We start from the raw sequence: 144,179 nt of genomic DNA, 5'->3' as shown, positions 1-144,179 counted from the left end.
GTATGATGCTCTCACGTTTAATCGGCAAGATAATATCACACATGAAAACCTTTTAGCTTTTTTGAAGCCTTAATGCCATTACCAGAAGTAAAAAGCTAATGTTATAAATAAATGAACTACACAACTCCGAAGTTGTCAAACAGCCGCTTCTGCTGTGATTTTGGTGTAAGATCCTGATGTCAAAAGCCACCTTTTGTGGCTGTTTGATATGCTGTCAGGTGGTGTCGGCTTAGAGCGTGGCAGAACAGAACAGGTTGCTTCTGCATGATATGCTGCCAGATGGCTGGATGTCACCGGGCACAGCATCATGATACGCAGATGGGTACACAAAGGTCCCTATAGGAGAGGGGCAGTGGAGGATCCAACAAACCCTGAACTTTAATGCAGCAGCCTGGTGTTCACTTCACATATGAATGTGCTGGGTTTTTTCAACGCTTATACCTTAGCAATACCTTTGTATTTTAATCCCGCCATGTGCTTTTGTAGGCATCCCTGCATTTGTTGCAGCATCTTGAAATGTCAACAGCAGACACAGAAGGATACCTAGAGCGTAATAAGTAGAGGTGGAAGTCCACTGACAAAGCGGCGATATGTGATGACTTGGTATGAGAGAAACTCACAGGTTTTGTTGAGCAAGATAATCTTCACAAGTGAGCACAACTTTTCGGAATTTTAAAGCCTAAATGCAATCGCCAGAAGTAAAATGCCAATGTTAGGCTATAAACCATCTACACTAGGATCGCATGACTTAACTTTGCCACCACTACAAGGCTGTAAAGCTGTGTTCGGCACAGCTCGGCACTCGTTAAAATCACCTTTTTAACACACATAAAAGCTTCAAAGTTTGGGAATTTACTGATGTTTTTTTATGGTGCAGAATATAACGTCTCTTAATCTTGCGTTAACAACAGACCTTATTTCAGGGATCTAACAAAAAATCATCCGAAACATCCACTGATTTTGAGACAAGTGGACTGGAGATGCTGGAATGCTAATAAATCTCCAGGTTTTAGGACTCATTACTGGGGTTCTCTCTTTATGTTACAGTCTTAAGAGTAGTGTCAGAGATCTCATCTAACTCTCGACAAAAAAGCAGATGTGTTTTTTTTTCCAAAATGTAAAACTATTCCTTTTATTTTTTACCCAGTCACTTCACCCATCACAGTGTATCCTGTGACTCCGCCAACAAAACATTATAACTGGTAGACGTTTGTGACATGAATGGTTTTGAGCTTTCAAGTCGATGAAGGCAATTTCACATTCTGCACATTGGTTCATAAAGCAGCTGTCAAGTGTGTGACTCACTCAGCTGAAAATTGGAAATGGTATTGCTCTTAAAGTGTAGTACTAATGTTATGAGTGCAAGAATCTCGAGTATTTCATCTTTTTTAAAACTGCCATTCAGGAGGAGAAATGCTGCAGCCCTCCCTCTCTGTCATGTCCTCGTGTTGCCTGACAGACATGGCAGTGCTTACATGTCTGTGTTCAGGGTGACAGTTCATGTCTCATGATACATCGCTGCAGTTACTGAAGTCTCTATAGACTGAAATTTATACATTCCCATAAACAAAGTGCATCATACGGAGAATCGCTGCTTAAATCTTGTACAGTGCATCGGAAAATGCATTTAATGACAGCAAGATATAACAGTTTTATGCAGCGAGAAAGCCATATCTCTAAAACAGCCATGTAACTGCAGAAAATGTAAAAAATACTGATGCTGCAAACCTTCTAGAGCTATATTCAAGCACATTCTTGCACTATTAAGTTGCTCAGACTGCTTGTTTCAGGCACATTGCATCATATGTGCTATATATCACACAGATAGTGTTGCTTCCTTTGTATCCTGTATGCTGTAGATCTGTGCACACTTCTGCTGTGAGAAGCAAGTAGTCAGAAAGTTGTGCAGACAGCCAAAAGCAAAACTCTACAACAGTTGGAGGGAACGATTGGTTCCCAACTGGAAAACAAGATTAGGATGTTACTCTGCAGCATTTTGCTCTTGACAAAAACCTCTGATAGGATCTAGTTAGATTGTATCCTGATGCAGGTTCCATTGTATTTTGGAAATCATCCCAAAGGACTTTCTTTTTTGCAATTTTTTTTCTTTTTTTTTCCTGACAAGATAGTGAGAGATGTGGATGCGGGCCCAGCCACACTATCTCATCACAGCAAATGTATGCAAAGCTATTCGTGTGCTGCAGCTCCACTGATCCATTCAGATACACAAGCGCTTGCAGACGAATCAGTCTCGAAATACCACATTGACATGCTTACATGAGATGTATATTGATTGCACTCGAGGGTCCGATGATTACGCTCCATAGTGTTAATTCTGTCAGGCATGCCATCAAGGGGATACACAAGCGTTCTGGGTTTAGTTGGCACTTTGAGATTGTCCTGGGATTTTTTTTTTTGTGCATTCAAGCAGAAAATAGTAATTACTTAGATGTGTGAAAAATAACAGAACACTATGTCAGCCGGATTGGGATCACAGCAGGAGATTTTACAGACAACTTGGCAACATGTGTACTGTTATTGTGATTTAGCTCAATGTGGAGAACAATAGACTCTGACTCAACATAATGAGATTTCTGTTGTCATTTTCTATGGTGTAAAAATTAATTTCTACCCCTCAGAAAAAATGCTGTAACACTTGGCTGCGTTTTTATGCCTCCACTCCAGTGTTGTCCATCCTAATGTGCACATCAGTCTACCTGTTCAACTGTCATGAGCGAGATATCTTAAGAATTCCTTGAGAGAAATCCTTCATATTTGGCAAAAAAATCAACTTTGACTTTGATTAGAAGAAGTTCACTGTGATCTTGCATCTGTCTCATTTTCGTGAATGCAATATTTAAAGATCGCCTTCAGGGAGTTTCTTTGGCACACACATCCACTTGGACTAGAAGATGAATTGAATTGGATTTGTTGGTCAAAGGTTAAGGTCACCCTGACCCCTTAAAAAATGTTTTGGGCCATAATTGAGGAATTCATACGCTAATTATTAGATTAGGGCAATATTACGGTAATACGGTATACCCGGGTAATTAGAAATACCAAAGGTATGTTTCACAGTAGCATCATAAATACAGGCACTCCTCTCTCTATTAAACTCTTCTTACGTAGTGCACAGCACGCACCACCAGAGCTCAGTCTCTGGTTTCTACTGGTGAAACCGGCAGCAGAGCTGAAAGAAACTGCGACAAGTGATGGTGGAGGGAGAAGTCACAGGACTGTAAATTGCTGGCGTTCAGCAGTGAGAGACTGGGTAAAAATGGCATGTTTTTTACACCTAACGTAGTGAATTAAGGATTTATTTCACCCAAACTGCAGCTGGTGATTGTTGGAACAGTGGACTTACTAACCATTATTGGCAAGAGTAGCCAAGATGGTTTGCTTGACTTTTATGTTGTTTCTGTTTGTATGTTGTTTATTTTATGTATGTATCAGTGCTGCACACTTATACCATATACCCCTGTGAAATTTCAGGGAAGTATGAAACATCACATACCGCCCAAGCCTACTAATTATGATAACAGTTCATACAAATGTCTAATAGCATTAATTATTTTTTCATATCCAAAAGGTCAAAGATCAACTTTACTGTGACATCATAATTTTCTGCAGTGTTCAACACTTGTAAACTGTAACTGCAGCTTGACTGGTTTGTGAAGGAGTACAGCCATGATGCATTCATTCAAGTTATTTATTTACTTCTTGATGAATGAACTCTAGGTTGTATAAAGCAGAATGAACATGAAAACATGAGCACAATTTAAAAAAGTAAACTTTGTGCAGACAGAGGTTCCTGGTAGGATTGTTTTTTTAAATCCATACGTTCTTTCAGTGATAAAACTGTTTTTGCATCAATTTTCTATGATAGGTTTGCTGTGTTGGCCTCAACCTTTGTACCTCATACCTTTTGTATTAATATGTGGTAAAGTAAAGGGTTGGATTTTATGTATTATAGTGTACACTTACCAATATGGTGACCACAACTTTTTGTGGTGTCAGAAAAACATTTTTAACATTTTTAAGCTTTGTGCATTTTCCAACAGGGTTTTTAAAGAGTTTATTTAGCTTCAGAAGAAAGAGAATTTTCTCAACCCATGAAGAAGAATTAAAGCCTTGCAAGATGTGCAGTTCAGTCTGTGGCCACTGTGGCAAAATGTCTTAAAACTCCCTTTGATAATGCTGTTTTCTACGGCACCTCACTTCTCCCATCTCCTTTAACCACTCTATGTTGCAGAGTGCTGTTACACACAGACATTTTTCTTGTGGTTTGCTGCTCTGCAGGAAGCTAGATACAACGCCTTGAGATAAAACAATGTAATGAGTTATTATTGGTGTGTGTGTGCTGCTCAGCTGTATGCTAATCTCATCTTCTATCCACCTTACATCTTCTTTGATGGCTGACATTTATCTCTAGTTTATCTCTTGCTCTCGCAGCGCTTGTAGTATCCAGGGTCAACGTCTTCTTCATTTTTCCCTTGATGACGGGAAAGTGTGTTGTCAGCTTCACCAAAGAGGAGGTCACTACGCAGAATCGACAAGGCCAACAGCCACCTTTTCATTCAGCTCCCCGCAGGTTGTTGACATGAATCAGAGCGTGAGCTCAGCACAAAAGGACAGGCGCTACTTGACTCGCGGTTAGCTTGGCAGGGGCGTAAACAGTGGTGGTCCTTTTCTATTACTGCTCAGATGTGTAGTCAGAGGTGTTTCTGAAACTGTTTGACTGCCCCAATGACACGCTATGCAACACAGCATTGTCAAATAACTGGTTCCCTGTGAAGTGCATTAAAAAGAATCTGTTTCTACTTGTGTGTTGTGTTGAAATTCCCCTATTGTGCCTCGCAGAATGGATTTTTCATAAGCCTTCAATTCCCAAACAAAGCTCTTGCTTTGACAGCTCTAAAGATGCTATTCTTCTTGTTCCAAAGTGATGCAACATCGACCAACAATATGCACGAGCTTCGTTATACCAAGAAACCTGGCCTCCTTCCTGCTGCTTTGTTTCCTCCTCTGTCACTCCTCACCCCCCTCTCTCTCTCTCTCGGCTGCTATCTTCCCCCGACATAGCTCATTACATTAGCAGGGCCACGTACACACAGTATGCGCACACACACCTGGCTCACTATAGCTGTAGCGCTGTCACGCACAGGGGGGGGGCAAAGGTTTGACAGCAGACAGCGGGTTGTTGCTTAACAGACAAGCGGGGAAATGCATGACAGTGTAATTGCAATGAAGGGATAATTTGACAGCCGCTTGGTTATGATAGCTCACAATTCTCTTATTCTCCCTGAATCCGCACACAAACACAGACACACACACACACTGCATACAAACAAGGTGCAGAAGCCGAACACTTAACAGCATTATGCATGTTCTCACGGACTTAGTTTGAAGAATGTCTTCTTTTTTTTTTTTTTAAGTCAGTCATCACATTTCTGTGTTTAGCAGATTATAATCAGCATTAAGTCATTTCATCACAGGAGAACTTAATGCTTTTGTGCCATCATGGTAAATATTGTTTTCCAGAGAAAGATTTCAATTCTCATTTCATTGCAACTGACAGCGCAATTCATCACTCGCAGGTCTATGCCTTATTTAAACAATGCCAGTGCATCATTGCTCAAGGACTAAAAGAACGAGCACTGCACACCAGCCTAAACTGCCTACATTTCATCTTGTCCCTTTTTCCTCTCTCTTTCTTGAGCAAAACGAAGCCGCCTCGCTTGTGTTTCCGTCTACACCGGCTCCTGCTCTGCTCAAGGACACGGATGAAACTGAATAAAACATGACTGACATCTTGTCATCTCAGAGAGGACGGGCTGAGAATGGGAAGGGAAATAGAGAATCTCACCTCTGCTTATTTGTTAGTATGGACATACAGGCGAGGGAAAAATGTACATGTGTGCATAGAGGAAGCCTGAACCTATATTTCAGGCTGTACCACTGGAAATGATTTCAAGCTACAGTAAGCAGTAGATGTGATAGGGAGTGAAAAGAGTTCATTACACTTGTCTACCAGCTACCACTCTTCTTTTATCTCACTGATCAGTGGTTGCTTAAGCTTATACATTAAAACTGTAGATCCTCTGATTACTCAGGAAATTGCCCTGCCTTGTCGGGGCTCTGTTAATAGTAATGCCCGATGTCTTCGTAATCGCACCGTAATCTTCTTCTGATCTTAATCCAACACTGATCTTTTCCCTTGTTGATCATTCTTTTCTTTTTATCCCCAGCCCTTCCATTGCTGATTTCCTCTCAGCTCTTTGCTCACTTGTTTATTTTTTATTTTCTTTACATCATATCGATACATCAGCCAAAAATGCTTTCACACACACCATCCTGGTAATCTTCGTTGAAGTGGCATGATATATTGCTTCACACTGGGCCTTGTGGCATTGTCTCTGCAGCTGCAATCACACGGAGCTAAAGTTATAACCTGTGGGGAGGAAACACACTGCCTCAAAGATGTGTGCACATGTGCTTGGGGAAGTGGATACACAAGGTGGATGCATTGTTCTCACCAAATATAAGATTTATTAAAGTGTTTTGCCAATATAAAGAAGGCCATTACAGAAAACTAGGCCATCTCTGCAGTAGATAGACGCAAATACTTTTTAAAATTGGTGCTACATGACCAGAAAAAACAGGAAAATGGTATTTTTACTCAGAAGGTAGAAAACCTACAACTACCAGAATGCATAGCGCCTTACCAGACCAATAGATGCCCCTGCTGGTGGACGACATAATGTGGACTGATCTATATGAAACAATGGTGGCCTGCTGGATCTCATATTACAGTTAAACGGTAAGCTAAAACACGTTCCTGAAAATGTTTTAGGCAAGAAAAAGGCAACTCAGGGACAGTAGTTTGGTTTATATTTAATCAGCGCTGCTTAGTTTTACCGGCTGATCTACGTGTTTTGGCCTCTGTTTTCACTGTGCAGGAAGCAGTATGGCACCCACTTCCTGTTCACTAGCTTTTGCTACTACAGCAAAACAGAGTGTTAAAAATTGTCACTGAAAACATATTAGGAAAGAAGCTGGGTAGCAATATATGGTACTAAAAATGTTGAAAATGGTGCAGTGCAACCAATGCAATGTTTTAGTAATGTTTTCAGCTGCAGGTTTTCCTTTAGTTCCCAAAATGTTAGGGTAACGTTCTCTGTAAACATAAAACAGTTTTTTTTCTTCTTTTTTGTTAACATATAACATTACATTACATTTTCCTTTTAAGAAATGGTCTGTAATCTCAAGCCTCAATAACATGTTCTGAATGTTGCTTTGAAAATGTTCTTCCTTTGTTCTCATATAACATTGTGGGAACGTTTTATAAAAGACCGTTCTGTGATCCTTAAAGCATCCTCACAATGTTGCCGTTATAACGTTACATTTTAGTCAACATTTAACCTTACAGGGACATTATTTGAAGTGTTAAACATCCTTAAAAGGTTCTTTGAACATTAGATTAAAATGTTTTTATTAAAACATTTTTGTAACTTGTAGGTAACGTTAGCCTTTGCTGTGGGAATGGTCCCTGTTAGCTGGGACACAAGTGAGGCAGATCAAGTTACATAGGTAAGGTTTAGGAAAGGAAACATGGTGACAATGTACCTTAAAATTAGTTACCTTCTCAGGTAGCTTCTCAGCAAAACCCACCCATGTCAGTATTTTGTGTTTCACATCAGGATGCAGTGACTGCACTGTAAAATCCTTCTTCTTTTTGCAAATGCTCACTGAAGCCATCAAGCCAAAGCATTTATTTAGTAAACAGAATTAGTGACTCATATTTCTTTTTTTCTGTTTGTGTATCACTCACAGTATATAGGGAGATGCATAATATAAAATATGTTCTAATTATAAAGCTCTTGATGTAAATGATTAAATCATCCACTTTTCTGACTGCTTGGCTCTGAAATGTAATTTGCTCAGTTCGCTTTAACTCTCTCCAGCAGCTGTGCTGCTGACCTTACAAGTGAGTCGGAGGCATCTCTTAGACTAGAGCAATTAGAAGAACAGCAGGATATAGATTTCCATTGGCTCCGATAAATGTGGTTGGGAGAATTATAATGTGTGTGACTAATGGTATGCTCACAGTATTTAAGCATGGTTCTCATTAATATGTTAAGTAACCGGCGCTAGCTTTGTCTTCGGCACTCCTCCTGAGATCCATTGTTCAGTGCTGAGCTCAAATGGTTCGCCCTCCCTATTGTGCATATGGGTGGACATACCCATTGAGATTTCACACAGTTCAAATGACTTTTACATAGTGTTACAGGATATCAAATGGATACAGAACAGCCTCTCGGGCTGCAGGCTATTATACAATTTCCCCAGATAATATTCGGTCCAGTCACAAAGGTAAGAGAGCTGGATTTGGGACTGGGGGCGAGAGATTTGATGGAAGCTAGTAATCCTCACCATCATTCCTCAGTAAGTCTGAAACAGTGATAGTTTATGATGAATGGCTTATTGATAATGTCACACAGGGTTATTCATCCTCTTCAGGGCTGAGATCTGCACAGCTTAAGTCCTGAACTGCACCTTGAATCTGGCAGGCGAAAGACAACCTGCAGTATTTCTACTCTATTTGCCAGCTTGCACCACTTTGGTATCCATCTGTCACACGCAGTCTATCAATTTGTTTTGTAGGCTGCCATTCAGACTGCAGCGCCGTTTTCAGCCCTCCTGTCAAATAGTGTTTTAATGTAAGTGTCAAGACATAGTAGGCCGACTATAAATACTCTTAATGTATTCATTATACCATACAGACCCTTCAAAGCCTTCAGAAGTACTCCATTACCTCAGAGCCTGTGAGAGGCCTGCGTGTAAATACAAGCTGCGAGTGATCGCAACCTGCAAGCTCGAAGATAAAGAGCGCTAAGACATTTACTGTATACTTTACAGAAGATCCGAGGCATAATGCATGCATGTAAGAATATATGTCACAACTGCTTAATAGACCTTAACTTGCCTTATAACATAATATCACATTTGCCCCATGCAAATTCAAAATGCCAGACCTTGTGCTAAATGTTAACAGAATTCATTAAAAGTTTTGATTTTATTTCATTTATTTAACACATATTTAAAAACAACAATGTTGCAAACCCTGAAGGGGGCTCGACAAGTGAGGTTCCCCACGAAACTATCAATCAGTACATACAATGTCTTGACACTGAACAAAAACAATCATAAAATTGTTTTTAGGAAAAATAAAATAAAATTATAAATTAATTCAAATTTAAAAAATAAAATAAAATAAATATATATTGGCTATAATAAAAATATAAATAAGAAGGGACAGACAGATGAGGACAAAAATAATTTTGTAAAGAGAAGAAAAGGTAAACATGGAAAAACACACATCATGTTTGGCTTTTGTTATAGTAGGATATTTTTAATAGATTTTTTTATGCTAAAGGAGAAAGTTTAACCAGGTGGTGAGGAACTGAATTCCATATCTTGGAAGCTCTGTATGTGATACTAAATTGAGATGAAGTGGTTTGTGATGTGGGGGGCTGAAGCTTGAGTGCTTTTCGGGTGGAGTAAATATGAAATTGATTGATAAAGCGATAAAGAGATTATGAAAAAAGGGGGGAAGTGTTTCGTTTAAAGAACCATGTACAAGTTAAGCAACTTGGAAGTTCTTAATTTGATTGATATTAAGTATGCCAAGTTTGCGAAACTGAGGTAATGTATGACTTCTTGGACCTCTGGAGGAAATGATTAAATAATTCCAGCGTAGGTTTTTTCATGTGAAGCTTCGTCAGCACAGACTTCATTAAATGGGAAAAAAACCCAAACACCTGCCACCATTATGCACAGCTGAAACAAAGCTTTTACTGTTTGTGTTTCTTTTCCGACTGAATTAATTAGTGCATTGTCAAAAGATGTCAAACTGTTTTCTTAAGAGCACAACTAATTAATTTATCATCTCAAGAAAAAAAAAGGTTTATTTTGATCACAGTGTTTTTGTGATAATTACAAGTTAGTGCTGGTAATTGTCCTGTTTACAGACCTGAAATAAAAGGGATCGCAGAAAGTGTCTGATAAAGGAAAGTGTTCAGATTTTTGCTAAGTTGAGGTTATATTACAGACGTAAGTTGCTTCCATAATTTGCTCACTAAACTAATCTATTCAGCATCACAGGAAAACTGATATCTTGAGATAACCTGTAATTATTTAGTGATCTCATGACTGCATCTAGCATGCAAATATGGCCAGGCGGTAATTATAGTATGTTTTGTGGGGGGGGGGGGGGGGGGAACAAGATTTTCAAATCAATGCAATCTTGTTCAGGCTTTTTCAAAAATTGGGGTTGCACATATAACTAAAAAATTGCAATGCTATGACAGGCACCCATGCAACCTCATCCAAAATAATTATTAACGAATGTTCATATTCATAAATAAACTTTAAAAAATTGTCATTAGAATTATCACTGCAGGTTCTGGTATTACTTAAGTTCAAGGTGTGGTTTGTCCAAGTGGTGTTGCCGTTCCCCAGCAGAAGCCATCGAGTGCCCAAGGATGACGTTTTTCTTGAGGCCATCCCGGAAGCTATCGTCGCCCTGGTTTAACTTTAACTTTCAGGTTTTAGGAGTCATTACTGGGTAGTGTGCAGGGAAAACATTTATTTGCAGGCTGAGGTGGAAGTTAGCATTTTCTTGGTTCCCTCATGAAAAAGCTAATGCGATTTTTCCAGCGGATTTTCGATTCTTGCAGAACAAGCAGAAACAAGCTCAGTTTTAATACTTCAACATTTGGTTAGAAAGATAATCTTCACAAATGAACACCACTTTTACATTTTTTTTGAAGCTTTAATGTAATCACCTTAAGTAAAAAGCTAATGTTAGGATTTAAACAAATTACACAGCGGTTGCATGACTAACATTGCCACAACTCTCATTTAGTCACTTAGCAACCGCTTCTCTTAAGATGCATAAAAGCTTTAAATTTCTCAAGTGGTGTATTTACTAACATATTTTATGCTGTAGAACAAAACCTAAAAGTCTTTTAAGCTTGTGAACCTATTTGAGACATGTAACATTAAAAAAAAACCTCAAAAAACCCATTGACTTCCACACAGGGGGGATTCCTGGGACACTCTGAGGGTATTTAGCCTACGGTCAATATCAAACACTGTACTATATACTGTACTATTGCATTAATGTCCAATGTATTAAAAATCAGAAGACTAAAATGTAATGAGTGTTACGTAGACTAAATCACTGTCGATTATGATGGTTTTTGTAAAGTGTTAACTATGATAATGATAATATTATCCTAAATTCCATTCATTATGTGCATTAGCTAGCAAACAGCCCATATATCCTGATATTCGACCTGCTATTTTTGTTTTAAGTTAGGATCCATTAATGTTCCCCTTATTTTTAGGAGAAACAAATGTTTATAATGCCAACACTTCAGTCAGAACATGAATGAAAAATAACATTCACGTCAACATCTCGTCCCTCAGACCACCTGGTAGATTTGAGCCCCTAATGTTGACTCCATGGCTTTGAAATATGACCACCCTTCATTTACTTCTGAAAAGACTTGGAAGGTTTCCTCCTCTGACTGATGTTAAGGAGGAATCCACCCGAAACGGGACTCTTAATTCATTGTATTTGCCGCATGAATTTGATCTTTTGCCAGCAGCAGTGGGCATGTAAACAGATGTTTGTCAGATAAGCGTTCTTGCCCTTGAGATGTTGTTCTTTCACACATGCAACTGTTACTAATGTACTATCAGAAGAAACATTCCCAGGAAATAAAACTCTGTTTAGTTCAGTCGCTATCACAGAAATCTGATTTGTACCTATTGCGTATTCTCGTTTTGCTTGAGTGAGTGTCGCTGCCCCGCACCTTGTTTTCTCAAGTGGAGACCATTATCATGAGTGAACCACGAGCCTTACTGAGAAAAAGAAACTGCAGCTGCAACGTCAGCTGTTTTAACCTCGTTTGGTGCATTTGAGCAGATGACGCCACGCTTATGAGAGTAATTTTTCATCTGATTTGAGAATTCAACGATTGCTTCAGTGCAGAGAGGCTCTTTAGGCGTCGCAGTGTCGACCTAGCCAGCAAACACAAAACCTGTGAGCCGTGTACCAGTTCATTCACACAGACAGCAAGGTCAAAGAAACTTGACTCCCTCGCAGCATAGCTCTTAAAGTGACTCACCTTCAGAATAAACAACTCCTTTCTGCCTTGATGGATGAAAACAAGTATTTCCCAGCCAGGTTTTGTCATCTGTTCGCATGAGTTGATTTGATTGATTTGATGCCTGAAACCTTTAATATGTTAAAGTCAGGATAACATCATGATCCGTCAGATCGAATTCTGATTATTGAGACACACTCTGTTGATTGATGTGTATTTGTTGCTCCTTGAGCTTGAACTCTCCATGACTACTTCTTGTCTCTCCCACACAGCATGCTTGTGATGTTACTGTTTTTCTCTGCTCTGCTACTGCGCTCCCACTCTCATGAAGGATTTAACAGGATTTATGTTTCATGATGTCTTTAGCAAGTTTTCAGTAATCCTTTGTCAGTGCATCAGTCTGGAACAGTTTGAACAAATGTTCATGAAGTTAGAGTGGGAGAGTGGATCTGTCTGTGCGTATGTTTGGGTTTTATAAATATCCTCTGCTATACACAGTCAATCAGTCCTTTGTTTCGTCCTCCAACCCTTTACCATTTTGCCTTCTCTGCTGAAAAAACTGTTTGACCAGCTTAAGATGGTTAAGCTGATTGACCAGCTTGTTTGACCAGAATAAGGTATGTTTTTGCAGTTTTGATGGTTTAGCTGGTCATACCAGCTTGTGCTGGTCACACAAGATGGTTTATTCAATGAAGTTCCTGTAAAAATAGAATCCAGATCAATGTCCTCGAGTACGGAGAAATAATAATATCATGGGGGGAAAGTATGAAAAGCATAAGGCAAAAATCAGTTGAGGCTACTGTCATGGGATATGCATAAAGATAAATGTGTGCAGCGTGACAGGCTGGTCACACCAGCATGTCTGGCTGGTGGCCTATCCACCTAAACCATCAAAGACCAGCAAGAACTCGATCAGGATCATCTAAGACCGCCTTCAACCTGCTAAAACCAACTAAAACCAGCTACAGCATAAGCTGTTTTTTAGCTTGTGTTTTTTTCCAGCAGGTTTGTCAGATGATGATAAATAATTCTTTATCTCCATAATGCTCCCATATTATATCTGGAAAATGATAGCTCCCCTTTAAACCTAACTCTAACCGGTGGCTTGTATCATTAGCATCATCTGACATCCATCCCACACGATCCAAATGTAATTTGTTTTGAAAAGAGAGGTCAGTCGTTTCATATTAGACAATTGACATTTAAAAACTTGGATTCAAATCAAAAAGGACCTATTATGCTTTTTCTTATTTTCTGTCACAATGTTACAGTGTCAGATGTCCATATTTAACATTGCCAGTGGCCATGGCAGTGGACATTTTCGGTTTAGAAGCTTTTATTGGTGATTTTTCATGGAGGGAAATGTCTCTGTACTCTGTTACAATCATTACCCAGCTGCAAGTACACTGCTGCATGTAGCTACATGCTGTCAGGGAAAGATAACGGACAGCTACACGATAACATCATGAATGTGTAATGTTGGGCCTATGTTTTTCATTTATCCCATATTTCAGATAATTTTCCTGCTCGAATATACCAGGTTTTGACGATTGTTGTTTAGAAGGGTTTTTAAAAAATTTTTTATCACTGTAGAAAGTTCATCTATACTCTTTTACAGTCATTACCTGGCTGCAAGTACTCTGCTACATGCAGGTACATGCTAACATTAGGGAAACATGTAATGTTGGTTCCAGTGTTGTAAATTTCTTGGATTTCATTTTCCTGCCGTTACAGTTTTGGTTGAGGAGATTTTAGTTTAGAAGCTTATGTTGGTGATTTACATGAAGAGAGTACCTCTGTACTCTGTTACAGTCATTCCCCGGCTGCACGCTGCTACATGCAGCTACATGGTATCATCAGCAAAACATGTAATCTTTGTTTCCGATGTTGATTATTTCTTAGCGATTTCAGATCATGTTCCTAACAGAACATGTTTGGTTGTGAAGATTTCAGTTTAGAAGCTTTTATCTGCGATTTCTCATGGTAGAAAGTGCTTCTATATTCTATTACAGTCGCTACAGGGCTGCAAGTACACTGCTACATGTAGCTACATGCTAACATCAGGGAAACATATCATTTTGGTTGCTGTTGTTGTTCATTTTTCGCCAATTTTGGATCATACTCCATCGTTGGTTGTGAAGATTTTAGTTTAGAAGCTTTTATTGGGGATTTACATAGCCGAAAGTGCCTCTATACAGTCATTACCCAGCTGCAAGTAGCCTACAATGGTAAATTAGCTGCATGCTGACGTTGAGGAAATGTGTAGCCAAACTTGGTTTCTGATGTTTTAAATTTCTTCTCGATTTCGGAACATATTCCCGCTGAAACATCTCCAGTTGTGACAATTTTGGTTTAGAAGCTTTTATTGGTAATTTTTAACAGTAGAAATGTCTCTGTATTCTGTCACAGACATCACCCAGCTGCAAGTACACTGCTACATGTAGCTACATGCTATCAGGGAAAGATACAGGCCTAATTTTGGTTATTTGTGTTGTTAAATTCTCCCCGATTTTGTTTCATATTCCTGCATGGAGCGTCATAGACAGAGGGTGGATACATGTGTTCCAGCACAGACAGTATGAGGAAAACAGTGTTTTTTAACATTAGCATTTAAACATGTTCCAGTCAAAAGCCGAAAAACAAGTATGACCCTTAAAATCAGCAAAATAGGACCCCTTTAATTCTTTAGTCAGACAACTGCAAATTCCTCTGTCTCCCTCCGGCTGTGAGCCATTGGCATCCTGCAGCATCAGGAAGGAGCTGGAGTTGTAAATACATCACAGAGTTGTCATTTATCTCAATAATAAAAGAAAGTGTGCCTTGAGAGCTGCTCATCTAAACTGCAGCACGCAGCAAACCAGCTCCGTCAAGACAGAGATATTTTCAGCAGCTGGCATATGGAGGAGATCGAGGCTGTGGCAGGCTGAGCTGGTACAGATGGAGTTTCTCGTTGTTCCCCAAAAGCACACATTCTGCTCAGCCTCATGGGAATCTGAGTGGAGAGAAACGGCTTGGCTTGAAATAAAAGTTTTGCTGGAACTAAACAAGTGTCACGCTTAATAATCCGTTTTAAATTGTGGTGGTTTTAGTTACGGAGTGTGATTTGTGGAGATGAATCATTTTAATGACTCAGAATTGACAGGAAAATGTCAAAATCAACTTCAGTATTTAACACTACAGAAATTACTTTGGCAGTATTTGGCCTCTTGAGATGTGCATGTAGTTTTGTCCATTTGGACTAAAAATCAATTTGCTCATAATGTCAGATTGCCAAGGGCAGAAAGGCAAAACGGGAAGGCTTTCCTCTTAAATGTGCTCTGCATTTGCCCCTGCAACTGTCTGAAACAGGTAGTTATGATTACTGAAAAGTAAACCATATAATCAGCATGTTACAGCAGTGGTTCCTAACCTTTTTTGTCTGACGCAGCCACACAACCCTGTAAGATCACGTAGTACGCTTTCATCTTCACCGCTCAGATATTCTATGAACTTGATGTTATTAACAGCATTAGTCTAAATTAAAATGGAGGTATTTACAATATTTATTTATTAGGCCAATTATAGCTAACTTTCAACCTTTTATTCATTACTTTTAGCAAACTGTTAACTTGCTTAGCTAACTTTTATAACTGTTTAACTGTTTTTCCATTAATTTTAGCTAACTATTACAGCTGTTTATAACTTTTAGCATACTATTTCAGCCGTTTAAGTACTTTAGGCTACTTTTCTATTTTCACTATCTATCATTTTTAGCTATCTATTTTAACAGTTTAATCACTAGCCTACGTAGCTAACTATTTTAACGTTGTTTCCATTACTTTTAACTTTCTATTTTAATGGTTTATCCATTATATTTAGCTTTAAAGAAATCGGCAGAAAAACATTTTGCACCGCAGAAATTTGAACTTTTTTGTCACTTTTTGCTTACTATGTTAAGCATTTGTTAGATTTCAAACTTTCATCTGTTACATTTAGTTATCTTTTTAGTTTTTCTGTTTTTATTTTAGCTAAGTTGAGTTTATTAGTTGAGCTTTCCATCTATGCCAAAATAATTGCCGAAACTGCAGTAGGCTGCATTCTCAACATAAAGTGTTATTTGAGCAATTTGTGTTTTTTTTTTAATTCACATAGTTCATTTACAGAAACTTATTCTAGTTTTAGTTTTGTGTATGTATAGCCTGTGCAGTAGGCATACCAGTTCAGTTTAAAAGTAAAGCTAAGTGTAAGGAGATGCACATTATCTTTAATGTTATCTTTTTATCTATTAAGAAACTTGACTTTATTGTGGATTGCACCATTTTTTATTATTTTTTTCACGAGGGGAATACCAAGTTTCTTCTATAAAGCAAATGTGTACCTGGAGTTTAAATTGGAGAAACTTTTTTTTTTCTTTATAGCTTAGTTTTTTTTCAGTATAAGAGATGTGTAGTACTGTATGTACCTGATGCTGTATGCTGAGCAGTACCACACTGGTCTGACCAACATTTCTGCATATTGCTCCTATTTAAATTGCTAATTCATTTTAAATATATATATATATATTTGGTGTCCTTTTGCTGACATACTGTATCATTCTGGCACCAAATAAAATCCTCAGAAGAAGAGTATACTGCAAAGAGATCATCCCTCTGATCCTCATAATCTGCCCAAATCCTTGGGAACAATGTCTCTCCATTATGGAAACAGAAAACATGAGCATTACAAGTTTTATCCCCGGGGAATCCCTGCTAGTCTGCGATATTCGTGGGACCACAGTTTCTGCATAGACTGTTGTTGTTGTTTTTTTAATCACCGATTACAGTTTCCATTTTTATGTTACATTGTGTGTTTATGGGCACTAATGAAACGCATGTTGTAAAATAACAGTCACCCCTGTGGTTCCTTTCTGATGACGCCAGCTCCTTCCATAATGGACCGCTCCAGTAGGTGGGCCAGTAAATTAATGACTGTAAAACGACTCATCTCCAATAACGCAAGCCGGCAACTCGTTGCAGTAGGAGAGAAATGAGAATCAAATGGAGTCATAGTGTATCCGCCTCCCTTTTACTCGCTCCTTTTCCTGTCACTTTACCATCTCCACTCAACCATTGCTCCCCACAGGAACCCTCCACCTCAAAAGAAAAAAAAAATCATTTCTCATGTCATTTTGTCTTTTACCATCCACTTCATTTGGAGGCTTACAAATTCTATTAGGGTGATCTTGTGTGCATTGCACGGTTGCTGCAGGGGAGAGAGAGGGCTGCCTGGGAGGGGGGGGGCAAGCCCCTAATACTAATAAACGAGCTCGACTTTGCCTCCCCTGCCCTGCGAGATGGGAGGGAGCGGGGGCAGAGTAATTGGAAAATATCCCTGCCTCCCGTTCCAGAAAGACCCCCTCCCTACACAAAGACACACACACACACACACACACAGACACACACACACCACCACCCTCTCTCCACGGCTTATCCAACCTCTATCTCTCCTGCAAGATATAATACACAGTCCCTGCTCTTCATTTTAAAGTTTAAAATGGAGAAAACAGCACAATTAGTGTGATTTTAATGCTCTGCTTCTGTATGCGGAGGAGGAGGAAGATGGTACACCAAGGTGAACAAAAGGACAGACGATATTATGTGAGGCTGTCTGTGACACGCAGAGGGCTGCTGTTTCCTCAAGTTGTAAGCATAACGAAAGAACGACTATGTTGAGTCAAGTTTTTGTAGGAATTTTGTAATATGTAATTTATTTATTTAATGTACATTTGTCCACATTTAAACAAATGTAAATGCACCCCAGTTAGCTGGGGAGCTAGTTTTTATCGGTAGTGCCTTGCCTGATGTTAAAAGGTATCCTAAAATAATATTTTTTTTAAAAATCCAATTAAAAAATACCATGTGAAGATACAGTATGTAGTAACAACACAATCATCCACCTCCCCACCCACACATCTATACACAAGCAATCAGATCAGATGAGCAAGTTGGCAATCTTTGCTTTGCACAACATCTTTGCTGCACCAAAGTAAAGTTATCTCATGACTTTCATTTTATACACCTCCTAAAAATTGGGGCCATGATGTCAGCAACAACCAAACAAAAATCCAAAAAGCTATTTAAATCAAGAAACAAGAGGAATATTACCTTTCTGCAAGTAGTGATGGTAATGGAATAAAAATGAGTGTGTTGTTCATATTTACAGTGCAAGCTTCAGAAATAAGAACAGAAGGCAGAACAAGCGATCCATGTCCAAGGAATAATTTACACACCGGGCTGTGCGAAAGTGAGACTCTAGCTTTAATTTGTCGCCTCCATTATTCATGAATTTGACATTGTAACAGCAGAAATACTGTAACACATCCCCCGACCTCACAGTCCCTCCGCAGACCCTGCACGACTTCATTATGTTGGAAGTGAAACCACATGCTTCTTTAAGGCCTTGCTTGTACTTAACACGAGTAAAGCGCGCTGAAATCATTCTCTTTCATCTCAAGTGGCTGAACTTGATGTTGAACTTGTCGTCTCATGAATTAGTTAGAGCCGAATGTTTCTATAATTGAGCTGTAGATGTGCTGCTCAAGTGTAGAGATTACTGTGTTTTGTTTGCGACGCACACATATCTGACAACATCGTTAGTTTAAGATACTGTTTGTGTTTTAGTAGGTCAGCTATCATGTTCAATATTCCATCTTGTCATTCAAGGAACCTATCAGCGGCGGTTTATTTTGGTTCCACACTGCTATAGGTAAACATAGCAGCATGTCGGCTCTGTGTTATTTTCTGTTTCCATCTCCTTTTTATATCTTTTGAATGAGATTACATTGGGAAGGGGCTTTGCTTTATTTGCACAGATGACAGATATGGAAAATTACTACTTCTCTGCGCCGGGAGGATAAGGAAAAAAAAGAATAACAGCTTAAGTGCATCAGCTCATCTACTTAAATAAAGAATACAGGAGTAAATGATCTCCTCTTAGAGCTGAAACATGCAGTAAAAGGTCATCCTTGGCATTTCAAATGAGGGGGAGTTCATAAAGAGACTGAATAACTGACATCAAACCCTGGCATGTATTTAAAACTGAACAATGTAGCTTTTGAACAGAGCACATTGACTACTCTTGTGCTACAGCTCAAAGACTGAAAAGACCTTGTAAGAGCCAACTCATAGATATTTGTTTGTTCACTTCTTAAATAGGCACTTTTCACAGCAGTTGTTCCGTCATGTTGTTTCTAAAAACATTAACGACGACTCAGTGCTATTCAAGTGCCTCAGTAAACCGTGACAGTGAGCCAGCATGCACAATAACAGTAATAATTTGTAATTCACACTTAAGCTTTTCCCAGTGGTGGAAGAACTACTTGCATCCAGAGAAAAATACCCTGTTACAAGTAAAAGTACAAAGGTATACAGTGCACAAGTAATGAATCCTAAAACCTCAGAAATCTGCTAACATTTAAGCACCTCTGGTTCTCTTGTCTGAAAATCAATCGTTTTTTGAATGGGTTTTCGGTTGGAAGCCTAAAATAAGGTCTGTGGTTAACTAAAGTTCAAGAGACTTTTATCTTTTGTTTTACGACATAAATTGGTCAGTGAATACCCCTCTCGTGAACTTTGGAGCTTTTATGTGTCTTAAAAAAAGCGGTTGCCATCAATTGACTAAATGAAACAATAAAACGTCATCATGCCAAGCTGTGTCGGACACGGCTTTACAGCCTCGTAGTGGTGGCGATGTTGGGTGTGTTCGCAAACCCTCGCTCTAAGTGCTTGAGCTCATTCTGGCTCAAACTGGACTGTTTGCAAATTTCGGAGCGCTGCTGGAATGTACCGTGATTATCTCGGAGTGACAGAGTTTACTTTGGGCACTCTGTCGGGGGAGACTGAGCAGCAGAGCGCTGAATGAAGCGAACGTGTGATTAACTTAACCATTAATTCATGTAGAAATAGGACGTTCCATTTATTTGAACAGGAGCTCTCATTTTAATGCAGACCGTCAGATTAGATTTACAAACGTACCTGTTAAATCATGCGACGGTGGTGTAGTTTTTTTTGTAGAATAACATTAGCCATTTTGGTAATAGCTTTTTCTGGTGATTGTATTTAGGCGTCAAAAATCCTAAAAGTGGTGTTCATTTGTGGAGATAATCATGCTGAACAAAATGTGTAAGTATCATAAACGTTTTTTTTTCCACAGAGCTTCTTTTCAACAGTAATCCAAATCGTTGGAAGTAAAATGATAACATAAAACTATAAACAAATTACACCACGGTCGCATGATTTAATTTAACCACCGTAAAGAATCTGTAAAAAAGTGTTCGGCTCTGCTCGGCACGGTCTGGCATAATGACGTTTTGTAGTCTCTTTGGCCATTGGTTATCAACTTTTTTAAAACATACTAAAGCTTCATAGTTCACAATTTTATGTCACTGACCTAAATGTAAAAATCTCTTAAGCTTGTTTTAACCACAGACCCTTTTTCAGGCATGTAATCAAAAACCTAATCAACAACCCCGCTGACTTTGAGTCGAGGGAACTAAAGGTGCAGCAATGCTGACGAATTTCTGGGTTTTAGGACTCATTAGGGATCTCTATACCATTAAGTACTTGCAAGTACTTGATGAGCTACTTTCCATCACATCATTTTTCCTGTTGCAATATGTCAAAATGTAGCTCATAATTAATCCCAAAGTCTGATGTGTCTTTGTATATGAAAATAATCTTAAGAAACATCCCGTCAAATTATGTTTTGTCCTCTTCATGCTGGTATCGTTGCAACAAGGCCTTTTTCCACATTCAAGTCAAACTGCATAGATGTTATCATATTGGCATCCCCATAGCAACTGGTGTCTGGTCACAAATAGCTTTAAACCTGGATTTAATCATCGTGCATAGTTATATTTTTAAATTAGCGTCCAGTCCTTATTTCTCTGGTGGTAAATGGGAGTCTTAATCAAATAGTCAACAATGATTGATGGTGCGAGCCAGTGGAAGAACCATGAGCTTAGAGGATTTTGACAGGCTCCATACATTAAGACCAGTGAGGTTTCTCAGTCCGTGCTGTCATTATTATTACAGGTAGAATCCTCAGTCGTATTGATCTTGTACAATCAATCACTCTCATTCACATTACTGCTTTAAGGACAGTTTCATCTCTCCAGTGAAATCCCACATTATTCATTACATGCTGCTTCTTTCTGTAATCTGACAGTGGGGGTTTACATGGTGACACTATTCATTATTTGGGTCAGCTCTCGAACAGGACACACAATAGCAGTGACTATGCCATTTGCTTGTCATGTATTCACATGCATTTTAACCCTTGGAAACCTGCAACATTTTCTTGCACTGCTTTCATAGTATTTAAACCTATGAAAAACTATACTTATTATTATGGCATATTTTGAATTATGTAATTATACTTCCTTACTTATGTCTTTTTTTTTCTTTTTTCTTAAAACAAATTTTAAGGTAATTTTTCGTACTCATTTCTGGCTCATTCTGGTCATTTCTTCTTTTGTTGCTCATTGCCTTCTTACCACGTTCTGAAAGAAACCAAGCTAATTTGCTTAAGATTTTGATTCTTTTCAAAAACATGAGGAAAAAAGGCAACCTGCAACTTGGTAAGAAATGTTACACAAATTGAAAGAAAATTCAGGACATTATTTTTTAAAAGGCTAGGGAAAAATACCTAGTAAAAAGAAAAAAGCTGCTCTATTTATAATGACCATAATTGTATTTTAAAATTATGTTACAGAATTTTTCTCATTCTGAAGTACGTTTTAGGTCAATCCATTGTTTGCTTTTTACTTTAATGACAAAAATTCAGGTGATTTAGTTGTCATTTCTTCATTTCTTTCATTGCCTTCAAGAAATCAAGCCACTTTGCTCAGGTTTCAAAGGGTTAAGGGCATTTTGCACTTGTATGTTAAACCTCCTGTTTTCACCAGTATACCTTTGATTCATAGCATCAACAAAACATATTTTCCCGTACAATAAAGAAAGAACAAAGTGAGTCTACCTGCGCGGCAACCAAAGGGGAGGGTCTAAGTACAGACTATTGTTCTGCACTCACAGTGCAAGTAATAAGGGCTATTATAGGGCTTGTAGGCAGACCTGTAGGGGGATGAAAATGAGCTCATTCTTGTATGGAGCTCTCTTTGTAGCTATAAGTACCCAGCAATTCAACTTGCATTATAGTGTGATTACATCCCACTCGAGTCTCTTCACAGACAAGTAGAGATAATAATGATGAAGATGAACACAAATAAGATAAAGGTAAAAGATGTTAACAGGCAGGTGTGAGATAGCATGGAGATGTGTGTATGTTTCTATTTTGCAGATTTGATTCTGTAATTACCACCATCTGCTGTCATGAGTAAAACGCTGAAGAGGAAGAGTGGGGAGCGAAGCGTCGACTTGGCAAATAAAGATAAAGAAGTAGTGTAACTGGAGACGTGCATTGAATTTCTTTCCACGTGACGTGACAGCAGTTGCAGAATGGTTGCCGTGTGATTGGCTTCTCTCAAAGGCTTCGTGTTAGTATGAGCTCCTTTCAGCTTGCATGGCATGTGAAAATACCTGTACTATTGAAAAAATCTGTTAATCTTTATAAAAACTGATCAGATTTGTTGATGTATAGGAGGAACATATGTATTTTCTAGCACTGTTGCTTTTATTTTATATGTAGTATCTCTTTGTGGTCATCGTGTGTATCTTAGTGGTCGTTTTGTGTCTTTTTTGGGGGGGGGGGGGGGTTATGTGGCTTAGTAGTCATTTGTGTCTTCTTGTGGTTGCTCTTTTTGTAAGAGTTTGAGGCTATTTGTTTTCATAATTTTGTGTCGCTTTGTAGTCCATTTGTGTCTCCTTGTGGTTGTTTTTTGTCTCTTTGTGGATGTTTTGCCCATTTTTGTAGTTAGTTTGTGTCCCTTTGCATCTCCTTGTGATATTTTTGTGTTTCTGTGTAGTTAATTTTAAGCCTTTTCCTGGTCGGTAGACTACTCGTTAAATTGAGTGACATTTTGCAAGTGAAGGCGAGGAGGACCCCTGACACTTTGTTGTGTTGTGAGCAGATGCCCTGGTTAGTGGTGCGTTTAATGACCTGATAGCTTCGCTGTCATTATTTCAAAGTGCTTGATGCAAAACCTGCTGCTGCCAGAAAATATGTTAGAATGATTTATTTCTCTTGTAGCCAAAACACAAGTCCTACTTTCAGTTTGATCAAATCCCCAGATCCAGGGTGTTGTGTGACAGCGAATGGAGTTGTGTCGGCAGAAAAAGTTAGGGCGAAGGTGTAATTAAAGCTGATTATGGAGAGGCAGAGGGGAGGATAGGGCAGCGCATTTGTCTTCCCCACCTAATGAGTGGTGGCTGGGAGAGCTGAATTAGCTGCCTCGCTGTCGTCTCTCCCGCTTCCATGCCACTTTGTCACAAGGACAGTCCTCCTGGAAGATGAGATGAGGTCAAGTGCATGTGTATCCCCTGGCATTATTCTTACAGGCCGGCGGGGTCCCTGTTCTAGTGAGCTGTGGGAATTGAGGCACTTTAGCGAGCTCTGAGCCACACCACTCAGCCTCTGCATCATTAAACCGGGCTAAAAATACACAGCCCACCCATGGTCTCCTGTTCACAGAGGACCAGTTCGCTGGCACGCCGAAGCAGTCGCTGAGAGGTGTGGCGCTGTCTTTTTTCACTCTCTCTTTAATTTTGTTCAGTGTTATGAGGCAATACAGCAACAGCACGGTAAACAAGACATTATTAAGTGCCCTTCTCTTTCACCCATTACTTCATACAATCAGTATTGATATCACCACTACCGTACAAATTCACACTGTTGTGTTCACAGTGTCGTTAATGCTCGTCCCATGGGCATTAATGGACTTAGAAATCAATATGTGTTGGTGTAATACTGGTGTGACATCTGCTACAAGTCATCCACTCAGTACTGATGAAAGCCAGTTGTGTATATATAGTAAAACTACATATTAATGGCTGCAATTGGTTGTATTTTTATCTCCAATTAGTCTCACAATTATTTTTCTATCAAAGCCAGGGGAAGGCAGTTTTATTCAGCCTGTTCTCATTCTGAAGTCGTCAAATACCTCTGCTTTTACAGTGTCCCTGGTGTGAGATTGCAATGACAAAAGCCACCTTTTACGTTTGCATGATATGCTGTTCGATTGTGTTGGCTGAGAATACAGACAGACAGAGCTATTCGTGGCGTTTTTTTACACCGGCGGACAGCCAGGCGGCACCTGCCACGGCAGCATGATACACAGATGTTTAATTTAGTTTATTAGGATCCACATTAACTAACGCCCAAACATCAGCTAATCCTCCAAGGGTCTGACACATAAAACATAACAAACAATTATATACATTACATCATTCCAACATCACATTACACACAAAAAAAGTAGTAGAAAAAACTAATCACATATCAAATGTGAGACACGTCACACAACATCGGCAAGCAAGATTGCATAAGTTACATCACGTAATTTACTGTTCACTCATGCAGTAAATTGAATCAAATACTCTTTCAATGTTTTCTTGAAAGTGACTCTGATATTTATTTTAATAACATTATTTAGTAAAGAGTTTCATCCTGTAATGACTCTGTAAATTACAGAAGATTTGAGGACATTTGTCCTCAGTCGAGGTGGTAATAGATATCCTGAACTGGCCTGTGTTGTCTGATACTACTGATGTATGTTACTTGATCAATAAAATAGTGATGCTTATTATTATTTAAGACATTCCCGAAAAGGTTCAGAAGACTATATTGCAATCTTTCCTCTCCAGGAAGTCATGAGCGATTGTGGTGCATCTGAGAAACATTTGTGCGCATTAAAGCATCTGGTTGGCGTCAGTTAAGAGCGCGGCCGGACAGAACCTGTCGTGTCCACATGAACGCATGGACGAGTGTGCAAAGTGTGGCCAAGCAGCTAACTTCTGGTTTAACGCTCTGCTAACTTAATTGTGGATAAAATTATCTAATTTTTGCAGCTCTTCTAGACTTAATAAATGTTATCAGACGAATGGATCAAATCCCAACAGTTAATCGAGTCATTTCACAGAGATTGTGATGCTCCAAAAAATGCATCCACTGATTAACAGATGTCTCTTTCTCAGTGCAAGTCAATGGGAAACAATCTTTTTGGGTAACAGCCATCAAGTGACAGTGTAATTACACAGTTTGGCCACTACAAAAATTGGCTTCAAAGCCCAGGACACTTTGTTGGTGCCTGAAACAACTGCCTACACTGCAAACCAACATAAAAAAGATAAAAATAAAAAGCTGACAGAAAAATTAAATAGAGTTTAACAGAGTTTTACAATCAACAGAAATGTGTCAATGTTGGCTAACCATTTCAGGAATGAAGAGAACATTTTATATTTTCAAAATATTTTTTTCTTCTTATTTAGATTGTCACCTACACCACCGTTAAGTCCAGGAAGTGTCAGGAAATCATGAAAAATGCTCATGGTGTCAACTTCAATTTTTTTTATGTCTGACCCCAACTCAAACTCGACTAATCAAGTGTCAAAACAGTTTTATTTTTATCAGCTAATTCATTTATTGACTAACAGTTCATGCATGCAAATGTGGAGATGTGCAAATTAACCACAAAGTGTACATATCATTAACTGTATTTGCATAACAATAGCGAGGGAATTGACACTCCAGCACTTATGGCTTTGTAGATATAATACCAGCCTTCAAATCGAGTGTGCTTTTCAAGAATGACACACAGTGCAATGCGTAAAATGACCTCTTCAAAGCAAGCTGTACAGCTCAGTGGCATGGGGTGAATACGTTTTATGCTGGCAAATGATTTTATGGATTTTGAGTAACTGCACTCTTACATAATCATGTTTCCCTCTCAAGGGCAACACCATATCAATGCAATAAATCATGCAGCAGTCATGCATCAGCTACAGAACACTTAGTTTACACTTATTTGTTGGCTCATATGTGAAGTATCAATCACTGTATTCAGCAAAAATGAGGCTTTTTCTTTGATATATGATTTCATTGGACAGTGCATGTGACATGTGTCACCCCACAGGTGGGTTTGAGTCAATAACAACACAACAAAGAGAACCTGCTTTCTCAGGTAAATCTTTAGAAAAAGGAATCTTTTAAAAAGCTGAAAATATGCTATGCTAATTTAGGGACCGTATCAGAGGAGGGGCTGGCTGAGAGGTGACTTTTTCATTAAAATCATGACCCTCCCAGAGCTACAAATATTTTTCCTCTAGCTTCCCTGAGTGACCGGGGGAAAATGCATGACCGTCCTTCCACCATAAATAACCATATTTCACAGTTTCTGGCTATGATTAGTGTTGTAATTTTTGGAGCTGTTTTTTTTTTTTTTTAAGAGAACATGCCTTTAAACAGTTTAAAACCTGAGCAATTTGGCTTAATTTCTTTCAAGATCAAGAAGAAGGCAATGAGCAACTTGAGAAGAAATGACCCAGAACTTTGCGAGAAATGTGTTTAAAGTACAAGAAAATTACCCCAAAATAGCACACAAAAATGAAGAAAAAAGAAAAGAAAAGGAAAAAAAACAAGGAAATCACTTAAAAATATTTCTGTAACATAAATGGTTGTGTAAAGCATTTGAATGCAGCACAAGAACAGTTATCTCGATCCAGGTGTCAAAGAGTAAAACCACCTTGCGGGTTCAAGAGGATATTCAAAATAAACACAAAATAATACCATTTAAAGATGTATGCCCCTCCCTTAGCCAAAATAATAATAATATTTAAACAAAAAACATATTTCCCTCTGCAGTGCTTTGAAAATGATCTGAAGTGCCTTCCCTGTATTGCACCACCTCCTCCCCTCTCATAACTAATGAACAGTCCCTTAGTGGACCCAAATCATGAGCCAAATTATGAGACACCTGAGTGAGCGTATAGCCCACAGACTCAGCTTAATTAATGATTTGGATAACAACAGACTGTGGTATGGTCCAGCCGTGGTGTCCAAATATCTCCTTTGTCATTAGTTCAAGGTCCACACCTAAAATAAAGTACGTGATATTTCATTTTATTTCACAAACTGAAAACAACACGTGGTCTGAGAACACAATGAAATAAAACATATTGCAAGAATATAGTGCAGTTACTTAAAAGTTGGTAAATTACTAGCGCTGCAACCAAAAAAACAAAGTGCACGTAATTGCTTTAAGGCCAGTGATGCTGCAAAGGTAGCTGCAGCTTAATAGGTGTTATTAGCATACTTTACATTTCCTGTTGTTAGTTTTGGTAATTAAGCCATTAAATGCATATTTTTACAAACAGCTGTTGTGTTCTAAGGGCATGCTTGTTATTTATGGTGGGGGGAGGTGCAAACAGGGAAGGCATGTATAATAATCTTTTAAGTGCAGTGGAGGGACTTGTGTTTTTTATTTTGGCTAAGGGGAGGGACATACTACTTCAAATTGTTGTGTTTTAGATTTATTTAAAATAACTGAACTTCAAGTCCCTATGATGGGTTTAAAAGGCATTTTTCTTTAAAAATATTCATAAAATCATAGTTATTTAATCATTTATCATATCACTGTAAAGCCCAATCCATCCTTGGCCATTTTTGTATTGTAAAATCCAAACAAATGTTACAAACTGTCAAAATGAAAATTGACTTATCGCTAAGCCCCGCCCTCCAAGGCCATGAGCCAATCACATGTCATGCAGCTAAACAATGCGCTTGGACATCCTGCTTGAAGACCTCCTTGGAAAAGCATCAGAAATTTTGATTTTTATGCCGTTTTATATAAACATATGCATTTGTAACTTATCCCACTACCTAAACCTCACTGAACAGAGCAAAATTTGGATTAAGCTATATGGGAGCTCAATGTAAAGAAGATAAACAGGGATGTCTACATTTGTTCTAACATAAGGCAACAAAAATGTTTTGTGAAGTGACAAGTAAATACAGTATAACGTCATAAATTGGGGGCAACATTGTGTATAAGGTCACCTTACTGCAAACCAAGTAACGTTAGCTTAAGTTAGCTAATAGCCGTTACCTTGCCGCTAGGTAACGTTGGCTCAAGTTAGCTAATAGCCGCTAACGTTAAGGCCGACTCCAGCTTCGTAACATTAGCTCTTCATGTCACCTGTTCAGCTTAGTCTCAGTATTTTTGTTCTTTGACGACTGGACACCAGTGCTAACTGTAGTAAAAGCTGATAATTAAAGCTTACCAAGCTGAAAACCGTTAACGTTAACTTAGCTGTAACATTACGAAGACAGCAAAGGCTAGCTAATAGTCTACTTGCTAGCACAGTCAACCAGTAAATGTTTAGTACCTCAAGTTTAATGTTATAGATGTATAACACAGTTCCCCAACATTAAGAAACTGACATATTTTGGGCAGTTTTTCTAATTTGCATACATTTGCATTATTGCATATATTGACAGAATTTCAGCAAATGCTTGGCCACTTTTTGGACATTTTCTGGGGTTCTTGCTGCTGCTGAATCCATTTCTGTTATTTTCAAATTCAAAATGGATTTTTTAATACCACAAATCTTCAGATATTAACTGCAGCCAGGCTGATTTTCTTTTTTTTTAAAAAATTAGATGTTTTAGAGAAACAAACAAACACAAAACATGCAAATCATACAATTTTCGAAATTGAAAATGGTACCCCAACACATTCATTTTTTCAGCTGATTGTTTTTCGTGATAACTCTTGCTCTTGTGCTGTTTGCTCATTGCAATGTCTCCATACCTAAAATTGGTGTAAATATAAAAAAACATGGTTATTTACACTGCTTGAGGAGGGAGGGTCATGTTTTACCCCTCAGTCCCTCAGTCACCTCCAAGCCATTCCCCTTCTCTGACAAGTAACGTACAGTCCCTAAAAAAGCGTAGCATAGTTTGTATGTAAAAGATTTACCTGAGGAAGCAGGTTATCTTTGTTGTACTTTTATTAATTCAAACCGTGACAATTGCTTACATCTTGGGGGTGACATGATGAAAAAAAAAAGTTACCTCTAAGCCACTCCCCTACTCTGGTAAATAACATACAGTCCCTGAATAATCCTTGCACATTTTTCGTGTATGTAAAAGATGCACCTGGGGAAGCTTGTTCTCATTGTTATGTTTTTATTGACTCAAACCCAATTACTTGCATCTGTGGGGTGACAATAATAAAAATACAAAAATAAATGAAACAAAGTCACACTTCAGCCACCCCCTCCTCTGATAAATAAAGTACAGTCCCTTACACAGCTATGTTATCACTACACACACAAACTTATCACTTTGTACACCTTGTATTCGCAGTGATTGCTTTGTCATAAAATCTACAGCAAACAAAAAAAGGCATTCACATTTCATTCCTTGGGTATAAAAGGTGTTTGTTCTGCAATGTTCACGGGAACATCGAGTCCTCATTTCAAGTCGGAGCCGACTAAAACGTCCAGAGACAGCACTATTTGCGCCGAGGAGGAAGCGCGCAGCCTGTAAAGCGGCACTGCGGCATCGCCGTATCACTGCGCCCCGGTCCCCCTTCTCCGGGATCCTGAAGCTCGGATCTGGGGAGAGAGGAGGAGGAGATACCCTATGGTTTTCCGTTGCGGGATTTATTTTGCCAGCTCCAAACCTTCCCGTGCGTTATCTTTTCATAGTGACCGAAGGCCTGCAACTTGTCCGGACGGTCCCTCCTCACTCGCAAGGGTTTGCATTTCTTCGTTTTGCATGACGTGTCTTGGAGTAAAAAAAAAAAAAGAGAGAGAGAGAGAAAGAGGAGAGAGAGAGAGAGAGAGGGTTGCTTTTGTTGTGTGTGTCTTACAGTGGAAAATGAAGCTTGGAGAGCCGGAGCAGGAGGCAGTGCCAGTCCGCTGCTGCTGTTGTGGGCTGGACTGGATTACAGAGCCTGAGATCTCTACTGACAGCACAGGCAGACAAAAAGGGACTGTGAGCGAAGACAAGGGAAAGAGTCTCTTACTGAGCTAGGGAAGCCAGGGCGAGTGCCAGAATACAGTTTGTACCCCAATAAGCGATTTTTGGGAGCTATTTGTGCAGTGAGTGTCATTAGATGAGTGTTGGCACGGGGCATCAGGTTAAAGGCATAGGTGGGAAAAAAGGACCGTTATCATAGTAAAGGTGGATTTACCTTTTTTTTTTTTTTTGGAAGGCATCTGCATGGAAGGAATATTTCTGAATGGTTGCTGCATAGTTAAGCATGCTGGCTTGTTGGATGTGCCTTTGTTATGTGTCTATTCAATTTTATTTTATTTTTTGTAAATTGTGCATGTTTGAAACATTTGTGACTTTGCAGGGTGTAGCAGAGCATTTTTGGGGACTCCATGTATGCTGCAGAATCCAGATGAGCTGCCTTATATGACAACCTGTGTCCAAGGAGACAATGTAAAGTTGAAGATGGTGGTTGACTGTGGCATTTTGGTTTTTGTGTGCTGATGCAGAAAAGGTGTGTTTGAAATGTCCACCAGCATTTTTTAAGGCATGGTGATCCAGAAAAAAAGGCTTTGTACGGTTGTTGATTCAGTTGTCTTCCACATGGAATACCATTTCTATGATGTAATGGATGAGAATTGATATTCTGGACACATAGAGGAGCCATATGTGTTTTTAGACTACAATGCCAGAGTGACTTTCAGTGGCTTTAGGCCTAGACTGTAGGCTATGCCTTGAGAACAATCCAGAATAAGACTGCAAGCTGTTGAATGTTGCATCCTAATATCATTAAACAGCCAGATGCCTTCAGTGTCAGACAGTGAAGGTATGCTACGCTAAGATTTATTGTCAAGTGCAGGATGGCATTATCAAAGAGTGTCGACATTTGTCTTGATTTCTTTACAGCGTGTGTAAAACCTCAAGGATATCTCCCTCTTCAATTAGACCTGCTTTCATTCATGAAAGAGAGAGAAAGGTTTTTTGATTTATGGAATGTGAGCAAGGTATTCAGTCCAAGGTGATATTTTAAAAGACAGTTGTCGAGATGAATTAGTTAATTTAGGGAGATTTTTGATGGATGTCTGCAATTCGAAATCGTTTTATTCAAGAAGAGCTTTCAAATATCCCATAGTTGATAGATAAAATACTGTACTATAGTCTATGTGACCTTCCTAAAAGACTTTAACAGGGTTCCCACGGTCATGGAAAACCTGGAAAAGTAATTGAGTTTCAAAATCTCAATTACCAGGTCTGGGAAAGTCATGGAGTTAGTCGAATCCTTGAAAAGTTTTAGAGAAGTCATTTATTTTCTGTAGCTGTTGAAGTAACGCAGCTCTGATAATTTGTGAAACATTTTGTTGGCCACATTTCTTCATTTTCTCCCCACGTTCCCTCTCTTGCTTCATGTATGCCAGCTAGCAAGAATTTTGTTTAAATAGAGTTTGAATCTGATGTGTTTGAATTAGGAAAAAAAAGATTATGACTGAGTGATTTTAACATGTAGGATCATGAACCCCAAAGTTTTCATACCTGTACATTGTTTACCTGTGTATTATTCTGTGTCACCTCTCTCAATTCTGCAGTTCTGTGGGGTTTGTGAATAGAGTGTAGGTGGATCTCTCTTGTGATTTTATTTAATTTTATTTTTTCTCAACAGCAGTTTGTGACTCACGGGGTGAATAATTGATATGTCGATCATATAAGAGCTGATCAGATCAGATTGATGGATGAGAGGAGCTTCGATTGAATGCAAACTTTTTGACCCAGCATAATGCACGGTTAAGTTTTACTTTCAATGCGTCTGATGTTCTGCTGCTCCGTGTGTGCCCAGAATACGCTCTGCGAATGTGACGCAATCAGTAATCAATATTCAGAAAGCGCTCCTAATGACAATCCAGCTCCAAAAATAAAAAAATCTATGTGTGGCGGCAGGTGATTTAATTGTGGCAGGCTGCTAAAAGTAAATAAATGTTTCGGAAACCTCGCTATGCCATGTCCCATGATTACTTTTAAAATTAAACTGCATTTGTGCAACATATTCTGATCGAATGGGTTGTATGATATCCTCTAAAAATGCATGTACAACAGTTCGTATGATATATGAAATACAAATTCTGATATCATAAACATTATCAAAGTATATTTTATTGTCAATTCTGCCATATGTACAGGACATAGAAGGGATTGAAATGCCATTTCTCCCAGATCCCTGGTGTAAACATGCAAGAACAAAAACTAAAGAATAGAAAAAGTATAAATAGTAAGTAAGTACGAAATAAAAATAATAAAATTACAATTAAAATTTAAAGTATCCAGCAGTAACTCCAAGTATAAATGTTAAGTGGGCGATTATTTTTATTTTTCTATAAATTACTGTTGTGCAAATGGGATGTTATGTCCCCATCATGCAGTTATATATTTAACATACAGCAATGAAGGTTAGGTTGAGGCAAAAAAAAGTTACTTTAGTCAGGTTTAGGACAGGAAACATGGTGATGATGTACCTTAAAATCACTCAAAGTTCACATGTTTCCAAACAGCGTCTCTGGGGAAAGTCCAGATTTTTGTGACCCATTCACCACCTCAACCTTCCACGTTACAAAACCGCTTGGGACTGCTTCCTTGTTTGCTCCCGTCAGCACACTGGTCATGTGATTGCAGCCTTCCAAAAGACGTAGGATATGGAAGAATTAGGATGCTTTACTTTTCTGAGAAAAACAGTTTGTGAGAACAGCCTTGTTTTTTAGATGGAGCAGTATTTGTTCTACATGTCATGAATGGTCATTGAAGTGTTATCTCTGAAAAGTCATGAGAAAGTTTTGAAATGTATTCCATTAAAATGTGTGGGAACCCTGCTTAAAGCTATTAGGCCTTACGTTTAATATTGAAGATGCTACGCTTTGCATAAAAATGAAACTGAATCTTTAAAGTTTTTATGAAATATGGATATAAATGCCACTAAAATGTGATGTGCCTTAACAAAAGTTTGTTCTAAATTAATGCAAACAAAACTCCAGCAAAAGTGGGAGGACATATTGTACTGACAGTTAATTGTTCTTAATACATTTGATTTAATTAAGGCTTTTTTTCAGGCTCAGGAGCAAGCAGTTTAACTATTTTAGAGGAACCAGTTTACTGTGTTACTGATACATTGCAACACTTAGTATTTGTGCTTGTACAGATACACACAGACTATGTATTCTACTTAAAACTAACAGTGAGTGTGCCAAAAACAACAACAAATCTACGTTGACACGCTTAAGACACCAAGTAGCAAAGTAAAAATCCTGGTACGTAATTAATTAAAGAAATTTAATCATTAAAAAGACAGTTTAGGTTACAAGCTTGGCAAAAGCTTCAGAGACATGAGTGAAAGAGCACTTACAACGCATAATCGTCTCATCTCAGAGCTTAATGACCTGGCAGTGAAAGAAAACACAGTATACTTAGCAGATGAGACTGTAGCCGCCCTAATAAAACATTCATCTTGTATTATGTAGAACGGCAACTGTGTAGTCCGCCGCACCTTTTGGGAAAATGGCTCATTGACTAAATGCACAGTTGAACTTGCTGAGTGTACAAATGCGTGCTCTCTCTCTCTCTCTGTCTCTATCTGGCAGGAGGGAGAGTTTGCTGACCTTGGGTAAGAGGTTCCTGGAGAAGAAAGATGTGGCGTCACCTGCTCAACTCACCGTGGCGGGACATGTTCACTGAGCAGATATTTGCTTTAACTTGAAAAGCTCTTCCTCTGGTGGAATTGACAGCTCGGTGATAAGGCGTTTAATAGATCATTTTACACCTCTGTTGAAGGATTTGATGGACTGCCTTTGGGGATCTTTGCTTGGAACCTAGCTTCAGCGACTCGTCTTGTAAAAACGTCATCTGTTGGATATTACGTTGTTACCTTGGATCTAATATATTTAAAACATTCACTTGGATATTTCGGAGATTTCCTCGGGGGTTTTCAGCGGAGGTCAAGCAGTGCCAGGCCTCTGAAGAGTTTGTTTCTCTGTAAGAGGCGGGTTTATCTGGATGTTTCCCATGAAGGACATGGATGGCCCTCGATCTAGCGGCCTCCGCAAGAAGAGGAAGTCAAGGTCAGTGAGGGATCGGGACAGGAGATCAAATGGGATACGGAACAACCACGTCAAGGGCTCCGTCTTTCGCTTCTCCTCTGACTCAGAGCGGGAGGGCGACAGGGAGCCCTCTTCATCCCGCCCTCGACCCCCTAGAAGAAAGCGAAAGGAGTCTACTTCTGCTGAAGAGGACATCATCGATGGCTTTTCCATCACTGGATTTGTCACCTTGGAGGCTCTGGAGGTGAGTAAACCCTTTAACCTTGTGTGTGTGTTGTGCAGGAGTCGAAACTCTCTTAACGCTGTGTAAAGATGTGTTTATTATGGTGCGGCTTTCCGACTGGGTCGGGCCAGTGCTTTGGCCGCTGCCTGCATATTTGGCTGTTTGTGTGAGCTGGAGTTGAACAGATGTAGCTTTAAAATGTAGCGCAGGAGCCAGAGATTACTATCTGTGTCACCGAGAGGCTGTTGTTGTTGTTGTTGTGTGTACCGCTCTGGATTTGTTTTCAACAAGAGTTTTTCAGCAAAGCCATACACCAGATGAGGGATGTTCAGCTGTGGTTGTAGTGGCTGTTGTGCTTTTGTACGCTTGAGAGTAAAAAAGCAATTTGATCTATGTTACAACAGTTTATTCAGAGTGGGAGTAATTTATTGTGCACGGGCTATCCATTTTCCTTGGACTGCAAACTGGGCACCGGCTGCTTTCCAACGATGGAGTTCTGAATTATGACTTACACGAGTGAGCATGTTATATATACACCCATATTTTTCTCTAACTTACAGATGGTTGACACATTTAAAGGAAAAGTGTCTTAGTTGTTGGGCCAACATGAGCTTTCAGAACAGCTTCAGTGCTCCTTGACATACAAGTTTTTGGAACCACTCTTCCCTTATATGGTGTTTGGATTGTGGTGGTGGAAAGCGCTGTCTGACACATCAGTCCAAACTCTCCCACAGGTGTTCATTAGGTGACTGCAAAGGCCAAAGCGTATGATTCACATCATTTTCCAACACCATTCAGAGAGCGCTGGGGCCGCTGCATTAGTGTGTTCTCCACTCATTTATTCAGGTGTTTCTTTTACATCTTCTCCTGTCTGTGTGTGTAAGTTTAAGGTATTCCACATGGGAAATGATAAGATTTTAATAATACTAATGCCATTTCTGATTCCCTTATCAATTCTTGAATATTATTTTCTGTGTGGGAAAAAAAAGAGTAGGTGTTTTGTGTTTTCAGCATTATGCAACAGTTCAATTATCTCTGAGTCCGAACGAAGTGTAAATGAAATTAGATCTGTACAGCATTCATTTTCTTTTAGTGTCCACCAAAACGTTTTTTCTCAGCTGAAATGCACAGCTGGTAGCGCTTGAGAACACTTAAGGTGCAGCGCTTTTTCAACCAAGACGCTTTGGTTGCATCTGGTTGCTATGATACGGAATATCCGTGGTAGTAAAAATATTGGCGCAAGGTAGAATACTTTCTTTGGATGAAGGGAAGGCTGAAAGATGTAGGGAAAGGATGGACTTATTAGTCTGTGTAAGTTCATGAGAGGTATATAATATATAATATATATACAGTATATGAATATATTTCTCCTCAGTGCATTGCCCCGGAGATGACATTTTTTCTGTAGGCTGACATGGAGGTTTGGAGGTTTGGAAGAATTGTAGAAAATAAACCATTTGGCAAACAGACCTTTATAATATTTACAGGTTTTGTTCAGCATTCGTGGAAAACCCCTGCCAAAAAAACAGGCTATGCTCAGAGCAGAATAGTTGTTGTTGTTGTTGTTGTTGTTGTTGTTGTTGTTGTTGTTGTTGTTGTTGTTGTTGTTGTTGTTGTTGTGTCTTTCCCTTCGTATCATTCTGAAGTTTTGAGTTTTATCTATGAATGTCTGTTGAAACCCTGCACTATGCTCTCAAAAAATACCTCAGATCAAATTGCTTTGATGCATTCGACCCCCTTGTCAGAGAAAACATCTGCTAAGCCGTGGCGCTAATGTGTTTATAACAGGATATTTACCCTTGGTAACAGACATGCTGCTTGGTTCAGAAGCAGTGGCAGTCATGCTCAGTGTCAGATACATTGCATTCCTGGAATTTAGGCACATATTGTGTAGAAAGGTGTTATAGCACTTTCTTGGTGTTAATTTAAATGGTAGTTTTACAGACATTTCAAGCAACTCTTTCTTTGTGAAATGAAGCCACTCTTAGAGACCATTTTTTCCTAACTGTCATGACTTCTCACAAGTTTCCAGCAGTGTGGATGCATGAGTTTGACATCATTGTTTTGCAATGCGAAACTGTCAGAGAAACATGCATGAATTATTAAAAGGAACCGATCAGATCAGAGGCAAAAGATTCCAGTGAATCAGAGAATCATCAGTGTAAGTGGTTGATGATTCCCAACTTTATTAGGTATTGTTAATTCGACATAAAGCATCACCAAACTGCAACTGTTGAATTTACATCAGATGTTTCAGCCCCCCATGTTCTAGCTTTTTAGTACTATTTTTACTCTGATCTTGTTTCAGCAGGATGTGAAAATAGTTTCTCAAGGTCAGACTCTGGATTGTCCTGAGATAACACAGCCTCACTTGCACTTTCTGATATATGCAGTGTGATAACAATCTCATGTTAGCTGGTGTGACCCATTACAAGGATACAGTAGCTCTTGTCCTCATTGTATCCCTTTATTAGCCAGATCAACACTTTTTGAGAGCCATATAATTACGAATTATAACTTTCTTCAGCAGTGTTGTGCCTGCACGTCCTTTCACCTCGTTTTGTGTGACCTTCTTTCTGTTGTTGTTTCCACTGTTTTTTCTGCGTCAGTCTGCGAAACCACTGCTAGTCACAGTTTGAGTGTCTAGTTCGATGACAACTCAGAAATCAAGCTTTAAAAGACATAATGATTTTTGATTATTTTCCTTTTTGATCTCTGTTGTTTGTCTAACTGCTGTCTTATCACCATTTCAGTTTCATAATCATAATCTCTATTTCAATCAAACTTAGTGGTACTTAATGGAGTTGCATGGGCATTGAGGTGTCATCACTTCATGGATCACATAGTTCTGCTTCTCTGTTTTTTAATTGATCTAATATTACAGAATAAAAAAAAAACTGTGTTTCTGACAGAATGAGAATCTCTGTGTGGCAGTAGCTGGCGACGGGGGGGGCGCAACAGCTACTGGTTTGTTTATTTTTGTTTTTTTTAATCTTTTGTTTGTGACTTTAGGCCCCAAGCAACAACCGGGGGGGGAGGGCAAGGCCCTTTTGAAACTGAATGAAATATTGTTACTATTATTATTGGAAATAAATGGCCTTTTTGAGGGGCTTAGGATGCTCAATAACCCATGACACTTTTGCACACATTTAACATGCCAAGATGGGCAAAAAAGTCTCTTGGAGCCATACCCTGAACCCAACAGGAAGAAATAACTGTGCGATTTTGACCGACTTTTGGCCATTTGCAGGGATCATTCTTTAATGCTGATAACTGATCAGTTGATCCAGTCAGAGCTGATAAGATCAATGAATGAGAGGAGAAGCACAGTGCAGAGTGAGTGAATGCAAACTTTTAGACCCAGCACAATGAACGGTTAAGTTAGACTATAACTGCACCTGCTGTTCTGCTGCTCTGTCTATGACAACAGTATGTTTTGCAGCCCGCAAGTTTGTATCAATAAATAACCGTGTGATATGTATATTTCAGTAGCAATAGAAAATCTATTTGTGGCGGCTGATGTTTTCATTATGGCTGCCTGAAACAAATAAATGGATGTGTGGGAAACCCTGTAAAATAAGTGCCACTCCCTGTCAGTACACATTTCACTGGCACTAAGACACTTTAATCAGTATTTCAGTTTCTTTGATCAAAACATATGTAAGATGTCTTATATGTTCTGTCAAGTTGTGAACATTTAATTAATTTAAATGAAAGTGGAAATGATGCTATTTCCACAGAAAGCCTGATTGTAACCGATTTAAAGTTACATTGCAGAAATTATTTTGGCACTTCATTACTCCTCGCAGCCACCTTTTACTGGAGTCAACTAAATGAAAAAAATGCCTAATAAATCAAAATATATTGCAGTCTCAAATCACATTAATATCAAATCACTGTGTTTTAGAATGTGCTTCTTACAAAACAATCTTGTCACAGAGTGCTTTACTGAGTAATAAAAATGCACTGAGTTCATGTACGAGCAAGAGAAAAATAAATTAGACTTGTGTTTGTGTGCGAGTACACACAGGAGGGTTTTTGTGAGATTGTGACAGAAGTTATTAATACAGTATCATCTCACAGGGGAAGTGAAGGGAGATGGCAATATTGTATTGTATTACTTCTTACAGTTGTTGGTGAGCTTTAAATATCACAGTTTGTGTCCCGAATGTAATGACAGCATTAATAACAGAGGCTGGTGAGTCATATTTCTGTGCACACAGTAAAAGTAAGAACGTGTCCTCAAAGCTCCTTCCACCATGTAGAAAACGTCCTGATTCATGTGGTTCCAGAGTCCAAACTGTGCCATATGTTTCATTAATCTGCTGCTTATGTCCTCAATTAACTGATTCATTGTTTGGTCTAGAGAATGTCAGAAAATCATGAAAAATTCACACCTTTTTTTTAACGAATACCCCAGAACCCAAAGATATTTAGTTTATAATGATATCACACGTGTAACTTTGCATAGTTTTCATATTACATATATTGTGTTACCTAATTCTGTTTGCCTCTGCAAAATTCCCTCTGGGCACATATAAAGTGTTTCGAATTAAAATTAATTCAACAGAGAATAGCAGAAAATTCTTACACTGGAGAAGCTGAAATCAAAGAATCAAATTTGGCATTTAAGCTTAAAAGATTACTTCTGCATTGAAAATCAGATCTCCAGACTCACTTTTTACACTTATGCTCCCAACTAATGATTTTAGGAGCAACAGGACAATATTTAGGAGTAAACAGACATGCAATGCAATACATTTTTACCCAGCTCAACTGTATTACAAATAAAAAACTTTGTTAACTTACCAATGTTTACACCTCAAGTATTTGGAAATGTAGTTAGATGCACAAATGTGGGACTTTAATTTTAATTTTAACAGTAAAAAAAGATTTTGAGTCTGTATTTAGGTAATTGTAATTAATTACAATTTAATTATTGTCCTGTTTTTTCCCAGCACCCCAAAATAAAATATATGTAATTTCCCTCACAGTTTTAGAGGTAATATCCAGTCCAAAATCCAGTCAATTGTATTTTTAGGCTTGTATTTTATATTTAATCTCTGTTTCAACCTTATTTTGAAAAGTGGATGTCGTCACTGGCAGGCTGTTTCAGTGCATTTAACGTAAAGGGCCATGTTCGGGAGTTTGATCACGGATGTACCAGCAGCTAGTTTAATGCAAAAAATCTAGACACTAGACACTTGTAGTCAGGCTAGCCATTAACTGAAGCTGCTTGGTCAAATTTAGTAGCACTTCCTCCAAAAACAGCTGCAGCCTGGAGCCCTGTTGTAAATAGTTGCAGAGGAATTTTGTCATCAGTTAATCAACAAATAGTTTCATCTCAAAAGAGAGCAGCAGCACACATCCACTGCTCGTGAAGTCTTTATTCTGGCTTTTTTTCCGGTTTGACAGAAAAATGTGACAATGCAGAGAAATATCAAACAGTACTGTGAGATCCTAAAAGCTAAGAAGTCATCCTGTGACTGAAAGGTCAGTGGCTCAAATGTCTTGATTATTCGTGGAAATGTAGGCCTGGAATAAGAATGAGATCTCAGCCCAGTTACTCACTCTGAAGTGGCCCTTAGCGAGCCACTTGACCCCCCACTTACTTTCATTATAGCTGCTCACAGGCCAATGATAGGAGGCATAATTTTCTTGGCAGCTCTTCCATGTGACTGTAGAATAATGTCTGAGGGCTAATCAGGAACTTGCTGATACAGACAGAAATAAGTCAAAATTGGCATGTGTAATAAATGTTCAGTGGTTTTTAAAAAGAATCTTTTAATCACTGTTTTGTATTTTTATTGACTCTGAGATAGCAAGTATTTTTCAATGTCATCTGCATGATGTTTATTCTTAACTTTCAAGGTAATGTGGACCTGAATTTTCTTCATGCTGCACTGTTTTACAACCCTTTCTTTGCAAAAAACTGTATGTAACGTATATGTGGAGCTATGCACAAGCATATCTCAGCACCAGTGGCTCTTTTTCTGTCTGGGTAAAGTTAAATTCTGATGAGGTCAGACCCCTGGAGGTATATGCTAGTGCTCTCCATCTGTCACCACAGTACTGGAGCAACACTGCTCCCAGGCCTGCTTTTCATGTGCATGCTGATATCTTAGCTTTGCATTTCTCTTTTGCAGTCTCAGGGCTGAAGCGTCCATGATGAGGCTCTTTAGATACTCAAGTAGCTTTTGTTAGACATTTCACACCATATTGTTGGTTTGATTACTGGGCTGCTTGTTGGGAGTGAACTTGCTCATGTTGGACTGTTGTTAAAGGGATAGTTCAGTTCTTTTGAAGGGGGGTTGTATGGGGTACTTATCTATTGTTAGTAGGCATGTGGGTATGTAATATTTCATACAGTCATACCATTCTGAAATTTTGCCAGGGTATACAGTTTATGAAGTTATATGTATGCGCACACACACACACACACACACACACACACACACACACACTCACACACGCACCGTGACAGCACTTACTTTCAGCTTTCCAGACTAATAAATACACAGTAGAAACGCACAAAATATTCTCACACAGATTTCCCTCATTTAACAGAGAAATGCAACTGTACACTTTAAATTAAACTTTCTCTCAGTCACAGAAGAAACCGACAAGGCTTAATTGCCTCCTTAACTGATCATAAAGCACACTTCATTCTGACTCAGCAGAAACAAAACTTGCTGAGACCATCTTGGTTACTCTTGCTAGTAATCCAGTTAGTAAGTCCACTGTTCCAACAATCACCAGCTCCAGTTTGGTCAAAATAAATACTCAATTTACAAAGTCAGATGTAAAGAAAAAAAGAGCCATTATTCCCCGCGGTCTCTCTGCCCCGTTGTTGGCCGCCGGCTATTTACAGTCCTGCAACTTTTCCCTCCACCAGTAGGTGTCGCTGTGTTTTTCAGTTCAGCTGCCTGTTCCACCAGTAGAGACTTAGCTCTGGTGGTGCGTGCTGTGCACTACATACACTAAGTTTAATAGAATGAGTGCATGATTGTGTCTCACTATTTTTCTCTATTGAGTCTGTCTAGTAAGAGACATATAAGGGCTCCATTTCCTGTTAGAAATTACTCTCTGACATTAACGTAAAGTTGTGACAATACTCTGAATATAGTGTACACTGATACCGATTTGTTTTAGGTGGCTAAAGTACATATTGTTGCTGACCCCCAGTCACAGCACCACATTGCTTAGCTTACATGTCGGAGTCCAGCCTGCTTCTCTAAAAAGTGTAGACAACCTTTTACTGTAGATAATAAACTGACTATGGATAAGTGCCTCATACAATCCCACTTCAAAAACTCTGAACTCTCCCTTTAAGAGCAGCTGGACAGGGAGTTGCTGCTGGAATAAAACTTTTCTGCTAGCTCGAGGTAGCCACTGACAAAGCATGTTACTGCTCGTTGGTGTTTCTGCATCAGACAATCCAAGTCTTAATAAAACAATAATTTGCTTTCCACTTATGCAGGATACAGGATGTGCCTCTAAAACACACACTGTGCAAGTTAATGATTGTGTAGCCCTTTCTAAAATCCCCATTCTTGGCTTAAATTTCCACAATTGTGACTAAAAAAAGCTTTCTGCCTGGATATCCTTTGAACTGTTGAGAACGTCTGAGCTCAGTAAGGCTTTGTATGGAATTGAATTGGAAGTGTGAACACAAAGCAATGCTACAGAATAAATGTTAAGCAGAAAATAAATAGACTATGTTTTTTTATGATCATAAGGCTGTTTTTTTTTGTTGTCAGAGAAGGTATCAAGTGCAAGAAGTCGAGGTATAGCTCTGAGGCATTTTGAGGTTCTTTTATTGAGTGGAGAGACACTTTGTAGTTTCATGCTGTGTAGTTTTCTCTGGGTGCATGGGGAGTTCAAGTATAGCATATTTTATTGATACAGAGCAGATATGTATTTATTATAATCTTATTACTGTAATAATGTAGTGTTAAGGCGGAGGGCTGGGCAGTGTATCAATACTTTATTGATATTGTGATGTAAGATGCGATATCTAAGATTTTGGATAATGTAATATTAAAAAGTGTGTCTTTTTCTGGTTTTAAAGGCTGCATTACAGTAAAGTGATGTTATTTTCTGAAGTTACTAGACTGTTTTAGCTGTTCAATTATTTGCCTTTACCCCTTTAGCTATTATATTCAGATTTATTGGTGTTTTTATGCCTCCTCGCAGGTAATACCCGTGGCCTTAGGCATTAGGTTTTTGGGTAGTCTGTCACATTCTCGTCTATGCCATACCTCTAAAATGTTGTGAGAGATTTTTTTCAAGTTTGGCGCAACTTTCTACTTGAACTCAAAGATGAACTGATCAGATTTTGGTGATCAAAGGTCAAGGTCAGTGTGACCTTGCGTCTTTCTCATTCTCGTGAGATTGATATCTCAAGAACACTTCAAGGGGTTTTCTTCAAATTTGGCACAAATTCCCACTTTCAGTCAAGGATGAACTAATTAGAAGTTTGTTAAAGATCACTTTTAACCTTCTTCGTCTCATTCTCTTGATCGCAATATCGCAAGAATACCTTGAGGGAATTTCTTCAAATTTGGCTCAAATGTCCAGTTGGACTCAATACTAAACTGATAAGAATTTGGCTGTCAACAATCAAAGGTCAAAGTCACTGTGATCTAACAAACCTTTTTTTTTTTAACCAAATTGTACTAATTCAAACCCAAATTATGACGAATTTTTACACAAATGTCTGTGTAGTATGTGTCCAAAAGTTCAAAAGGGTGCCCACTGTGAAACCGTGCTTTCACTGATTGTCTGTGCCGCCAGGGGGAAGATCTTTGTGAAGAATCCATGTTTTCGTAGTCATAGATGTAAACTGCAACTTGACTTGTGCGTGGTGGCATACAACAGGGAGGCAGTAATTCTAATTAATGAAAAATCTAATTTTGTAAGTAATTAGAAAGTACCAGGAGTAAGCCCTACAATATTACTGCAATATCGATTTAAAAAATATGATAATGTGTGAAAGTATGCCACAATGCCTGACAGACAGTTAACCATCTGCTCACTATTTAATAGTTTTTGTGTTTCAGTGTTTTGTTTTCAGCTCCGTGTGTTCATCCTCCCAAACCTGAACTCTTTCACTTTAAATTGAGCAAGACATTACAAAGATGTATAGAGGAGTGTTCACTCATTGCACTGACATCAAAGTACACAGCAGCAGCTGTCCTTTTGAAGGAGTTAGTTTGGAGAAAGAGGCCCGAGCTGCAACCTATTACAGCACTTGAAGAAATTACTAAATTATTGAGCGCCTTCTCTCCTAAAACCTTTGCTGTGTTTCACCCATTTCACTTGAAAGGTGTCCTTAACCTCAGCATTCCCCTACTGACCAAAATTGATCTGAACATGTTGCCTGAGTTAACTGCTCATTATTTCCCAACAGTTAGTAGTCTGTGAAGTCTGTATGTTTGAACAGTACACACGCATGCACAGATATCCGTTTCATGAAGGCGCCTTTCAGTATTTTATATTCTTTATTTTGTATTTGTAATTTTTTTTCGCATTTCACGTAAAGCGTCTTTGAGTACTTAGCACTGTACAGGTCCTATGGTCCTATCAATATTAATAACAATAATAATACTACTAATATTATTATTATTATTATTATTATTATTACAGATATATTCTCCTGATTTGCATCTAGATAATACAGGCTCGATCAGACCTATCCAATCACAGCCTTTGGCTTTATAAGCTGCCTCGCCATAAGGTTAGACTTTCTCCTGTTTTTTTGTTGTTGTTGTTGTTTTTACTCTAATAACACCTCATCTCCATGCTCAGCAGGTTAACAGCAGTCTATTACGTGATTGACTGCCTGTGATAATACAATGAACAGCACAAAAGCAGCACTGTGTAAATTAGTACATTTGCAGTGTCTGTTCTTCTCAAATTTTGCATTTAAAGGTCTGGAAAGACTTCTTAATTCACAATGCCCCGCAGAGCTCCTGCAGGTTCTGTTGTTCATCTAAACAATTTCCCCCTCTAACTTAATTTGTTACACACCATAAAAAACAGAAGACAATAGATTCACCTAATGCACAGTGTTCGGAGTGGCACTGGGCACATAACTGCATAACACCACATATGGGCGAGACTGGGAGAGCAGCCTAGTGTTGGGATAGACATGCAGAGCTGACACAAGCAGTTTGGTGCCTGCAGTGTCGAATAGTTCTTTTGTTTTTTACTCAAGAGATTAATTTAAAGAAAGATAAACAACAACATTGTAATTGTCATTATTTAATCCTTACAACTTATTAGTCACTTCTGATTTGTGCAAAAATGTTTGTATATTGCTGGGTACATTTTTCTCAGTGACTGCAGTTTATTTTAGTTTGATCAAGAGGATAATTTGTAACTATTATGGTTGCCACGTTTTGCCAAAATAGGACTCAAGTCATACCCTGTAAAGTGAATTTCTAGATTATCCGCAGCAGTGTATTTAACTGTATTCTTTAACAGTCAACATGGTGAGATTACTGAACAGGCCTACAGGCCCAGGGGAGCAAAGTGTGACTGCTAATGTCACTCAAATGAACATATACTGGCCTCAGAGATAAGAAATTACAATAACAAGACACAAAACAACAAAAATACTAATACACCTCAGCGAGACACAAACTGACCTCAAAGACACACTAAATGACTTCAAAGAGACATCAAATGACTACAAAAAGTAGAAAGGAGGAACAAAGAGACAAACAATGACTACAGAGGCACAGAACGACCAAAAAAAGACAAAAATGTTTCTAAAGAGACACAAAATAATCCTTAAGGGACATAAAATGACTTCAGAGAGACACGAAAATACAAAGAGATGTAAAACAAACAGAGAGGCAAAACTACCACAGAGTCTGTGTGTCTTGCTCCTATGTGGTGGGGCCCTTTACATATCTGTGCCCGGAGGCTTACTGTCATGGTCAAAGAGTTTATCCTTTAATATGTACTTCATTAGCTTCATCTAAGCAAGAGATATACAATTTCTAAAATGTCAAGTGTCAGTTTGCCCGGAAAAAAACCCAGTTACCTGAAATAATTCCTCCCTCTGCAGCCTAGCTAGAGAGAAAAAAAAGACCAAAAATATGTGCCAAACCAGTCTTTGGCTCTTGTAGACATGTTGCATCAGGTTGCACACCAGCACTGGATTTGACATGTCATGCCTAACTGCACCAAACAGCAGGCTGCTCGCTGCTGACCACCAGAGAGCGAGGAGATAGTCAATCGATTACAAAGAGCTTTAATGCCTTTCGCTGCAGGCAAAATGTCCATAACAAGGATATGTATAAACCATGTGTCTGCTGGAGGAGAAACGTTTTCATAAGAGCTGTGGAAATCCTCCGCCTGTGCTTTTCCTGCCATTTACATTTCATCTCAGCACCACTGTTGCACCACCAGGACCTTGTTGGTTCCAATTAAGTGGCAATTTCTATTTATGATTTCTGCTGCGCCCATCAGTTATTTAATTTTAGGCACTAGCTTCACACCCATCTGTCACACCCACACTGGCCTTGGAGATGTGACACATTGAAGTCAGGGCACGGTGGCACATCATGGATTAAGTTGAGTCATCAGTGCGCAGGGGTGGAGGGTGGAGGTGGCGTGGAGCGAGGAGTTCAACAAAATGATAATAGGTTCATTGATGAGTTGTCAGACCTTCAAATAACAAATAATGGCTGGCTAATTAATGGCTATTGACATTTAAAGTGGAGCAGGAGTTAAAGGACAGGTCTCGGGCCTTAGCTGAGAGGATCAACTGCAGTAATTATGTCAGCAAAGGGTATTCCTCTCATATATGGCCAAATGGAGATGATGAATTGCAGTTTAACAGTCTGGCATTTTTTCTCTTCTTGTGTGCCGTTCGTGGGATGATGCTGACGGCTTGCCAGCATTTCAAAAACAATTGATTTTCTTTGGCACAGCCTTCAGAAGTCTGCCTGGAGGAGGACTTGTAAGTGCAGGCAGAGAAGAACACATTGATTGGTACTTCATTGTGAGAAAGAGGCTAATGTGAAATCAAATGTATTGACAGCTTGTTTCCAAAAGACTTGGGGAAAAAAATGACATTTCAAACAATTAAGACACATAAGTATCAAGCCAGGTTTTCTAACAGCTTTGTTCCTGTGAGAATGCAGGTTGATGAACAAGGACGCCTTCGGAGAGCGCTTTACTAGTGCCATGCTGCCTTGACAGATATTTCTGTCAAGTGAATAATACAGTTTTTCCAGCCTTTTAATTAATTTTCCACCTTCCACACATGTATTTATTCCAGTCTCTTGGCAGCAATGGCCGATATTCATTTGGCTGCATTTTGGAGGTGTCAGAGAGTGATGTATGATATTCGTTAATATGCTGCGACAGCCCAGTGACTGACACATTATTGAAATAAGATGTCATCTCTGGATGTTAAAAAACCCATCCAGATTAGATAATCTCTCATTATTTTGGATTTCTGGGTGGATTGTAACAAACATGTCTACAGTAACATTTAGATACTCATCAAATTCAGTAATCATTTTTTTGTGCAGTCATCTGAGGAAGAAGAGGCCTTTCATTGGGACACAAACTGTTAAAGCCTCACTGATCTCCTACCAGTTTACATTCAGAATCTTGCCCGTCTAATCTACATATTTCTAGGATTTTAGGATTTCAGTATGTTATGTTTCAAGATTGTATGTGTTTTTAACATTACAGGACATTTCTGGATAGGATGTTTTTTAGGGTTTTGAGATTATTCTAGGATTTCAGGACATTTCTTGGATTTTGGTACATTTCTAAAAATTTTAGGAAATTTCCAGAATTTTGAGAATATTTCCAGGATTTTAGGAAAATTCTAATATTTTAGGACACTTCTAGGATTTTCGGAATCCTTTTAGAATTTTAGGACATTAGGGGCTTAGCAAGGGCCTCTCTTGGGGGTTGCGGGGATCCTCCACTGGCAATTTTTGATAAACAAGCTCTGTTTTGCTGCTATTATGCACTTTGGTGCTGTATGTATACTAAAAGTACAAGAAAAAGTCCCAGTGTGAATCACTTGATTTTTACCGTGGATTATAAAATGGTTGGGGAGCCACTCAGCACTCTATCACGGACCATATTTGGCCCACAGGGTATCACTGGGTTGGTCTATTTTGGATTAATTTGTAAAACTTACTTTGTCTGCATAGCAACACCATGCTTTTCAACACAGACATTATCTTTCCCAGCAGACTTGTCGTTTCTCTGCCTCAGTTGGTACTCTGACAGCCTTTCCATCTGTCACTAACGTGTCCAGGGTGATTGGACTGTAACTGCACAGAGCAACAGGCCATGAAATACAGGTGTAATCCACCTGTGAGGCCTGTAAGATCTTCATCAGCTCAAAGTAGGAGGCGAGTTGAGAGTCTTGTAGCGATTTTGATTTTTTTTTTTTTCCTACAGTACTTTAGTGGACATGTTAATTATTTATTTCATTTTATTGTATTTTATTTTATTTTATTTAAAAGGGACCATGTGCAGTTAAAAACATAAATGTTACCATTTGGTGCAGTGTCCCAGATTATATCTTAAAGCTAATTCGCATTTGCAGTCCCTCGGGAGGTCAGAACAAATACACAGCACAATGACATTATAATATCAAGTTGTACAAGAAGAAGAAGAAGAAGAAGAAGAAGAAGAAGAAGAAAAGACATAAGACAAATAATACACACAATAGTACATGATATAAAGCGATGAAAAGAAGAAGGCACAAGACATACAGTACAACATAAAACTACACAAAACAGCACATAACAAAACACAGAATAAAAGGCTACACACAAAAAGGCATCAGAAGTGTTTTTATGCACATACTCCAGCTCAGTTGATTAAAGAAACAGTATAAAATGAATGAATGACCTCTCTAACTGAAATGGATGTCAATTGTTAAACCACAAATATTGGCGATTGTATGCAGCTAAATGAGCCGTTCTTTGAATTTTCCTGTTGAAATGTAACCCAACTCCATCTCATTTAGACACAACTCAACATTATATTAAATGCAAAGTCCACAGAATTTGATTGATGCCATGATTCGCGGTTCAGCTCATAAGCACTTGAGTCATGTGCCCCAACGCCAATTCCCTCAGCTCACTTATTGTCGGAGAAACTGACACCGGTGTATTCGTATGAACTCAGGCAAAACAAATAGCTCTGCAGCAGGGCGAATGTGCAACAAGCAGCATCAATGTTTGGAGCTGACGTACAGGCAAAGGGAATGGGTTTGTGGGACGCTGAAGTGAGGTGGAGGGATGATCAGGCTCTCCTCCAAACCATGTAAACATATTTTACGATGATATTCTCAGTTATTGTAGCAGTACTTTTGTAGCTGCAGTGAACTGTGTTGACTTTGCTGCTGTGGGATGTCCTATAAATATAGAGTGTGTTTTTTTACGATGCTGGCTTTAACAACTGTTTGGATTTCAGAGGCAGTTCATCTCTGAGAAGGATGCTATTCTTGTTTTTAAATTATTAAAATGTCAAATATGCACTAGAATATGGCATGGCAATATGTCCATCTTAAAGCAAGTTCAGTTTTACCTTAATGTTCTTTTTGCTGCATTGACAGCTGGATTAAACAGTTGAAACTGTCATGTGTTTTGTCCTGCTGTAGACAGTTTCTCTGAGGTAGGCTTGGGCAGTATCACGGTGTTACAGCATCCCAAAGGTATGTTTTTCAATACTGTCATAAATACATACACTCCTCTTTCTATTAAATTGATTGTATGTAGTGCACAGCACGCACCACTAGAGCTGAGTCTGTGGTCTCTAATTGTGGAACAGGCAGCTGAGCTGAAAGACGCTGGGACACCTAGTGGTGGAGGGAGAAGTTACAGGACTGTAAACAGCCAGCAGGCAGAGAGAGACTTTGGGGAATAACGGCATGTTTTTTTTACATTTAACTTGGTAAATTACAGTTATATTTCAACCAAACCACAGCTGGTGACTGTTGGAACAGTAGATTTACTAAATAGATTACTAGCAAGAGCAACCAAGATGGTTTGGGTGAGTTTTATTCTGTTCCTGTCAAGTTTTAATGACGTGTTTTATGCTGAGTTAACGAGGCAAGAAAGCTTCATCAGTCTTCTGTTACTGAAAGATGAATTCAAAAGGTGTAAAGTCGTATTTCTCTATTTAATAAGGAAAATAGGTGAGGATATTACTTTTCATAGCATTTTGTGGCTTTCTGTTGTGTATTTATTAGTCTGAAAAGCTGAAAGTAAGTACCGCACTCGCTGTACGGGGTAGGAGTGAGTGCTGCACACCTATACGTCATATACCCCGGCGAAATTTCAGGAATGTGTGATTACATGAAATACTACATACCATCCAAGCCTACTCTGAAGTCCAAACAAACAGAAGGATATATTTGTTTACACACAGCGTGTGCAAGGGCTGAGTGCTGTTGTTGCAGAGATTTATGAATAACAACCAATACCAAGACAAGTCCTCCATCAGCTTATGTCTACATTAACGGCTAATCTTTGGCTAATGGCACACTCGGAGTGGCTGAAGAACATTGGATTAATGGTTCCACCTCTTTAAGACCTAAGTCTCCTTGACACTTGTTAATGTAACCACATCACTTTGTGTCTTCACCCAGCACAGAGGCGAATCACATCCTCATTCTCGTATAATTAACTCGCCTCGGTTAAGAAAAATACATTTCCCTGCCTGGTCTACGTGCCACCAGCTTGCTGAGCGAGAGCCATTTTCTCTTCCATTTCATGTCTGTTTTTATTCTGGCAGGTTCCAGTGACAGATGAGAGGGGAGGAAAAGATAAATGTTTGCGGAGACCGATTGTAAAATGCCATCTCTGAAGTAGAGCCGTGGCCAGAGTCGCACTCTCTTTTGTGTGTAATGGCCCCCATGATGATGCATTTGGACAGATTTTTTTTTTCTACTTGAGAGGAGACCCTTTTCATGCTTAACTGCACAGTGCATACTAATGTTGGTGCGGTTGGGAATGTGTATGTGTGTGTGTCTTTTGGGGCCTGTGGACTTACGGACACAGCCCTGTTGAGATCTCTACCTGCAGCTTTGAACCTTTGATCCCCCGTCTCTTCTCTGATCCTCCTTTCAAACCGAGCCAACCTACCCCTGTTTCCATTTCCATCTGCTTCCATTCCTGCTCTCCGATAAGCTTTGCTCAAAGACTGTGCTGCTTCAGTTCTTTTTTTAAAAGAATTGTTTGCACCAGCCTGAATGCCAGACCTTAATTTACAATCACATGCTTTTTGCAATATTTAAAAAATAGAAAATTGGCATATATCATAGAAGCTAATACCCAACAATTTGCTTTGCTCACAGCACCTTGGTTATGCCTGGGCTTGGCTGTGCAGTGCAGGATGCAGTTTCGTCTCTTCCAGGTCAAATGATATTGAAACACTAATTAAAGGCTCCATGGCTGTGTCTCAGTATGATGTCATCCCGCTGCCTTCGCCTGTGGAACTAACTGCTCTAGATGCTCAGTAGGAGGTTTTATGTGGACTGAAACTGCTTTAGATGAGAGTCACTCAGGTCCATTAGATACAGCCTTTCAGTTCGCCGTGTTATGTTCCCGCTCAGCATCCACTGTGAAAATGGTTTTGGGCCATTCGCTTTATGTTTGATCACTTTTGAAGCAGATGGAAACATTTTGCTTTTGGAAGTGGCATTGGATATTTTACCCAGCGGGAGTCGAGGCGTATAGTCCAGCCAGAACCTGTTTAATCCTTGTAGTCTCAGCGTTTACATCCATTAAATTAGGGGTTCCTAGCCCCTTTTTGTCAGACGTACCACCACAACCATGAACTCAAGTAACCCTTCATCTGCAGCCCCCATCGTTCCAGATGTCTTGATCTGAGTTTATTAAGACTAGATTTTGTTAAATACTATTCACTATATGAAGCAATACAGACCAAATCACAACTTTTGTTTACAGTTACTTTCAGGTAGAAAGTAGAAAATCCCCTCATCACGTATAGATAACAAAATGGTACTGAGTAAACTCTGCATCAATTCGTTAGTTTTGCCCAGGGCCGGGCAGTATGGCTAAAAATGTTATCACGCTAAAAATTTTCATGTTGGTCAATAATAATAATAATTTTGGTTTAAACATTTTAACAATTGCCAAAAACCCCAAATTTCACAGAGCTGAGTTATATTCAAAATATTTTTGTTTTAGCTACAATGTAAGTATAATAAATCGAGAAAAAAAAAAAAAACTCAACTGTGGTCACTATTTCTGTAAGTTTTACGCCCACAGTCTGTACTTTCTGCCTTTTTCAATCAAAACGGTAAGAAAAGACAGACTTTGATAATGATATGAAGTAGTGATGAAACTCTATCTGATGTGACCACCAAAAGCGGGTATTTGAAATAAAACATGATCATTTTTGAACCATAACCAAGTGATTTTTGTGCCTTAACTTAACCACAGCTTCAGTGTATCCACTACATAATAAAGTACAAATGTAACTGTGGTTTGCAGAAATGTACAATTCAAACATTTAATCCAGTGATTGGATTGGCTAGAATATGTCCATTCAAAGAGACTATTAAAATGCCCACCACAGAGCCCCCGGGATGTTTTAGGTTTCAGGTAGGAAACAGCACCAGTGCTTGATTTGATCAACGATGATAGGCTGTGTAATGCACCCGTGTAGACATGCATGTTAAAGTCCTACAACAGCTTCAGTTAAAGCCTATCAAATGCATTTCCTATGATAGAGCATGAAGGTACAGACTATACCCAGTTTTAACGCTTACATGGCTGGAATATTAAACATCTGGGCATAGGAGGAAGAAGTGAGGATGACAGTGGTGCTGTATTTGAAATGTATGAATCCTGTGACAAATGCTCTTCCTGGGAATTTCTGACAAGGTTTGGTGGAATAGTTTCCCGAGCTGCTGTGTGTTTATGTTGGATATGTGCAAGAGTGAAAATGCTTGTAGCTAATGGTTTAAGCCTGTCATTCATCACTTTATGTTATTCTGCATATGGGATAGTTTCTATTTATGTCTTCACTGAGGACAAATCCATAAATGCTGTATGCATGATGTCATGTTATGTTACTGCCAAAATGTGTGTACTTAAATACATTTGAGAGTTATTAAATCAATCCCGAGGCAGCATTAAAGCAAAGCGTTATTTACTTTGCCATACTGGTTAGGAATGAAAAGCACGTGAGTGAATAATAGCACACAGATTTCAGCCTCATTTATACAAAGTCTTCTTCATTTAGTCTTTAGATAACAAAGTGTGCAGATTCTTCCTCTCTTTATGTTGACTTTGCTTCCATCAGTACAGGATTTACAGATGAAGTGCAGACTTTTATTCCATCAACCTGACAAATAGTTGAGTATACATTTCATTTACTTATATAAATACTTTGCCCACAGTGAGTTGAATTGGCAGTGCCTGCACTGCTGCATTGCTTATGTTCAGGACAATCAGTTCTATCCAACATTATCAAAATAAAACTCAAAAATGAACTTCCTAAGCAACCTTTTTAGGTATATCCTCTTAACCAATGGGAGTAAGATATTGCAGCCAAGTCAACAGAGGAAAATGTTGGCATTGTACATTTATGTACATGTTACATTTATAAGTCTCATACATGTTATATCAAAGTCATGTAATAGATAAGCTGTCTTTGTCATGTGGAGGTGGAGGGGATGGTGGATGCCAACCAAAAACAACAAGCAAGTCACTGGGTTCACACTGTATACAAAGATGGATGACGCCTCTCCACTTATCCCCACTGAACAGTAGTGAAGCCAAAATATCCTACATATGACTGCTGCCATCTTGCTCTGGTGGTGTCATTTGGAGTCTTTGCAGTAGCTATCTCCGCAGTATCATGTTTTCATAAGCACGTTAACCTCTGACACCTGAGGGGATTTGTTTGATTTCTTTAGAAAACAGGAGAAAAAAACATTAGAGGGCAATATGACAAGAAATGTCCTGTAAATTGGAAAAAAAAGGTAAAAAGTCATTAAGAAATTACCTGAAAAATGAGCTATGTTACATGTTAATATGTTACAGAAAGAATTAGGTATAACATTCACTAATTTCTTGTGAATTTTTCAGCAATTTCTCATTAAGTTGCTTGTCACCTTCTTCCCATATATCTGAAAAATATCAAGCCAGTTTTCTCGGGTTTCAAGGGTTAAACGAAGGCCTGATTTTGTTAGAATACAAATTGTTTATTAAATGTATTGCTCAAATATCAAATTTTCTTGCTGCAATACTGGGCCGTGCTAGTTGTTTAAAAAGCTGTTATCAGAAAAACAATTAATTGACCATTAATTGTTGAAAAATTCATAATCCATCAGTTAAATTCCTTGAAATGTGCATCATTTGTTTGACTGGAGAGTTTGTTTTGTGGGACTAATTGTGGATAATTGTGATTTAATCAATGTCTTCTGTGAATTAACCCAGTGTATGTTACTATGTGTGTGTGTGTGAGAGAATTTGGGAACAAGAGAGACTATGTTAGAGAGATGGAAAATATACATCACTGTGTGTGTGAGAGAGAAAAAAAAAGTGTGTGTTTGTGTTTGCAGCGGGGACGGCTACGCTCCAGAAAGCCAAATGGATCTGGAGCTCTCTTCCCCAAATGAAAACATCGGCTTGTATTGTTTTCACTAAGTGCTATTCGGCTCATGTGCCTTCTGCTGTAGGGAAAAGAGAAAAGAAAGCCAGATCCCACAACATCACATCCGCAAACAACACATCTTAAGAAGAAAGTCACCGTGGATAAGTGTTTGCCCAGGGAGGACTTTGCTTATGATTTCATTACAACAGCCACAGACGTGTTTGGTGGTGTCGTCTCTCTCTCTCACACACACACACACACACACACACACACACACACACACACACACACACACAAAAAAAAACAGGAACACATTTGCATAATGTGAATTAGTGCCTTTACAAGTTGTCATTTGTCTGCTGTTTTGTTTTCTGATTAGACTCCCTATCTTTCTGTTGTTTATGTGGATAGAATGTGGTCTGCTTTACTTTTTCACTGTATTGACAATATTTTTTGACAGCAGCTTTTAGTTCTGATATTTTTCCAAGCAAATCACAGCTGCTGCTGCAGCTGGATGTGTACAGTAATGCAGTGTGTGACACTGTCTGTTTTATAGTAATAATATACTCTGTGAGGAAACTGTATAAGCTTAGACTGGCTGTCGCTTGAACTATTTTTGTTGAGAAAACCAACACGTTTTCAGCGGACTTTTGTGTCCACATATGAGGTATCCTCCTGCATCTGCAGATGATGATCTGGGTTGCTGCAACCAATGGGGATGTCACCCAAAACCCATGGTTAGATTTAGAGAAAAACATCATGGTTTTGTCTCTAAATTCATACTGGAAACGAACACCAGGCTCTGTTGTGACAGTTCAGGGTTTGTCGGACCCCTTTCGCCCTATAGGGACCTTCCAGCCCTTTATATTATGTTGTTATTGGCAGTGCTTCAACCTGACGCCATCCAGCGGCGCATCAGATGACTGCGACAGGTTCCATCTGGCCGTGCAGCGCTGGAGCTTTATCATAACACCACAAAAGGCTCTGCTTGTATTATACCACCACAGAAGGTGACTTTTGGCGCCAAAATCACTGAAAAAGTGGTGGCATTTGAAGACTTAAGAATTAGAACAGGCTTGTCATACATACCTGAGCAAACATGATATGTCAGTTCATAAAACAAGCAAGCTTTTTTCTGCTAAATGTGTGAGTCCTTTTGTGCCATTCTGTGTCCCCTCTCTAAATTCAGAGATTTTTGAGTGTCTGTGAAAGCAATATTATATACGAATATTATATCCTGTCAATATTCCCCTAAATCCTACACACTGGACCTTTTAAGACTCAGAAAAGAGACTGGGAAAAAGAGCTACTTAGAAAACAGAACAGCAGTTGAATCCTGGATAAATTACATTTCAGCATGGACTGGAATTACCATGATTGTTATGAAGAGTGTGCTGCTGGCACAAATGGAAATGTTTATGCTCAACTAGATAAGCTTGTGCTAATTAGTAAACATGAAAATGCAGCCAGCCAATTCAGTGATATTTCCCAGACTGTGAGAATATTTGATGAAAGCGTAATATTTCATTTCAGGTGAAGCTGGGTGTGTTCAGCAGGGAGTTGCTCTGGTCCAGGCATACTGAACTTTCTTTGCTTAGGGGCCACTTTTGCAAAGTGACAGGAGGCCAGGGGCCAGTTGCTGCAGCCCCATACATGTTTCTGTGATTTTAGGACATTTCTAGGATTTTAGGAAGCTTTTGGGACTTACCAACATTTTTAGGATTTAATGACATTTCTTGGATTTTTGGACGTTTGTCTGGTTTTAGGATGTTTCTAGAATTCCAGGACATTTCTAGGATTTTAGGACATTGAGGGCTTAGCTAGAACATCTGTTTTGGGGTGTGGGGGATCCTCTATTGGCAGCTTGTTTGATAAACAAGCTCTTTTTTATGCCGTTTTATGCACTCTGGCATCTTATGTATATTAAAAGTACAAAAACAATTCCCAGTGTGAATCACTTTATTTTTATTGTGAATTAAAATATGGTTGGCGGGCCCCCTGACAGCCCAGCAGGGGCCAGATTTGGTCTGCGGGCTGTAAGTTGAGTGTTACTGCTGTAGTCTGTCTTCTGCTGTGCTTCAGACTCACTGTTGTGTCCTGGCTGAGTCTCCTGACACTTCTCATTACAGCTGAGGCAGGTCAGGGGAGCAGGGCGATTGATGCTGTATGAACGACCCTCTGGGGCCACGGTGTATCGCTCACCTGAACCTGAACCACTTCCATCTATACGGCCTCAGTCCCCTGGTGGTGTGTTTTCATTAAACCTGTGCTTGAGTTTGGTAAACGGGAGCTTTACACAGGGACAAAAGGTACTCTTATGTAAATGTCAGCAGGGTCTTTGTTGCTTTAGCACATCCCAGGGTGTGTGTGAAGCGTACACACATGCTGGCACACATTAACAAACACACACACTCTGTAGCGAGGCAGGGTTTTAGGATGGATTTAGTTTTGCCAGCTAATAGGGTATCAACTGTACAGTACAAGCCGTGAGTGGAAGCAGCCCGTAGGCTATCCGCACAGGCCTTATCACTCAGCAAGCAGACCCCATGATAAGGTATTATGTTTTTCACAATAGTCTGCTGTGTTTTCTCCTGTTTGTGCAGTTTCCCCGTAGTGCACGCTGTAATAACCCAAGGCTGCCAATTACACAGACTGAGTGTGCTATCGGTGCTTAAGCCTCTTTCGTCATATCCACCGGGTTTGAAATGCCGGTGGTGATTCAGTAGTCAGGATGACAGTGAGTGATTTCCAGAAGCCTGGATGTCTGGGCCTACGCTGTTTCATTTACAAGCTTTCCACCCGGTGTGAATTTAAGAGCACAGTTATCCCGCGCCCTCTTCATTTATCTGCTCTGCAGGATCGTTCCTGGTTGAACTCTCTGATCCTCGCTGTGTATCAGAAGGCAGTTGTCTTCGCCACCGTATCGATCTTTCATTCAGACAAGTGAGGAGGATTTTGCCGGCATCTTAAGAAAAAAATACAGAATATTGTAATTCCTTTCATACTAGCTTCAGTATTACCTCTGAGGTTTTTTGTAATGTATTTTATGAAGGGCTCTAACTAACAATTATTTTCATTGCTGATAAATGTAAAGATTAGTTTCTTAATTAATCGATAAGTTACTTGTTATGTAAAATGTCAGAAAATGTCAAGTACTGTTTCTGAAAGCTCAAGATGACGTCCACAAATGTTTTGTTTTATCTGCAACCCACACGATATTTAGTTTAGAGAGAAGTAAAGAAGCTTAATCAGAGAATTTTGCCTTTTTTTCTTTAAAAAAAGAACTCAAACTGATTAATGAAGTATCAAATTAATTAGGGGACCAATTTAATAGCAGACCACAAATTGATTGCAGTTCTCATTATCTGTAAACACAAGCCAGTCAAAATACTGCAGACAACTAAAGAGGTTTATGGACGGTTTTATCTTTACACTTATGCACTTAAGTATTCAACAAACAAGTCATTGGGGCTTCAAATATTGATTATTTACATAGATTATTTTGCAGGTTATTTGCTGATTTAATAATTTGCTAAACTGCAGAAACTTGTGAAAAATGCCCATTTTTCCAAACCAAACCCATAGTGACATCTTTAAATGTTTTGTTTTGCCCAACCAACTGCACTATAAGTGCACATATGTAAACCATGTGGATATCAGCTGCGAGCGTGAGATCATTGGCTTCAGACACTAATTGGAAATGACAAATTAGCCAACAGCAAATATCATTCACTGTGGTTTCCGGCTTGGGTTCAGGTCATTGATTAATGCATATGTTTTTGGGTTGGCTGAGGTGGAATGGCTCTTACAACCGGTCGGGTTGGTGTGGGTTTTAAAAAAAACGTGAGAAGCAACACATTAATACACTGAGATTATTAATGACTAATCATCAGTAATGTGGATATAATGATTAGGTGGATAAAGGCAAAGAACAGAAAATTACATCACTTTCTTGTGATGCAGTTTTAAAACCTGGGTAACACTTCTATACTATTACAATATCCAAAATCTAAGACAATATCTAGTCTCATGTCACAATATCATTATAATATCAAGTGTCATTGTACTGTAAGTTTTGGAGGTACAACTGCCACTGGAATTGTGGCATTGGGTTCTTAAAAACAACCAGTTTTGTTGTTAGTTGGTCTCAAACAGTGGTTTGCAACTTTGCTTAGTCATCTCTGCCTAGTCATCCTGCCACCTTACATCCCCATCACCTCCCGATGACAAAATCAGCTCATATACATGCAGTCACAACTGCATCGCTTCAGAAACATCGATCTGATACAAGAAAAACGTACAAATCTCATGTATTTGTGGTTTTCTTGTGGCGGCTGGACTGACATGGCAGCATATGCTCATCACAAGTCGTCACATATCATCACCTTGTTATCCTCTTGCCTCTGCTGTTGACTTTTCAGGATGCTACAACCAACGCCAGAGTGTCAACAAAATGGTTTAGTTTGACCCAAGTTTAAGACAGGACACCGGACTCCAGGGTGGAAGTTCAGGGTTTGTTGGACCCATTCACCCCTCCAAACGCCCGCCCTATAGGAACCTTTGCGTTCTGTATATTACATTGTTACCTGTAGCGTTTCAACAGGTTCAATCCGACTGCATTATCAACTGATGCACATATCCACGCTGCTCGGTAGCTTTTTGTGTTGGTGGCTTATGCCCAAATCAGTGACAAAGCGGCTGTATGAGGACTTTGAAATGAGAACGGGCTGAACATTATTTCAGCTGAGAAAATCTTATGATTATAAGAAAATGAACTGATATTTCAAGATTTTTAGTGAAATTGCCTAATGCCACATTGTTTTACATATAATGGTAAAGGATATTTTTCAGCTTACGTACCCAGAGAGTTGAGATCACATTTAAATATGTGCTAATTACAAAATTCAATGAGTCATTCTGATTGTGCCTTTATGTTGGAGAAATGCTTCTCTTCGGTAAAAGAGGGCGTTTTCGGGCAGTCGGTGAACAGACAGAAGGTTGATTTGATGTTCCTCCACCAGTAAACAACACACACACACTCACTGGTGATTTGTTGGCTGCCAGTCTTCCCCACTTTCAACAGGAGACAAAGCATCAGTTAAATGGATCAATCCACTCGGTTGTTCCAACTCCGGTGTTGTTTTAAGCTATTAATCCAGGCCTGTCTTTATGTTTCAGCCTCATTGGATTCAACAGACAGGGAAGCCTGCCCACAGCAGAGTACAACATTATTTGAGTTATTGTGTACACATCTTCGCAATCTCTTGTCAAGTAGAAATGAAAAATGTCTCGTGTGCAGCTGCAACTTTGACTCATATTTGTACATAATTCACATCAGCGTGTCAGTACTATTTATGAATATTTCCACCATACGCTTCCCTGCAAACTTGATATTTATGGCAGACTTGCTTTATGTTAAATATTTGACATCTTTCAAAAAAAAAAAAAAAGCGTGTGCTTAATCTGTGTCCCTGTAACTTCATGTTCCCTACCGTGTGGAAAGTGTTTGCTTCCCTGCCCTCCAGGCACTTGACATTAGATAAGGCAGCTGGCACAGCTCCACGTGCAGTGAAAGTGATTTACTGCTGGCTCTGCAGCCTGTAAAAAATTCGCAGTAGAGCACATATAGAGTACAGTGTCGGCATAAATGCACCGTTGCTCATCACGTCTCCCGCGGCCTGTACATTAGAATACAGTGTCACAGTGGAGTGCTTCTCTCTGTGGTGGCCCTGTTCTCAGTGCTGCACAAATGGTGGTGTAACCGCAGTGCTGGGAACAGGAGGGTTGGGTGGTGGTGTTGGTGGGGGCTCCAGCTTGTCAACAGCTCCTCAGTGTCTGCGGGGCCGTCGTCATCCGGACTCTCCCACAGGGCTCGGGCTTCAGCTCGGCACTGGAGACTCATGCTGTCTATCTTTGTGGCTGTCTATCTCGCTGCCACTCAACCATCTCTCTTCCTCCTCCTCCTCCTCCTCCGAGCTGCCTCTCCCCCAGAGGGACCCCTGTGAAATGAAGCATTGATTGCCCCTGTGCAGACGGAGCATAATACATAATGATATTGCTCGGCACTCCCCCCCTCATTCTTTCAAAGGTTAGATAAACCAATAGAAGCTATTTGGCTGATATTAGGCCATTTAGATTACTTTTGAAAATAACATTTGGATTCCTTGATTACGTGCAATCTTTGGTCTGTTCTCAAACTTTTTCCCAGCTGGCCACCAGACAGTCTGTCTGATTATGAGCGAGTCAAAGCAAAACAATGGCTCTGTACCAGGAATGCCTGTGATTGGCTGGCTGCAACTGCAGTGCACCCTTTCTTCTGGCCCCAGTAAACTGTAGCAAGCTCAAGCTGGGCTCTTCTGTTCTAGAGCTGTCACGTTTCCCCAAAAACAGATATTACATTAACTTTACATTACAAGTTATTTCATGCGTTTGGTGCTCAGAGCATTGTCCATGGCAACATGCCAAAGGAATGACCCATCCTAATCCCATTATGAGAGGCTAGCACTTGTTACTTTCTTTGGTTGGATTGGCTAATTTTAGGCATGAGGAGTGGAACTGGTTCGGGCAGATTGACCAAAATGAAATTTCCAAACACTGAGTAACGAGGAACTGGAGGAAACACTGAAGGCACACACGAAGCCCAGCGTTGCTATCTCCAATCAGCACTGCTCGATTAGTTCCATTACAGATTAGAAAACTCCTGCTGCTGCTAATAAATTATTGAACATCTCTGTTTCTTGGTGTAGATTTAACCTCAGGCAATCATAGATAATCAACCTGATGGAGATTCGTGAAATGGAAACTGCGACCAATATTCACCACCATAAATGAAAATCTGATGAGATTTCTCAAAGCTAATTGTTGGATTTTCTAAACTGTAATTTTTCTTTTGTTAACCGTGACAAATTTTATAACCTGAAAACTCCTAAAAGCTGCCCAAGTGACCTGTTTTATTCTTTTATTTTAGCCATTTAAATAAAATCCTGGACTCGATTTCTTCCATAAATTTGGCAGAAAGCTCAGTTTTAAATCTGACATCTGAAGCATCAAGGGGAAGAAATATAAAATGTGCCTCCTAACAAGAAGTTTGTCACACCAGTCGTCGTTATCAGGATTAATTAGGTGTTTATATCTTCATAAGAATTGCTATTTTTTAGCATGTAATGAACTGTGAATGGTTGTGTCATTTGCGTCGCTGCCATAAGACTGGCGGCTAGTACCATCCAACAAGATAATGATCTTAATTATTGTATTTGCATCCAATTGTTGTTACAGTTCCATTTGCTATTCTGTTCATTAGAAGTGATTAACAGTTTGCTGTGGCATGCTGCTGAATGCCAGCCAACAGTTTGGTTAAATAGCTCGCTGCAGAGTGGTCCAGTGAGAGGGAATATAGCTCCCCAGGACATGTCTCCAAATTTGTTAATCGTATGCACTGTGGAAAGGAAAAACACACACACACCTACACACAGATTGCAAATACTCACATCAATTATTGCATGCTAAGTAAACAGTTTAGATAAGAAAATGTAATTATAACATTACAAATCGGCTTCATTTTTACTGACTACAGCACAGTAAGATTAGGTGCTTTGACATTAATGCCTAGTCTACATGGACACATATTGTTTCATTCATTTCAGTTTCAGAATTTCAGTCCACACACAATGTTATAAAAAAAAGTCTCCATACAACTGAAAATGTAAAAATACAATTTAAGCGCTGCCAAGCTCATGCCAAACCCACAGGCAACAATATAACTTTAACCCCTAAGCCACACAAATAATAACAATAAAAAGATTTTGGCCAATCTACTGAAAAAGCTAAAAAAAACCCCCAAACTATTACTAGAAGGCTACCTGGAGCAGTACCTCTGTAGCACTTTCTGATGCATCTGTTCCTCAATGTAGTGGAAGAATAAGGGGCTTATCACACCGAGATGCGATGCTTGAAAAGCGTTGCCAGCTTTCTCTATGGCACAGCGCGCCTGTCAGGCGTTCTGCTCTTGCTGCTGCACAACGCGTTTATCTGGCGGCTTTTGGGCGCGCATGAAACTTTACAGCTCAAGATGCGGAGTCGCACCACTCGTCAATTTCACTTTTGGCCACACGTATGAAGCCCCGCTTCACATGCGTTTGCAGCTGTTTTTCCAGATTCACTTCCGTTTTTGGAGCAGTTGCACCTGGGGCGAGGCATCTTGCTGTGATCGGCCCCATTTTTGTTTAACATGTATAAAGTTAATTGCAGTGCATAAAATGCTGACTTATTTGCTATCCTCACAAAGGAGATCATGGCAAACAATATCAATGCAAGCCACATGGGTCCTGATGGGTCCTGATGGGTCCTGATGGGTCCTGAAAAGCCTGAACTGTTGGGCTGAGTTTGGGCTGAAATTGTACGCTGATTGGCCGTGTCTGGGAGGCTCTGGGTTTTTTGTCTTTTCTTCTTTAAAAAACAAATCTAATAAATTAGAGGTTAGCACTGTACACTCTAATTAATTATGTTTATTTAAAAAGTAGAAATTATACATTCATCAACACCAGTTTTAGGATTTTTGAAGCCAAAATGCAATTGCCAGAAGTAAAACTTAATGTTAGGATAAAAAACATCTAAACAACCATTGTTTGACTTCTTCATCACCACCACAACAAGGCTGTAAGGCTCGTGTTGACCATATTCCTTATTTCAGGCATTTGACCAAAAACCCATTCAGAAACCCATTAACTTTGAGACAAGGGAACTGGGAGTCCTGAAATGCTTTAACTGTTTAAGGACTCATTTCTGCAGCACTCCATTAGAAGGGTTTGTGCATTACTGTGATAATGCATGAAGTGTGTTGTCTTGAAAGCTCACGAGGCAGAAGGGCTTTTATTTGGGAAATTAAAAGCCCTAATAAATGACAAATAGCTACAGCCTGTAACCAATATTTTTCCTTTTACCCAACACTAGTCTCACTGGTGGGACGTCTTTGTAAATATGTCAGTAATTAAATCAAAAGAACGTCTTTCCAACACATGCACTTGTGCAGTGATTCATAAATATAGAGCTCAATAACGCAACATATAACTTGGAACAGTGTGACTTTTTTACACTCCACATTTCCACGGAAGTAGGTGGCTGATGATTCATAGTTCCCGCAGTAGGAAAAATGGGCCAAAAATGAGTCAATTTCGAGTCTGTAAAAATCATTTCTTATACTATACATAGTATGTTTTATGTCAGCCATATGCACTTCACTGCCTTAAAGCGTTTTGAGTGTACTTATTTAGATCTGGAGTACACTCTGCTCCTGCGTTCTCCGAGGCAATATGAGCTACATCACAGGTTGAATTACATAAAGTAAACAAAAGTCTGAGTTACCAAATTAGCCCCAAGTCAACGTTCTGCAGTTTTTGTACTCTTTCAATAAGTCTGTGTGATGGTAGGAAGTTGAGTCTCAGGGCTGCGGCTACAGCAGTGAAAGTCAACCGTGCTTGTCTGCAGGCTGTGTAGCAGGAGCGTGATGATTTGAAGCATTATATTGAAGTTTTATAACTGACCCACAAGAGTCAGGACTTGACTTGAATAGCTGTTGAGCAAGGTTTCCTTTTCCTCCGGAGCATTTTGCTGCAACCACATCATACTTTTGGTTTGTGAGTGCATGAAAGTGCCGGTGGAATGGTTCAGGGAAGTGTTAAGAAAACAATCCAGCAAAACCTCAAATGGGTAAAGCTATAATTACTATATCATTATTCTCTTTCCCCACCATCTGTAAGCCAGAACCAGTGATATTCCAAGATCTTTTTGGAGCTGTTTTTTGGGCTGGAATCAACCAGGGAAAACACTTAACAGGGTTGTTTTTATATTATGAGAAAAATGTTTAGAAAGGTGAAAATATTTTTGCTTCCAAAAGGCTTAAAAAGTGTAAAGTATCCCTTCACAACAGATCTGTTTATTATTATCATTGTGCCTCTGTGCTGGCGATGGCTGAGGCTGAAGGCATTATGCTTTTTCAGGTTGCCTGTCTCATTCTTGTGAATGCGAATTCTCAATATTGCCTTGAGGGAATTTCTTCAATTTTTTTCACAAACGTCCACTTGGACTCAACAATGAACTGATCAGATTTTGGTGGTCATAGGTCCAATATCAAGGTCACTGTGGCTTTGTTTGTCTTACTGTTGTGAACGCAATGTCTCAAGAACACCTTGAAGGAATTTTTCAAAATTTGGCACAAATGTTCAGTTTGAGTCAAGGATGAACTGATTAGAGGTTAGGAGGTTATAGGTCAATAGGGTCACTGTGAATTAATATCGGTCTTATTCTGGTAATTGTGATATCTCAAGAAGGCCTAGAGGGAATTTTCTCAAATTTTGCACAAACATCTGCTTGGACTCAAGAATAAACTTTGTCTGTCTCCTTTTCAATGATGCGTATTGCACCTTGGGGTAATTTCTTCATATTTGGCACAAATGTCCACTATAAGTCAAGGATGACCTAATTAGACTTTGGTGGTCATAGGTCAAAATTGCATCTCTCTCATTCTGTTGAATGTGATATCTCAAGACGTCTAGGAGAGAATTTTCTCAAATTTGGCACAAACATCCATTTGGAGTCATAGATGAACTGATTAGAAACCACTGGTTGAGAGTCAAAGGTCAAGGTCACTGTGACCTCATGGAACATGTTTTATTTATATATATATATAAATTTGTATGCTGATTATGACAGAATTTCTACACAGATTTCTAATGAGATATAATGATGAATTGATGGCATTTTATATCCAGAAGCTATTAGTTAACACAGTAACTGAGGACATAACTCAGAAACTTTGATCCAATACTGAAATGACACCAGTCTTGGGTGCCCACCTTGAAACTGTGCTGAATGTACAAATCTTCTGTGCTGCCGGGGGAAAGATGTGAGAGGAGCATCAATGGGGGCATGCAGCCACGAGGCAGTAATTCTAGTTATTTAGGTAATGTGATTTAGTATGGACCCTTAAGTTATATAAACATGTCTTGATGTTACCACGAAGACCTCTGGTTTCAAACCGCTGTTGTTTTTGGAGCATCCCAGAGGCTTGGCGGGATTAGGTGCATACTGAGCAGCCATAAATTGTGGGTTCAAATCTGGCTGTGGGCGCATGTGTTAAGTTATCTCCTCCTTCCTGTCTTTACTCCGTGCATCATTAAAGCACAAATGTCTTTAAAACACCATTCAAAAGATCTTTTTGACACCAACTGTCCTCTCTAAGTTTATCTCAGCAAAACATACCTCTGCAGTGAAAAGGCAGACTTGATTTCAAACTGAAGGCCTTTTGTCTGCTTGGCAAGCTCGATAACTATCACACTACATAAACTAGCAAGCACTGAGTCACCCTCACCCTCCTCTTTGTCTGAAACTTAAGCCTCTGGTCCCGCTGTCAGCTGAGACTAAGGTTTGTACATTTGCATGCTGATTAGGACTGGGAGTGACTGAGGCTGAGGGTGGTGCACAAATGTGTGTGTGTGTGTGTGTGTGTGTGTGTGTGCGCATTTGTGTGTAGGGGGATTGTAATTGGGTGCGAGTGTTGGCCAGATTGAAAGCCCCACTGAGCAATTAGTTCAGCACTGAGTGGTACTGTTAGACAATTTTCATTAGCTGTCAAGGAATTCGGCGAGTGAGTAAGATCAAGTAACTTGTTTTTATTTAAAGCGACAGTCAATTATGAGCTAAAGAGCACACAGTTTATCTAAAGCTGAAAACAGTTACCAGTGTTATTGTTGGAAATTCACACAACCGGAAATGTTAGTGCAGATTGTGCTGATCCAGCACTAGGGCATATTAGTGGCTGGATGACTGTAACTCCAGAGCTGCATCAGTGGATTACAAGCTATGGCCCCATTTGCACTTTACTTTTACATTTATGCTGAGATGTGTCTACATTGAAATAGGTCAGAGGCTGGTGGTTAAGCACAGGAAGCTTTTTGGTAACTGGCTTAAATATAACTGTAGCTGATCCCCTCCAGTTTAACCACGGACACAAGGCATTTCTCTCATTTTACGGGCTTTTATTACACAAATATGTGGTCACACATGTTGTCTGTCATGCCGTGAGAACTAAAAACTCAAATCACAAGATAAGATGATCAACACAAAAAGTCTCATAGAAAATTCACAGCAGATGTTGCTACCTCATTAACATAAATAATAAGCTTGACCTAGAGAAAAAGAATAACTCCATACCTCAATGGCCTTGTCATTGGTTGTATGTTATGGTGGTTATCTCACTGCAACAGCCTCAGTTTTTAACTTATGTGCACTTGTTTAACGTGCTTCCCTTGGTGCTTCTATCATGCATTGTTTTCTCAACAGTCGCCAGAAAACATTTTTGGCATTGTACACTTCTATCACAGATACCTTGCGTTTCTAAATTATTACGTAGTCGATACCTTAAAACTAGATGTTTCAACAACACTGGTTTATATGTGATTTTGTGTAGGTTAAAAAAACCTGTTATGATTGAGAAAAGACCCTTTCTTGGCTTAAAATATCCAGTTTGAGTGGCACAAACCCAGCAGGCAGCAATATCTCAGCTACTGCTTTTTGTGTAGGGGTCGCCCGATACTGATTTTTCAGGGCCAATATCAATACCGATTATTAGACTGATAACCAATATTTGTTACTGATATGCAGTTACAATAAAGATGAAAATCTTTCTGTCAGTATTTAGAATTGGGAATTTAACAAACTTCAACACAAAACTTTGTTTAAATGCCAAATTTTGGTGTTTGTCTCAAACATTTGTCTGCAGTCGTCTGCAGACAAATTCAACTGATATCAAGATCATGTATAGCAGTTACAAGGCAAAAAGTGCCCGTGTGTTCATCCACTGTAGAAAGCCATTAAAGGCTGAAATGGTGCTACAAAACAGTCACCTAAACACTTCCGTCTTTTTGGTGTGAAGCCATCGATGTGCTTCAGTGCGTCTCAGTTTAAACTGAAATCCACAAGAGTTTGTCCCTGTATTCAGCTCTCGTTGTAGCATTAAGCACAGAGCAAAGTGGTGGTGAGTGACATGGGGAGAGTGTTTCATATTTGAAGAGTCATATTGAAAGAGAACTCTTGAATGATTATGCTTAACAGAGCTTAACGTGAGAGGGTGAGCTGTGCAGACTTGTCGCTCTACAGGCGATCTGAGAGGAGGAATTATTTGCAGAGATTTTGAGCTTCTTTTCAAACCATACATTCATTTACAGGACACACTGTGCGACGTCTCCAGACGCTGACGTGGACTAAAAGTCCTTTTGCAGCGTGTTTGTGTCTGTTGGTGCCTCTGTGGCTGCTTGCAAATTTGCCTGCATATTGTACAACTCTATATGTATGTACACACTTCCAGTTGATGCTGTGTGAATGTCAAATCCATCAAAGCAAGAGCCTGAAAGCCTGAGATGTTGAATGTGCTTCTTGTCATTGCCTGGTGTTTCATCTCTGGGTGTCAAGAAAGAGCTGCTTTGCAAGGGAAATTGGGTTTTGGCAGACAGATCTGTAAAATATAATCAGAGATGCCAGAGTTGGAGCTAGTTGGCTTGCCTACAGTCTGCCAGCCCACATTCTGTATGCTGTCACCATCATAAATATTTTGTATGCCTCGTACAATATTGAAGAAAGCAGTAGAAATACAGCCTATTGTCGTTTGTAGAGCTGAGAGTGTTATTACAGTCAAGCACAAATTACTACATGAGGTTACACTAACATTATGCCATGCTAAATGAATATTAAAGGAGAATGTGCAGCGGTTCATGAAAGTTTTAGCTTGACAAGTGCAAGGTTTTATGTGTAATTTAATCAGTATAAAGCAGTAAGCAGTGAAGTGAGATTCCACAAATTGATTTCAGGGTTATTACTTCTGTTAAAAACACAGTTTTAAAGAGGTTCATATCTCGTTTCCTGGACTTGCTATATCTTTTAACAATCTGCTTATAGAGCTTGGATCATGATTTAGCCTCTAATGCTGCTTCTCTGGAAGGCTAATGCTAGTTCATATGAGGTTAATGCCTTCATACACAGAACCTCTTGAGACTCCAGCGGTGTAATGATGTACCAGAGGACTGTGGAGCCTTTGTATTAAATTAGGCTGTTGGTCTATGGGAAAATGAAAATTTCTGCCATGTCTGCCCTAGATTAGTTCATGAGTTTATGTGAATAGACCTGTCGTGTAGTTTTCGTGTCATTAGACTCTCAATAGACGAGTTGCCATTACAGATTTGCGCAAAACTTAAGCGATCTTTTCAAAATGTTGATAAATGATGTTATGCGACTTAACGTTTTGCAATAACATTCGAAGAAGCATTGCGATGGATGTTCAAAACATTAGCAGGTTTATTTCTATTGCAGCCACCGTACCAGCGGTCATTATTTCCAATCAAAGGCGGCATCTGTGTATTATGCGAGCGATAATGGAAAGGGAAGCCACTTATACGTGGGAGCGGCTACATATGAGGGATTCAAAACATGATCCGCAATAACACCTCTCACAGCGCCTGCTGCATTAATCCTGAGGGAGCCAGTTCCAAATGGCATCATATGGCCTATATTATCCATTACAGTTTTGCAAAATATGGCTTTTTCTTTTATGAAATTAATGGTTGTGTTATAATTAATGTTTTGTTTTTTTTTAGTTGACATGTTTCCATTAGGTATATTTTATATTTGCAGTTTTTTTTTTTTGTTTTTTTTGCGCAGTTTGGAAACCCACCTAACGTTAATATTTTATTATTTTCTGTAATGTTAAGCTGTTGTTCAGGATCATAAAAAGGACATGGATTGGTTGTTGTAATTTCTACAGGATATGATAAAATCGGCTCTAGGGCTGCCATTAACAATTACTTTCATTGATTGGTTAATTCTTTTCTTGATGTATTTATTTTTACATCAATAAAATATCAAAAAGTAGTCATCACAAGTTCCCAGGGCTCAAGGTTATATCATCCAATATTTCTTTCTGTCCAACCAAGTGTCCAAACTCCAAAAACATTCATTTTACAAAGATATAAAGCAGGGTGATACAACAGGTCCTCATATTGTGAAATCATTGAATGATCTGTATCTTGTGCTTGAAAAAGCACCGAAATGATAAATGGATCATCGAAATAGTGGCACATGGGTTTTCTTTCATTGTTTCAGCTCATATCTGTGTTTTTAAATTGAGTATATAGTAAATGTATGTAAATGTATGCTGTAACCGGGCACAGTCTATTTTTCCAGGACTTTACTGCACAAATTAGTATTTCTCCAAACAGTATTTAAATGTGAAAATGCTTCTTGAAGCCCCAGAATTTTGTCCATTTCTCCAGTATTGTCCAGTGGAGGATTAAAGCATTTCTTCATTGCCAGCAACCATGAGCAGCTTTTCTTCATTCCACTTGTGTCATTGTTTGTTCTAGCATGAGAGACATTTTTCTCTAAAATTGGGATGAGCCTCAGAAGCAGACAAGTAATCCCACCATGTCCAAGTCGTTAAGTTAGTTTTAAATGGTATTTAATTTTGGTGGAACATTCATACTTGATGAGCTCAGAGTAAAGAGATGGAGATGTTGACTCCCTTAAGTGATCATGCTGTCATTAAAAAAAGTGTTGTTATCTTTCCTACGCTTTTTAACGAAGAGCAGTGTGTCGCATTATAAAACTTTTTCCCCCTATGGTAGAGAATTTCAAAAAGTTTTTACTTTTACCTATTGACAGTATTTGATCATGAGAACCAATTTAGCAGATGGTAGAGAGATTTATAAAACAAATCTGGAGGCATGCACACACAAAGGTGAAAAATGGTAAATAGTAACAGACTAGTTGGTTCCAGTTACACTAACCTTTTCATGCCTCCGCACCAGTGATCGCCGTGGCTGGAGGCGTGATGTTTTCAGGTCGTCCGTCTGTTTCATTCTCATGAATGTGATCTCAAGAACACACTCACAGAATTTATTCAGATTTGGCACAAACATCCACTTGGACTCCACGTTAAACTGTTTAGAGTTTGGTGGTCAAAGATCAAGGTCATTGTAAGCTGATCTGTCCCATTCTCACAAACGCAACGCCTTGTTGGAATTTCTCGTCATTGAACTGATCAGATTTCGGTGGTCAAAGGTCACTGTGACATTGCGTTTGTTTAATTCTTGTGAACACAATATCCCAAAAAGCTGAGTAATTTCTTCAGATTTGGCAGGAACATCCACTTGGACATAATGATGATCTTGTTAGATTTTTTTGATCAAAGGTCAAGGCTCTGTGGCCTTGAGGAAATTTCCTCAAATTTAGCACAAAGGTCCACTTGACTTAATGAACTGAGTGGCTTTTTGTAGAGGGAACCAGGGCAACACTAACCATTTTTAAAATAGTTTCAGACTTGAAAGCATTTTAAATTGGTCCCTTTGTACTTGCTGTAGGAATGTTATGGAGGGTATTTGAATAACATCAGCGGACAGGAAATAAACATCACTCTCAGCAACCGTTGCTATGGAGAAGATGCGTCAAGTTGTGTTTATGTTCTGTGGTAAAGCAATATTGCTTTAAAATATAGCAATATTATATTTAAGCCATATCGCCCAGCCCTAACTCCAAGGTGGTATTTCTAATTTAATTTTAGTCATTTTTTTATTTCTCCATGCCTTACTGAATCTCCTTTTTGTTTTGTATCTTTTCTTTCATCACTCATTTGAGGCTGGACGGCATGTTGTCACCTGCCAGACTCCTGTTTTAACCGGAGGCAGCCTTTCACGACTGTTAGCGTAATTAGATTGCTTCGAGACCAAGGTTGTAAACTAAATGAATGTCTGGCATTTTTTCTTTCCTTCCCCTAAATACATCTTTTAGCAACAGTAATTGATATTGATGCCTGCTGCAGGAAGTGCTCCTAAATCACAGCCAGACTTAGGGCACGGCTGTGGGTTTAGCAGTTCCAAATAGTGTGAGTTATGTGTGAATAAGTACCCTCCGTCTTTAATGATGTGTTGTTGCCTCGTGCTCCTGCTGGGGTGCTCTGACAGGCCTGATGGATGAAGTGGTCTTGATGTGCCCTCCTGCAATCACCTATGTGTGGTTTCAATCAATAGTTCATTAGAAATTCTGATCCCTCTGCAGCGGTGGAGGACTTTTGTTTTATTTGTGTTTGTTTCTTATGACTTGCTGCACATGTGTGCTTAATAGTGAACACATTATCAGTCAGGCGTATAAATGTGTATGTTTAAACATGTTTTCTGTTTGATTTCATCTTTTAAATTGGCTCAGTTGGCATGTTTTCTTTGTCGAGTAATGGTGTTATAAATCTCCTCTGTCTCCCTGAGCCGTCGGCGTACGTTCACTTCAATCCGGCGCTTAAATTGAGAGTGTTCTCTAAGTTACTCACTGTGAAGCATGCTCGGATTGTCGAGCTGTTTTTCACACACGGATTGCAAGTATGTGTTAATCAGTCTGCTCAGAGCCTGTGTTAAACAACACCCCCCCTCCTCCTGATTTGCCCTCCAAATGAATGGAAAGGCAAATTAATTTGTGCGCTCCGTTGCTTACGGTATCGACTTGTTTCCAGTTTGGCCCCGCCATTAGTGGCTGATAATTTGAGCGTGGGGGGGAGTCAGGAACCAGGACTCAGGCTGGTTCAGCGGATCTATCTCATCCTGCAGGTTCATGAGCTGGAGCATTAGTGAGGATCGTAAACTGTTGTACGGATAGACCGATTCACAATGTTTATTACAATTATTTCTGGGGAGAAAACCGCCGCATTACATACAAACGCACTGAGTAAACTCTGCTTAATTGACACGGTTTAAGTACACAGTACATTTAGAATATTTTTACCTTGCCCTACGACAGCCTTTACCGACAGGGATTTGAGGCCGTTACATTAAAAACACCAGACTCCACTCACATAAACAGTCATTTTACTCTACAGAACAGCGGAGTTGCTCGTCTACATCTGCCTCCATAAGCTATTGTGTAAAGTAAAGCAGAGCAAATGTTCAAAAATATAATGTACACTTAAACTGATACACTACACAGTACACTGCTTAGCTACTGCAAAAGGAAAAACCATGAGCTTCAAGTATAGAGTAGCAACTTATAGTTACATTTATACTTATAGTAAGTATAAATGGGAATTTAGCAATTATTTATATTATGGAATGAATGATTATTGTGCAAATGGGATGACTAGTGCAAATATAATAAATAGTTCAGATGTAATTAATAGTGCAATACAGCTTACAGATGTGTGAGTTAAAAAAAAGGGACAGGGACACAATCAAGGTGAAACAAATGGCAGGACTAAAGAAGCAATTCAGTTTATTGTTATAGTAGGCTACCAATAGTTTAATTTGTATTTTCAATATTAATATTTATATTAGAAAAAATATTGATTCTTGGTGTACTTGCATTGAAACAATATTGCAATGCAAAATGTTGCAGTATTCTGCTATATTGATTTTTAACCCCTATCTCTAATTAGTAGGGCCTGTTTGTTGTATTTATGTTTAACTCATATGCCAAGATGCCAAGTCCATCAAATTACACTACATAGGCTTCAAAATATTTAAAACCACAGAATTGTATAATTCTTATATAATAACAAGAAAACCCATATGACTTTATTGCAATAATTGAGGATAAACAGTAAGATTCAGGTTGTTTTCTCATCTGTGTTTACAGTATCTGCATCATCAATCATGAGAAACACTCCAGATTTAAGGTTATTGTGGCTTGTTGAGTAACTAGAAACAAAAGCAATGTTCTCACACTAATAGGCTGAGGTTAATTAAATCACCTCTTTGTCAGCCCTCAGGTACTAATCTGCTCTTAATTGAACGGATTGTGGTAAATCAGGGGAAACGTGCCCCTTGAGCTCTGAATTACACAATCCTTCCTAATTGTGATTGGATTTAGCAAAGTAATTTAACTCTCTGTGGCTTGGTGGGGGTCAACTTAAGGAGAGGGAAAAAAGGCTTGGTGAGACATAAAGCTGATATAAGGTGAATGTTTACATGCCTCCACACTGGTGACAGCTGTGACTGCAGGCATTATGTTTACAAGTTGTCTGTCTGTCCATGACATCTCAGGAGCGCCTTGAAGGATTTTTTCCTAATTTAGCGCAAATGTCCTACCCGATTCAGTGATGAACTGATTAGATTTTGGTGGTCAAAGGTCAAGGTCACTGCGACCTAGTTCATCTAATTTTCATGAAAATGATATCTCAAGAACACCTTGAGGGAATTTAGAAAAAATTGGCACAAATATTCACTTGGATTCAACAATAAAGAGACATGATTTTGGTAGACAAAGGTCAAGGTCACTGTGACCATGTCTGTCTTATTCTTGTGAGCATGATATCTCAATAACAATTTGAGGGAATCTGTTAAAGTTTGGCACAAACATCCACTTGGGCTCACTGATAAATTGATTTTGGTGGTCAAAGGTCAGGGTCACTGTGGCCCTGCATCCGTCTCATTCTTGTGAACATGTTATCTCGAGAACACCTTGAGGGAATTTCTTCAAACTTGGCAAAAACATTTGAGTGGGCTTAAGGATGACTGTTTAGATGTTGCTGGTCAAAGGTCAAGGTCACACTGACCTTGCATTCGTCTCATTCTTGTGAAAGCGATATCTCTAAAACACCTCAAGGGAATATCCTCAAATTTTACACAAATTGGTCAAGTGGACTTAACAGAGTTGATTAGAATATGATGTTTAAAGATCAAGGTCACTGTGGCCTTGCATCTGTCTTATTTTCATGAACACAGTATCTGAAGATGGTCTCCTTAAATTTGGCACAATTGTCCACTTGTACTCAACAATGAAGAGGTATGATTTTGGTAGATTTAGGTCAAAGGTCAAGGTCACTGTGACTATGTCTGTCTCAGTCTTGTGGATGTGATATCTCAAGAACACCTTGAAGAAATTTGTTCAAATTTGGCAAAGATGTTGACTTGGACTCAACGATGACCTGATTAGAATTTGTTGATCAATGTCACCGTGATCTTGCGTCTTCCTGTGAACACAATATCTCAAGGGATTGTCCTGAAATTTTGCGCAAACGTCCACTTGTACTCAAGAGTGAAGTGATTCAGTTTTGGTGGTCAAAGGTCACTGTGACTTCACAAAACATATATTTGGCTATAACTCAAAAAATAATGTGCTTATTTTAAATTTTCACACAAATGTCTAACAGGATTAAATGATAAAATAATTACATTTTGTAGCCTAATGGTCAAACGTCACTGTGACATCATAATGCTCTGCAGCATTACTCAGTTACTCAACATCAAATCTCAGGAACAAAAGGGAATACATTTCTTAAGATACTGAAGTGATGTGTGTGAAGCATCCGTGTCTTCCCACATGGATGTAAACTGCCAGTGCAACTTGACAGGTTTGCAGAGACATACGGCCTTGAGGCTGTAATTCTAGTTTTATGGAAGCAGCATTTTTTTATTAAATGACTCTGTCCTGGCTTGTGTGATTCCTGACAAGGTTCACAGTTTGCTAGTTGTCATGTCTATTTGAGTTGGTGGTGCTGAGGGGAGATTGTAGTGGGCTGTTTGACAGGATCCAGAGGGAGCAGAGGAAGGTAGGAATTGAGGCGAGGAGGAGGAGGATGGGGGGAGTTTGCTGTGGTAGCACATGACATTATTTGCTTTGTGGAAGGAGGCTCCCAGGAACACTCAGAGAGGAGAGGAGGGGAAGACTGATGTTTGTTTTCCTAAGAGGCTCTGTGTGTGGCTGAGAAGGCCCAGTCAGCAGAGAGGAGGAGATGGCGCACAGACAGACGGACAAACAGACAGACAGCGGGTGAACGGACCAAAGCGACGGGGAACGAAAGCAGAAACTGACTGACAAGCAAACATACAGAGAGCGAAAGGCAGACAAACTAACCAACACTCGTGACAATCAGTGGAGCTGCGGTCTCATCTCAGCACGCTCGGGCACGGTTGGTGAAGACGGACAGCTCATTCCCAGCGGCATCCACACTCTGACAAACACACGAATAGTTGGGCAGAGAAAAACGTGTCAGGTGCTTTTTCATCTCATCTGCAGAAACATAAAAAATGGCAGCTCACAATAATACAGTCTCCTATACCCCAAACCCTTAACCCAGAACCGCTGGAGCGAACTTACCACCTGCTGCTGCTTTTAAACAATTAGCTCTTAGCTTTGATTTTCACATCTGCTTCTCTCTTACAGTAACATTACAAAGGTTTGAAGGTACTTGCAACATGTGGCGTTGAAAGCTTGATGATTCCTAACTTAATTGAGAAAATCCTATATATAGGGCTGGTTGATATGGAAAAAATTAAACATGATATTTTTGACCAAATACCTTGATTTAGTTATTGCAGCAGTATTTTGGGGTTGATGATTGGTGCTTTCACAAAATATTTACACAATGAGATTTTTGAAATACAGTCATCAGTGATGTGGGCATAATGACTAAGTGGGTAAAGGCAAATAACAAATAAGATCAGAAAATACTTTATTTTAAAGCCAGGAAAGACATCAACTCACATTCTCCAAAAGAAAAAGATACATATAGCCCTAATATAGACTCAGATTAAAAGTTAATGAAATTACTGAATGTCTCGCTAACTAAAAGTATCAAATCATTTTGTTATCGTCATTATAGGTAATTAAAATTCCCTTTCCCATCAGTAAAAATATTGTGATGTGAGACCCGTGTTGCCAGCTTGGTTACTTTCTTACTAGATTTAGCAACTTTTCAGACCCTCTTAGTGATTTGATTTCCTCAAAGCGAGTAGTGACAAATTTAGCTACTTATTCAGACGATCAGGAAAAAAAGGAAAAAAAATTGTAATTCATTCCTATAAGTCAGAGTAATCGCAGTCAGAGACTCCTCCTCCATTAGCACACAGTCTCTCTCTGCTTTCTGCAGGAGATATAGCTGTTTTTATAGGAAAAGAGTCTGCAAGAGACTTTTTAATGACCAAACGAGAAACTAGGGCTGTAACCGAGCAGACTGTACGCAGCTCACTTCATTGGGATTTTGTAATCAGTTGGGGTCAAAGGAAAAAATAGCTTGAGTACATTTTCTCTCAGAGAAAAGGCAGTTGTGATTTTTTTTTTTTTTTTAACCAAAGCTGATGACTAGTTGTTAAATGCTATGTTAACTAAAACATAGCATTAGTCAATATAGTGGCTCTAAGTTGAAGGATTTCACCATCACAACCGTGTAATTAAACCTCTAGTGAAAAAATGACTGTTTTAAAATGGGCTGTGAGTTTTTAGCACGTTATCAGCAGGTTTTGATTAAGATTGTGGTTTACTTGCAAGTGGCAAGTCCCACATCATTGCATTTAAGCAAGAGAGTTCAGATTTCACGTACAATTTCACAAAATCAGTTTGTCATATCCATTTCCTTTTTCAGTTGACTTCTTTAAAATGTATCCTAGATGTGGCATAATTATCCAGCATGTCCCATATTTTTTTCCCTTTAATTTTTAGTCATTGGTGAATTTATCCTCTATAATCCAACAAAGTTTCCAAAATTGTGTAGCTACCTGACTGAATTCTTAAGTGCTAGAACTGCTTGCACTGAATTGTGCTGCCTTATTGCGTTTTATGGCCTAAAACGTGAAGTGGTCGTGCACTCTCATTCAGTGTGGAGGCACGCATGCGTGACTGCACACACACAGCTCGTGCATTGCTTTTAGGGAGAGAGCGGAGCACTCTCTGCAGTGGAGTCTTCCATGCTTTCCAGGTAATTGCAGTATCTGTTTCAACCGATGGGTAGTTATTTCTGAAAGGTGTGAATTGTATGCGCGCGTGCAGTTTGGCTTGTAAGGTTGACGGCAGCCCAAGCAGCTCGGCATGTGCCTCCGCCCCGCCGAGCTTTCATCACCCAGTGTCCAAGCATCCATCAGAGCGGGGATCCCTCTCTCCCACCTCCTCCCCCACGAGACAATCCCATCACATGGCCTCTGTCTTCACTGGGAGGGGAGGGAAAACACTGGCCCGCAAGTTGTTGGTGATAAACATGTATAATAGGCTGCATATTTTGTTGTGATTACACAGAAATTAGGGCACATATGGTTTTACTGTAATGATGTCTCGTACAGTAACAGATGGTTTACAGTATGACGTGCTTAATTCCAGCATATGTGTGTAGTCAGTTTGGGTCCTCCCATTTTAACTGGACAGCTTTTTTCTCTTGCCCAGACCTCCGTAAGGAATAGGGCAGGAATTAGCCCGTTGTATTTCCCTGTTTAATTCCTCTTCTAAAAAATGGGTCAGAGAAACTTTAAAGTGGAGAGATAGATATCCCTTTAAGGTACTACGCAACCATTTGGTAGAGCACATTGTCATATCTTAATGATCTTAAGATTTTAATATTGAACTCAACCTGAGTTAGCTTTCTCTACTATTCGGTTTAGGTATGTTATACTAAAAAAAATCCACTAGATGTTGCCGTGTCTTTTCAGTTAGCTTCAAAAGTTGTAGGATCACAATGGAAATAATCCTGTGGCTTTATGTGTAATTTAACACTTGCCAGTTGCAGATGTATGCGATAACAATCTTTGGATAAAGCGGTTTTATATATACTTTATAATGATGATGCCAAATCTATCGATCTATCTATCTTTAGCCTCCTACTGGAATTAAGAAACAAAAAAGTCACTCCAGACGTGAGGGCCCGGTGTGGTGGGATTTCAAATAATCATATTTCTTTTACATATTAAAGTTTCAGACGTCTTTCTACAAAAACATAAACATGTAATAAGGATCAAATAAGCTTTTGAAAACATGCTCTACTAAATGGTTCTTTTGTCCCTTTATGGTGACGTTAGTGAAGCTAAGATTTTATAGTTAAAATTGACTACAAAATAAAAAAAAATAAAAATAAACTTTGTATTTATTGTTGTTAAATGATACAGTTAATGATCTAAATTATTTTATGCTGAAATAATTTGTGATTATGATTTTTTACTGTCTAAAAAACCATGCTCAGCTAAAATGGTTGAGTTGTCAGTTTATTGTAAAGGTAGAGATACTGAAGTAATACATTTACAATTTTTATGAATTATAAAAAGGATGAGAAGTTGTTGTTAATTCCGTATATTTAATGATAATTCCTTACATATTTGATTAAAAAACATATCTGTATCATTTCTCACCATTTCTTAGATATCCTCAAAGTACTGTAATAGTAATTTGATAGAATAAATGTGTGGAAATAATACTAGTACTGGTAATACTAGTAATTCCATGTTAACATATTGGTATACTAAGATATTACGAGCATTTTAACAATGCAGGGTTTGTAATTTAGATTGTTTTCTCATCTCAAGCATTTGGTAGAGGCCTATATTTTAACAACTAAAGTATATTTAAAAAAAACCCACATACACACACACGGATTTCTGCTATTATAGCCCCAAGGAAATATATTAAAATCCCATTGCTTTTTTTCTCAGCGAGGACCGTAAGGGGATGTGATTTGTTGTAAGCATGCACTAGTGTCTGCTATGAGTGGAGGAGCCTAACCTCATTCATATGTGATCATAATGGCACCACTTTGCTGTATCGACTTTTTTTTCACCAATTTAAAATGGTGCAGCGTTTCCTCAAGGTCCCAGCGGAGGTCAGTTTGGACACTTAAGTCTTTATGAGGCCCCGCTGAGCTGCAGCAACACCAGCCGTGCTGGAACACACATCCATGATCTGATTTGCTTCCCTTGTTGTTTTCAGTAAATGGAAATTTTCACTCATATTTAAGACAATAAATGATGCCCTGACAAAACTAATAAGAGTCACTCGCTTTGGAGGGAGTTGGCAGCAGTGGCTTCACATGATTTACATAATCTGGGGTTTTGCTGGAAAAAAGCCACTGCATAGCAAACAAAACGGTGCTGTCAGTGGAGCATGAACACAAGTGGCTGGGAATGAGGCGAACTAACTGCTCTCCGCTGGCATGTTTTACCTTTCTCGTGAGTAATGGGATACAATGAAACAAAACTGTTTCTCAGCGGTCTCAGCTTCTATCGCTTTCTTTCCATAAGGGTCCGTAGGGTGCTGTTATTCCAGGGGAAGTCAGTTCTGTGCAGAGGCTTTACATGTTTGAAGATTAAAAGAGAAAACATATTGTTTTGTGTATTTCTTTTGGAGACCTTCTGTGGATCTATGGGGCAGAAAGTGCAGCAGGGCGAGGTACAAAAGGTCTGACGTCATATTGTGGGAGGCGAGGAAGACACAGATCTCTATATGAATATTTGGCTCCAGACAAGTTACATCACAGTCCAGTTCCCTTTCTAATGACTAAATTAACATCCATAAAAATATTCCATTTTTTGTCCTTTCCAAAACAGACGATATCAGTGTCAGCAAATTTCCAGTTCGTTTGTTTTTTTTTTAATCTTGTGTAATTTTGGCTTATTACACGTCCTAATGAGAAAAAGCTGGATTAGAAAAAAGGCCTATTTTGGAATATCCATATCACATTTGTAAAATTGTCTTATTTATCAGTCTTAAATCTGACGTACAGGAAAATGTGCCACCTTTACAAGCTTGACCTAAAGTAAAAGACAATTCTGTCATGTCTTTTCTTTCCCAAACTTTACTAATAAAATGTTTCCCATCTCTTCGCATTATAATGCAATAACAATGGGATGTCAGCAAGGGTTAAAACACGTAGCTCGGATTCAGCTGGTGTAAAGTAGACACTCCTAAAGCATATTGAACAAGTCGAGCTCAGACCAATAATCCACCAGAGGAACTCAAGCTGCATCGAGTTCATAAAGTTTATGGGGGATGGGATGTTCATTTTTATGATAATGATAATGTGGACTGGGACTATTGCTGGCAAGGAAATCAAATGTTTGATGTCATTTTTGATCTTTTGCAAAACTTGTTTTCATCTTTATAGATGTTTACATCTCTATCTGGTGATGGATGGAAAAATGTTTGCTTCTTTTGCTCTTAAGCTTCCCTTTACTTTTGTTTCATTTACATTACATCTCATTAGTTTTATTCTGCCTTTGGCTCTGTAACTGTCTCCTGAGACCTGAGCAAATTGGTTTGATTTATTTCAAATACATGGATAGAAGGCAATGAGCAACTTAACAAGAAATTACCCCAAATTAGCAAGAAATAAGTAAACAGTCACGAGACAAATAACTTAAATTATTTTAGAAGACTGAACGTTAGAATGAAGAATGAAAACAAGGAGTGACCTGAAAAAATAAAATAAATTAATAAATAAAATAACATAAAAATCTTTCTTGTTATATTAGTTAAATTTCCTGTAATCTAATTTAAATAGGTAATTATAATAATTATTTATTTAGTTTTCTTGATCATTTTTACTAGCTATTCAATTATTTTCAAGTCCTTTTCTTGTCACCTTCTACAATTTTTTTTTTTCCTTTTTGTAGGACATTTAATGCCAAGTTGCTGATCCCCCCCTCCCCATTTTTGGAAGAAATCAAACAACTTTGCTCACATTTAAAGGTTTAAATGCACGTGAAAGGCGTCTGAAGGCGGCACAGATTCTACATATAAGAGTGTTAGGCTGTTTAAGGTGACAAAGACATCATCACTGACTGAGTGGCTCGTGGCCGTGCTGACTGTGTGTCTAACAGCAACACTGAGCTTTACGTCTCTTCAGCAGAGACAGTCCTGCAGTGTTGTCCTCAAGCACTCTGTTGAAATGTGGACTCTTGTCCTCCGGGGGACACACGCCCTCTCACTTGTGGTGTGAATAACACAGTTGGAGACAGAGCACTTCCCATATGGACTGTGATTTTTATTCCACAAACTGTGGGAATGCGGCAGAGTCGCTGTCACTATTAATAAATTCAGCCACAGGTTAAACTCAGGCCATATGCACAGGCTACTCTGAGTACATGTAGGATCACTGATTAGACTGGATTGACGTGTAATGTTTTCTAACTACAGAGTGTTGCTGCAGTTGTGTTGTGTTGTGATTCACTCATGCAATATGCTCACTGGGTCAAGGGGCGGGCGATATATACAGTCGATATACTCCATGTATCGCAGCGTCTTCCACATGAGACATACAGTATAAAATGATTATATTGCAAACATAAAGTATAAATTGTCAAGTCGTTCTTTTAAGCCTCCAGCATGAGACTCTCTTTGGCATTTCGGTTCTCTCCTGCTCTCCTAAGGCTCTCTGCCTCTCACAGAAATACACACACAGAGCAGGACAAACTGGGACTATTTAGTCTCATTTTGCGACCATTGAACACGACTGCAACTTGCTAATATATGAAGTTTTAGCTGTTAGTTTGTTTCTAGCTTAGAGTGAATAAAGCCTCGTCTAACTAAATGACTGGTGGTAGCAGGTGAGGCGAGTGTTTCTACTTCTACTTCCTCTTCTTCTTGAAAGTTGTATGTTTACTCTTGCTCCCGTGAGTGTTGTCATGACAGTATGGTGCGTTCAGAAGGCTTCGGTTGGAGTGACAAGTCTTGTAGTTTATGATCCACCATTTTTCCTCGTCGTAAGAAATCTCCAGAAGCCAGTCGGTTCGTTTATACTCTCACTCTTTTCAGAAGCGTTTAGGATTGTGAAAGTCGTGTAGTGTATCCCCTGCTTGACGGTAACACGAGATCGGGCTCGCTGTTGTTGTTTCACACGGAGCAGTCCACATTACGCCACCCACCAGCGGGAGTGTTTATTGGTCTAGTACAGCACACTGCATTCTGGTAGTTGTAGGTTTTCTACCTCTTGAGCAAAACAGGGTTCCCACGGATCCTTAAAAAGTCTTCAAAGACATAAAATTAATTAATAAAAAAAAAGGACTTAATTGGTATTAAAATGTATTAAATACATATTCCAAAAGTCTTAAAAATGAAAAGACATTGGATGTGGGATTTTTTTAACTTTGCAGAATAATTGGTAAATTAAAAAAAATTACAGAATGCTCCCCACTTTAACTGCATATAGTCATGTTTTTGTTTCTTGTTCTTGTTCTTGTTTTTTTGTAAATTTGGTCTTAAATTTCATTTTTAGCAGCATAAAAAGTTTGAAAAAGTCTTAAACCCCACTTGCCTTAATCTATAGGTGCTACACAAGTGTACCTTTTTAATTTTAAAAGTATTTGTGTCTTTTTACTGCACAGACGGCCCAATTTATGTGAGAGCTGTCTTCATATCATTAAAAACTGTCTTTAATGCATCTGTAAGTGCAATGATTTATGGCTGACTTATCAGATCATATACTTTATTTTGACTCTGGTAATAATCACATATGTTGGTTACGTTGGTCGCAGCTTGAATCATCTCATGGCTCTTAAAGTGAAATATTTATGTCAACAGTTTTGCTTTGGTAAGAAAAAAATTAGCTTTCTAGATGGAATTAAATTGCTGTGGACATCTGCCAACACACCAACACTCAACAGTCATTTTGGTAAAATTTGGCTGTCACAGGCCCCATTCAGATGCTGAAAGGCTTTGACTTCGCCTCTGTTTTTCGGCTGCTGTGTTCAGCCAGAGGGGCAGTGTTCGTGCCAGACAGCAAGCAGCTTACCACACTGTCCTTCCTCAGCATTCAGTCCACATGCTCTCAAGGACAGTGCCGCCTTGCCACCAGTACTAAGCTGTCTTTCTCTCTTTTTTCGACTTTTCTCTCTCGCCCGCTCCCTCTCTGTTACTGCTCCCATCAGGCAGTGTGCTGGCAGTGCAAACAAGCCGCTAAGATTATATTGCATTAATTGGCAGCACTGTGATCATTAAGAGCTCATAATCCCTGAGTAACTATTGCTTTTTATGATAAGCATTTGGTTTGCCTCATTACATTGCCGCTGTGTTTCTTCACATACCGCACAGATATGAAGATGTGTGTGTCCCTCTCAGTTTAATTATGCCTGCAAGGAGCACAGCGCTTCATGGGGCCATCCCAACTCTCTTACCATCGCTCATCTCAGTCTCTAAAGTTGTGAAGATGACTACGTTCACACTGTGGCAGTGTATGTTACATGTTCATTGTTTTTAGACTGAAGTACTGCAAGTGGCTCAGTCTCTGACTCAGGGTGTTTTGACCACACAGAAGTTGGTGACAGAACTTTTCTCTGCAGCTGCTGAGGCAAAAACACACAATCTCGTCTTATCTTCTCCAATAAAAACTGTCCTCATTTACAGAAGATGCTGTAGTTTGAGAAAACAGGGACATTTGGATCAGCTAAGTCATTCATTTTTATTAAACTGGAGCAGAACTATCCCACGTCTGGATAGTAATCAGCCCTTATACTGACCTCAGGTGAAGGCCAAATGAGACTCATCCACATAAAATATTTTATTCATTTGAGATAATTATGATGCATAATACACAGTTTCTGTGGATCCTTAAAAACTCTTAAAAGGCATTGAATTTGTGATCATAAATAAGACTTAATTTTTATTAAAATGTCTGAAAACAATCATTCGAGAGTCTTAAAAATGCTGAGGCGTGGGAAGCAGGATTTGATTAATCTTTTTTGACGACATTACATTGTAAAATCTCACAAAACAAAGTAGAGTCTCTGTAGCATTAACGTCATGTCAGGATAACAGAACCAACAGCACTCATATTTTCACTACAGCAGGGATGCTTAGAGGAACAGAGGATCCACTGTCTGCTCGTAAGCTGTCCCTATACTTTGGATGACATTTGAAAGTTCAAATTCAATAAAAAATTTCTATTTAACTAAGATTTTGCATCATGGCTAAAACAAGGCAGTACAGACAAGACCAAGCATATTTAATCCAAAATGTTTTTCAAACTGCATGATGGAAATCAAGGCAGTGCCCACATGTAGAGTGAGACACAAAATCACCAAGAAAAATTACCAACAAATGCCATGCACAGAACTTCCCAGTTCTGTTTTACCCTTGTAACATTTGGGCAACAATTTTCCATAACCCACAGTAATGAGTGGCCATTAGTTTTCTCCTTTTAATTCAATAAGCAATACAGATTATCTTTAAGGATTATATTGAAGCAGAACCCTATAGGGTCCTTCCAGCTCCTTATATTACGTCATCCAGCGGCGTATCATATGGCCGCGAAAGGTTCTGTCTGGCTGCATTGTTTACTGACACCGCCTTCTGCTGCATCATACTGCCACACCAGGTGTCATCCATATCATAACATTTCAAAAGGTCTGTCCACCTGACTGCAGTACAAACTGACACCACCCGGCGGCGTATCATGCTGCCACCAAAGGTGGCTTTTAGCGTTGGCATGTTGCACCAAAATCACTGACGATTTTACACTGTTACACTTACAGCCTGATGTTCACTTGCAAAAAAAGGATCCCAATTAGTTTCATGCAGCGAGGTAACATAACATAGATTTTAAATTTGCTGCAAAGAGAGGACTGGCATCTAATCAGGATCCCTGACCCTCTAGTTATTTTGAAATGAATAGAATTTGGGTTCCCTTTCATAATTTTACCAGACTTGGAGACCTATTGTGACAAATGTTAGTGTCAGTATTGAATAAAGCTCGTTCCTGTAGTTCACAGCAAGTGTCGAAAAACCAAATTCACTTCCCAGTCTGACTCAGCCTGTGTGCCCTGTTTTAATGACTGTTTTTGGGAGATGGCCTGCCAGCTGAAGTTGCCATCAAGCTGCAGTGCCTTTTCTTTCTTCCTCCACACGCCGAATGCATTTCATACGGCAGCTGTGTTCCCTCTCATCGGTGACAAGGGGTCGTCCTGTTATGATGAAAACAGCTCAGCGGTGTGAGTCTCCTGTTTCTGTCTCACCCCGGGCTCTGTAACTCTTCTAAAGACACAAACAGCTCTTTCGCCTCATGGGGACATTTTAATGGCTGCAAACCACACATCCATCTCCTCCTACATGTCACCTTCAAATAGGCTGGGAGGGATTGGGGAAGGGGGGAGCATGAAGGGAGGGAGCTTGCTTGCTTTTGTGCGCGTGTGTGTTTCTGTGAGTGTGTGTAAAGGGGGAAACAGGGCCAGCCTTGGTAGATTTTTCATTCCTGAGCCCTTCACCCCTGGCAGTCACAACAGAGCGTTTCATCTTCCTCTTCATTCATCTTGGATACATAGAGCCACAAAGAGCAGGAAAGCATAAATAATGCACTTTATACCACCGGGCCCCTAGACGCTCTAACAATGCACATGGGCTATACAGTACATTCAGTTAATGATGCATCGGTGCTGTTTACAGCTGACCAGCATACATTTCTGTAAGGATACAAGATAAAGGCCCTCAGAGTGCTGTGTTTTAGAGTAGTGATACTCAATTTATGGCCCGCAGGCCAAATCTGTCCTCTGATAGGTTGCCTGGTGGCCCCCCAACCATTTTCTAATTCACTATAAAAATAAATTGACTTACACTGGGAATTGTTTTTGTACTTTAAGTATACATACGGTGTCAGAGTGCATATAACAGCATCAAAATAGAGCTTGTTTATCAAAAAAAGTGCCAGTGGAGGATCCCCCGCAACCCCCAACAGAGGTCCTAGCTAAGCCCCTGATGTCCTAAAGTCCTAGAAACGTCCCGAAATCTTAGAAATATCCTGAAATCCTAGAAGTGACATGAAATCTTGAAACATACTACATACTAAAATCCGAAAAATGTCTTTAAATCCTAGAAACATCCAAAGTGCTAAAAACATCTTAAAGTCCTAGAAATGTCCCGAAATCTTAAAAACACCCTAAAACCCTAGAAATGTCCTAAAATCGCAGAAATGTCCTGAATTCTTGGAAACATCCTAAAATCCCAGGAACATTCTAACATTCTGGATACGTCCAAACTCCTAAAAACTTGCTAAAATCCTAGAAATGTCCTTAAATCCTAGAAACATCTTAAAATCTGTGAATTGTCCTCAAATCTTAGAAACGTCCTAATATCCTTAAACATCCTAAAATCCTAAAATGTCCTAAAATCTTGGAAACATATATGGGGCTGCTGCGGCTGGTTTCCTACTGGCTGCAAGCAATAATACAGTGTAATGATCCACTGCGGTACTTTGCCCACTGACCTCACATCAAATTTCATCACATCATTTGAGCTCATTTAAGCTAATTTGCCTCTATTTCTATCTTTAAATGGCACCCGCACACTCTGTGTTAATGTGGAATAAAAGCCAGCTTTGATCCTCAGGTGAAATTTTGGATGTAAGCAGCACTGAAGCACAATGTGGGAGGGATTGCCAGATGACGACTTTTGCAGCTTGAGAATTAATCAAGCTGCCAGTCGCTCAGCTGACAGCTTTATTGTGGGGGGAGAGCAGTGTTTGAGATCTGCTCGGATGACAGTGATAGAGACACACAGAGACAATTCAGAGAAAATATGGGGTGATAATAATAGTGGTTCAGCGGGGTGGAAGAGGCACAGGCACTATATTTTTGTTGACTCATTTTATTTGCACTTTGTGACTTGTCCTACTGTTTAAGCTGATACTTGAATGGCTCTATTGTATTTGACTGCGCTGGCATCATTTTTGAGTTACAGGCTGCATGTAGTTGATAAGAACATCAGGGCTTTGCAGAGACATTTCGAGGGGAAAGGTGCTCAAAGTTACAAAGGGGCACATGGACCAAAATGTTAAAACCCCATACACCAACATAGGCCTAATTTAAAGCATAAGCTGTTCAATTACACCAATTCATGTTAAGACAGAATGAGAAATGTAACGTGTAATCTGACGATAAACTGTATCATACTGTATCATTGTCCCCCACCCTTATTAAATCAGAGGGCGACTATAAATATGAGAAAATTATGAATATTATGAAGTCATTTGAGCTGACTTTTTCAGAAACTGCACACTGAAATCACTTCAGATTCTGGATTGGTTAAAATTCATTTTGAACAGCAATATTTTGAAAATTTGGTCTCACTCTACTCTTATTCATCATTGTAAGTCACATCTATAATGTTTTATGACTGTTGATTTAGTGCATCAGTACACATGTGTTGATGAGTGTAGTCATAAAGCACTATAAATGCATTATAATACACTATGAATGCCTTTATAATGCATTATAGATGTGGTTTTCATAAGGAATGTTAATGAAAACAAACCTATATATTACAGATAACTGATCAGTTTAAATCAGAGGATATATGTTACCAACATAAGACATGACAACCTAGTCAGAAAACTATCTGCAACAAGCAGTGTTGGAAAAACAACTGCTTATTTTGGAGAGAAAACGATCTTTGCGAAGAATTGAGCTACTGGTACAAATGTCCTGGACGATAAACACCCAATGAATTCTAACTGGGATAGATTTCAGCTGGTTGCAATCTTTAATTCTCACCACTTGGTGCCATTGGATCCCCCTAAATCTTACACACTGCTCCTTTGAGTCAGCATTTCATAATATAAGGTTTCATCAAACGTTTTGACACCAAAGAATAATTCTTGCAGCCTTCACCTGTGTCGAAGAACTTTTTAAATAAAGTGGACATCTGTAGTCATCCATCACCGCTAACAGCATTATTTTGTCAAACTGGGACCTAAAATTGTCTCTTATATCAGCTCAAAGCAGTTTTCAGAACTGGTTGGTGTTTTGTGAGAAATGATAACATCAGCAAAACATGTGAACCTGATCATCAGACTGTGATTGACTTGAGCTTTTCTGCGACAGAGAGACAAATGTATGATGGAAATGACACCTTTTACCAGCTAGTTTTTGTTTGTTAAACCTCCGTCCTCGCTCGTGCTTTATAGCTGTTACCCCTGTTCTAGTGTTTTGTCGAATGTAGCGAGCTCTCACGGCCCCGCTTGCTGGCAGACGTTGTTCTGTGGTGGCGAGTGTTTGTGTTTACCTTGGCAGACAGCTCTCTGCTGCAGGCTGATGGGACACGACTGTCTGGATTTGCAGGAGGGCCTTCCATTTGTCTTCATCAGGGACTAAGCCCAGATAATGAGAAGGGATTGCTGCACAACTGATTAGTTGAATTAAAAGGGCAATATCATGTAATTAGAGAATTCACATCTGGTATTCTGGTGGCCTTGGACAGCCCAATGTGTATTTGCAGAAACAATAAGCTACAAAATAATAATCCAAACATTTATTGTGTTAGCGCTGACAGCGATAAACGCCGCCCGCTGAAGCCTAGGGAGTTATTTGATGGTTACAAGTGATATAATTGATTAAAATGATGTTACCTGTGATGCTTTTTTAAACCTTTGAAACCTGAATCAACATCACTTTATTTGTGCTGCATTCACACGCCGTTTACGTGTATTTAAACCTTATTTCGGGGGGAAAATGGCAATTAGCAACTTGTAAGGAAATGTCTCCCAAATTGTAAGAAATCAGTAGATTTAAGAAAAAATGTTTTTTAAAAAGCTTGGGAAAAATTCCCATACTAGTTATTCAAAATTATCATAATTACACATTTGAAATGATTTCACAGAGTACCAAAGTACCTTTTTCAGGTTATTCCTTGTTTTGTGTGTGTGTGTGTGTGTGTGTGTGTGTGTGTGTGTGTGTGTGCGTGTGTGTGTGTGTGATATTTTTCTGCTTTCCTGTGTTTATGTCTGGGTTATTTTTTTTTTTTTTTAATTTTTATGTTTTTGCTAATTTTCAGGTAATTTTACAAATTTCTCAGTAATTTCTGGGTCCTTTCTTCTTAAACTGTTTGTTGGCTTCTTCTCATGTTTTTGAAATAAATTAGGATAATATGGCCATGTTTCAAAGGTTTAATTGTATCATGCTTCAAGTCACTATATAATCATATATTGTTTTATTTTTGCTTTCCCCCAATGAGCAAATACAACCTGTATAATGAGAGATTATGTTAAAAATGAAGTGACTGTTGTATTAGAACAACACCTTGATTTGCAAACCAGGAGATGTCTTTGTATGCCCCCGTGTGTGGGAGTTGTAACTATTTCTATCTATTCCAATCAAATCTCTGCAGAGCGGTTCATTAGTGTGGCATCACAGATTAGAGATCCTCTTCTCATTACGACTCAACAAAGCAGTGGTAAACACTCAGTGAGGAAGACCTTCCTGAGTCCAAGGGAACAGGATAAGCACTTCAAAGACAGGACTTGGTGGTGGTTTTACTTTAAGACTCTCTCATGTAAAATGTCAGAAAACATAAAAGCTGATAAAAAAACATGATGCTGTGATTGATTGTAATTCAATCCGAAGACATACAGAGCTGAAACCACAGAGCAGCTGCGATTAATTCAAATCAAAAGGATGGATTGCAGTGACTTTTAACATAAAACTAATGACAGAATTACACCTTGTAGCCACTTATACCCCCTTTCCACCAAAATAAGCGTGTGTATTCAGTTTTTTTTTTGTTTTTCTGGTAAACTAGCTAACAAAAGGCTATAGACTTCTTTCCTATTGCAAATAGAGCAGAGTGTGTTCACAGCTCTGCAGCTGACACAGGAAGTGGGCCCCATACTGCTTCCTGCATAGTGAAAATGGAGGCTGGGAAATCGGAGCTCAAACAATAAAACTAAGCAGTGCTGATCAAATATAAACCAAAATTCTGTTACTGCGTTTCCCGCCTGAAATGTACTTAGAATCGTATGTTTTTAGCTTACAGTTTAGCCGCCGGCTGCCATCATTTCACGCAAACCACATTACGTCACCCACCAGCGGAAGTGTTTATTGGTCTGGTGTACATCGCATTGAATCCTGGTATTTGTAGCTTTTCTACCTGTTGAGCAAACGTTAATACCACAGTCATTTTTTCTGTTTTTTCTGCTCATGTAGCTCTAATTTCCAAAGTCTTTGCGTCTTTCTGCCGTAGAGATGGCCTAGTATTTTGTGCGTTCACTCTTTATATCAGTAAAATCCTCCTTCAAGGACAACAATGATAAGAACTGCAGCTGTAACCTTATGCTGTGTGATACTGAGCTCCGTAAATCTACCTGACTTTGTCTGCTTCGAAGTTTTTATGTAGCATCTCCTTTTTACCTAAGGCTGAGCACTCTCTTGCAGGAGTTCAGTGTTTTTTTAATAATGTCTCTTTGCACACCTACTTGAGAGCCCGTCAGCATACACAGTATCGTCATCCCTCTGCGAAGACCACGACCGGTTGACTGCACGGACACTAAAAGAAATACCAGGTTGTGAGGAGAAGTGTGCGTTTGTTCTGCCGCTGAATCCCTCTGAGAGCTGCTGCCAATGTGAATCATTCCCATTAAAACGTCCTCTTTTGTGTGTGTGTCGGCGGCTGAACTCTCCACTGTTCAGGTTCAAGAGATTTTACAGGCCCAGCTGGATGTAAATTGCACTCCGTTCCAAGACAAACACAGGTAATAAACTGGATCGAGGCGAAAGCAGAGACATGGTCTGTGTTGCTGTTCCCACCCACTTACTTTTGTGAGTGCTTTCCGTAGTGTTTGAGTGGGTTCAGATGATGGGTGATTCTCCAGTTAATCCACCCTTAAGACATCGATCAGTCCATCACAGGGCAGAGGGGAAATTATGACAGATGGAAATGACTGCTAGCTACATCTCTTCCTCTCTCTCTTTGTTTTCCTTCTCTCTGGTTCATTATTTTTCTCTCTTGTCTGCCTTTAGTAAAATCATTGATGCATTGTTGAGCCTGCACATTCGCTGATTGATTTCTCCCTCTGTTTTCAATCTGTCTGTCAGCCAAGCTTAGCGTTCCTGCTCCCCGATCCATACACTTGTTAAATTCCCACTCTCTGCCAGCTTATGAGGCCATTTTCTCTTTGTGCAGGAAATACGCTTCTGCCGAGGGAGTATTATTCAAATGCATCGATACTGTGTATCAACATTAGCTCTTCAAAAAGAACATGAGCTTCTGAAAGGCAGTACGGCCCTCGGTTTTTGGTAACTGGCTTGTTGTCTCGCTGAATCACTGAAGCTTGTTGTTACTTTCTATGTAAAAGAATATTTATAGTAGAAAACGGCTGAGAAGCAGAAAAAAAATCAATAATGCAAAATGGGAAAATGAGAAACAAAAGAACCACTCGCAGTGCAAACCTTTGTAGTTTCAGTCTTCCTTTTAATCACTTGAAGCTATGTTCTGATCTGCAACATAATCAGCAGCTGTTTGTGTTTTTTCGGAGAAGTATATTCTGAGCCGTCCTCGCCACAGAAGGACCCTGTTTACTGTCAGTGTCTATAAACAGTACCTCCTGTGTGCAGTTTGCATGCTCTCTCTGTTGCTTTGGTTTCTTCCGACAGTCAAAACACATGTCGGGGAATACACTAAATTTGTCAAAGGTATATTTGTGTCTTCTTCAGTGAAAATCATCAAAAACCAAAATAACGAGGAGAAGACTGTTACTGTTGCTCGGCTGTCTTTGAGGGTTGCCTGATTAGGAATGGGTGATATATCGAAAATACTCGATCACTACTAATGTATTGCAGCTTGTTCCACGTGAGAGATATAAAAATCAATATATCACAAACATCAAATATAAATTGTCACAGTGAGACTCACTTTATCCAACATCGTTTTTTCAGGGCCAATACCAATACCGATTATTAGTAGTTAATGAGACCGATAACCAATATTTGGAACTGATACGCATTAACAATAACATTTAAAATCTTACTATCAGTATTTAGAAATTGGAATATAACAAACTCAAAAAACACAAAACTTTGTTTAAATGGCCTTAGCAAATATTTAATCAAAACTGAAAAGCTCAACATCATATACAGCAAGTTCCCTGCAACTTTTTCTTTTATAAAGTCAAGTGAAAATTTAAATAAATGAACAAAAAAAAAGCTCCCTGAGGCTTTACAAAGTAAAAATTCCTCCCACACTTTCTTTGCACTTATAAATTCATTAATTTTATCGGCGATCATTAAAATAATCTGTAAAATGCCAAATATTAGCCCTGATAATGAGCCAGGCTGATAATCTGTTGACCCCTACTGCGGACCGTGACTGTTAAGTTGCATTTTGTAACCACGAACCAGCATTGCTACCTGCAAATACTATTAATATATATACGCGAGAGCTGTTACTTTATTTCCACTTTCAGATATTAAATCATCACTTTAAACAGCATCACAGTAACAGCCTAACTTAATGATGAGGCTCAACAACAACAAAAATTCACACAACGTTTTGCAATAAATCTTTTTGAGTTATGACAACTTCGAATTAAATCATGTGCAACAAATGCATTACATTAAGTTAGGGGATTTACATTTTCTTCAGGAACTAAATGTATTTTGATGAAGCACTTAATGATTTATATCATAAACGCAAGTTATTAACTAAGAAAATGTTCTTTTTGGTCACAGTTGTTTGGCCTGCAGGTCCCTAACACAACGTCTTAACTGTCCAGATTTGTCCAGGCATGTTAAGTGGTCAGAGAAGGGGGCTTAATGTCCTGAACTGCAGGTGGAGAAAAATTTAATTATCAAGCCAATTTCATTAGGTTAGTACAACTTGCATTTTGTATTTTAAAAAATAACTGAAATTTCAGTTTAAATTACACACTGTATTAGGTTGATGTAATTATCTAAATTTTGCATTTTGCAACACTCATCAAAATAATGTTAGCTTAAAAAATTTATCTAAATCCGTGTATTAGAATTTTTATCCTGCTTCTACACATTTAATTAGTTGGTGGTGATAGGTCTCCTGCATTAATTTTGAACTTCATCATAGCAGTATTTTATTAAACTTTATCATAACAGTGTTTTATTAACTTTATTATAACAGTGTTTTATTAACTTTATTATAACAGTGTTTGATTAAACTTTACGTGACAGTAGCTGGTACATTTATCTTTGTTGTAACTGAACTTTATTTAATAATTTTCTATTTTAGGAGTTCACATGAGTTAAGAGGAGATTTCAATACAGCCGCTTGGGTTGACCAGACACCATTCATCTGCTCACATTGCAATGCAAAGTTTCCCTTTATTTTCACTTCTTCTGTCTCGATCAGCAGGTTATGGAGCGCAGTGGTTCACTTTTACTGATGAGAAAGAATCATCGTTAATGAAAAAGAAATCACTGAGCGGCTGATGACTCGGCAGTTCTTCAGAGCAGCCAGAGACACATTTGTGCTCAGCCTGCTTTGGTCATGTGTCCTTGAACCACCTCTGAATGTGATTTGAACAGTTGGATTGGACGCGTCCTCTGTGCCTGTCCTTCTCTCTTGGACTGCTCCCAGGCCTCTGTGGAGCTTTGGAGGAACTCACACAGATCTGCTTTGGTGTGTGTGGGCAGATGAGGCATGTGTGCTTTTTGTCAAACCCATTGTTTCACTCAACCTTACCGTGTACAGCTGTGTGCACTCAAACACACAAGTGGAGGGGATGCCATGTGCCAGGCACTGCAAAACTGCAGAGCTTAGCCTGGGACAGAGGCGGCAGGGTGTGTGTGTGTGTGTGTGTGTGTGTGTGTGTGTGTGTGTGTGTGTGCGTTTCCAGCCACCACTGTGCATCCTGTTATGTCTGACATGCAGGGACACTGTTTCGTCTTCCTTTTTCCTTCATGAAACACTTTGAGCGACTGGGCTTTCAAGTGTTTTGTGTTCCAAGAAGCTCCTACATCACATTTGTCTCCTCTCCAGTGTTCGCTGCCTTCACAGTCCTTTCGCTGGCTTTGATCTTCGCACGAAAGCCTCGTACTGTCTGTGTGTGTGCTGCTTTAAAGGCTCCATCATTCATCTGTCTACAATACCACGGCAGCAAACGCCTGGCTGCATACAAAGCACTTAGCTGGATATTTCAAATTCACTGTGCTTAGTTACACATGAAGTTCTGTCATTGAAGTGATGGGGTCGAGAAATACGCAGCACCGACTTTTCTTTTGTTTGAATTATCGGCCAGGTTATTCAAAACATGTTTCCTCAGTCGTGGACATGTTTGTGTGCAGTTTTATTCCCATAGTTATGTCTGCATGGCATGACTGGATCCAAACATCTTCTATGTTTTTTCATGTGTGGCTGTGTCCTTGCCTTTTGTCGAAACCTGCGGCAGTCATGATAAAACCAAACACACAGCAATACCAATTACATGCAAGTCAAATGCAGTTACTGCCACAATCAATGTTGCTGCAAATCATTGACATATCACAGGCTGTGGTAATTTAAAAAAATAAATGATGTAGGTTCAACCAAAAACATAAGATGCTGGTTAAATAAAAATAGAAAATCATATTGAAATACATGTAAGTAAATGTAGTTGCATCTTGTTACTATCCACCCATAGATATTATAATTCATCCTGTGAAGAAGATAATTGAGTTTACCAAATTTCAAGGTGGGTCAGCAAAGTCATTATGATTGATCCGCAGAGTCTGGATGGATATGCATAATTTCATAGAAATCAATAAACCAGTTGTTGAGATATTTCAATCTACAGCCATTCCTCTAACACGGCTAAGAATGAACCGATCTTGATTATGAGGCGTGATTCAGTTTAGGGTTTTATGCTTCACTGTTCAAGTAAATAAAAACTTGCTCTTGTGGTTGAGTTGAAGACATGTTGTCTGTCTCTGAGTCACTGTTGAGTCTTGTAAAAGAGGTGCAACCATGATTTAAATGGATCAGTCAGACTTTATGTGGAAGACATTGGTGCTTCAGTTTCGACAGCTTGCGTCTGGCTGTGTGCGTAAAGACCAGTATGTCAGGCGTATCTTGTTTTTATCTGTTCTTGTAAAAATGTCATGTGTTTTTTCCCTCCCCTGAGTCCACGAGCTCGTCTCTGTCAGCGCTGTAAGCAAAGCGAGGGTTCAAGTCGTGTTTCTCTCTGCCAAAGAAAACCTTTTGTTTCAACCTTTTCTACTACCCTGACCGTTGTTTTTTTCGACAGTGTTGACTGACGGACAGAAAATATGACACGACAAACTAAATCACACTGTGCACTTTTATCTGCTACTGATCTCATTAGTGTCTTTGCCCGTAAAATGTCAAGTGTCTGTTGAGGTGCTGACGGCTTCTGAGATGCATTGTTTGCTCCATTCGTCCTGCTTACACACACTTTGTTTTTCTCATATTAATGGTCTTACTCACCTGTTTCTCAGACTTTTTTTCTGCATTCAATCTTTTTCCAAAGCTGTGAACTTGAAGTGCAAATACCAGTGTTGGCATACACTTATCTTCTTTCCTTCAAGATTTCCTCACTCTTATCTCTCTCTGTTAAAGTGCTGCTTTCTGAAGCAAAAGAAGCTGCCCTTGCTTGGTTCCACACTGAGGATCTTTTGTGTACTTGCAGCAGTTCGGTGATAATCACTCGCTTCTGCTGTTTCTCCTCTCAGTCACACAGCCTGTCTTCTAGCTGCCACTTATCCTTCTCTTTTACCTTTTCCTGTTTCCTTCCTGTAGTTTCCTTCCCTCTCACTCAGCACACGCACTATCTGTGACTTCTCTGTGCGATGGGTGTCTGACAGGTGACAGGTGGCACAGATTTCACCCAGACAGGGTGTCACCACCGCAAAGTGCTTTTTCTCCCGGCTGATGTATGGGGAGGAATCAGTCCTTTGACAAGCCATTAGTTATGCTCAGACACAAAGCACTGACATCATCAGCTGCATGCAATTACTTTGATAATTTGATAACACCTAACTGTAGCGGAGGCAAGTTTATCCCCGGCTGACACGTCGTAGCTCTTCCAGCCTCTCGCTGGGTGCTGAAAGCTGTCATCTCTGTTTAGCGCTGACCTGGGGGGGAGCTTGACAGACAGGTGGAAGGGGGCAGAATGGACTGTCATAAGGGTCACAGAGCCCTGACGTACTTCGGTCGTGCAGCCTGTCCTCCCAGGGGACGTCCCCACCACAGAGAGAGAGCAGTGCTGCAGGGCAGCCTCGGATGTGCAACAGAGTGACAGCTCCTTAAAACGTCTCCGATTCCACTTCCCTGCAGACGGAGAGACACAACCCACAGGATATTGGTTGTAAAAAGCTGCAGAAACCATATTCCCTGCCAGTGTGCTGTATCTCAGGCCTGTAGTGCAGTGATACTCAATTTATGGCCCGCAGGCAATGTCTGGACCCAAATAGGGTGCCGGGTGGCCGTCCCAACCATTTTCTAATTCACAATAAAAAATAAAGTGATTCACACTGGGAATTGGTTTTGTACTTTTAGTACACGTAAGGTGCCAGAGTGAATAAAACAGCATCAAAATAGAGTGGGTTGTGTTTTTTTTTTTTTTTTTAAGTGCCAGCGGAGGATCACCCCACCCCCTGACAGAGGTCGTGCTAAGCTCCTAATGTCCTAAAATCCTAGAAATTTATAAAATCATAGAAGTGTGTTAAAATCCTACAAATGTCCCTAAAACCCAAGAAGTGTCCTCAAACGTCCCAAAACCCTTAAATGTCCTATAATCCTAGAAACATAATAAAAAAGTCCTAAAATCTCCAAAATGTCCTCAAATTCTTGAAACCTCCTCAAATCCTAAAAAATTCTTAAAATCATAAAAATGTCCTAAAGTCTGAGAAAATGCCTGAAGTCATAGAAAGGCCTCTATATCCTAGAAACATAACAAAATCCTAAAAATGCCCTAAAATCCTACAAAAGTCCTAAAATCCAAGAAATGTCCCCAAATTCTAGAAACGTCCTGAAATTGTCCTAAAACCCTATAAATTCCCTGAAATTCTATAAATTTCCTGAAATCCTAGCAATGTCCTTAAACCTGAGAAGCATCCTAAAATCCTTGAAATGTCCTGAAATCCTAGAAACATGTATCAGGCTGCTTCGACTGGCCCCTGGCTTCCTGTCATTTTGCAAAAGTGGCCCCCAAGCAAAGCCAGTTAAGTATAGCTGCTACAGTGCATTTTCCAGCAGTTTCTTGCAGGTATTACATGCTATCTTTTCCTTGGTGCTCAGCTTGCTGTATCCTGTGAGCCCATGAACATTAGTGCTTTGAGCTAAATCAAGCAGCCAGGCATGCATGGAAAAGCCAGGGGGAGGGCTGTGGCGAATGCACGCGGCCCTTTTGAGTGGTTACCTAGGAGCCCCTCCACTCCCCGACCCCACGATAATCCTCTGCGGCCTACTCGAGATAAAGATCAAGCCAATGTGACTCCATTGAAGATAAGAGCGATTGTGCTTCATTTTTCTTTTATTTGTGCTGTTTGTTCCAGCCTTTTAGTAACTGGATGTTTCCACAGAGGATGTTTTAAAGTATACAGAAAACGTTTGAAATGTCCTCCACAGGATGACCATGAGGGTATAAGTACTCGCCATTGAGCCAATTACCGGTAGGCTGGCTGTGCAGCTTTATGAGGGGTAAGCTAAAATACATATTTCATCCAGCAGAGATCTACACAGCCATTTTTATGCCTCCATGCCGGCAATAGCCAAGGTCGGAGGAATTATGTCTCCGAGTTTTTCATCTATATGGCTCATTCTTGTGAACGTGATGTCTCAAGAACGACTCAAGGGAATTTCTTCAAATTTAGCACTAATGTCCACTCGGACTCAAGGATGAATTGTTTAGATTTTGGTGGTCGTCGGTCAAAGGTCAAGATTACTGTGACCTTGTCTGTCTCGTTGTGAACGCTATGACCCTGTCTCCAGTATCCACACTATGCCGTAAATGTCTTCCTTAAGGTGTGCTTAGGGGCGTAAGTGCACAAAGGGCCAAAGCCGTTTCTGAGCAGAATTGGTACGTACACCTCATATACCTACATCACTTCTGTTTCGATCACTTAGGAGAAAAAACATGGCACTGGCTGCAGTTGTGCGGTTCGCATTACCGCTGCTAAAATTAGTCAGAAATCACCGTCAGCAGATTATCTGGAGAATCAAGAACCGCAGGAGAAGAGTGCTTCTAAACTGGATCCAAACATTGATGCTAATACCTAACCAATAGGTAAAAAAAACGGTATAATAATAAAATTATAATATGTATTAGTTCACAGACATATATAACTTCATTTTACGTTTTTTATCAAAAATAATTTTCACTTACACTTTAAAAGAAATTTCTTTTCCATTGCTCTGCTGTCAGATGTTGCTCTTCTCAGCTTCGCCAGCTTTTCTGTCTGATGTTACAGAAACAATTGTTTTATTTCCCCATTGGTAGCAGATTCAAATGTCTCAACACGACAGGGATTCTGGGTAATATCCTTGGGTGGAGTGTGGTCTGACGTGCACTTGCGAGGTGCATTAAAGGTGCATTAAGGGCACAAGGCGGCGGTCATGATCACCCCTGAAGAACAAAACTGGAGAACTGGGACACCATATGGTCTTGTATCCCTTGGCGAGAACAGGCATTTGAGGGGCATAAGGGTGCAAGTGCAGACATTGGGACACAATCTCATTAACACTTTGAATGAATTTCCTCAAATTTGGCACAAACGTTCACCTTGAATCAAGAATGAAGTGATTAGATGTTGGTGGTCAAAGGTCACTGTGACCTTGCATTTGTCTCATTCTTGTGATCTCAGTATCTGAAGATGGCCTTGAAGGAATTTCCTCAAATTAGTCACAAACGTCCACTTGGACTCAAGAATGGACTGAATAGATTCTGCTGGTCAAAAGTCAAAGATCAGGGTCATTGTGACCTCATAAAACATGTTTTTGGCCATAATTCAAGAATTCATACACTCTGTCACACAAAGGATATAGTGATGAAGTTGAGACATTTTATTTCCAAGAACTCAGAGGTCGACTGTAACATTGTAATGTTCTGCAAAAACAGTTTCCTGGCCATTATTCAACGTCATAAGTCAGGAACAGAGAGGGACACGTTTAGTCAGATACTGAATTTTTGACACTGATCTTGAAACTGTGCTGAACAGATCCTCTGTGGTGCCGGGGGGAAGATGTGTGTTAAACATCCATGTTTTCACAGACATGGATGTAAGCTGTTACTGCAGCTTGGCTGGTGTGTGCATTTGGGAGTTGGTGATTTCAGGTTTTCAACATGTAGCTGAAGACTCTTTCTAGTGGTGATACTATATGCTATATTAAGCTTTACTCTACATCAAACAGCCTTGAGAGAAAAAGTGATAACATTCTTGTGAAGCCAAAAGAACCAGGCTGTCTCTGTCTTTGTTCTTTTTTATTTGTCTTTTCATGTCTCTCACACACTCCGTCTCGCTCACCGTGTTTCTGGATGTTCTCCCAGACTGTGTCTGCCGTCTGTGTAGATATGAATATAATACACTCTCCTGACTCGGCAAAACCTGTCAAAGTAATTGATTTGCCTGATTAATGGCCAGGACAGGGGAAAGTGTGCCATGTAATAAAGAAACAGCAGAGTCGCATCAAGATATTTCCTCATCTGTAATTTTTCATTAGCCAGGCTAATTAAAAAGTAACTTTTTTGGTACCTGTTGTCGGAGAATATTAATTCCCAGGCTTTACACAGATGCTTCACTCTGTGGAGATTTTTCAGCTGCTCGTTCCTGAATCGAGCTGCTCTGAGTGTTTTGATTTTGATTTAATGAATGCTTAGCAGTGTGGAATAGATTGAACACTTAATTGCTGCATATATTTCTCTCCTGCTAAGAAAGACACAACATATCATGTGACATATCTATCTGTCAATATTCAGAAGCCTACATCTTGTGCTTTGGTAATTGCATTGTGCTGTGATGATGAAGGGAAAAAGGCTCGGCCTGAACGCAGTCCCGGGGGACTGGAACACAATGGCTGGCTGAGATAACATAATTATACAGACTGTTAACTAATGCTCACATCTGCTAACCTTAGCGGTGCTGCAGTGATTTATTTCTGTTGACATGTCTTCTGTTGTTAAGTGAGAGTGGGTGGGCTGAGTGAGCATGAAGGCAGACCTGAGAGCAGCTCCCATGTGAGCTTTAAAGGTGCAATCTGTGTTAAACACAACCTAAAGGACTAAAAGATGGCTGTTTGTGTTTCAGTTCATGTCGTGGAAAGTGCTGTGATATTTAAAGATCCGGTGTGTAGTATTTAGGGATGTGTACTGGCAAAAAAGGGATGTATGGTAATATAATATTTCCTTTAGTGTAAAGTCACCTGAAAATAAGAATGTATGTGTTTTTGTGCCACTAAATTCCCCTGAAATTTTACACACTGTTCCTTTAAATTAACATGACAACATGCTCAGGATGTCTATCCACAGCTACAGTATTCCCAGTAGGGCTCTTGTACTATTTGACTAAACCGCACATGCACTTTGGTTGGCCCCTGGCCCTTAAATCACTTTTAATAACAAAAGCCTCCACAACCTCCATCATGCTATAAGGTATCATTTGGGGGATAAGCTTCTTATCTTGCTTTTAGGCTTAGGCTGTTGTCACACGTAGGCTTTTCTAAATGAGCCAGAGAGAGGGCAGTGAGCAAACAAACTATGTTCTGTACCTTTATTCTTACAAAGAACTGCACGTCCCATCCCATCTCTCCCTGGGATTCATGCCCTTTATGGGTATTATGAGGGCATCATGAGGCATGAAGAGTATCTGCAGAAGTCACAGACAGATTGGTTTGTTATTGAATTTGAAAAGGCTTCTGATGAGCCGAATCTGACTAGTTTGACAGCAAATGTGGCCTTTGGGTTCATCTCAAACAAAGATCACAAAATATCAAGGTGTTAATCTTACTTTGAAATAAGTTATAATTTACCAATCAACATTTGTAAACTCAAACATGTCAGTGTCAAACGGAGCTCTTTAAATAGGCACTCCAGCAGTTTACATCACTCTTCTAAAAAACTGGAACTCACGAGAGACCGATTAAAACCAAAATATGTTGTTTTTGCATTTCTTTAGGCTTTTGGAGCATTAACTTGTTAATTACAGAGCTTTAGTGGTGCTAAGCTATTTTCATATTTATCATTCAGAAATGACAGTGGTAGCAATCTTTTCAACAAAATCTCAGTAAATATTCGGCAAATACTGCATATATTCCAAAATGCTGAACCATTCTTTTTACAGAAAATATATTTTTAATCCAATTGACTTTGATTCTTTTTTAGCACTTCATTGACTTTTGTCAGTGTTAAACCATAACATTGCGTGCATTTTAAAACAGTTGATCCCCACTTTCATGCAAAACATCAGGATATTGCCTTGCACGGTCCATCTTTGTTGGCAAAGGTGAGACATTTGTGTAGCACATTTTTTCACTTTCAAAACTAGAAATAAGGAATTGAGATTGGTGACGTAAAGGACTGCTATGATTGATCCAGCTACAAGTGTCTATGGAAATTCACTCGCTTTTTGTGGCGACCTCAAGTGGCCATTAGAGGAACTGCAGTTTTTGGCACTCACAGGCTGGATTGATTTTTCAGCCTTTGAGCTTGCCATATGCTTCAGCACAAACTGAGACAACCCAAAAATCCTTGAGTTATCAGCTGGAGACACACGGTGATTATATCACACAATTACAGCCTGCTGACAAGTGATTTTAAAGACAAAAGCAGGAAGTGAGTAATGTGTTTGAGCAGAAGTATGTGGGCGGGAGAACACCGCTGGTTGCTTGTTTTGTCAGATGCACAGAGCCAGCCTGAAATGACCATCCTTTGATATATGACTCACTTTCACCCACTCTCACTTTGACATGACCTCTAAACTCTTCTGTGGGCACTCGAGATCCAATTCATCTGATCTAATGATGATAGCAAGAGGAATCAAGTGCAGGTTTAGATTTTACAATAAAATTCATATTGTGGTTTCATGATTAAAACTCAAATGATGTAACCGTACATGGAAAACCTCAAGTATCTTCTGATGTCCTCTTTGTAATCCTCTCTGCCACCTTCAGAAGTCACATTTATTAGGATTAATTTGGAGAGAGTGGGCAGGATGGTGTGGGTGGTGAATACTGAGCGATTAGGGTGGATCATCATTTGAGAGCTTTGCATATTCATATCACTCTTGTAAACCTTGTCGAACAGCTGCAGTGCAGAGTGATTCTGATGAGCTATTTCCAAACAGCTGATGGTAATCAATAAACTTTATCAAAACAATAAAATCCTGGTTACTGTGTAATTAGATGTTGTGGGCCATTGCTTTATAGAGGGAGCTGCAGTTGTGCTGTAAACACTTTCCTTCAGATTTACTGTTTGAATGGCTTTTCTGATCTCTTCTCTTAATGGTTAAAGAGCAAATTCACCCTAAATCACTAATGTTAAGACAAAAAAGCCATCAGTAATGCATGCATCACCAATAGGGATGCCAGGGATGATTTTCTGTACCTCGACAAGGAAGTTAGCATAGCCCTGTATTCCTTATCAAAAAGCCTATGGGAAATTTCCATTTGATATGTGATCATCGCAGAAAATAAGCTCTGTGGCAAACAAGCATTTATGATACGTACATGTTTTGTTCAGCATGATAATCTTCACAAATGAACACCACTTTTAGGATTTTTTTGTCATCACTACTACGAGACTGTAGACTGTGTTTCACGTGGCGTAATGACGTTCTCACTCTGAGCTCGTCCCTGCTCTGTCGGGGCCTTTCGTGTCATCGTATGACGTTTTAGGCATCCTTGTGCGTCGGCACGATGCCGTTATAGGAATGTCACAAAATGCACGTGGTGGGATGAGGCAGCCCGTCACCGTGATGTCAATAAGTGCACATGTGGTAGGGTGAAGTAGCAGCGACTGTCATGATGGTTGCGATTAGGCACCCAAGTCACCGATGGGTAGGTTTAGGCACAAGATGCACATGGTAAGGTGTCGGAAAAAAACACACATCCACATGGGAAGCTAACTCCGAACTTCTGCACGAAAGTCGGTTGTTTGTTGGACCCACAGCCGCCCAACACATAAGCAAACGTGCGCTCCTTTCACAGATATTTCAGCCTTTAAACTCAGAGCAAATTGGTGCGATTTCTTTCAAACACATAAGAAAAAAGGTCATGAGCAGCTTGGTAAGCTAGCACAAAGCTAGGTTAAAATTATATTTATAAATATCATAATTACATTTTTAAAATTATGTTACAGAATTTTTATACATAAGTTCTTTCAACAGTGTTGCTAATCTTGCTATTTTTTGGGCTATTTCTTCTTTTGTTGCTCATTGCCTTCTTTACATGTTTTTGAAAGAAATTACAACTTTTTTTTCCAGGTTTCAAAGGGTTAACTGCTTATGAAAGATCGATCGATTAGGTCTAATGGTTGGTAAATGCAATTTTAGTGTGAATCAAAGGCTTCAATCATCTTTCTAGCTGAAATGTTCCTTTCTGATATTTGGGATATAAAAGTAACCTTTTAGCAGTTTGACACTGATCGTGTTATTGTATTGTAACTTTCGGCTCAGAGCTGTCACCTATGAGACAATAATCATCACTTGCGTGACTTTTTCTGTGTTGGGTTTCACTTTTCAAGATGCCTGTGTTGCTCTCCAGACCGGGACATTTGTAAAATACCATCAGTGTCCAATAAACACTGCCTCATCGGTGACACTGTTGGACAAACACTCGTCTGCGCTGATAAATCAAGGAGCTTGTCGGTTAATGTGGAAATGAAAGCACTCTAGTTGAGCTGTGTACAAACTGATTTGTGCACGCTCTTAATGACTCTGGCGCGCTCTCAACACAAAAGATGAAGCATATTATTATCAGTCTTGGATCACCAGATGCTTGCAATAAATGTTTTAATTGCCTGTTTGTGTATCCCCGCGTACCTTCATAGCCTCGGCTGCTCCTGTTACATCTGGCTCACAGTCAGACAAGTGCTTTTTTCAGAGGCCTCCCACTCTGCTGAGCTGTTTGCAGAAATAGATTTTTTCATTACGTCTTTGTCAGAAACCATCAGTGACAATGTATTATATTTTCACAGTTTGATTCTGGTGAAGTCTGATTTCTTTTATCCTGTTTTCATGATTTACACACATAGTTGTTACGTAGCAATGAGACAGCCGGTGTTGGATTATTCATATAGTGATATATTGTGATTTGTTCTGGGGGTTATATTTAATAGAGCTAATGAAGTGTGGCATAATGAGAGCAGCAGGATGAAAATTTAAAATACCTGAACACAGCCGGTCCAGAATAGAATTTAATTAAAGTAGCAGTGTAAGGTTAATTGAGGGAATCAATTAAAAAATTGTACTTCTGGCAAACTTAGCTGTGTGTGTGTGTGTGTGTGTGTGTGTGTGTGTGTGTGTGTGTGTGTGTGTGTGTGCACTTCATGCATACTTTTGTCTGAGTTATGAAGTCAGACATGTGAGTTGTGTACTGTCAGGTGCTGCTGTTGGCAAAGAAAAACCAAAATTCAGCTGCTTTTTAGAGACCTCACCAGTAGTGGGTACAGGTGCGTGCTCGATGCTTAAAGTCCGGGTAAAGTGATAATTAAAATGTGTTTTGAGTTTGTCACATCACAGAAAGATGTGATATTAAACACCGGACCAAATTTAAATGACCCCAAAAAATGCCAAGTATGTAAAAGAAGGTCTCAAAATCATGAAAAAATGCACAGTATTCTCTGATCTGAAACGCCGGGGGCGTGTCAGCTGGAGGCGCGGAGGCCACGCCCAATCGCAGGACTATGCTAATGATGCTTCTCAGCTGTGGTTTTAGGCCCGCCCCAAAAAAATCTGTTTTCACGGACATGGATGTGAACTAAAAGTGCAACTTTACAGATTTGTGGAGGCATACAATCATGTGGTGGTAATTTTAGTTTTACCAAATGAAGGCTTCACGAAGAATTCTCCTCCCAGGTTTTGACTTGAACATAACAGAGTTTGTCTCTAGGCTCTCATATGAGCCCTGTGATGTATTTTGGCTTGAGAGCTCTGTGTAATCAGCTGACCTCCCGCTCATAACACCCTCACTGACGTGTCACCTCTGAGCCAGCGCCATGCCTCTTATCCCATTCAACCAGAGAAGACAGACGCAATCCTTCGCCTTTTCTCATTTTCCACATTATCCTCATTCTATACAGAAACCTTATAATCCTGTAAGCCAGTCATCGCCTTCATTCAACTCATCTCATGCATCTCAACACCCACCCCCAAATCTCCTCTTGTACCTCTCTATACAGTGATTTCTGTGTGTGTGTACAGACACACTAGGTAGATTGAGGGATCAAGGGCTCCCACGGTCCTGGAAACCTAAAAAAAAAAATGGAATTTCTCAATCACATCTTCCAGGCCTTGAAAAGTCATGAAAGTAGAAAAAAATATTGAAAGTTTTTGGACAAGTCATGGGATTTTGTTGTGCGTAATGAAATTGTTACAGTGATCTTCCATGGATAGCCTTCCAGGTAATGTAACAAAATGACTGTATCAGCAGTGTGCTGTGTTTACTCCATCTGCTGTATATGCTCTCATGTTTTTCTCTTTAATTGCTAAAGTTAAAGCAAAGCTTAGCGTATCAAATGCCTTGCCAAGTATCCTTTACACGTGGCTTACAGTAAGTGCAACAATAGGCTGCAGAAGACAGTTGAGAACTTAAATGAATTGTTGCATAGAAACTGTAGTTGTTACACAAGCTCAGCCACAGCATAGCAACAGCTCTAAATCCAAAAAAGTGCCTGGATTTCACTTGAATAATCCTGGAGGGAGTGCATCTGCAGTGTGAAACCAGCCGAGGAGGGCTGCGAGTGTATTCTGGCTCATCACCAGTGTGTCTTTTCTGGCACCATCTTCTCTCCTCCATTGTGGAGATGGCGAGCTTTCGCTGGGTTTCTAATTACCAGTGGAGGGGCAAGTCTACGGTCTCTTGTTACACTGTTAGCTTTAATGTCCGTAGGCTATAAATAGTGCAGGTGTCGGCTGGCTGGTGAGCAGCAGCCTCTGCTCACAGTCTTTATGGAGGCAGGAAATAGGGCTCTGCATGCACAAACAGTGTGCTCCATTGATTTGACTAAATGTTAACGGAGCTGAGGTAAGCTGTGTTTGTGCAATGCAGTTTCCTTATGGAGAGAACTGTATAGAGTCATTTTAATGCTTGGAGGAGATGAATTTTCTCCTCAAATAACCTCAAGACAGTAAATAAGGTGTGAAGTGTACGGCAAAATATTTGCATTTTGGATACTCACTGACTAAAGATGTTGCTTTTTTTATTTGATTAATATCATATTGATATCCTAAATATCCTTTTAAAAACGGGCCTCCGGCTAATAGCTGTGGGGCGTCATTGTTTGCATGGTTCTGTTTAAATAGGTCTAAAATAAGAACCAGGATAGCTTGAGCATTAATTCCTTATGCATATGAAAGCAAAGACCTGTTATCATGCCATTACCTTAGGTTACATTACGTGCTGTGCAAATGTGGTATTTTGCCATAATAATGCTGGTATTTTCCTGTAATGGCCGTGGGAGAAAGTTGTTTTCATAATCCTGTATATTTATTGATTTAAAAAAATAATTATAGCTAGAACATTCATTCGTTTACAGCAGACAGCTAAAGCTTTGCTCCTCCATGGCATCACATGATACCCTTAAGTGTGGTGCAAAAGTTGTATTCAAGGTAATTTCACAATTTTCCAGAAATATTCTCCTTCTAATGGCCGCTGGAGATTGTTGTTTGCTTAATCATGTATATAGTAATCTAAATTAAAAACCTAAATAACTAGAACACGTGTTTTTTACTCAGCAGAAAGCGTCTGTTTTCAGTTCATCATGTTGTACGCTGGTAATGATGTAACTGCGCTGCACTAACTGTGGTGCCAAGGAATGAATGATAAATCTGGCAGAATATCTGTGTACTCTGCTTATAAAAGTGATCATATCTCAAAAACTACATAATGCACATAGTTCAGATTACTTATGGAGTGTTTATAGATATTCAATATATGTATTTGCATACATACATTTGAAAATATTTTAAATTAATGTATTTCACATTTTATTTTTGTAAAATCTGATGGAAAAACATCAGATTTTTGTATTATTTTTTAATGACACAATTTGAATACTTTCATCAATTACCATGGTTAACTGACTACTACTAACCTTTTAGCTTAGGTTGTGCAATTTTAGGGATATGAAGCATTTGAATATACGCAGAGAAATAACATCACAATAAGCACAAATAGCCTTGTAGGCCAGTTCAAAGGGTTAATGTGATGCTACTATGATGCTTGCTTTCAAAAAGATGTATTTACGTATGCATTTTTGGTGAAATATGTAAAATAATTATGAAATTTTCAGTGAAGTCATTTGTCTGAGTACTACATGAAAAAGGCAAAGGGATGTGAAATGCCCTGCAGCACGCTCAAAGATGATATCTGAGCTGCTGTGTGATATGAACAATTGACAATTTCTTTCTGTTGGTTTTGAATGATGAAAAATGCATTTGTTTCGAACATGAGTTTGCAAGCCCCCATTGTCTCATCATCCACTCAGCCACTCATTTATTGCTGGTTTTGCTTTTTTATTGTAGCTGATAGATCATTATCTTGAGTGACCTGAGTCGCTACCAGAACCGCCTCGATGCTGCGCTGCACTTTTGAGACACTCGAGTTCATCTAAGGGAAGATCTGTATTCATCGCGGGCTGGAGCAACAAGTTCTCAGATACATAACGAAGGACTGAGTGAGCATCAGTGCAATTTAATGATCTTTTTTCTGTACCCAGTTGCTAAGCAACCTGCACTGTTCTGTCTGAAGCCACGGCGTCCCATAAGAAGCATCACGTCATTGGTCTGAGGAGTAGAGGAATGATAGCAGGGAATGCAAAGCAAAGGAGGTTTAGTCTCTTTTCCGCATGTTCACCCTCCTGAGGTGCCCACATGCTATGTTTTCAACAGCAACTCCGTATAAAACAAGTGTTTCAGTGTCACTAAAGGTGTGATAATACCAGTTAATCACCTCCTGCTTGGTGGTCGAAGCATGAAGATATGACGGTGAGAGTAGTCGAGGCTGGAGCCCATTTTGTACGCCTGCTGGGCTAATCTTACAGCCATTCCTTGGCTGGAGAGCGCATGGAGGGGCTCTCTTTTGTCCACATGCCATTAACTGAATGCTGGTGTAGCATGGGGAAAAAAGAAGCAAATTAAACCAACTGCTATAAGTTTCTTCCTCTGAACACCACTGCTCAAGAGCCTGACAGCAGCCTGGTTTTGGCAGCGAGCAGGAGCACATTCAGGACAGGAAGGCTTCAGCATCACCCACTATTCACTCCCTCCCCGAGTCAATTTTCTGCTGTGAATCATAGAGGTGGAGGAGAAAAGAGAGAAATAAGAGGGAGCGGGAGCAGTTGCTACAAAGCCACAGCTTGAGCGAAATCAAGCATTTCTGTTTCCCTTCTCCCCAAATCCCAGGAGAGGGCTGCTTTTCCTTCTGCGGTTATTGTTCTGGCTCCACCGCACACAGAAATCACAGGAAACAAAGCTTTTTCGAAGACAACAGTGGACAACAAATGGGCTTGGTAAACTTCTGAGAGGACAGACATCACAATTGCACTTTTTGCCCGTTTAGGCAGCTGATGCTTTCTGTATGTGAATTCTCTGTTTTCCGTTAAATATTGCTACAGGATTCAAGCGGTCGTTTCTGTGACCCTGTTTGGTCTTTAATGCTCCATATTCAATATAAATAGGATTTGTTTTTCAGTGATGTCTTTAGTGCATGCACCACTATTCACCTTTCAAATACACAGTATGCATGGGTGGTATGTAATATTTCATACCTTCATACCTTCCTGGAATTTCACCTTCCAGAGATTTAAGACCAATAAATGCCCAAAAGAAACCGAAAAATGTTAAGAAAAATATTCTCACACCTTGTTCCTTATAAAACAGAGAAATACAACCGTATGCCTTTTGAATTCAACTTTCTCTCGGCCACAGAAGACTGACGAGGCGAGACGAACAACAGGCACAGTGGAAGTGAAACTGAACTGTTCATTGTGCTGGATTTAAAGGTTTGCATTCACTCACTCTGCACTCTGCTTCTCCTCTCATCCATCGATCTGATTAGCTCTGGCCAGATCAACAGATCAGTTTTCCACACTCTTAAAACTGCTGCTTAGGGAGAAAAGAGCTCATGTTGAGTTCTGCTGGCGGTCATGGACCTGCCAAAATGTCCAAAATTAGAGAAGGGACACAGTATCATAATAAAAGGACACGCATACAAAAAAGTTTGCTTCCCTAACACTGTCGTCAGCTACTGCCACACATAGATCCTACTTCTGTGGGAAACACTGGACTGTCCAGCCAGAGAGGAGATGATGTTGAGAGACAAAATGTTAATACACTCATCTCTTACATTCTCTGTGCTCCAAGCAATAGACGAGCAGCAGCGGGTGCTTTTTTGCCCTGAGTTTAACCTCTCAAGCTACATATGGTGTGCTGTCTTCTTTCAGGAGCTTCACGAGTCCCCCATGCAGCCTGAGAAAGCCTGCGGGCACCACTCAGGGTTGAAATAAGCACAGCCAGCATCTCGAGGTCCACTTCCTAGCTTTTTGCAGAGATTTGAACTGCAGCTCAGGGTTTTTGTTGGTGGATGTCAAATTCTTGACAAGAGCACAAAAACAGACACAGAGAGTGAGTTTCTATTTAGAATACTCCAGTGATGTGTCCCATTTTAATGTCTGATCCCCCGCAGCTACTTGATCAGTCGACAGAGTTTGTTTTGAAATAGATTTGTGTCTTGAGTATGCTGTGGTAGCAGGTCAAAAACCGGGGGAGGAGCAACGCTTTCCTGAGCATCTCCCCAGATTCAGAACGGATGTGAAAGCCTTGTTAAAGCATGTTAGTCATGCACCAGTTTATGGGCCCAATGTTGGTATCGGCAGATGTTTGCCTCGCTGACTGCCATCAGCCTGTCAGCAAATAAGATGATATTCACTGATGGCAGTTGCTGATGTTTTTCTGGTGTTTTACATTAATTTTGTGAAGTCTTTAAAACAAGGCTCGAGTCGAGTGTTGCCCTGTTGTCTCGGGGACACTTGGAAGACGTGGGACAAACAGAGATCTTTTCCAGCGCCCTGTTGGTTTTTTTTGATAATGCTACATTGTGAATGAGTCTGTGTTGACATCGGCAGGAAGAGAGTTACTTAGTGTTGGAACAAACAGCTAATGGATGTTGCATTATGTTAAATTAAGATTTGTTCAAGCTCTATTTAGAAAAAAAAATGAATATTGAGAGAAGGTAAATTATAATGTCATAATATGTTCAGTGTAATCCTGTAAAATGTATTTCTTTTAGACAAGAAACTTCAAGTACAGTATCAAAAAAGTATATTTTCACAGCAAAACAAAATATTGCATCGTGACTAATAATCTCGTATCGTGGGGTCTCTGGTGATTCCCACCCCGAGAAACAAACACATATACATGACATTTAACTCTTCAGAACCTGCATCTACATCAGTTTGGTTTGTTTTGTACAGATTCCTTTCGTAAGCTTTGAACCTATGAAAATGCGGAAAAGTAGTTTGATTTCTTTTGAAAATATGGTGAAAAGACAACGAGAAACTTGGGAAAAATTTCCAGAAAATTGCACACAAAAAAAATAAAAAATTAAAAAGGTGACAAAAAAATTAATTGAAAATTAGCTGTGGGCAAATTATAAAATATTATCCAAAAAAGGAAGAAATGTCCAGAAAACTATATTTATAATTATTATAATTCTGTTTTTAAAATTATGTTACAGAAAAAAATATTTAATTTTTAAAATATTTTTCACACTTTCTTAAGACCATTTTATTGTCTCTTTTTGTTTGTTGTTTTTCTTTCTTTCTATCTCTATTTCTTTCTTTCTTTCTCTCTTTCTTTGTTGCTTATTTTCAGGTATTTGCTTTGTAACTTTTTACTAATTTCTCACCTATTTTGGGGGCCATTTTTTTTGGTTGCTCATTGCCATCTTTCCATGTTTTTCAAAGAAATCAAGCCAAATTGCCAATTTTCCCATTTTCGAATGGTTAATATTCAAAACAAACTTTTTTTTATTGCAGTTCAGAAAACAAAAATATTTTAGCAGTTAAAGTTAAGCATGATTTTGCCTTTGACAAAATTGAGGACGTAATAGTGCACATTCTGCTCTCAGCATACCACCACAACACGCTTCATTATATGCTGCCCTCGCTTGGTCATGCATGCCACTTGTTCCCTACTTGCAGCTCTTCGTCATCTTCCTTCCAGCTATTTGAGACTCTTTCTCTTCCCCTTCAAAAGCTTTTACTGGAGTTTTCAAGTGAGTCAGTTTCCACAGCTTCACTTCTCCTAAACACAGTTTTTGCACTGAGCAGATTTTTTGTCACCATATGGCAAGCTTGTCAATTTATAGTTAGTTGAAAACGAGCAGCATTCTGCGCGCTGTGTTTGTGTGTTTGGCATGCATGTGAGGGTGCCAGTGTTGCTGGCTGTGTCCTAAATCTGGTTACAAGCTTGGCACAAGATGCTTGTCTCTTGAAACATGTTTGACAGTAGTTGGATGCGGCACTTTGTAGGCAGTAAACTTGTCATGTGGGATTTATTACACTCTTACATATGTTGTTGCTGGTGGTGCGTCAGACGTGGTACTAGTTGCCCAGTGAGTTGCTTTCATAAAGTTGCCAGCTGATGTATGTGTGTTTAAGTACATCAATGAGAAATGTAAATCACTGGCGGAGGCTGGCTGGGCTGAGTTATTTCACTTAAATTGATATGTGTTTTAGTGTAGCAGAGTGCTATTGCCTCGGGGACAAGAACAATTTATCAAATTGTTGATGATAATATTTAATGCAGCTCAGCATATCTCTGCGATATACTTGTCTGGAGTAAATCTCCCTTTTTTCAGGATGCTCAGCAGTATTTTAGCACAGTTTCATGTGAGGTGGCAGCATGAGTTTCTCATCAAACAGAAATGGCTTTGCAAGCATCAAGGAAAATTACATCATGCTTGATGCTCAGCGTAGCTTTGGACATATTTAATGATGTGGAGTATTTCTTTTATATCAAGATTGGCTACAGCTTTTCTGATCTTCACGTTTTTTGGACAACTTATAGATGAAGAGTGTTATTCAGAAGTACATCACCAACCATGCCTGTTTATCCTGTGATACAGTTTGCAAAATCCAAATTGCAGTTTGCAGCTAACATTTCTGAGAGCAAGTATTGCTAACGCAGATGTTTCAAACCGTGAGGGCGAGTTGAAGGGGGTCACAGAGGAAGATTCATGAGGCAAAGATACTGCGTGATGTGAAATGGACAGATGTGTGACTGTGTTTTAAAATGACTCCAACACAGGCTGTAAAACACAGATCATGTCACAACTTTAACAGCTGATACTTTGTAGAAAAGATCCCTCAGAAAATCCCATAACATCATTATCAGTGACATGTTGCCTTAAATATTCACATTTCAATGTTGTGATTTAAATAGCTTTAATAAAATGTATTTGACAGCCCTTAATAGTACATTTTTTATAAAAATGTGTTCACACAGCTTACTTTTGTAAGAAGCATCTAATACTGTAAATGTTAACTTCAAATGTGTATATATTAAAGCATAGTTTTTGCAGTACTTTTTCTTGTATGAACGCAGTTACTTGTGGGGATTATAAATAACTCTAATTATGCCAGTCCATGAGATGATTTTTTTGTCTTTTAACAGGGAGTAAGTTGTCAGAGGCAGACAGCTACACAAATTGGCCCTCCCTGCAGAAAGTGAATTTTCTTTAGTAATAGTGAATGGCAGAATCCAATAACAGCTCTGACCGAGCGCAGTCACCGTAAGCAATCTGTGTGCCTGTTTAAGCAAATGGTTCATTTGCCTTTACATCTGTCAGCAATTAGGTGTAATTATTTAAGCCAACAGGGGCAGCTTCAAAGGGTGAAATCCATCCCACAATGCTGCCCGGGCCGGGATCGTTCTCAGCGCAACATTATTTTCCTCCTTGTTGTTTGTTCTCGTTTGATCAGCACAGTCTGCACTTCATTTCTCTCTGCAGTCTGCTTTGCTTTTTCAGGTTGTCACCGCATGGCTTGTGTGCATGTTATCTCGCTTTTGTTTGCTTTACACAGAAATCCGTTTATTCATATTCTTCTACACACAAGACACGACCTGCCAGCTAATGTCTGTGTCTGAAATAGTCTTCATAGGCTTAAAAAAAAAAAAAAAAAAAAGAGCTCTCTTATTCAGTAACAGAGCGACACAAACATTGTTGGTTTACATCTTTCTGCGCCCATTAAAGGGCCACTCTGCCTGCTCTGCTTACTCAGTGATTAACATGAAAAAAGCCAGGCTGTATCTGCTGCTCATGTTTATTTAATCAGGGTAAATGTTGTGGGTTCTTGTGGCTCATGCTGAATGTGTTTGTTTTTCATTAAGTCCCGCTCTGTTGGCGTCTCCGCAGAAGGCCTGATTTCCCTCCTGTCACAATACATACTGAGGACACATATATATGCGTACACACACACATGCAGCATCACAAATGCACATGCATATGAATAAAGATCTGTTGACTTCAGTACTTTGTGAGATTTAAAAAAAATGATCATTTTTGCAGCAGTATTTTTCAGGAATAATTCCACCCTCTCACTCAGGACAGGCTTGTTGTTACATTTTCACTATAGAAATTGCATGTCAACAGTTTATCGGTTAACCGCTGAGAATATTTTTGATTTGTTACACCAGCCTATTCTCATTCAGAAGTTGTCAAATACTGTCACTTTGTCAGTGATTTCAGCATGAGATACAGACACCAATAGCCACCTTTCGAGGCGGTATGATGCGCTGCTGGGCAGCGTCACTTTGTAACGCAGCCGGTCAATACAAGTAGCTTTGTAGCAGAGTTCAGCCAATCATTGCATTATGGTGTGTTCACACCAAACATGATGCCAGCATTTTGCGCTGTGAGTTTACGTGCAAAGTCAATGCAAAGACACGACTAGATGCAAAGTCACGACGGGTGGCGCAATGGATGCATTAGATGCGGCGGAAGGGAAAATGCATAGTTCACGTCTGTCGCGCAAATTTAAATTTTTCAACTTGAGCGGGAATATTATGTGACGCTGTGTTGCGTTAGCTTACCAGCGTTAAGATCTAGTTGAGATTTTCCTGACGTTACTGAGATCCAGGATTGAAGGACCTTGATAGACTACAAGCGTAACATGGCGGCAGCTCTACGTGTAGCTGACATCAGCTTCCTCCGGACTTGTGTGGTGCCGGTGCAGAGCGGCTGAGGAACTGAGGAGACCAAAGGCAGTCGCCATGTTTCTACATGTTAACACGGCTGTCTGTCAGCAAAGCCAACAGAAAATAAAAGTCAAGACTTTTACAGTGCAAAATATTAATATTTCACCGCCTGTAAATAGACAGCACTTTGAAGTATATCTCTGAAGCTCACCAAAAGCTCTATTACCTCATTTCTTTTTTTTAAAATTTAAATATTACTGGTTTTGTTACAGATTAAGGGTTGCCAGCCTACTGAAAGCAAAATAAACTTCCCTACTATGGACATGACTGATTTCCATTGCGGCCACAGTGGAGCCATTTGATCACTGTCTTTGATACAATGCATGTGGCCCACGCAGCTTTGTTTTATTTGAGAAAAGCAGTCGTCGTTCTCCGAGGACGCCTGATAAGACTGGGTGATACAAACAGAACCAGGTTGCTGAGATCTGCCATTATCCCTGCTCCCCTCGCTCCCGGCTACCTTTCCAGAAAGAAAAAGAATCAGACACAACCAGGAAATCAGATCGCCATTCGCAGGATATCCCCTTGTCTTTTTTCATGCACCCTTTTGACTCTGATGGGAAAAAAAAGAAATGTCTGCTGTGATGAGATTAGTGCCAGGAAATTGGCTAGGTGTCTTTGTCTCTGTGTATGGGAGGAATATCTCCCACTGTGTGTGTGTGTGTGTTTCTCAAGTGGACACTATTTTGTCAGGCTTCGCTGTTGTGAGTCATCATGAGAAAGAAGGTGAACAAACCTCTTTTACATGGTTATGTCTGTCAGGGGAATAATTTACTGCCTGAAAACCTCTGCTCGCCTCAGAAAGCTCCCCCCTCGCCTGCATTATGCAGACATTTGCTCATCTGCTCCTGAAAATTTTTCAGCAGCTCTGTATGTGTGTGCGTGTGTGTATTTTTGTTGTGAGCACCTGCATCTATTTTGAGACACTACAGAGGGTGGATAAACTCTCGGACTTTGGTTTCAAGAAGGAAGAAATCAGCCAGAGGGGGCTCCAGGTTTGAGTTTCCTGCCGTACATTACCAATCTAGCTCCTACTTTGCTGCATAGCGTGTAGATATGATTTGATAAATTTGCCCTCTCCAAATAATAATGAATAATTTTTCTCTATCGGCCAATTTTAGTGGCTCAGGCAAAGCAAGGCAGCCTGATTGAGGAAACAAAAATGTGTCTATTTCCAAAAGTAATTACTTTTATTTATATTGCTTTCTACCTACCGTATTTGTCAAATTCAGCAATACACCGCCAACCTATCCAGTGCACTCACGGTCATGGAAAACCTGGAAAAATCATAGAATTTCACAGTCTCATTTTCAGGCCTGGAAAAGCCATGGTATTAGTTAAAATCATTGAAAGTATTGGAAAAGTCATGGCATTTTGTTGTGTGTAATAAAATTAAGTAATTTTCCATGGATAACCTTTCAGTTAATTTGATGAAATGACAAATTTAATTTCTGTAGCTGACGAGGTAACGTAGCTCTAATGTGCATAGATGTGTGATGTTTTGTTTACGTCTCGTACGTTTCTTCATTTTCTCCTGCTCTGTCTCTACCTTGGTGTTTGCCTGTTTACTGACGTTATGCTTAAATACAGTTTGAATCTGGTATGTAAACAAAAAATGCCGGGCATGTGGGAGTTTTTTGTTGCGTTTTTTTTTTTTTTTAATTTATGGTTGCTTGAAAAGTCCTTGAAAAGTTTGGAGATGTTGTCTGTTAGAATGAGTGGGAGCCCTGTTTATCTTAAATAACAAGGGTGGTGAACGATTTATTTTGGGCTACATTTACTGATCCATAACTGCTTATAAACATAAAGGTGGTGCCCTTTTGAAGCAGGAAGTCAGACACGTTTTTGGATGGCAGGGCAGAGTTTAGATGCAGCAACATTCACTATAAAATGAGGACAATAACAGACATGATTAGGATGATTTTAGCGAAACAAGGCAAGGAGTCTAAAGCCAAGTCTGCAGCTCTTTGAGGTTGAAAATAAAAGTTCACACACTAGATTATGCTCCCATAAATATTTAATGTAATCATATGAAACCACTGGTGGTAATTATATTAAATATGTACAGGAGCATAATCTAGTATCATGTATTATATCTTGTCTAGCAACTTTTTTTGTCATCAGCATGTGCGTGCTTTTGTGAACTTTTTGTACTTTTACCTCAAAAACCAGAAATCTGAGCTGGGAATGACATCACACCTAATTTGACTGCGTTCAAGTGCATCAAGTCTGAATACCGAATACCAGCAGCAATACCAGGGTAACTAATGTCAGCAGTACCAGTGGACAACTACACATTTAGTGGTATTTTGTGTCCACAAGCAGCATGTTCACAGATGACTTCAGGGGGCGTACCAGCTGAAATTTTCGACACCATTAGTCAGTTTAGTCAGTTAGTTGTTCTGATACCATTATTGGAAATGCCTCCATCACTGCCTCAACATTTGCATCGGGTATCAAAGTCTGTGCACCGATCCAATACACGTAACATATGCTTATTACCTTTTAAGTAGTCTCACACCCAAATAACATTAGTTGTCCTGAAAATCCTTGTCTGTCATTTTAAAACGGAAGCCCACACAGCAGGTTGCACTGTGTAGCCACTGGCAACCATCGTTGTGAAGCGGCAAAGACTTTATCCCAAAATACTGTAACATAAGCTGTCTGCATGTATTTGTGCATGTTTTACAAAGAGTTTAACCCGAGCAAAGGCATACAACAATGACAGCAATCATTTTACAACCATACAGGTTCAGCAATATACAGATGATATATATCTATATTTTTAATTTAACACATTGGATGAGTTTTCTAGTATCAAAATTGGAAAAGGAAAAAATGATATCGGAACATCTCTGACAGGTATAATATTTATCATGTTCACCATTTAATTACGTGCATGAGTGTGCTAATATCTGCTAATTGCAACAGTCGTGTGAATGCTGTTGAATAAGCGTTAACATTCATTAACTCTATAGCACAGCTGAGGCTGATGGTCATTAGTTTTTACTTGGGACATATTTGACCATAATGATGGTTCTAGATGAGACAATTATGGACCACCAAAGTGATTATAATTCATCCCGAGGGGAACACGAATGCCTAAATCCAATTTAAGCACAATGCATCCAACAGTTATCAAGTCATTTTATTAAAAACTACAAATATCATCCCCATAGAGGCCACAAAGGTGTCTAAAAAAAACTGAACACACGGTGAGTTTTAGTGCTTCCAGGAGATAGGGTCACACTCTGGTGAGAACTGCTGTTCTCGTCTTGATGTTATAATATTTTTAATTACTTCACATAAGAAAAAAATGGATAAAAGAACTAAAGCGATGGTGAGGCGTTTGAAGTGCACAAAGACTCTGGGAAAGTGATGATGGCTTTCATGTCCTCGCTCAAGGCTCGGCACAGCTGGAGTATGACACGATTATGTGTGGATGTGTGTGCTTGAACTGTATCCTATTTGTGCAGCGCAGCCGAAGAAGCTTGAAATCTCAAAATAAGAGTTACGCCAAGTTCTCTGAAGCATTGTGTTTAAAAAGTTGTTCCAGCTCGTTTGATGGCAGCCTTGAGACACAAGCTGTAGAATAAATACAGTTCACCTCCCTGAACTCGCTCCTCACTCTACATATCCAATAGCTGCAATTAAGCTGGAGTTCATTCAAATTTGCAGGCAAAGAGATCCTGCCTCAAGGATTCTCTCAAAGGCGTGCTCACTTATTTTAAAAAAATAGCTTTAAAATCATTGTTTTTGTTAAGTCTCAGCACAATTTAAATTGTATGTTCACCTTCGATTTTTCATGTATTTGCTGTTCCTATTAAAACAGCCCAAATGGGGTCAGAAGTCAACACTAAATGCTTAGTTCTATCACCTGCCCAAAATGAATACCATGGTTATGTTTTGTGTAAATTCTGTCTTCTGCCCTTTAATTTTTCATTCCTTTGTCTGTATTCAGGAGCTGCTGTCCTCTCAAGCAGCTCTCGGCTCTTTTCCTCTAGTGATGTCTGTGAGCTGCAGCTCGACTTTCTAGATAGACTGCTGAATTATTTTTTTTTAGGACCTTGCTCATTCCCTGCAACTATTTTCCTCTCACAACTCTTGTCTCGTTCTTGTAGAAAAGTAGTTCTACTTTGAGTTCTTGGTGTTTCTCTCTATCTCTTTGTCTCTTTGTTACTTAAGGAAGAGGCAGTTTTTCAACATGCATGAAGTGACGGCTCAGTGAAAAGACTGCTGAAGTGTATACAGTGTGTTTGTCCTGGTTGGTCAGTTTTCCTGCTGATGCCAGATGGACAAATGTGGGTCACTCATATTATAGTTATGCCTCCGCACCAAAGATAGCCTCGCTGGAGGCATTGTGTTTTTGGGTTGTTCGTCAGCTTCATTCTCATGAACACAATATCTCAAGAAGGCCTTGAGAGAGATTCCTCAGATTTGGCACAAATATCCACTTAGAGGCAAGAAAGGACTGAATCGATTTTACTGTACATACTTCAAAGGTCAAGGTCACCTTATTTGTCCCATTTTTGTGAACATGATTTCTTAAGAACACCATTAGAGAATTTGCTCAAATTTGGCACAAACGTTCACTTGGATTCAAGGATGGAATACTTGAATTTTGGTGGTCATATGTCAAAGGTCAAGGTCACCATGACCTTGTTTGTTTCATTCTTGTGGACATGATATCTCAAGAAGAACTTGAGGAAATGTTTCCAAATTTAGCCCAAACATTCACTTGTACTCAACAATAAATTGTTAAAATTTTGTTGTGCAAAGGTCAAGGTTACTTGTAATCTCTGTCCATCTCATTGCCGTGAATGTGATATTTCAAAAACATCTTGAGGGGCTTTCCTCAAATTTGACACATACACCCACTTAAACTGAATAATGAATTGGTTTGATTTTGGTGGTCAAAAGTCAAGGTCACCGTGACCTTGCGTCTGTCTCATTCTTGCGAACATAATATTTTAAGCGAATATTGAGGGGATTTCTTCAAATTTGGCACAAATGTCCACTTTGAGTCTCCGATGAACTAATTAGAATTTGGTGGTCAAAGACAAAGTCACCGTGACCTTGTCCTTCTCATCCATGTGACCATAATACCTCTTGAGGGCCTTAAGGGAGTTCCCTTAAATTTGGCACAAACATCCACTTAGAGTCCAGAATGAACTGATTAGATTTGGTGGTCAAAGGTCAAAGTAACTGCGACCTTTACAAAAAAAATTGGGCCATAGTTAAAGAACTCAAATGCTAATTATGAAAAAATGTCTAATAAATTAATTTTGAAATGGCAGCCTTTTTTATCCAAAATGTTAAAACAAAGAGATCAAAAATATCAAAGAGGGGTCTAACAAACATGCAATTGGATACTAAGTGTGATCAAACTGTACTTTTTGTGTCTGACTTCAGGGCTGGATTGTTATTCCAGCTGTCTTTAATCTTAAGAAAACATTATGAGGAGAGCCATCTGGAACATAAAGCTGATGGTGACACAGTAGTTTGTTCCACTGAAACACAAGAATTGAATTAATCAAGTAATACAAGCTGTATTTTCCATGCATTATTGGGTCATCGCTTTATGTAATTTGTCCATGTGGCTCATAGCTTTTTATAGTAAATTCTTTGGAAACTCTGTATGAATCTATGGGCTCAAAGTACGAAGCTTAAATTCTGCTACATTTTCATCACTGTGTATAATGATCTTACTTGGCTGCTTTTTTGGAATATTGGAGTAACAACCTCCACAGTGAAAGATATGTATAGATGTAGTAAATTAAAATATTAAATGCTGATATTTTGACTTTCTACACCACATTAAAATCTTCAGTTTGATGACAGATAGTTGCTTATTGCAAGGCTTGATGATATATAGTCTTTGAAAGATTTATTTTAGGGCTGCAACCAATGATTACTTTCATTAATCTGACAATTTTCTGCAAAATTATTAAATGTAGGAAACTGAAAAGAAAATCTCATCACAATTTCTCAGGGCCCAAGATGTATTTTGTTCTGTTTCTAAACAAAACGCAAAGAAAAATCACGTTTTTCATGTAATAATAGTCAGGTCAGTCAGTAATAGTTGGTGTATATAACTTAATTCGGTTGTCCTTTTCTCATTTGTAATGTAAATGTACAATTTCAGTTGGTCAAACATGTTTGCATGTATGCAATCACATAATGCACTGACTGGGTACAGATTCAGAGAAAGCAGCTCCCTTCAACTGTGTGACTGTGCCTAAGTGTATTCTTTTTATTTAAACAAGTATTTTCATTAAGTTTTTGGATGGACTGTAACAGGTGATCCAGTGCTGCGGATATCGGCCAATTAATCGTCTCCCATCTTTTTTACTGCTCTAATTTATGATTATTATATCAGCTTTTAAAAAATCTACTGCCGATCAACCTCTAGTTTGAACCATTAAATTACACTTAAAATAGTTCAACTGCTGTAATCACCTATCTGTAATTGGTTGCATCATTGCAAACAGCAGCATTGAATTACCCATCAATTTGTTACACCCGACACTTGGAGCTTGCTTAATGCTATTTCACACCTACTAAAAATGTGATAACTGGGTCAAGGACTCCCTGGAGAATGAGACACAATTCACTCCTCAGCTTAACTAGGTAGCTGAAGTTAATATGAGCTGTTGTCCCGGACTACCCCACAAGGAGAGATTGGACTTATCAGTCTTTATTAGCATTCATTAGGTTTCTTGTTATTGTTTACTTTGTCTGTTGTTGTGTGGAGATTTGGTACGTGTGCATGGATGTACTTTGAGCTTTGAATGCTGTGGTGCCGTGGGAAGCCAGCTTCGTTAAGCCTCCGGTGCGTCGAGTGCTCTCTCACCACGTCTCTCTGTTCCTGTTTGTGCCGCCATCCCTCCCTCTCTCTTTCCTTCTCTGCTGGGAGCCCAGTTTGTGTAAACCAATTAAATAGTTTCAGTAAGACAAGTTGATCAGACTCTTTGATCAGCGTCTTACAGGCTCGTCTGGTTGGTGGCTCAGATGCCAGCAAAGACCAGAGAAGGTCCAGTTTGTTTAATCTACTTCTGTAGACGTTGAGTTCAGAGTGTTCGTGCACTCGGAGGAGGGACAGCAAAGCTTCTTTCGGGTGGTGTTCAAACACAAGATTAAAGAAGAATTTCTCCAATATAAGGAGGGTTTCTCACATAAAACTGAGCCGTCTCTGCAGGAGAAAGACGCAAATACTTTTGAAATCGGTGCTACATGACCAGAGAAAAAGGAGTGTGGCATTGGATTTTGCTCAGAAATGAGAAAACCTACAACTACAAAACCAATAAACACTCCTGCTTTTGGGTGACTCAATGCGACCTTGCCTGTTTGACACAATGGTGGCCGGCCGGATCTCTATAACAGTCAAACTGTAAGCTAAAAGGTGTCTATGAAAACATTTGAGGTGAGAAATGGGCAGTGCAGTTGCAGAATTTTGACTTATATTTGATCAGCACTGCCTAATTTTTCGCTTTGATCAAATTCCAGTCTGAGTTTGAGAGAGAGAGGGGCAGATTTGTCTCTTCATATATACTCTTTGTGTTACTCTTTGCATTCGTGGTGGCGATGTCATGGTTGGTGGGCAATATGAAAATGCAAAAGTATAAGCCTGTTGTTCCAGCAACAGAGAGCCAGAGAGAGAAACTCTGCCAAATAATGTAAATGACTTCATTTGGCAGAGTTTTGCCAGGGGAAGGAGGGATATGTAGGCACTGATGAGATGGAGTGAAGCCTGCCACACTTAATCTACACATAGTATCCACACTGTTTTGATATAAAGCTGATTAAAGTTTGGCGAAGTATCCATTTAAGGAGAGAGAAGAGAGAGAGAAAACAGCTAAGCCAAGCAGGATAAGAATGCATCAGATTAAATCAAAACTCTTAAAATGTGATGTTCGTACAAATTAAATTGAACAGGAGATTGTTTCATGGACTCTCTTAAAAGCATCCCTAAATAAATCCCCCCCAAAAATTATGGGAAGTTTATGAATGTACAATAGTGTCAAAACAACAGTGTCACAACTTTGTCAACTGAAAGTTAGCAGGTGTTTTTTGTATTCAATGAACAGGAATAAAAGCAAGGAGACGAATGAAAGTAGCTGCAAGGATTATTGAACCCGCTGCTGGAATCATCCCTCACCACTGCTGTCATTACAATTCATCATCTTTATGTACTGATTCATTTCAGTTTATTATTTCCAGCCGTAATAAAAGCAGAGCTTTCCACTGCCTCATTCAGCCTCTCCTTGACTGTGAAAGTAGCATCGTAGACTATTCACATTTATCGTGAGCTCCAGATGAAGCACAGTCGATGCTCTGATGGCGCCTCTTCACAGTTCTGCTGTATATGAATAGTTGATGATGAATGTTCAGCAGAAAATAATACGCAACACACAATATTAGAATATTAATCTACTGCAGGCAGCTTCTGACATTTGAAAACTTACATTTTTGAAAGTCTCCAAATCCAGTTTGCAGGTAAATCTGGGTATCTGCTATAATAACACATCACCAGTGAAAATAGACCCCTCCAGATATTAGCTCTCACTCCACAGCAAAATCTGGAGACCAAAGTGTCCGCAGAAGTACACTGTACAAAAAAACGACTGCTCGACTTAAAACAGTTGCGGTCGACTGAGGGTCTCCGACTGATTATTCAAGCCTCCAACTTTCAATTGGCAGCCATACATAAAATATCATTTTAATAACAGGATGTAACGACCTAATTGATTATATCAGATGTGAAACAACAGTGTACAAACTTTGTAAAAACCCCAAATTAACTTCATTAAATTTCTTAATTAAAACCTCCCAGATTGTAACCTGTTGTGAATATACCTACAGACATGCATTGTCACTAAATGGCACAGTGTAATTACTTTGTACACTGCCAGACAATCACAGAAATGAAAGCTAGTGGAGACCGAGCCATATTGAGCAATTACTTTTTTTCAGTGTCATCCTTAGGCGCTGAAATAAGGAATTTGTCTTGCCATTGTTCAGCAGGCAGGCAACACATAATGTGCATAATTTATTCCAGGCAATCAGTCGGTTTGGAGGCTTAGAAGCATGCAGGAAGCTGGCACAATGGAGGCTCTCTCAGCCCCATCATAACTTTGTCACTTATTCTCTGCACTGACAATGCATGTCATGTTGCATTATTTGCCTTGGATGAGTGTGGGCGGGAAAGGCAAACAAGATTAGTTGATGCATGCACTTGTTTTTCTACGAGTGAATCGAGGCCTTTAGGAATGGTTTAGTGAGTCAGTGCCAGTAGCACACCCATCAAACTCGTCCTCCTGACAGCAGTGCATATCTGTAACACCGCCGATGTAATTCTCTGCAGGCACGCTAAGGTTGCTCCGAGGTGGTCCTTCAATGAGTAACTGCTGCTGCTTGAGATGTGTGGATTTTTTTTTTTCTTCTCACTGGTATTTTGTGGAAAATCTGCCTTGATATCATTCCTCATACGTACTGTACACCAAATATGAGTCACGCTGTGGTTTCTGTGGGCTGTGGGATAAATCTTGGACTCAGGCAAGGTTTGTTGAGTCCAGCTCGAGTGCTGTTCAGCAAAATATAAACCAACCCTAAAGATGTCACTGCAGAGGTCCTACACTGCAAGTCCTGCATTCAACATTTTACTATGCCAAAAAATAAAAAATGAAAGCACTTATTTGGCAGCAGAAAAACACCCGTCAGAGTGATAATGTGATAAAAATTATTACCTTGAGCACATTACCATGTATACAGCATCGTCAGCCCATTCCCATTATGAAGTCATCAAGTACAGCTGCTTTGTCAGTGACTGGGTGCTAACACGCAGACGCCAAAAGCCACCTCCCGCCATGTTAAGATATGCTGCCGGTCGCCACCCGGCGAAGCTGTATGATATGCGGCGAGGTGCATATCAGAGAAAACTGTCTTGATTTCAATCGAAATCATGGGAAGAAGGTAATGAGCAATGACAAAAGGATCCAAAAATGAGCAAGAAATTAATAAAAAGTATAACAAAATTACCTGAAAGTTAGTTAAAAAAAAAAAAAAAAAAGAAAGTTAAAAAAAACACACCAAACAAACAAGGAAAACAAGACTGGAAAAGGGGGCTTAGAAAATGATAATTTGATAACATACTTTTAAATATGCAATTCTGATAATTATAAATATAGTTTTTACTACCCTGGACATTTTTCCCCATTTTTAAAAATATTTTTCTAACTCCTCCTGTTGCTTGCAGTTTGTGGAATGCCTTTTTCCCATGTTTATTTATAATTTATAAATAAATCTCACCAAGTTGCTGAAGGTTCATAGGTTTTAATACTTGTGAAAGGTGTCTGAAAGCATCTTGAAAAGTGACTTCAAGTTTCAAAGAGTTAATTTAATTTAGCAAATTAATATTTGATATTGTTAATTATCAGATGTATGGAGGATGCAGAAGAATACGATTAAAAAAAGAAATGTCAAAAATAGCTACTGGAAAAATATCAAGGGAGAGAGTTCAGTTCTGCATCATGATTAAAACAATAATAGTACACATGCACCCGGAGATTAAGTCCTTTAAGCTAACACGCCGTACCAACAGTTTATCAAATATATTGGCCTTTAAAGTGTTCATGTATCATCGCTGCCAGTGCCACTAGATACTCATTGCCTCGTCCCTCCAGCCTTCCCGTTAAAATGTTGCAGAGTATCGACATGTCATTAGCTCAGCTGTGGCAGCTTTGCACCTTCCCCTTCAGCAGTCAGCCTCCACTCTGATGGCTGCTTCACAAGCTTAAATGTCTCCCCGGGGGTATTAACACCGATGGCTCTTTGGTCCACAATGGAGCAAAACAGGTCACCCCTTCAAATAACAGAACTGATTTGTTCCATAAGTTTTAGTGCAGACAGCTGTGATGCATTGCACAGTCTCTCAGCAGCAGATGAGTGCTTCTATTGATCAGCCCTGTCAAACTGTATAACCCCGCGTGTGGACCCTGCAATATTGGAGTTGTAGGTTATCGGTTTGTTTTCAGAGTCCAGTTTTCTTCATGAGAAGAGATGCCTTCTGATGTAGTTTTTATGTGTTGACGGGCAAACTGAACTTAAATGTTTTGAGGTTTCTTGCTGTGCTTCTGATGCTCTGTCTCCTGCTCAGAAACGTACCTTACAGGAAAACACAAGCTCAGTCGAATGTTTCTGCTCAGCTTAATCTTCGCCGCTTCCACTCAAGGCCAAGCTTGAATGTTGTTGAGTCTTGTAATGTGATGCAATTCATTTGATCTTGCTCCATTAAGCTTTTTTATATTACTTTAAATGTGAAACAACTTAAAGGTCATACTGCCATAAGCTTAAAAAAGGTAGCATGGCATATGTTAGACACACCATCAGACAACATAATGCACCTTTTATTGTGAAAAGTCACAGAAAATCATTAGCATACAGAAATATCTTTAATAAGGCAAAGCAAAGAGCACGAGCTACAGTATGTTACCCCTTTTACACTGCCTGTTCAAGGTGGGAATATCTCACCATTATGCTGAATCGTAGGAGAAGAGAAACGTCTTCATGAAACTCCAGCAAGTCCAGTTGCCTATGATGTAGCACACTGGAAATTTTCACCAACAAACCACCACCTTACTGCAGTATCACTGGTTTAAATCCAGCTGAGGTCCTAATTTGCTCACTTTATCGTCATTATTCAGAGAGGCACCTGGCTGCAGACACAATGGAGTAACCAATATAACAAAATTAATATTTCCAAATTCTTTTTTTCTCTCCATTTGAAGGCCAAGTACTGAGATCTCTCCTGCTCTTGTGTTTATTCCCGTTAGCCTCTCTACTGAGTACATTCAAATAAAACCAAATGGCAAATAAATAAATAAATAAATGTAACAAAGAACCACTTTCTGTGCTGCTGTTGTGAAGAGAATCTGAACTGTATCTAAAGCCTTTCTGCAACATTGCCCTGCAATTTGGAGCAAAATCACTGCACTGCTTACTGTCTGGAGATTTGCTATCTGTCAAAACAGGCATTTACGAGACGATATCCAACTCTTTTCTTTTCAAGCTCTCAAGTGTGCTAATGAGCAGGTTTTTATAAATGTAATGAAACATCGATTGGACTGTTGATGGGCAGCATGACTGCAGAATCCTCAAAGGTCAGCGGCACGGCTCATACGTGCTGCAGAAACACATAGCCCAAATGTTTGTTCTTTACTAATTTAAGCTTTCTCTTGTGCTTTTTTCCTCTGAAGAAGAACCTGACACTGAAGCCCCAGGAGTGCAGAGACAACCAGGCGGGGCCCCTGCATAAGAAAAAGGCCGCCAGGGTCCCCAACGGCTTGAGCCTGGAGCCCTGCAAGAACAATCACCACCACCAACAGCCTTCAGACCAGGAGAACAACCCCCGGCTGGCACACACACAAGGCAAGAGGAAGAAGAAACACCCGAACAAGAGACACACAATGGTGAGTTTGTGTCAAATGTAGCCGAGAACCACATTTTCGTAATGAGCTGTGAAACGTGTGGATACATCTTTGATTTCCTGTCATTTCACTTTATTTATGCTCAGAAAATGGAGAGAAAATGAGTGCTAATATAATGAGTGTGGTCATTTAAATATAGGAGCACTTTTCTCTGAAAGCAATTAGATATCTGGGCTCAGCGCAGCGTCTTGTATTACCTTATGCTTTTTCATAATGTTGGGAAGAAACCGTGCTGCTTTAATTGTGATATAAGTTGTTGACAAAGTGAGTTCAAGCTGTTTAAAGTAATGTTGCAGTTGATTTTTTGCTCTTGGCTCGGCGGTCGCTTTGTGTTGATGTGCATGTGTTGGTATATCCGATCTTCAGTTACAGCAGATATAAAACAGCTGTATCTTTTAATGCAAGCTTCTGCAGGGATGTTTTTGCAGTGCATTGTTTGGCACACAGGCTCTGGAGGTGAAATGGAAAGAGGCTAAAAAACAATATCCTACTGTAGCTGGTTTTGAGTAAATTGAGCATCCAGAAATGTGAGGGTTTCAAGGCTTTTCACTGGCTTCATGCTTACAGTTTCACACATTTTGTCAGAGCCCGGCCTTGATGCTTTTTTTACTGGATGAAAACTGTCAAAGCTACTTTATCTCTGGTTATTTTACTGGAAAAAAAGAAATGTGCTCAGCTGTAAATGTCTCATTACAGTTACAACAAAACTCAATGACCACCATAATAGTAGTTTTTTTGTTACTGTGGGGTTGTCATGTGGGCTGTGCAGTTTAGTATGTACTAAATATTGCATTGTATTTGCATGCACATTATATGATATATTAAAGTGTCTGCGTTTTCATGCTCAAATGAAGAAAAAGACAGCTCACACATTGCAGGGTCCCAGTATTCCAGATTATTTAATGCACCAAGATAGTGACGTTTCGAGCGCAGGTTACACTGCACAGCACCATCCTTAGTGCACATGACTGCAGACACATGAGCAATCACACGATTAATATCCAACACTTCTTTACCGCATCTCTACCCTGATCTGGCAAACTGTTTGCTATAATTGTTTGTGTGTGCAACATATCTATGACAACACACAGAGCTGATTGTAAACAGACAATAGGCCGTGTGTTGCAAATCCCAGTTGAGATGCATATTAGGAATGCGCTGCATACGTCTCTAAAGAAAGCAGTAAAAACTCGAATAATACTGGCATATCTTAATTAGAAAATGCTACCCTGGAAAAAGGCCTAATTTGGAGTATCAAAATGGACTATGCTGTTTACATGACCCGTGTCAAATCAGAATATTGTCACATTCAGAAAAATAGTGGAACATTATTGTACAGATTTTTATAGAGCATGTCAATTGAACCAGTCCTGTAGAACAGTGTCACTGCAGCAGAAAGTAAACACCTCATCAGTGTTTACAGCTCTGGTGCTGGTTTAATGATAGGCGCTGGTTCTCCTGTTGGCTTTTTGAGTGAGTCAGTCTGACATTTCTCAAAAACAATATTTGTCGAACTCCGCAGAGGCTACAACTCACAAAAAAAAGAGTGTAAAGTGAAAAGCAGATCACAGAGACGGAAAATTATCTGGATGCATGTACAGCAGACCTGTGATTAGTTATATAATGTTTAACTTGCACCGGTTGAATGAATGATGTCAAAATGCTCTGTTGGAGTGAAATATAGCCTCGAGTGTATGTGAATGTTGTTCGTGTATTGTTTGCCTCAACATATGTTTGTGTGTAGCAGGATGACAAGGTCACTAATGAATATGTATGCCACACTGATGCAGTGGTTTATCTCTACCAGCAAGGACTATATGTCACAGCACTGCTACTGTTTATACACACACACACGTGCACACACACACACACACACACCAACTGGGACTCTGAGGTTATGCTCTGCCATTTCTCTGGGAGAGGGTCGGTCTTCTTGAGCTGTATACTCAAGGACATGTTTATGTGGGTCGCTGCAGGACAAGCGGACATGAGGGAAAACAAAGACAGGTTACCAGGGACATTATTTGCTTAATGTACTGTTGACTCCACAGAGGTTTGTAGGAGCAGTAGTGTAATGGTACTGATTGTGGTTCCACCTCTGTCCTGTTGGTCAGAGATTTGTAGATAGTTCTGATTTTATCACAAAACAATCTGATTAGATGACTTTGTCACAGTTGGAAGATTAAATCTAAATATTGGCCAAAGTACCTGCCTACTTTAAAGGTCATGTGTGAAGGATTTAGTGGCATATAGCAGTGGAGATTGCAAATGGACTCTCAGTTAGGACTCCCTCAATGTTTATTGTTATAGACGTTTTAACCAAAATCAAAATTGTCCATGGAGGTCTTCTTTTCTTAAAAACAGACCAGGTGATTAAAATGGGTAAATACACTGAAAAAAGTAGTTTCGTGTTACAAATCAGTGCTCCTCCGACACTGTGTCAACCTTTTTTTTCTGATAACTTGAGATCCAGACGTTCAGGAGGTTTTTACCATGATCCGAAATATCTGCAGAGGTCTCCTTCTCCCCAAAAGAAACTGAGCTGGTGATGTACACTGTTAGAAACACTGGAAAAAAAGCAGTTTCACATTAAGAAATCAGTGTGTTTCCAATGCTGTTTGACTCTCTGTGGAGGGACTTATAACGACCGTGTCTGACGCAAAAATGCAAATGACCTTTTCTAGAGTCAGTGTTTGGTTTGTCCACACTGGGCTACTGTAGAAACATGGCGGTGCAACATGGCAATCTCCCCGCACAAGGACCTGCTACCAAATTAGACATAAGTATCTTATTCTAAGGTAATGAAAACACAATCATTAGAAAATATACTTCAGCAAATCAGCTGAAGTTTCAGGGTCATACTGGCGCTTCTCTTACAGATTTCAGTAAATATCAAACATTCTAGATATGATATTTTGTCACTACTGACAGGACACTAAGCTCATTCCCATTAAATCCTGTAAATGTGCTGTTTTGTATCAGGCGCTGTAGCAGTTGTGTGTGTGTGTTTGTGGCTGTCCTCCTCACATCTGCAGTCATTAGTTAGGTGGGTTTGTGTCCTAACTGCTTTGAAAGGCTCCTATTTTTAACAAGTCAAACAACAGAGGATGTACAGTCTTTGTGTTACTGCAGTATACAGTAGCCTTTGCAGCAGACCTCTGTTGTGAGGGTCACCACTGCTGCGTGTGTGTCGTGTCTCTCCGTGTAGCGGCTAATGGACAGATGGTGCTACCTGCCAGCTTCAAGGTTGTCTTATTCTGCCGTGATGGCTCTGCATACACTACAGAAACTGACTGCATGAGGGCATGTGTATGTGAGACTGTGCGTTAGAAAATCCGTGTTCATCTGATTTCAGATGTGCCGTGTTGGCTTGACTGTGTGTGTGTTGGATACTCTGGCAGGGTGCTGCTGTGGTTGGCTGTGGTTGCGTGTTTCGGTCATGAGTGGCGATCAGGCTGTTGGCAGAGGGAGCCCAGCCCTGATCTCCCGCGCGCACACTCACAAATGCTCGCAGATGCATTCACGCACATGCGAGCTGACACATGCAAACGCCTTCACCACATTCTCACCCACTCTCTTTCTCACCTCGCTCACCTACTCACCCACATATGTGCTCACACACACGCACACACAAACAAACATTAACTCAGCATGCTTGTCATAACCCTCCACACACATCACAGGAGGCTAATTCACAGTAAAAATAAAGTGATTCACACTGGAATTGTTTTTATACTTTGAGTATACATAAGGTACCAGAGTCCATGACCCAGCATCAAAATAGAGCCTTTTTTTTTAGAAAAATACCCGTGGAGGATCCCCCTCACCCACCACAGAGATCCTAAGCCCTTGATGTCCTTGAATCCCAAAATTGTCCCAAAATCCTAGAAATATCCTAAAATCCTAAAAATGTCCTGAAGTAGTAGAAATGTCCTAGAATCCAAGAAAAGTCCCAGAGTCCTAGAAATGTCCCTAAATTCTAGAAACGACCTATTTCTAAGAAATGCCCATAATTTCTCAAAATGTCCTAAAGTCCGAAAATGTCCTAAAATCCTAAAAGCATCATAAAATCCTTGAAAAGCCCTTTAATCCTAAAAACATCCAAAAATCCTACAAATTTCGTTAAATAATAGAAATGCTCTAAAATCCTAAAAACATCGTAAAGTTGTTGAAATCTCAGAAAATCATAGAAAGTTATAAAAAAATCAGGGATATATCCTAAAAATGTCGAAAATGTTTTAAAAACGTCCTAAACTCCTAGATACCCGTGTGCGGCTGCTGTGACTGGCCCCTGACTTCCTGTCATTGAGCAAAAGTGGACCCCGAGCAGCGCAGGTTGAGTATTCCTGCTGTATTTGCTTAGTCACCAACTAGAGCCAAAAATTACAATGACTCTCTTTAATCTTGGTAATTATCGAAAATGATTTGAATGATTATGTTATTATAATAATCTAACGTGTTTGACTCTAAGAGCAGCCGAAGCCCAGACTGTTAAACCTTCATTAATGAAAAATAGTTTTTGTTCCCTGGTGATGCAGATAGACCTATCAACCTTGGTGCTCAATAGCACCCTAATCTGTCACGCTTTATGACATCTGCCTAATTGAAAAGATCATCATCTGCGCCCTGCACCACCCCGTTTTGTCCTCTCTGCACAGAAACAAGCTGCAGAGTTATCCAGCAGAACTATTATCTTTTCTTTGGCTTCACTATAAATAAATGTTAAGGCATTGTCCTCCCACAAGGTTACATTTTAAATGTCAGAGGTCTGTCTCAAGGTTTAATTCTCCATTTAGAAACGCTGCCGTCTTGGTGAGAGAGCGCCCGTTATCAGCACTTTTTGTTCGCTCTGGCTTAAAAGCTGAACGAGAAAGAAAGCACGAGAGAGAGAAAGAATTTAGTGTTGAATAAAGCAAGAGGTGTTTTTCCCACTTTTTTTTGTTTTGTTCCTCTTCCAGCCGAGCTCGCAGATTGCAGCAAATGTTTTCGATCTCTGGCACTGACCCAATGTACTGAACTATGAGATATTGTAAGCTCAAGGGGGGAAAATAGAGAAATGTTTATAAGCGCCTCTGACATATCGCCTCACAGTGAAAAAAGAGCCCAGAAAGAGGAAGCTCCAGCACAGATGGATGAGAGTTCAGTAGCAAGCCACAAATTATATGACTATGTCTAACTCTTTTCTTCTTTTATCATATTGGACGTTTAGACGATTTTTTTTCCACCGGTGAACTGTCTTTAATTGGCACTCATGCCATAATGAACTCCTGATCCAGATTTTGAGAATTTAATTTTCTGCAGGGTCAAGATTATTAAACTACCCATTGCTCTCTGTGGTGAGTCAGCTCAGACAGTGTCTCTGTATGTGTGAAGAGAGGCTGATGCTATCCAGATAAACATATTATATTATGCATATATTGATATAAGCATGTAAAGACTGATTTAATATAAGCATTCTCTCTATGAGATGTATGAGATTTTTGTCAACAAGGTTATAACATCGACTGAAAAGAGACGGCAGTCAATAATAGATACAGGATGTGTGCACATCTATTTGTGCATTTGTGAAATTGATTGATGTAATGTGAAAAATTTGCATGTACAAGATGCTCTTTAGAGATCTGATACAGTTTCTGACGCTTTCGCACCACCAGAGGCATTATGTTTTCAGGTTGTCCGTCCATCCGTCTCACTCGCATCACCGCGACATACCAAGAACAACTTGAAGGAATTTCCTGAAATTTGGCACAAATATCCACTTGGACTCAACAATGAACTGATTATACTTTGGGGGTCATAGGTAATGGGAAATTATCACAGCATCTTCATATCTGTGTCACTGTATGATTTTCACAGTAATTTATTGTGAAATATTACAGTAAAACCATGGAAATAATCACAGCATCTTCACAAGGGTATGATGTCCTTTTAGAAGTAATTTATTGTGAAATATGACTAAGTGGATATTTGTGATAAATTCCAAAAGGACATCATACCCTTGTGAAGATGCTGTGCGGATAAATGCATATTAGTTATATAATATAATACAATAATAATAATGATAGAAAGTACTTATATAGCGTTTTTTCTAAGTACTCAAAGACGCTTTAAGTATTTAAAGATACTATTGTGTTGTAAAATATTACACCATAACATTTTAACATGACAGTATGACACTGGCTGGGCCAGTGATGATGCTGCGACTACAGGTCAAATACTTCTGTCATATCTCATGTTTCTAGCACTTTGTGCGTGTTTGTGTGTGTGTGTGTGTGTGTGTCTGTGTGTGTGTGTGTGTGTGTGTGTGTGTGTGTGTGTGTGTGGTGGGGGGTGTTGTTCTGTTCTGGTCAGACTCTGTTCAGCTCACTGATGTTAGATTGGTGGCCTGTGGTGTGTGCTGCTTTGTACAGTAGCTCTGGTGAACAGAGGGACGTGCTGTGAGGCCCATCTGCTCTCTGGCACCGGGGAAGTCAGGAGACGAGGAGTGGGGAAGGGGGGGCAAGAAGGAGGTCTCAGGTCGGACCTCCCCCCTCTGATCCCCCACATCTCTGTCCAAACACCTGCCTGTCTGTCTGCTTGTCCGTCTGTCTGTCTGTCTGTTTCTTTTTTTGTGTTTCTCAGACATTTGGGCAAAACTACTATAAAAAAACAAAAAATAATAATAATAATAATAATAATAATAATAATTTTTTACTTTATTATTATTTTTATTTATTATATTGGACTGGAGTCACTCAGGAGAAAAAAAAACTAAACTAAGCTAAACTGTATCTTGGTCCGTAAACAGTGTTCTTGTCACAGTTTTAGTCTAAATTCATGTGTGTGTCTTTTTCTGTGTTTTAAATGCACATTTTATGTTTGATGTTGAGCCTGTCTGAGTATTTCTGGGTAAAATATTGCACCATGTCTTTATGCTTGTGCTCCATTTCAGCATTCTCCAACATAATTAAATACTGGAAACATGCTTGGAAAAAGGACATGACAATTGGGACACAGTTCTACTAAAACTTATGCTACCACTATTTTTAACTTCTACTGTAACTCATGGGGCTGAATTAGGATCATGACCTCGATTTAGGTCTCTATGTAATCTCATTTCTATGTGACAACTGTCATGTTTGTATTAGCAGGGTGATCCTTTACATCAAACCAGACGCTCCCAGTTTTCCCCGAAGCTGCATCAACAAATGACAAGTGTGTGTTACTCCAACCAACAAGCTGTGCACAGAAAAAGAGGAGCAGGAAATAAATGTAATGAAAATAAATCTCACATGTGTAATATGACAACAGAAATATGTCAGAATCACGCAGTGATGGTGGAAAAAAGACAACAAGAAGAAAAACAACAAGAAAATGCATCCATCCCATTCTGAAAGAAAAGCCACTTGTAGTGCAAAAAGGTTTTGCATATACATGTTTGGATTAACGATGATGAGATAAAAGCTCCCAAATAACTTGGCAAGAAAATAAAATATTTAAAAAAGACAGTATGATGATGATACCTAGGGTTCCCACAGATCCTTTAAAAGTTTTATAAGGCATTACATTCATTCATTTAAAAATTAATTTGTATTAAAATGTCTATAATTTTAAAAGTCTTAAAAAAATGCTCTGACTTTGGAAGTGGGATATTTTTAATTTTTTAATTTATTTTAATTATTTTTTTTTTTAATTGTGGAATCTCAAAATAATCAGTAATATCTGTTTTTAAAATAATTTACTGAAAACCTTTCGTAGTAATGTACCATCTATTAGCTGTATATTTGCAAGCCTAATGGATGCATATAAGTATGAGGACGATGCCGTGTCCGTTTGAAATAGACGGATCAGTTGTGCAGAAAAGGAGTATAACTGAGCGCTAAGGCAACCAGAGCTTCATGAGTTTTATTGTAATATCCTTTGTTCTCTCGGTTTTTATAACATATATTTGTCTTAAATGGTCTCACAGATGTACATGGCAATGAAAAATAATATGTGATTAGTTTAATCTTTGTATAAGTACTTTGCACCATGATATCCTTGAGTAAACCTCTCCAGCACATTAAACGAACTGTGGATTAAGTGTGATCTGGCACCAGGCGCTGTCAGCTGGTTGTGGTGTTATATTGGCTCATTATAAGGCGCTATAGTGTAATAGGGATCACAGGCACTGTCGTTGGGCAGACCACCCTGGCATTACTGGTGGCGGCTCTTGGAACTGAGAGTGTCTTTTATGAGTCTTTTCTGTGTAATTCTCCGGAATAAAGAGGTATTACCTCACACGTACAAATACAACACCACCGAGTCTCACATGTGGTGTTTATAGTTTCAACATTGCATTAGACCAGGGATACCCAACGTGCTTTGCTTAGGGGCCACTTTTGCAAGATGATAGGAGGCCAGGGGCCAGCCACAGCATTCCCATACATCGTTCAAATCTGATTTTAGTATGTTTCTTGGATTTTTGGACATTTCTTGGGTTTTAGGTCCTTTTAAGGACTTAAGGAAGTTTCTCAGGTTTTATTACGTTTCCAGCATGTTAGGACATTTCTAGGTTTTTAGAACATTTAAAGGATTTTAGGCCATTTCTAGGATTTTAGGATGTTTCTCTGGATTTAGGACGTTTCTAGGAGTAAGGATGATTCTCAGACTTAAACACTTTTCTAGTATTTTATTATGTTTCTGGGATATTAGGACATAGGATTTTAGGACGTTCCTAAGACTTCGGGACATTTCTCGGGTTTTATGACATTTCTTTTAGGACATTTCTGGGATTTCCGTATGTTTCTTGAATTTTAGGACATTTCTAGGATTTTAGGACTATTTTCTAGGTTTTTAAGACATTTCAAAGATTTTAGGTTTAAAAGATTTAGGCTTTCTAAGATTTAAAAACTCCACTGGCACTTTTTTTTCTGTTTTGATGCTGTTTTATGCACTCTAGGACCTCAAATATACGAAAACCACAAACACAATTCCCAATGTTATTTACTGTATTTTTATTGCGGATTAGAAAATGGTTGGGGGAACACCCAGCACCCTATCAGGGGTCAGATTTGGCCTGTGGGTCATAAGTTGAGTATCACTGCAGTAGACAGACTCAAAGCCCATGTGAAGATGTGATATGGCACTGGTGTGCCGCTGGATATCTGCTGCGTAGGACCGACATGACATGAGTTTTTTTATTAAAAAGATAAAGTAAAAGCCTGCCACCACTTTGCAGCTGTCCCCATTTGTCAGTCACACCTAAAACATGAAAAAAGATCTCTAGTCTTTGGTCTTGGTCCCAGCGGTGAGGAGTAATTACTGGGGAGACTGCTGAGCGGTGTCTAGCCCCGGGGTTTGAAGAAGCTTCCTTGAGAAGCTCTAACCAGGTCAGTCAGTCAACCGCAGGGCTCTGGCTTGTGGCCTCTGGCTCCCTGAATCATCTCACAGGGGAGATCCTCACTCCACCTGCCCTGATGGAAAAGCCCTGCCTTAGGCCTGCCAGAGGCCGTATTATCATTCTGCATCAGTCTCTTACCTGGACTGAACTCTCATTTCAACCTGCTGGTGGCCACATGTAATGAGATCAAGCTAAAAGCCGTAATGGCAGATCTCCCGCTCCGGTTATGTTGCGTGTGCGTGTAAATATTTGGACTGAAGCCCTGATTTTGTCAGGACGGTGGCACGCTTACATGCTTTTCAATCTGCAGTGAAACTGTAATATAATGTTCAGCTCTTACAGCTTGGCGGGTCACCCTTAATAAGCTTATCCGCTAAGCCAATAAGAGATTCGAAGAAAAGCAATGTCCTGATTGTCAGATAAGATGCTAAATCCATTCTGGTGGGGGCCGCGGTTGTGGGGATGATAATTGTTGCTGTCACAGTGGCGGTTTATAGCACTGGATCTAATCAAATCCAATCGTGACGGCTTGTTTTGTGGTCTTTGTGTCTTTGTGGCACACATGACAACAATCTATAAACATTTTAATGCATCTGGGGGCTTGACAAGCTGCGTGTAATTAATGTGTGGCTGTGTTTTTACGGCACTATATTCATGGTAGCGCGGCACAAGTGTGTAGAACATGGGCGACAAGATGTTACTACGGCAACATGCATGTGTCATTTTCACCGCTGACCCCTGGATCTCTGCACAGCGTCACCGTGCACTTTGTTCTTTCATGGTGGAGTGTTGATCAGTAACATATAAAAAAGTTTATTTTCTGCGCGCTCAGTTCGGATTTGAGTCGGCGTGTTTGCTCAACAGATGATGTGTGCTTTGTCTCGTACTGGCGCTTCACATCGGCGCTTTTAATAATTGCCATGGTATCGAACATATGATGAGACATACTGATTTTGAACTGCCTGTGGTAAAAATTAAGAAAAAAAGAGTCAATTGTTGATTAAAAGTTCAGTTTTCGTTGTCGCCTTTTCTCTCTCCAGCTTTTGTCTCTCGTCTCATCTCTCCCCTCTCGAGTTGAAATGCTTATTGATTCAATGTGTGGGCTGTGTGGTCAAATTTTCATTTGTTCTCGAAGGTCCCTGAATTCAGTGCAGGCACAACTCTTAATGAGTTTTACTTTTTTCCTCAGCAGCTGTTTGTTGAGTTTGAGTCGCAAGATGTAGAATTGAGGAGAAAAGCTGATCATCGCAAGAATTCAGTTTGCAGTCGGATCGATCAGAGCTGATCAGAGCTGATCAGATCAGTGGATTAGAGGAGCAGCTACTGCATGGGCGAGTGGGAGCAAACTTTCTTTGGTGGTTAGAGCGAGCACTGGACCGTAGGGTGCACGGTTTCATGAGAACGCAGCTGGTTTAATCTTAAGTGTAGATTGGAAAACTGTTCATATGATGCATCAATTATCACTCCATAAATGATGTTATAGTTACGTAATTAACATACCGTTGCTGGTTTCAAAAATGCATCTCCAGGAGAAAGTCTCATGGGAAAGTCAGTTTTTTTGGGACCTGGGAGTGATTCCTTGTTTACTCCCATCACCACATTGGTCACATGATTGCAGCCTTTCAAAATTTATGTACGAAGCGGGTGCATTACTTTTTTTAGGGAAAAAATACGAGCAGTTTGTGAGAAAAGTGTCATTAAACCTGCTATCAGAACGACAGATTTGATTGGCTGAGTAGCATCATGTGAGATTATTTAATGGTCTGTTGTCTGCTATACTAGTGATACAAATGCTTTGCCAGTTTAAATACTGAAGAAAAATGCTTCTTCAAGATTTATAACTCACACAATTTATCGTTTATAGGTTTGGGTTTGGACCCCCCAGGGCCTGGAGAGAGAGGCGGGTTAACAAGCGGCATGCATTTTTGTCAATTTGCTAACAAGAAGGATAGCGTGCCCTTTAAATCGCCTGCTGACTCTGATACTGTGTGTGATGTTGGTGCTGCCGGATCCTCTGACAACATGCGATGCTGAGCTTCCTCTAATGTATTACTTTTTTTTCCCTCTGTAACAGCGGGCCCCGTCCTGCTTGAGGCCCTCTGACAGCACATTCACACCCCCGCAACTCTTAACTACATGCATCCACCCGCCCCGTCTACATCTCTCACTGACGACTTGTGTGTTTACCATGTCCCCTCCGCCAACCGCCTGTCTTTAGCACGAGCCCCTGATGCTGTTTGACAAGTCTAGGCCAACATGTCTTTGAAAACGGTTTAATGTTTTTTTTCTCTCTCTCCCTGCTTGCCCTGCATTGAGAAAGCTTTTCTTTTGAAGTGTCACTTTTCTCTAAGGGAGGACAGGCAGGAGGAGGGCGGGGGGGTCGGACTACCCGCTCGTGTGGCTGTTAAACAGAGTTATTTCATTGCACTGGTGCAAACTGCTGTCGGGAGGCAGAGCAATGAAAAGAAAGACAGACAGCATCTGCTCTCACTGTCCAACCTGACACCGGCTCTCACTCTTGACAACCCTCATCGTCAATTTGTGAAAAATTAAGTGGCTGCACTTTAAACCAAAGTGTGTTGCCCCACCTAAAGCCCGGGCCCATCTCAGCTGTCAGTCAGCGCAGGGCAGTGGGCCGGAGGTGTTTGAAGGAGCTTTTATCATGACTGTCCAGCCCCTGTCACGGGCAGAGCACTCCAGCGCAGCAGTGAGACTCCGTCTAATCCAATCTGCCACCGTTTACAACACACAGACCCGCAGATGAACGCTCAAGATAGTTCAAGTCCATCTGGATTTGGAATTGTGTTTTCCCCCCTCTCTCCCTCTCAGCAGAGGTAGCATTACACTGTGTGGCTCCTTCTTTTCAGTTTCCTTTGGGTGAATGAAAACAGTTTTTCTTCTGTGTGTGTTTGTCCAAACTGCTTATACTTCATCACACTTTGCCTGTCCCTCTGTCCACTCTCAAAGTCCCACAAACATACTTTGGCCAGATTTGTGCTCAAGGAAAGACAGCGTCAGACAGCCGGTCTGGCAGTCCTGGTGGTTTTGCTTTGCAGGTGACGTAGAGATATATTTGCCCATAAAAACAATTAGTAAAGATTCTGTACAGCATTTGCTAAAATATTTATATGTTGTCACAACATGGATGAATTTAAACTTAGTTTAAATGAAAATAAGATGGAGGCCGTCTACTTGGCATAAATAGTTGTAAGAATTTGCACAATTAGTTTTGGATTTCTCCTCCATTCCACAACTTCATTTTTGTCGCGTGTTGAGAATTGCAGCCTTGCGTAGCTTTTTGCAGATTTAACCCTTCGGTTCTTTGGCCTTATTGGTGGATAAGTCCTAACATGATCATTTCAGCCATGTTTAAAGTCACCACATTATGGACCACCTGGGATGCAGCCACTCACCGGATATCCTCACACATACTAACTCATGCATGCACACATACTGTGTTGCTGCACACTAATAGACTTTAATAAGGTGTATAATTGCCTGAACCTGCTTCTCCTGCTGCTCTTTGATGCAGCCTGCACGCTGCAGAGGCGATTGCTCTGTAAATATCAATTAGGCATATCCTAGATTTCACTAAAGCCTCGATACATAGAAAAGTGGTTTATATGTAGTTTATCATGTGTGTGGAAGTGGATGATGAGTGCCTGAAAAGAGCTTCATGCCTTTTCTCCTCCTGCCTGTCTTTGGCTACACTTTGTTGGCCCTTGTAAAAGAGGAGGTCAGGGAGCAGGTGCCGGCTGGGAAAGTGGAGTATTTATGGGAGCACCACCAAAGGCTTGTGAAGTGAAAGATTCCCATGTGGGGGCAACCCTGACTGCTAAAGTATCTCCAGTTTAAGAAAAGGATATAGTCAGGGCTGGTATTTACCCAGTGTGCGCCCCACACAACCACTTTGTTCCAGTTCTGCTGCATCCATGACCGCCTGCAGACCTTCTCCCCCACTAACTACGCCTGAGTGGTTTCTGAGATGTGAGTTAGCCTAACACACCTTTTTAGCTTTTTCAGTGCTGAAATAAATCCAGAGGGAGTTACATTAGCTTTTTTTGTCTTTCTGTCTTTCTCTCTTTAACTGGATCCCAGTTAAAGAGAGATTTTGTGAGCTCATTTTGTGAGCTTAGAATTGAATACGGAAAAGAAACAAAATTGTCATCCTTTTAGCAAAAAATAATGCATAAATATATTGATAAATTAAATTATATATAAGTGGAGTATTATATATATATATATATATATATATATATATATATATATATATATATATATATATAAATTATATATTAATTATATATATTATATTATATTTTGCATTAATTTGAAAAGCAAAAAATTCAACTTTATAAAATTGAATTCAGTTTTCTGTTTTTCATTTTTGAAATTTTGATAATTGAACTGATAAGCATTACACTGATTCACAGACCCCCATCGTTTTTCTCCATTTTTTAAAATTTGAGCACAAAATCGTAAATTGGAAAAACAAGTCGTTATCTATTTTCGTCATTTTGTTTTTGGAAATGAATATTGTACTGTTTGTACTTATTGTATTATGTGTGATGACACACACAAAAAAAAACAAACACACTGAAATAACCTAGCACTGAAAATATTTCCACAAACTATGCAATCAATAAAACTAACATTTCACCTAATATCTTTGGTGATAGTGTCATCATAACATTTTTGACAAAATTTGACAAAGCATAGGTAAATCTTTGCTTTACACTCAGCCAAACAGCTCACCTCCTTTACTCGATGTCCTCTCTGTACTCTCAGGAATGATTCTATGTATTTTGGAAGAGAATTTGCAGAAAGGCCCTAAAATCCTCTCAATCCAGCAAACGTGTGGTTTTAATTTTGAATATAGTGTTTTACCAATTTTACAAAATGTACCCAGTTATGACTTCTTGACTTCTGACAAGTACAGGTGTGGACTGAAATAAACATAAGAAGTAAAAGTAAATTTTCCTCCCCGGTGCTTCAGACAACACAGACTCCCACTCACTCAAGTCTCCATGAAATGTGTAACCAAAGTACTACAAGCAGTTTAATCATCCTTAAATAGTAAATGTTAGACGTGATTAAAGCCAGCAGAGGGCTTTAAAAAATAGTATTATTCTATTGGATCATATCCAGATATTACTAGTGGAAATTTAATGAGGGTTTTTTGGGTAAGATACAGTATAAAGCAAACATAAAAGCAATTTAGCAAGCTATTATTTTCCCTCTCTTTTCCTGGAACCTTTTTAAGATTCACTCATCTCCTCTCTGCCCCAGTTTTGCACACTGCTCCTACTCTTGCCTTTAATGAACTAATTTTACTGGGCTGAACTCAGCTTTTGTTTGTCTCTACAGCTACAAAACTGCAGCTAATTGTCCTGTCTACCTGGATCAGCCTGTAATTGGTTTTTGAAAAATAAAACATGATAGCTAATTTTACTTTATTTAAGATCCCTACTGTTTGATGTGCAGCGTTTTTACATTTAGCTTACTGGGAAGACGAAAATAGCTAGCTCTTGGAGATATATGTGAGCAATCCTTTAAAACTCAATTATTTTAAATAGTTTAAATATCATTATGGGCCTCACATTGATTTGGACTAACCATGGGCTGTAAAGTCAATCCAATCACCAGAAAAATGTTATGTTTGCATGTTATTATGTAGCCACACAATACCTGTGGTTAATAGCCTGTAATCTTACACAGAAATTACATAATAAATAATAATATAAATATTGGCATAACCTTAGCAGAAGCCCCCACTGTACACTGTTAGAAATATACAGAAACTGCTGTTTCAACCTAAATGATATCAGAGTCTATATAATATGCCATACACCAACACAAACCTTATTTACCAAGTAAGAGTATTTTATATTATAGATACGAATGACATGCAAAAGATCAATCTTTTCTGATACATCGGATTTTTGTGTTTGACGGGAAATTGGAAATTTGAAGTGAGTTTAGGATGTTCAGTGATAATTTATGATTGAATTAAATGATTAAATCAGTCAATTAGAGTTCATTTGTTGAGCACGTTTCATACAAACAAACTGTAACACAGCACACAAACACATGATTTAAAACAAGACTTTGATATTAAGTAAAGCACTAAAAAAAGGAGTTCTCATTAAACCAGAAAGTGAGGAAAAGCTTCCATAAGTGAGGAAACACAAGATGCAGGATAAAACCTATTAATAGATAAAACGGTAATAGCAATAAAAGATAAATTGGTAAAATACTCAAACTGTAAATAAAAGCTAAATGACATGATAACAGCACAAAGTAAAATAATAAATAAATATGTTAAAAATTATCAAATGATACAGGAAGTAGTAAAACTGTGAAACAGGCTAAAATGAATAAATAAATAGTCAACAGATAAATAAAGTTCAGTTAAAAGCTAAAACAGTAGGTCTTGAGTGTAATTAAGCAGTGAACTTTTTTCAGTAGAATAATCATCTTTAATCAGTCTGATGCATTTCTCTCTCCATCTCTGCTGTACAAATTGGCACTGAAGAAACATAGTTTTGTCCATATTTTTTTAGAAATTAATTCCAACCAAAAGCACTTAAATGCATGACAAGTCCTATTTATGACTCCCCAACTCTGAAGTAGGAGCTGATGATGAGTACTTGAAGTCAGCATAAGTAGTCCTTCATCAGGCTGGAAATGAGCGCAAGGCTTTAATGACTATGGCAAGCTTTGGCTGCAGGGGGCGGAAGAATATCTGAAAGCTCATATTTGCGTGTGTTGAGTCATTGCTGGAAAGTTCTTATCTCGTTTGGCTTTTCATCAGATCCACATTCCCTGACGGGGTAAAAAGAAATCAATTTCCCTCCATTCCCTTCCGCCTCATTTCCCCGCTTTTGATAACATAGTAGACCATATCCTCTTAGTAATTTGTCCATATAGTAGTTTCGTTATTCCCAGTGAATTGTCTCTAATTTTTGATTACTCTCAGTCCACTGGTGATGTAACTTAACTTAGCACCATGAAATTGAGTGTAATAATGGAGGATAATGTTCACAGGATGTCTGCTATGCTGTGTCTGATAAGGGCATCCTCACGACTATTGTATAATTACTACATGCCGTCTCCCAGCTAATTGTCTGTAATGTCATCCTTAGTTACCCTATAATCTGACAGTAGGTCATGTACCAAAGCAAAACCGCAAAAGCAGAGGCGGAGAATATACATAACTAACTGCTACCACACCACCAGCATATCTGTCTCTGTTGTTTTTTAATAAGTGGAAGGTTTATCTTTCTGGCGTCTTACAAAAGCGAAACCTCTGCAGAGCCCTGACTGCTTTGATTGAGGTAAAAGTATTTATCACGGCACACTGTGTCCAAATTAGGGCAGGGGCCGTTCGGTCAGGACTTTCTCAGTGATTACGTTCACATGCACAGAATAGTCCAATTTTTGCTCTTATTCCAGAAAAGACAATATTAGTACTAAGATGTTTGCATGTCTAATAAAAATGAGAATCAGAATAAGAAACACTTTATTGATCCCTGGGGGGAGATTGTGGTTTGTTACAGTTGCTCGGATGCCAGCATTGAGAATTATGGCAAGCAGAAATAAGTAAAAGCACAAGTATATAAAATATTAATATAAAGATAAAAACACAGTTATAGTAAACAATTAGCATTAGTATGTGAATATTTAATAAGTATTTCAAGATAAAGTCTGTATAATATGCTGAGTACTTAAGTGTATAAAAATAATAAATGTAAAGATATACAGTAATAGACAAGTAGAACTAATATCTGAATATTTAAATTATAATATGGCTAATGTGTTGAGTATGTAAAACCTGCCGTATGCTACAATGCAATGTATAAAATTAGTATTTAAGTTCAAAATATAAATATATGTGCAATGTCACAACAATGAACAGCAGAGATATAATAAGCAAAAGTAAATAAGAATATTTACAATATATACAATATGTGCATCATGTTAAATATATTCGAAATACAAGAGTTGGAAGAATCTTGCACATTTGAGTAATTGCACAGAGGATTACTGTGGTTGAAATATTGCACTAAATATTGCAATTAAGGTAGTGATATAAAGAATTATTGCACCTTAAATTCTTAAAAAATGAATATTCCACTAACGCTCCTGTTTACATGCGGGGTGCATACTCTAATTAACGTGCCCTAATATGTCGTTTTTCATGTCAAAACATGGAAAAGTTCAACAGCTGGAGCCAGCTGTCACGCTGCTTTTTTGCATCAAAATAGGATTTTTTACACATTTTCCTACTGCTGGCGGACTTGTTTGACTCTCTCTTTCCTTCCTGCAGCTTCTTGAAAAGGTGAGCGCTGCAATAGTTACACATATCCATAAACCTGTTAATATAAAAGTCTTTTAAATCTTTAAAGCAAGTGTGTTT

General features: G+C 39.4%; 1 protein-coding gene across 1 annotated transcript; it reads left to right on the top strand.

Moving 5' to 3' along the window:
• The first annotated feature begins 34,136 nt into the window (after positions 1-34,136).
• Positions 34,137-129,390, top strand: LOC121952727 (autism susceptibility gene 2 protein homolog). The gene is made up of 3 exons (XM_042499540.1): positions 34,137-34,406; positions 126,169-126,381; positions 129,382-129,390. The coding sequence occupies exons 1-3, from the start codon at positions 34,137-34,139 to the stop codon at positions 129,388-129,390; spliced, it is 492 nt and encodes a 163-aa protein (XP_042355474.1).
• The last annotated feature ends 14,789 nt before the right edge of the window (positions 129,391-144,179 follow it).

Source organism: Plectropomus leopardus, chromosome 13 (assembly GCF_008729295.1).
Source record: "Plectropomus leopardus isolate mb chromosome 13, YSFRI_Pleo_2.0, whole genome shotgun sequence".
NCBI lineage: Eukaryota > Metazoa > Chordata > Actinopteri > Perciformes > Serranidae > Plectropomus > Plectropomus leopardus.
Note: the sequence above shows the minus strand (reverse complement) of the source record. Positions and strands in the feature narration are given on the sequence as shown.

What these genes read in the sequence shown, in the direction of transcription:
- LOC121952727 (XM_042499540.1), top strand. Translation starts at nt 34,137, where the DNA reads ATGGATGGCCCTCGATCTAGCGGCCTCCGCAAGAAGAGGAAGTCAAGG. An exon ending in TCACCTTGGAGGCTCTGGAG is followed by an intron (nt 34,407 to 126,168) that starts GTGAGTAAACCC and finishes TTTCCTCTGAAG; the next exon opens with AAGAACCTGACACTGAAGCC.